Source organism: Pantherophis guttatus, chromosome 18, assembly GCF_059756535.1.
Source record: "Pantherophis guttatus breed Tessera chromosome 18, ASM5975653v1, whole genome shotgun sequence".
NCBI classification, from domain to species: domain Eukaryota; kingdom Metazoa; phylum Chordata; class Lepidosauria; order Squamata; family Colubridae; genus Pantherophis; species Pantherophis guttatus.
The window spans coordinates 1,885,212-1,989,621 of record NC_142080.1 but is presented as its reverse complement, the minus strand read 5'-3'; the positions used below and the strand labels follow the sequence as shown (position 1 = coordinate 1,989,621).

General features: G+C 43.3%; 3 protein-coding genes and 7 long non-coding RNA genes across 10 annotated transcripts; 5 read left to right on the top strand and 5 right to left on the bottom strand.

Moving 5' to 3' along the window:
• Positions 1-11,561: 11,561 nt before the first annotated feature.
• LOC117676258 (uncharacterized) lies at positions 11,562-14,698 on the top strand. Its single transcript, XM_034435643.2, has 2 exons — positions 11,562-11,691; positions 14,167-14,698. The coding sequence occupies exon 2, from the start codon at positions 14,185-14,187 to the stop codon at positions 14,572-14,574; it is 390 nt and encodes a 129-aa protein (XP_034291534.2). The 5' UTR covers positions 11,562-11,691; positions 14,167-14,184; the 3' UTR covers positions 14,575-14,698.
• A 9,531-nt stretch (positions 14,699-24,229) lies between these two features.
• On the bottom strand, positions 24,230-25,878 carry LOC117676259 (uncharacterized). Its single transcript, XR_004594383.3, has 2 exons — positions 25,609-25,878; positions 24,230-24,727 (listed from the first exon to the last, which is right to left on the bottom strand). It is a non-coding gene; the product is annotated as an uncharacterized LOC117676259 (long non-coding RNA).
• Positions 25,879-31,797: 5,919 nt separating this feature from the next.
• Positions 31,798-33,592, bottom strand: LOC148111504 (uncharacterized). Its single transcript, XR_015730327.1, has 2 exons — positions 33,455-33,592; positions 31,798-32,170 (listed from the first exon to the last, which is right to left on the bottom strand). It is a non-coding gene; the product is annotated as an uncharacterized LOC148111504 (long non-coding RNA).
• A 996-nt stretch (positions 33,593-34,588) lies between these two features.
• LOC148111503 (uncharacterized) lies at positions 34,589-36,863 on the top strand. Its single transcript, XR_015730392.1, has 2 exons — positions 34,589-34,887; positions 36,360-36,863. It is a non-coding gene; the product is annotated as an uncharacterized LOC148111503 (long non-coding RNA).
• Positions 36,864-40,810: 3,947 nt separating this feature from the next.
• On the bottom strand, positions 40,811-43,300 carry LOC148111502 (uncharacterized). Its single transcript, XR_015730372.1, has 2 exons — positions 42,831-43,300; positions 40,811-41,471 (listed from the first exon to the last, which is right to left on the bottom strand). It is a non-coding gene; the product is annotated as an uncharacterized LOC148111502 (long non-coding RNA).
• A 3,718-nt stretch (positions 43,301-47,018) lies between these two features.
• LOC117676276 (uncharacterized) lies at positions 47,019-50,579 on the bottom strand. The gene is made up of 2 exons (XM_034435657.3): positions 50,392-50,579; positions 47,019-49,053 (listed from the first exon to the last, which is right to left on the bottom strand). The coding sequence occupies exon 2, from the start codon at positions 49,040-49,042 to the stop codon at positions 48,347-48,349; it is 696 nt and encodes a 231-aa protein (XP_034291548.1). The 5' UTR covers positions 49,043-49,053; positions 50,392-50,579; the 3' UTR covers positions 47,019-48,346.
• Positions 50,580-54,712: 4,133 nt separating this feature from the next.
• LOC117658494 (uncharacterized) lies at positions 54,713-65,658 on the bottom strand. Its single transcript, XM_087881174.1, has 3 exons — positions 65,497-65,658; positions 59,008-59,227; positions 54,713-55,823 (listed from the first exon to the last, which is right to left on the bottom strand). The coding sequence occupies exons 1-3, from the start codon at positions 65,656-65,658 to the stop codon at positions 54,889-54,891; spliced, it is 1,317 nt and encodes a 438-aa protein (XP_087737300.1). The 3' UTR covers positions 54,713-54,888.
• A 1,321-nt stretch (positions 65,659-66,979) lies between these two features.
• On the top strand, positions 66,980-68,565 carry LOC132712526 (uncharacterized). The gene is made up of 2 exons (XR_009623181.2): positions 66,980-67,071; positions 67,983-68,565. It is a non-coding gene; the product is annotated as an uncharacterized LOC132712526 (long non-coding RNA).
• Positions 68,566-73,687: 5,122 nt separating this feature from the next.
• On the top strand, positions 73,688-79,569 carry LOC132712525 (uncharacterized). The gene is made up of 2 exons (XR_009623180.2): positions 73,688-73,753; positions 78,897-79,569. It is a non-coding gene; the product is annotated as an uncharacterized LOC132712525 (long non-coding RNA).
• Positions 79,570-85,911: 6,342 nt separating this feature from the next.
• Positions 85,912-87,171, top strand: LOC117676261 (uncharacterized). Its single transcript, XR_004594385.2, has 2 exons — positions 85,912-85,988; positions 86,330-87,171. It is a non-coding gene; the product is annotated as an uncharacterized LOC117676261 (long non-coding RNA).
• Positions 87,172-104,410: the final 17,239 nt, after the last annotated feature.

Below are 104,410 nucleotides of genomic sequence, written 5' to 3'. Positions count from 1 at the left end.
TTCTTGTACCTTGTCTCAGTTGTGCTTTTGTTATTGTTCCTCTTAAATTAGGTTTCACCCTTTCTGGCTGAGCTGAGCCCGGGCGTGGAAAGAGAATTGTATTTCATTACAAAGGTAACCCAGGAACATCTGAATTGTAAATAAAAATAATTGGAGATCTGCAAAGATTTGAGAGATATTTCTTTTAGGGGGGTTTATGGGATAAAGACTTTTTAAGGTTGTGACAGATGGAAAGAGACAAGATCTAAGTGGGAAAAAACCCATTGTAAATTCCATAACTCTCTAAGGAAAACCTTGTGTTCAAGATGAGTTTATTCTTCACTGAAATCTGGTTTATCTTGCTAATTCCAGATTAAAAAAAGGGTGTGTTAGTCACAAAACTGCCCTATTTAAATCACATTTTCACCCCCCCCAGTCACACCGGTGAAAATTCAGACTATGTCAATAAAGTTGGAAAACTGGAAACCTTCCTTGCGAGGACCGTCAAAGGAGAAAAATTTTGTGGGGTTTGGGGTGGTGGTGGTTGGTCGGACTGATCGAGCGTGGTTGGTCACCCCAAAATATGCTGAGAAAACCAGGAATAAATCAGGATCTGGTGGACACCATCCAAGAAACTTCCTTTGTCTTTAGATCTGGCCTCCCTTCTGCGTTAAGTTTTGCCCCATTTCCCAACCTTTCCTGCCACCGATGTTAAGCAAAACCCTTCAGTTGTTAAATGAGGAACACGGTGATAAAGGGGACCTGACATCTGAATTTTGATCATGCGGAACGTAAGGAATGGTGCAACGGTCATAAGTGTGAGAAATGGTCATAATTGCGGTCATAAGTTCGACCTGTGTTTTGTAAATCAAGCCTGATCCAATCTCTAGTGACCTTGAGAAAGTCTTGGTGAAACTTGGTTGGATGTTGCTGTCTCAAATTTGGCCAGTAGTCCACCCTACAGGATCTTTGTGGTGGAACAGAATAGAATAGAATAGAATAGAATAGAATAGAATAGAATAGAATAGAATAGAATAGAAGAGAATAGAAGAGAAGAGAAGAGAAGAGAACAGAAGAGAAGAGAAAAGAACAGGAGAGAACAGGAGAGAACAGAACAGAACAGAACAGAACAGAGCAGAACAGAATAGAATAGAATAGAATAGAATAGAACGGAAGAGAAGAGAAGAGAAGAGAAGAGAAGAGAAGAGAAGAGAAGAGAAGAGAACAGAACAGAACAGAACAGAACAGAATAGAATAGAATAGGAGACCATATCCCATTAGAGACAAATGGTTTTCCAAGAGAAGGAAGGAAGGGAGAAGGAAGGAGGGAGGGAGGGAGGAAGGAAGGAAAGTAAGTAAGTAAGTAAAAAAAGAGTAGCAGAATAGTAGAATAACAGAGTTGGAAGGGACCTTGGAGGTCTTCTAGTCCAGCCCCCTGCTCAAGTAGGAGACCATATCCCATTACAGACAAATGGTTTTCCAATCTCTTCTTGAAAACCTCCAGTGATGGAGCACCCATCACCCATCTAGTGGCAAGCAGTTCCACTGGTTCATTGTCCTCACCATTAGGGAGTTTCTCCTTCATTCCAGGTTGCTTCTCTCCTTGATTTATTACCAACCAAGGCTTCTTGTCCTGCCCCCTTGTGTTCCCTTCCTCACCCACACCCAAAGGCCCCATAGAAATTCAACTTTCCAATGTCAGCTAATTCATGCATTTTAATAAGATTTTGCCAGGGGACAAGCAGAGCGCAGGGCAAGGCAGGAAGGGGAAAGAGAGGAGAAGACGATGACATGATCCAGGATCAAGAGCCCGGTTCTTCTTGGAAGTTCTCATGATGGTTTTGGTTGCCGAGTTCTCCAACCGTATGGTCTTTCGGTGGTTGGGTTGGCCTTCGAGAAGCCAATGAAATAAGCCACCCCGGAGCTGCGTGGAAGGTGTCTCGAATCATCAATTCCCAGGGGCCTTGTTTTCTTGGTGGGCTTCCGTGTTGGTTGAGGTTGGAAGATCTCAAGAGATGGACTTTCTCTTTCTCCATCCCCCTTCCGGACGTTGCCTTCAACAGCTTCTTAACAGCATTTTGGGTTTTGATCCTGCTGCTTGGGGCAGCATTGCTGGGGTGGTGGGCAGTATTGCTGGGGCGGTGGGCAGCACTGCTGGGGCGGTGGGCAGCACTTCTGGGGTGGAGGGCAGCACTTCTGGGGAGGGGGGCAGCACTGCTGAGGTGGGGGGCAGCACTTCTGGGGAGGGGGGCAGCACTGCTGAGGTGGGGGGCAGCATGGCGGGATGGTCTTCTTGCATTGGGGAGGAATGGGGCAAGGTTGTTTGCACTGCTGACTCTGGTAGGACATCCTGCTGGACTTCAAGGAACCTGGGAAAGAGATGAAAAGAAGAATCATCCGGTTGTTTCAATCCTCAGAAAGCTTATTTAGTAATTTGCTCCCTTCCGGCCTGCTTTCCTGCTTTCCTTGGTGGTAGACTGCTCCTGAACCTGGAGGATCCACTCTCCCTCACCTCAGTGGTGGATTATCAAAATCAGACAAAATTGCCTTGCCCCCAAAAAGCCAAGTTTCCATTCCATTTTTTTTAAAAAAAATAATAAATTCAAGGAGAAGAAACATGGCCACCTTATCCTGGTGGGGGAATTCTGGGAATTGAAGTCCACGCATCTTAAAGCGACTTTACTTGAAGACCTGACTGGAAAGGATTGCAGGCCAGTCGGCATTGCAAATATTAAAATTTGTTCCGATCGGTATCATTTCATCGGAGAATGAAATTTAATTTCCTCCCTGGATTGGCCAGTCCACTGCTGGAATCGAACTGTTGCACAGTCGTAAGTGCAAACTTCCAGAATTGCGAGCAGCTAAACTGGATTTGAAAATATCTCAGCCAGGAAGCTAAAGTGGGTTTATTTGATTTTCGTTGGTTTTCCGGCAAATCGACGGGGCTCAATCAATCCGAGGCAAAATATAACATGCCAGTGTGTTCCCTAACTGAGTTAAACCAAGTTATTTATTTTTATTATTATAATTCAGGTGAGGCCAATCACCAGCTACTAAATTCATAAACCTGAATTAAACAATCTATTCCCAAGCAGGATGATTTTTGCCTAATCAACCCAAACCATCATTATTAATCAAATTAACCCAAATCCCTCTCATTAATTAATTCTACTCAACCCCACACCCTCAGTAAATCAAACCAATTCTGCATTGCGGTTTTCCCCCAGTGCGTAAATCTAGAAATAATCATCAAAGACTAAAAAACACACCCATCCCATTCCATTCAAGCACCCGCAAATAACCCAATCTATATATATATACAAGCGAAAACCACTCACGCTGTAATCACAAAATCTCCAGAACTGTAAAGCCTATAAACTTGAAATTTGCCACTTATGTTCCTCTGGGCTTCTAGGTGCTCACTAAGAAACGATTTTTCGAAACGACCATCAGAGCATTAGTATTTCCTATATTATTATAACATGCTCTGATGCTAATTAGTAAGACTTTCTACTCCTCCTCCCAGCTTGAAAATAACTCTGGAGAGAACAGGATAGCATAGGACAGGCTTCTGTGGGGCAAGGCTGAGGGAGAGAAGGAGGATAGGATAGGAGATGTTTCTGTGGGGCAAGGCAGAGGGAGAGAAGAGGAGAGGAGAGGCCGATCATAACTACTTATTAAGTTTCAAGCTGTAAGTGTCGATTTATCAAGCCCGATCTCATGGTTTCGTAGCAGAGCATGGGTATTCAGCTAGTTCTTTTTAAAATTGAGTTTCCTTCTTTGAAGATTGCAACCTTCATATGGGCTCGAAATAAATCTGAATTTAAGTTTAGGTTTAAGTTAAAATCTTCAGTTTTTAAGGTGCATGGAAGCACCCGCTAAAAATTAAAGCAGCCGCATTCAATACAAGCACCCTTCAATAACTCAGTTTGTATTTTAAAAAACCGGGTTTCCTTCTTCATCCAAGACTGCAACTGAGTTTGGGACTGAGTTTGCAACCTGAAATAAATAAACCTGAAATAAACCTGAATTTAAGCTTAGATTTAAGTTCCGATTTTAAGGTGCATCAAAACAGCCGCTAACAATTAAAACAGCTGCATTCAATTCAAGCACACTGCAATAACTCAGTTTCTTAAAAACAAAACAAAACAAACAAACAAACTGGGTTTCTTTCTTCTTCCATGATTGCAACTTTCATCTGAATTCAAACTGAAATAAATCTGAATTTAAATTTAGGCGTTCAGTTAAAAACTTCCGCTTTTAAGGTGCACCAAAACAGCCGCTTAACAATTAAAACAGCCGCGTTCCATTTAAGCATCCTTCGATAACTTGTTTTTTTTTCTTCCTTCCACCAAGATTGCAAACTTCATCCGAATTCAAGCTGAAATAAATCTGAATTTAAATTTAGGCGTTCAGTTGAAACCTTCCGTTTTTAAGGTGCACCAAAACAGCCGCTTAATGATTAAAACAGCCGCCTTCCATTCAAGCATCCTTCGATAACTTGGTTTTTTTTTTCTTCCTTTCACCAAGATTGCAAACTTCATCTGAATTCAAGCCGAAATAAATCTGAATTTCAGCTTTGCCGGCCTTTTCGATGCTCAGTCAGTCTGGCGGAAGCAACCCAAACTACTCACCAACTTGGAGATACGATCTGAGTCTTCAGTAGCTCGGAGAGCGAAGTGAATTGTGGAAGCAGAAGCCTTGGAGAATTTATAAAGCAGCTGCTGAATATTCCTTTGGCATTGAGTTCCTCCTTATTTGATGCCAGGGGGAAGAGAAGGAACACCCTTTCCGAATGTGAAACAACCCCTTTTGCAATGCTAAACCTGTTTATGTGGCCATTTTGGCATTACTCAGAGCCGCCTGGCTGCACCATCATTGGAAATGGGGTTAATTATTTGCAGTTCATCCGCAGAGATAATGGCCTTGTTTCCTTATCAGATCTGGGTTGATTTCCTCCTTCCGGAGGAGGAATGGCATTTCTGGAGTCCGTCTTCTCGGAAAGAGGAAAAGAAAATGGAAATAATAAGAATGCGGGGAGTCCTTGTCCTACGACAGGTCAATTAGTGGCATTAGCATCGGGCCGTTGGGGCTCCTAATCAAATTGGTTTAACGGGAGGGTTTTCTAGGGGTCAGGCCAAACTTCTGCTACCGTTGACTCTGCTTTATCGGAATCTGGTTGCAAAGGATGCAAATGGGAATCACAGGACTGCAGGATGCTGCGGCGGTCATATGTGTGAGGACCGGCCATAAAATGGCATCTGTCAGGTGCAAAGAATCAGGATCATATGTTAAGTTGCAGTTTAACATGTATTGCTTAAGCCTATGCACAAGAATCTAAATTGGTACCAGGTAAGGGTCAAGGGAATTCCAAAGAGTTGGGTCATTTGTGGCAACGTAATGATTCTAAACTGATAACCTGCTTAATTCCGCCCACACCCAGTTCTGCCTGCACTTATCCTACAATATTGTAACTTCAAACTGCCACTAAACAGGGGTTGTTTGTTCAGAAAAGTCTATCTGTACATATATATGTAAAGGTCAGCAATGAGAGGATGGGTTGGAAAGTTACTTTTTCATGTCTATCCTGCGAACTGTCGCTAAACGAGGAATACACGCACATACAGCTCAAATGTCTTTGGATCCATAGCAGAATTGGCCTATAATGTCCACCATCTATCTATCTATCTCTCTCTCTCTCTCTCTCTCTCTCTCTCTCTGTCTCTCTCTCTCTCTCTCTCTCTCTCTCTCTCTCTCTCTCTCATTTTCTACCTCTCTTTCTCTCTTTCTCTCTACCATTCTATGTCTATCTACTGTGTTTCCCCAAAAATAAGACCCTGTCTTATATTTTTTTTGAACCCCGAAATAAGCACTTGGCCTTATTTTCAGGGAGGTCTTATTATTTTGGGATGCGTGGAGCAAGATGGGGCTCCTCTTGCCGTCTTACCTGATTTCCAGCTCTGTCTCCCTAACCCTAAACAGAGGAAATGGCAGGGACTAGCTGCGCATGTGCTTAAATATTTTTGGGGTGGGGCTTATTTTCAGTGAGAGGACTTATTTTAGCACATTCGCTCAAAAGCCCGATTGGGCTTATTATCCGGGGATGTCTTATTTTTGGGGAAACAGGGTATCTATCTATCTATCTATCTATCTATCTATCTATCTATCTATCTATCTATCTATCTATGTATCGTCTATCTATATCTCATTTATCCATTTATCTATCTATCCATCTATCTTTCTATCTCTCTACCTCTCTATCTATATTTCTATCTATATCTATCATCTATCTTTCTTTCTTTCTTTCTTTCTTTCTTTCTTTCTTTCTTTCTTTCTTTCTTTCTTTCTTTCTTTCTTTCTTTCTTTCTTCCTCTACCTCTACCTCTACCAGTACACTCCTCTCTCTTTCTCTTTCTTTCTTTCTTTCTTTCCTCCCTCCCTCCCTCCCTCCCTCCCTCCCTCCCTCCCTCCCTCCCTCCCTCCTTTCTTTCTTTCTTTCTTTCTTTCTTTCTTTCTTTCTTTCTTTCTTTCTTCACCTACCTCTACCTCTACCTCTACCTCTCTCTCTCTCTATCATCTATCTATCTATCTATCTATCTATCTATCTATCTATCTATCTATCTATCTATCTATCTATCTATCTCTATCTCCCTCCCTCCCTCCCTATCTACAGTCTCTCTGTCTCTCTCTTTCTCTCTCCATTAATAATGAAATAGCTGCCTTGCACCCGTATCATTCATTTCGAGCCTTTCTCGCCCCCTTCGCAGGGCCAGGCCTTCCCAAGGGGCTCTTAAGGGGATTGTGTGGGGGTTTAATAACAAAGATCGAGGCCTAGGTAGAAAACCAGGAGGCAGATGCAATCCCCAGATTATCTTTTTTTAAACAATAAAATCACGGAAGGAAACGTGATGTAAAGATAGAAATTGCCAGCCAGGCAGATTCCTGCTGTTTTCAATATCGGCGGTCAGGTGAGGATGAGCCAGCCTCGTTCAACATCTTCCAAGATGGTTAAATCGCTTGCCACATCTGGATGGCGATGACAACATCCTATGATTAAGATTAGGAGCTGTGGCTCATTGTTTTTGACAACTGTTCCAGTGCTGTGTTTTGGTCGCAGACCACACCGAAAGAGGAACTCGGACATCGCTTAAAGAAAAATGGGAATTAAATGGTTCCTAATGTTTTCTTTATTATTAAAATTATTATTTATTTATTATTAAAATTATTATTTATTTATTATTATACATTTATTATTATTTATTATTTTCTTTATTAATGTTTTCTTTTAGGGACGCGGTGGCTCAGTGGCCAAGACGCTGAACTTGTCGATTGAAAGGTCGGCCGTTCAGCGGTTCGAATCCCTAGTGCCGCGTAATGGGGTGAGCTCCCGTGACTTGTCCCAGCTTCTACCAACCTAGCAGTTTGAAAGCACGTAACAAAATGCCAGTAGAAAAATACTCGATGGGCTCACGCCCTCACTTTGCCCTTGGTTGATAAACGAAGCGCTGCAGTCCTTAAACAAGACATCACGTGATCGCAAGGGATGATTTTATTCCTACCTCCTCAATTAATCCTTGTCGTAACAAGCTGGTTGTGAAACACACATAGGGTGATCAAATAACCGCAGGACAACTGTGTTGGTTGTGATGGCATCACGGTTGCAAAGCCGGTGACTTATCGGTGGTGTGATTGCAGGTCATTGCCATGGCACACCCCTGTTGTGAAATTCCCAAATGGTGATTACTATGAGGTCATAAACACGAGGATTGATCGCAAAGCCACTTCCCCCCCCTCCCCCAACCGCTGTAACTTCCAACGGTCATTCAACGAGGACGTCGGTCAACGAGGAGCTATTTCCTGCTCGTCCACCATCATCGTTCAAATCAACACAACGCTTTTTTGCTTTGAAGTTCGTTTGGGGAGGGAGGGGGGGCACCAACCCAGAACATAAATGGGGCTGCCAAATGGTTGATTTCTTTCTTCAGGAGAGTCAACAAACCATGGTTTGTTTGTGAGGCTAGAATCAGGAACCAGGAGTTTGGGCCACGTTGCATTGCAAAGATGTCACACTTGTGTGCCTTCCTTCCTTCCTTCCTTCCTTCCTTCCTTCCTTCCTTCCTTCCTTCCTTCCTTCCTTCCTTCCTTCATTTTTCTTTCTTTCTTTCTTTCTTTCTTTCTTTCTTTCTTTCTTTCTTTCTTTCTTTCTTTCTTTCTTTCTTTCTTCCTTCCTTCCTTCCTTCATTTTTCTTTCTTTCTTTCTTTCTTTCTTTCTTTCTTTCTTTCTTTCTTTCTTTCTTTCTTTCTTTCTTTCTTTCTTTCTTCCTTCCTTCCTTCCTTCCTTCCTTCCTTCCTTCCTTCCTTCATTTTTCTTTCTTTCTTTCTTTCTTTCTTTCTTTCTTTCTTTCTTTCTTTCTTTCTTTCTTTCTTTCTTTCTTTCTTTCTTTCTTTCTTTCTTTCTTTCTTTCTTTCTCAACACCAGGGTGAAAAAGTCATGTGTCACAGGAGATTAATAGCCCGGGATGTGATGAGGCAGAATTGTGTATCGCAGCTTCCCATGATTTGTGACTTGTTTTATTATTGGATTAATTGCTTTAAGCGGGGCCCGGCTGACTGCAAGGGCAGGAAATCAGGAAAAGGATGCGTGTCTCCTTCATCATCCGTCTTTTCTGAAACGCCTGGGGCGCCCTCCTCTCCTTCCACGCCTGTTTCGTTCCACCCTTTCGGCTGAAGCAGCTCCCAATTTGCACTCGTTAAAACGTAGGAGGAGGAGAACGAGGAGGAGGGGAGGGTGACCTCATGGCCTGGCAGGTCTGGTTGGGGAGCCTGAGATAGGAGGGAGTCCTCTGAGCAAGCCGTCGTTAAGCAGGATGGGGTGATGAGGAGCAGCGGGTGCACTGGAAGGTTTCCTTCCTTCCTTCCTTCTTTCCTTCCTTCCTTCCTTCCTTCCTTCCTTCCTTCCTTCCTTCCTTCCTTCCTCCCTTCCTCCCTCCCTTCATCCATCCATCCCTCCTTCCTTCCTCCCTCTCTCCCTCCCTCCCATCTTTCTCCCTTCCTTCTTTTCATCCTCACCCTCTCTTCCTTCTTTTCATCCTCACCCTCTCTTCCTTCTTTTCACCCTTATCCTGTTCGTTCTTTCCTTTCCCCCCTCTTTCCTTCCTTCCTCATTTTCTTCCTCTCATCCTCTCTTCCTTCCATCCATCCTTACCCTATTTGTTCTTTCCTTTTTTCTTCCCACCTCATCTTCTCCTCTTCCTTCTTTGCTTCCATCCTCATTCGCATCCTCCCTTCCATCTTTATCCCATTCCTTCTTTCCTTCTTCATCCACTTTCTCTCTTCCTTCCTTCCTTCTGTTCTCATTCTATTCTTTCTTTCCTTCTTCATCCACTTTCTCTCTTCCTTCCTTCCTTCTGTTCTCATCCTATTCTTTCTTTCCTTCTTCATCCACTTTCTCTCTTCCTTCCTTCTATTCTCATCCTATTCTTTCTTTCTTTCTTTCTTTCTTTCTTTCTTTCTTTCTTTCTTTCTTTCTTTCTTTCTTTCTTTCCTTCTTTCTTTCCTTCTTTCCTGCCTCAACCACCCTAAAGCAATCTCCTTAATTCAGCATCTCGCTGTACAGCATCTAACCCTCTCTCTTACCAAGCCATAGCTGCTGTAGAACCCATAATGCACAGCCCCTGGCTAGGCTTAATTTCATATATTGAAGCAACCCTTTCAATCACTTGCCCCATCCTCTCCTTTTTAAGCCTGAAATGAAACATTAGGATCGCTGGGGACATTTCCCTCCCCCCCACTTTGAAACCTGGTCTGTCATAATCCAGATGAGGCCCCGTTTTCTCCCTATAAAATTCCAATCGCCTTCCTTAATGCCAAGCTCTCCAGATTGCCCTGGAGCAAAAAAAAAAGGCGATGAGAATAATTTCTAACCTCCACACAGCCTCCTAAATTAGAAAATAATCCACCGTTTCAGAGAGGAGCTTCAAAGCAATTTCCGCTCCTGTTTTTTATAAGGGGCCAAAATAACCATCTCGGCCAATCTTTTCCCAAGATTGGATGCCGTCGCCCTAAAATTCTCATCACCTCCAACCGAGGCATTCTTCAAAAATCCTGGCTAATAAGGTGTTTTTTCCTCCCCATGTTCTTCTGGGCTAGTCACCTGATTTCACAACCTTTCTTTGCCACAGCTGTTAAGCGAATCACGTGGGAGTTAAACGAATCTGACTCCTTCCCCTTTGATTTTGCTTGTCAGAAGCCTGCTGGGAAGATCGCAAGCGGTGATTCACACGTTGGTTCATTTACAATGGAGTGTAAATGTTTGCTAAATGAATAGTCATAAGTAGAGGACTTCCTGTAGAGGCTTAAAATTCACGCTCACGGGTTCGAATCCTGGCTGTTCTTTGCTATTTGTCCGCACAACTCTCCTTCTGTCAGGGACAGATGGAGAAATCGATGTACACATTGGTTCATTTACAACTGAGTGTAAAACTGAACTCTCACAAGTTGAGGATTCCCTGTAGAGATCGGAGGCTTAAAATTCACGGTCACGGGTTCAAATCCGGGCTGTTCTTTGCTTCTTTTCTTCCACAACTCTCTTTCTGTTCTTATTGGACAGGTCGACAAAGGGGGTTCCGATTTACACATTGGTTACAACTTTGTGTAAACCTGAACTTTGACACCTCCATCCTCGTTTTGACATCTCCCTCCTCGCTTACACACTGGTTCGTCTTGACACCCCCATCCTTGCTTACTCACCGGTTCATTTACAACCGAGCGTAAACGTGAACACTCGCTTAAAGAACGGCGGTAACTCAAGGACTCCCTGTAGAGATCAGAGGCTTAAAATTCACACTCACGGGTTCGAATCTGGACCGTTCTTTGCTATTTATCCCCGTGACTCTCCTTCTGTACTCATCGGACAGGTGGATAAAGCGATGTACACATGGGTTCATTTACACCTGAGCGTAAACCTGAGCGCTCGCTTAAAGAACGATTGTAACTCAAGGGACTGTAGAGATCGGAGGCTTAAAATTCACGCTTACGGGTTCGAATCCCGGTCGTTCTTTGCTTCTCTTATCCACGGTTCTCCTTCCGTACTCATTGGACGGATGGGCAAAGCGGGCTCCGATGTACGCATTTGGTTCGCTTACAACTGAGCGTAAAACTGATCGCCCCCCCCCATCCTCATTTTTCACCCCCACCTGGTGCTCTTCTTCGAGGAACACACCAGGAAACGACCCAGCCCTCAGTGCAACTCCAGGAAGTTGTGGGGTGGATTTTGCCTGGCAAAAAGCCCAAGTCGGTGATTTAAGTGCTTCCTCGTGAGTAAGCTGGGCCAACTCAGAATCAAAAGCAGCTCAGCAGGTGATTGATTTGCAACTTCCACTGTGAAGTCAGGTGGAGGGTTAAGTAACAGGCCCTAAACCTGAACTCTTTCACCACTGAGAGATAATAGGGCTTGAATTGTGTGACTTTTCCAGGATGATGTCATAAATAGGTTGGGATTGAAAGAAAAAAAAACCCCGGCGAAAATTAAAACAAAAAAATAAATCTATTACTCAGACCAATTTTATTTTCCTCTCCCACCCGCTCAGTGAGTGACGCTCCCTTGGCGAGAAAGAGTTTTAGAGTATATATAGCCGTGCAAAACTTGAGGTTTGCATTCGACTCTTGAGTTTCCTTCCTCCTTCATAGCGAGTGTGGTCCTCTCTCGAGCAGGTAAGTAGAGGCTGCGGACGGATCGATGTTCTGGTGTTGGTTTTCCTCCGTTGGAAAAGAAGAAAGGAGATTTTGGAGGGCAGGTTATCGGCTTCTCAAAAGGGAAAAGAGGAGAGAGAGACAGAGAGAAACAGAGGGGGGGGGGGAGAGAGAGAGATAGAGAAAGAGAGAGAGACAGAGAGACAGAGACACACACAGAGAGACAGTCACACACAGAGAGATACACACACACAGAGACAGAGAGACAGAGAGAAACAGAGAGAGGGGGGAGAGAGAGAGATAGAGAAAGAGAGAGAGACAGAGACACACACACACAGAGACAGTCACACAGAGAGAGATACACACAGAGAGAGACAGAGAGAAAGAGAAAAAGAGAAAGAAAGAAAGAGAGAGAGACAGAGAGAGACAGACACACACAGAAAGAGAGACAGAGAGAGAGACAGAGACAGAGAGAAAGAGGAAGAGAGAGAGAGACCTACACACACACACGCACAGATACACACACAGAGTCAGAGAGAGAAAGAGAGAGACAGAGAGACAGAGAAAGAGAAAAAGATAGAGAGAGACAGAGAGACAGAGAAAGAGAAAAAGATAGAGAGAGACAGACAGACAGAGAAAGAGAGAGAGAAAGAAAGAAAAAAGAGAGAGAGACCTACACACAGACACACACAAAGGCACATATATAGAGTGAGTGAGTGAGAGAGACAAACAGACAAATAGACAGAGAGAGAGAGAGAGAGAGAGAGAGGGAGAGAGGGGGGAAGAGGAAGAGAAGGTATCAATAGAGGGATAGAATCAAGATGATATGAAGTGTTAATACCACTTTATAAGGACTTGGTAAGGCCACACTTGGAATACGGCATCCAGTTTTGGTCGCCACGATGTAAAAAAAGATGTGGAGACTCTAGAAAGAGTGCAGAGAAGAGCAACAAAGAGGATTAGGGGATGAAACATATGAAGAACGGTTGCAGGAACTGGGGATGTCTAGTTTGATGAAGAGAAGGACCAGGGGAGACATGAGAGCAGTCTTCCAATATCTCAGGGGCTGCCCCAAAGAAAAGGGGGTCAACTTATTCTCCAAAGCCCCTGAGGGCAGGACAAAAAGCAACAGATGGAAAGTAATCAAGGAGAGAAGCAACCTGGAATTAAGGAGGACTTTCCTGAGAGTTAGAACAATTAAGCAGTGGAACTGCTTGCCACCAGAAGTTGTAAATGCTTCGTCACTGGAGGTTTTTAAGAAGAGATTGGACAACCATTTTTTTCTGGAGTGGTATAGGGTCTCCTATTTGAGCAGGGTGGACTAGAAGATCTCCAAGGTCCCTTCCGATTCTCGTGTTATTCTGTTAAGGCAGAAATACGCGAAGTGTTAAGCAGGTAGAAATTCAGGCTGGGTTTGGACAGACATTAGCTGAAATGAAAACGGACGGGAGGCAATTTTTGATCTTCCGATCCACAGATTGTTAACTAGACAATTTTCAGACCAGGAATTAATAATCCCCGTGGCTCATCTGAATGCAAATGGTGATGATGCATTCTGCATTATTTATTAAAAATTGGCATACATTTTGCCTCACCTGTTAATAATTACCCGATGAATATTAAAGCTGCTAAGGGGAATCGGGCTCTTTCCCCAGACAGCTTTATAATTAAGGACGTTTTGATTTCTGTTTCCCTATTCCGTTTTTAGTAGTCCTAAATATATACAAAATGTAGATATTTATGTGGGCATATATTATATATCTTATGGCCAATAAGGGCTCGTGAATATGTAGTGGGTGTTGAGTCTTTGGAGAAAGGCGGCATACAAGTTGAACAAATAAATAAATAAATATATAAATATAGTGTTGTTTTTTTAAAAAAAATGATAGGCCAACTGTGAGAAACGTTGGGACGAACTGAATGTAAAGGTTTTCAATTTAAATTTTCAACATTTGGCAAATGTTTTGCTTTAAAAAACCCCAAAGGGAATTTAGCAATTTTTTTTTTATTTAAAAAGTTTTAACAATCATTACAACAATTTCCCCCCATATTTTTATCCAAAATGCCTTAATTTTTTTTACATGTCCACCATATATGATAATACGTGGCATCATCACATTCACATCTCCAAAAATTTAGCCAATTTTTAAAGGCTGATTTTTACAGGTCAATTTTAACTTCTGGCCATAATAATACCGAGGTTAGAGTTTCTTGATAGCCTGAGAGATTATTTCTATCAGGTAACAGTAACCGTAGAGTTGGGAGGGAGCTTGGAGGTCATCTAGTCCACCCCCCCGCTCTCGCAGGAGACCTGATTCGAGCCGCCAAACTGCTTGTCGACCTTTCTGATCGACAAGCTCAGGTACATCTAACCACGATTGTCGAATCGAAGGAATGAAAGGGTGGTCTCGGGCTTTGGCTTCTCTAAGTCCGCTGGGAATTGAGCGGAAGAATTTGGGAATAATGAAAAGCTGACTTTTGTTTTTAAATCTCCAGTTTATCCAACCCACCAAGATGTCTTACCAACAGCAACAGTGTAAGCAGCCCTGCCAGCCTCCTCCTCAGTGCCAGAAGACTTGCCCCACACCGGTCTGCCCCCCTCAAGTGTGTCCACCGAAACCTTGCCCCCCTCAAGATTGTCTTCCTGACCCCTGCCCTCCCAGACCCTGCTCTCCTCAAAGATGTGTCCCCAAACCTTGTCCCCCTCAAGATTGTCTTCCTGAACCCTGTCCCCCCAGACCCTGCTCTCCTCAAAGATGTGTCCCCAAACCTTGTCCCCCTCAAGATTGTCTTCCTGACCCCTGCCCCCCCAGACCCTGCTCTCCTCAAAGTTGTCTTCCCAAACCCTGCCCCCCTGAAGACCAGCAAAGCTGCCGTCCCTCCCAACGTCCGAAACGTTGTTGAGATGCCTTCAACCGGAGGATGGGTGAAAGAAGGAAGACGCAGTTGGGGCTTTTGTGGATCTTTTAACGCTTGGATGAACTTCTTTCTAACCGACTTGGTGACTCCGTGACTCTGTCTGCTCCTCATGGCATCTGATCCTGCCCGCCTGTGGTCAAAACACCACAAATGTTTTGGGTCGCTGCTTGGGACTGACGGCCAACCTGGTTGGTGACGAAAGCTTGCATGTCCTCTCCTGACATCGCTGAGAACTCGAGATGGTAAATCTGGACGGGCAGCTGGAAGTTCTGGAGAACTTCTGACTGAGAGGGTTTCCCAACATACATTCCAGGAGGCGTTTCGGAGTGTTGCACCCGGTGTTTTGCTAAATAGTATTCCTTTGTGTTCTCGATCTATCTGTTCCCTTTCGGTGGCTGAGAGCTATAATTAAAGCATGCATGACGTAGATCAAATCTGCCTTTGAATTTCTGGATTACTTCTTGCTAAGTATCAATTGTATGTCGGTCCGGGAGAAGTTAGAATGGAATGGAATGGAATAGAAATACGATTAGGACTAGAAAACAACAGAACAGAACAGAACAGAACAGAACAGAACATACAGTAAAGTAGAATGTAGAAAAGAATAGGAAAAAAAAGAGGATAGGATAGGATAGGATAGGATAGGATAGGATAGGATAGGATAGGATAGGATAGGAAAGATCAGACGAGAATAGCAATAGCACTTAGACTTATATCCCACTTCACAGTGCTTTCCAGCCCTGTCTAAGCGGGTTACAAATGTCATCTTATTGCCCCCAACAATCTGGGTCCTCATTTTTACCAGCCTCGGAAGGATGGACAAAAGGCTGAGTCAACCTTGAGCTTGGTGAGATTCGAACTGCCAAATTTCAGGCAGCTGGCAGTCAGCAGAAGTGGCCTGCAGTACTGCACTCTAACCACTGGGCCACCGTGGAATAGAATAGAATAGAATAAAATAATAATAAAATAGAATATAGAACAAAATAGAATATAGAAAAGAATATAGAATAGAAAATAACTCAAAATAGAATAGATTAGAATTAGAAAACAATAGAATAGAATTAGAAAATAGAATATAGAACAAAGTAGAATATAGAAAGAATATAGAATAGAAAATAATTCAGAATAGAATAGAATTAGAAAACAATAGAATAGAATTAGAAAATAGAATATAGAACAAAGTAGAATATAGAAAAGAATATAGAATAGAAAATAACTCAAAATAGAATAGACTAGAATTAGAAAACAATAGAATAGAATTAGAAAATAGAATATAGAACAAAGTAGAATATAGAAAGAATATAGAATAGAAAATAATTCAGAATAGAATAGAATTAGAAAACAATAGAATAGAATTAGAAAATAGAATATAGAATAAAGTAGAATATAGAAAAGAATATAGAACAGAAAATAATTCAGAATAGAATAGAATTAGAAAACAATAGAATAGAATAATGAAGAAAATAATTAGAACATAGAAATTAGAACATAGAATAGAATAGAAATTAAAATAGAAACTATGCTAGACTAGACTAAATCAGACTAGAGTACTTTATTGGCCAAATGTGATTAGGAATTTGTCTCTGGTGCCAACCTGGGAAATCTTCAGTCACTTTTTGGAGACGGTAGCTGGGAGGGCAATAATTCTTAGGAATGTTTATAATTCTGAGGAAAAACATATCCACCCAAACACAAAGATCCCAGAGAATCCATAACTCGCCCTACTTAAGACTTTCTACTTTGACTTTGAGATCTGCTGGAGAAGACTTCTCGATTCAAAGTTCTCCAACGCTTGGAGAGAGCAAACTAGTTAGTGGAAAACACACTCTCTGGTAGGTTTAGAACAGAACAGCACAGAAGGGACTTTGGAAGTCTTCTAGTCCAACCCCCTGCTCAGGCAGGAAACCCTACACCATGAGTAGGAGTAGCTGGTCTTCAGCCCCATGCTTTCCTGAATGGGACCTTTGAAGAAGAGTGACCTTAAATGGATGTTGTGAGAACAAACCCTGCAACGACTCTTGAAGGAAGCCAACACACGTCCCCAAACCTTGCAGACTTGGCATTTCCAGTTGGAGAAATGTCATCCCTCTCCATGGGTGTTCAGACAAGTTTATCTGGAACATCTGAGGAGCTTCCCTGGAAAAGCCCAGACAGTTAGTAGAAATACTTGGGAGAGAATTTGTGACCCAGCTAAAGCTATTAGACTCATGACAAATGACTTTTGACAATTAAACCAGGAGCTAAGAGTTGAGAAGACGCTGGCCACATCTCAGGAGCTGATTCTCCAGTATTTTTTCATGGGGACGTGGCTGAGGTTTGTTCCCTTGCTTTGGAGAACATCCAAGACAACCTCTAGCTGTCTTCTAGGAATTTGACTCACCTTGGATCATTTGCAAATCCTTTTGTGTTTTTAAGAGTTAACTCGTTGACTTATGTAAAGAGAGTTTACACCCTCGGGTTATCTTTCGAGCACAGTAAGGGAGAAGAAAAAGAGACACCTTGGTTTCCATCCCACAAGGTTTCCTGATTGGTGGTCCAGAGAAGAACCTCCATTTCCCAAAGCAGTCTACCTCAATGGTGGAGAGAAATTATGTATGGAGTCTCAGACTTTCCGAAGACCCATTAAGAATCATGGGGGAAAAAAATCTCTTGGGGAGGGCAGAAATTGGAGGAAACCATGGTTGAAATCTAAGTGGGGACATAAAATGGGATCCTGGTTCATCCTGGTCTCCAAGGTACGAACGTGAGTGGAAAGTCATTCTGGTTTCACCAATGTATTCCTTCCTTCCCTGGAGCTCACTAGCTTGAGAAATTGACCAGAAATTGACCTGAAATTGACCAGAAATTGATTAGAAATTGATTAGAAATTGACCTGAAATTGACTAGAAATTGACCTGAAATTGATTAGAAATTGACGAGAAATTGATTAGAAATTGACGAGAAATTGACGAGAAATTGACGAGAAATTGATTAGAAATTGACGAGAAATTGATTAGAAATTGACCTGAAATTGACTAGAAATTGACCAGAAATTGATTAGAAATTGACCAGAAATTGATTAGAAATTGACCAGAAATTGACCAGAAATTGACCAGAAATTGACCAGAAATTGATTACAAATTGAGTAGAAATTGACCAGAATTTGTCCTGTGACTTTTAGACTGGGTGCCCAAAAAGTTTTTCTAATAGTTAGACATGACCCTGTCCTCTCTGGATGAGAATTGTCACCTCTGGATGAGTATTGTCAATCACAAGTCGAGTGATCGCTTCTTCTCAAACCTGGGTTTGTGTGTGTTGGGTCTATCCAGGAAGGCAACGAGCTTTAAAAAAATATATAAAAAAAATCGGTGTTGGATGCCACGTTGCAACCCAGGATGTTCTGTGTTCATTTCTCGAACAGCACACACCCTGTGATGGTAGCATCTGTGAAACCACAACTGCCACAAAAAGGCACTGGGGACATTGTTTTCCAGTATGACGAGCTTGTCAAGCTAATTGGGAGCAAATCTCTGCGATCTGAGATAACACACATATTCCCAACACCGCCTGGTACCGGGATGTCAACATTGGCATGCCAACCATCTGAGCGTTGGCAGAGCTAGGGCACGTCCTTCAAAAAGAAACCAAGTATCCAGTCCTTGTCGTGCCTATCTTAGGCTGGGTCTCATCTTTGTTCAGCGTCGCTCACAGCCATGTTTCTCGGGCATTACCTATAATGTGCTCCAGTAGTGGGTTTCAAATCCGTCACTACCGGTTTGCTTGTGGATGCGCTCGAGCTCTTGCACGGACAGGTGGGCGGAGCTTCCCACCACTGCCGCTACCAGTTCGCCTGATCCAGGGCGAACTGGTAGCGGCCCACCACTGATGTGCTTCTCCTGGTGTATTTAACCGGGATCCAGACGCTTATCATGGAGAAATCTGAAATCTGAATTTTGATGGCCACAAACCAACAAACCAACAATCAAACAAACCAACAATCAAACAAACCAACAATCAAACAAACCAACAATCAAACAAACAGAGACTAATTTAGACATTGGGCAAAGCTATAAAGGAATGTAATTAAAGATGAAAAACTTCGGCCACTGTGTCATGAAGTCGGAGACTCCAGACAGTCCTCATTTTACAACCGAAATTGGGACCGGAGCTTCTGTCCCTAAGCGAGGTGATCATTTAGTAAGCCCTGTCCAATGTTATGACCTTTTTGCCGCGGTTGTTAAATGAATCCGGCTCTTCCCACTGACTTTGCTTGGCAGATGGTGGCAGATCATGTGACCCAGGGATATGGCAGCCGTCATAAATACATGCCAGTTGAGTGGTGCGGTGGCCTAGAGGTTCGATCCTAGGTAGAGGCAGATATTTATCTCTCTGATGAGAATATATCTACTGGAAAAAAAACTCCGCACTGGCAACAGGAAGGACATCTGGCCAGTAAACACTCCATTCCATTCCGTTGCCCAGACTCCATCCCGATGCAAGGGATTACGGGGTCGTTAAATGATAAAGAAGAAGAAAAATACATGCCAGTTGCCCGAATTGAGATCACTGGCAGTGACGGTTGTAAGTGCGAGGCACAGGGCAGTTGTACCTTCAAACGGTCACTAAACGAGCAGTCGCAAGTGGAGAACTGCCTTGTTAACTCGCCTTTCGTGACTATTCATCTTTTTTTTAACCGTGGCTAATTTATTTCCCGACACCTCAGCTCGATTTTTTGATCGCTCGAGCAGTCTGTGTCTGACTTCAGGGACCGAAGATGCCACCACCTTCCCTGGGATTTATTTGAAGTATTAATTTGGGGCTGAACCTCATCCCGAGCGTCTCCCCACTTTGCAATTCTCCCAATCCGGATTTAATTGGGCAGGTTAATGAGGCAATTAAACAGCACCGGTTTGCAAAACTCAAAGCTTGCCCGGGCCACGTCCCCAGCGGCGGGTGACATAATTCTGAAATTTTTCCACCCGAGTCTGTTTATTCCCGGATTATATTACATCCCGGTGTCCTAGGGCTGTCTCCGAAATAAATTCTCTGCCTTTTGCACATTTATCCTCGTCGCTCGACGGAGCTGTAGGAATAATAGATCTCCAAAGTTAATTAAGCGTTCTGTTTGTATTAAAACCGGATAATTGTTTTAATTTTAGATTTAGGATGATGGAGAATTGCACCTGGCAGCATTATTTAGATCAAACCTGTCTTTATTGACAAAACAAGAAGCAGGAATGAAACGTACTGCTTCAAAAAAAAATCATAATGCTTAACATTTGCTTTTTAATTCCTCCCCTCCTTGGGATCCTGCCAAATTTTGACGGCTCTGCTGCATCGGTTTTAATATTCTTTCCCCCCCACTTTTATAAATCAGTTTTCTTGGGGGGGAATATTCTCCCATCCCCCTTTATTAATCCCTTTCTTTTAGGACCAATTTATCCATGCACCTAAGGAAATTTTGCAATATAAATATAAATTAAGAAATTAAAACAATTGACACTACGAGCCCCATTTGCCGCAAGTAAGCTTGGAAATTATTTTGGGAGTGAAATGGGCGAGGCGGAGAAAGGATAAATGAAGGTAAATTAAAGACAGGCAGAAAATTAAGCAGATCCTGAATTCCATGGTTAAAAAAAATATATATATATCTGCAAATGTTTATATAAGAATTCCACAACTTGGTGCCTGCTGCCCCCTTGAGGCGGCTTTGAGAAATAGCATTTTACAATCGTAAATGATGGACTAGTACAACTGCCACATTTACTTAACGACCACTGCAAAAAAAAGGGTCATAAAATCAGTACAGTCAAGGGCTGACCCAATTTACTGCCGTTGTGACTGTAATGGGCGGGCTTGTTTTAAATCGAGGACTAAATCTGTAAACTTGTTCCCTAAATTTGTGCTCTTGAAAGAGCAAAAACTTTAGATGCCACCAGAGGGCGCTGCTGCTTTGCAGATCGCTAGGATTTGAGCCTCGAAACAGAACCTCCATAAACTGAGGCAGTCTACTTCAGAGAATCTCAGGATAGGGGGGAAAAAAAGATTAATACAATTTTGTCTCTTTTCCTTTGAAACCCTGTAAATTTAAATAAGGAGTGATGGAGTTTGGGATGCAACCATGCAAGATACAGGACACCAATTTATATATTTATATTTATAAATCAACTCTGAAGAAAGTTCAGCGTTGTTTAAAAAAATAATAATCCGTGAAACAAAAAGCAAAGCAACACAGCAATGATTGCACAATTTTAAAAATAAATTACAGTAATTAAAACACTGTAGTTTATCTAAGTGAATAGTAAAGGGTGAGGTCTGGGGAGTGGAAAAGGAAGAAAAGGGAAATATATAATATTCAGTTATTTAGCTACTTGAGCCAAAAGGATTTAGTAAGGTGGGAGTCGATACCGAGTAGTATCTAAGGAGATAATTTTTCAGAAATATCTGAATCTCTTTGGCTTTACGACAGAGTTCCTAAACCCAGCCAAGATCTCGGAGTTGGGGGCCTGTGGCTGTCAGGTTTTCAGGCCGTCTTCAAATAAATTGCGTCTCAAACAAAGTCTTTTTTGAAACAAACTTCCATTTTATTTAGCACGGCAACTTTTACACTGACTCCTGAGATGCTGACCCAAAATCCCTCCTCTTCCTTCCCCCACTCCTCTGCATTCATTGGCCATCTTCCCAATCATTCACCCCTAATCTACTGCTCCAACTCAAAGAATTTCCCCCCTCCCATCCATCTCCTAGGGGACATTATCTCCAGCTAAAATAAGTAGGTGAAAGGCAACCGTCCCGTTGCAGACACTTGCGTTCTCCTTCTCATGTCAGCACTAGGATAAATGCATCTTGACGTGCTGACAGTGGCATAAGTTAACCTGGAAAAAGAGAAAGAATGTTCTTTTGTGCAAAATTACATGGCGTTGTTACAACATAAAAAACAATACAGCCTTAGCTAAAACAATGAATCAATTTATAGACTATTTTATTTTCCTAGGCTCCAAGATCACCGCAGATGGGGACTGAAATTATGAAATTAAAAGACGCTTGCTCCTCAGGAGGAAAGATACGGCAAATCTAGATAGCTAACTAAAAAGCAGAGACATCACCCTGCCAACAAAAGAGCGTATAGTCAAGGCCATGGTATTCCCAGTTGCAATGTACGGCTGTGAAAGTTGGACCTTAAGGAAGGCTGAGTGCCAAAGAATGGAGGCCTTTGAACTCTGGTGCTGGAGAAGACACCTGCGAGTCCCTTGGACTGCAAGGCGATCCAGCCGGTCAGTCCTAGAGGAGATCAACCCTGACTGCTCTTTAGAAGGCCAGATCCTGAAGAGGAAACTCAAATCCTTTGGCCACTGAATGAGAAAGAAGGAAGGACTCACTGGAGAAGAGCCGAATGCTGGGAACGATGGAGGGCAAAAGAAGAAGGGGACGGCAGAGAACGAGGAGACTGGACGGAGTCACTGAAGCAGTCGGCGGGAGTTTCAATGGACTCCGGAGGATGGTAGAGGACAGAAAGGCCTAGAGGAACATGGTCCATGGGGTCGCGATGGGTTGGACACAACTTCGCAACTAACAACAACAACAATAGACTAACATTAAAGGACGTCTTCATGCCAATATGCCATTGCTTGGCTGAGACAAAGAAGCATTTGATTACCTCAATACATCGAGTCCAAGAATAACAAATATAACAACAGGAACTATAACTCCAGTATTCAGATACGAGATCTTGATAAATGTATTATCCTGTTATTAGGATTGTGACACATAATAGGTTGAGTTCAGCTTGTCAACTCCACCCAATACAGTTAATTGCATGTTTAGGAGACAAGACAGTGAATGAGCACACCTGCCAGTCCTGTTTCTATCACAGACTTAAGTGGGTCAACAATCCAACAATGGGGTTGTGGGAATGCAAAAAAAAGGGGGGGGGACACGGACGACAGATGACCAAGTCATGGGACCTCCTGGGAGGTTTCATTGAACCCAGAACAGAGCTAATTGGATGAAGATTAGTTCGCCCATCATCTTCAGTCAGATAGGTTATTGGAAAGTCTAAACCAAATCGATCAATGCTTTTGGTCTATTTGGTCCTCCAAGGAAAAGAGTTGGTGAGATAGAGCGGCTGGGGGAAAAAAAACCTCTTTGCCCCAAAGAGTGTGGTGGTCTTGCTAAGTCAACTCTTCATGAGTTGACCAAGAAGAAGAGACCATGTCAATACAGGTAGTTCTTGATTTACGTTCGGTTGCTTAACGACTGTTCGAAGTTACAACAGAACTACCTGGAGGGGTATTTATGACCTGGATCTGAAGTTCACACAGTTGCCCCCCCCCCTCCATAGTCACATGACCAAACCTCGGACACACACAGAAACATGGCTGAATTTGTGGTCACGTGACCACATTTTTACAACGGTTTTGCTGAAAACTGGAGCGTACTTCAGCAAAACTGCACTCCTAGCAACGCTTAATGACCATGGTGTTCACTTAAGGACCACCATTAAAAAGGTCGTAAAAATCAGGTTGGTCACATGACCAAGCTATTTAGCAACCACCTGCCTTGATTTTCCACAGGGATTGGAATGTGTGGTTGTAGTTTGGTGAGTGAGTGTGAGTCACATGGACCTGATTTCGTTGGCTATTTTACAGTTGTCTCTGTGGCTGTGATAGGCGTGGCTTAGTGGTTGTCCTCAAGAGTTGGGAGAAAGTATCTCCTACACACTTCGTGGGAAGGGATGCTTTGCTTCTAATAATTTTTAAACTGCTGCTGTTTCGTTCTGTTCTTTAAATCAGGACGAGGTATTCTCAAGATGGGGTTAGTTAATGCCTACGGAAGACCAGGTCAACTTTTTTAGACCCAGTGAAGGAAGCTATGGAAACAATTCCTGGAATAAGGGAAGGGAAAGGTAAGTGAAAAATTTAACAGAGTAACAGAGTTGGAAGGGACCTGGTGGGTCTTCCAGTCCAATGCCTCGCTGAAGCAGGAAACTCTATCACCTTTCAGACAAATGGTTGTCCAATCCCTTCTTAAAAACCTCCAGTGTTGGAGGTCCCACAGTTTCTGGAGGGTAAATTAATCCCACTGATTAATTAATTAACAGAATACCAGAGCTGGAAGGATCTTTGGAGGTCTTCTAGTCCAAGCAGGAGGCCTATCCCATTTCAGACAAATGGTTGTCCAATCTCTTCTTAAAAACACCTTCAATGTTGGAGCATCTACAACTTCTGGAGGCAAGCCATTAAATTTGGACCTTTAATGGTTCTAAAGTAGGGGTTGAAGTACAATTCCCACAATCCCTTTCCTACGGGGCTGGAATGTGATGTGAATTAAATGTCCTCCCATCTTCAAAAACCTGGGTTTCTCCACCTGGTTCCTCACTCATTTCCCCACCATGCCTTCCCTCTTCTCTGGTCTACTATGACTTCATTTTTATTGACTTGCTCTTCTTCAACCAGAAGAGGTGATGATCTAACCCCTCGCTTCCCACAACTTGAGGTCCCTCTTCGTCGTGTTGTGTAAACCCACCCTGTGGTGTGATGCAGGGAAAATAAAGGATCCCTTTGCTAATTCCAGAAGGTTGGAGAACTTCCCCGATTCATCCTGTTCTCCACCACCACCACCACCCAATGCCCCCAAGCTTCACAAAGGATGCCAAATCCACTTATTTGCAGGCAAGGGGTTGTTTTAATAGCTTCACAGGGATAACAGAGCAGGGAAATTCAGAGGTTGGAACATTTCCAGGTCCACCCTTTGGGTTTCTGGGAAGGAGGAGAACGTGCTAGAGGTAGAGGTCGGTTGGCTGCGTTCTTTGAAGGTATCTACTTCTGCTTCACTTGGGTAGATCCCCCACCACAGCAGCCACCACCGCAGCGCCGGCCACAGCACCGACCACAACAGGGGCCCGAACGGTTGATGCAACAACATCTGCTGGTCTGCTGGGTCTGTTGAACGTAGACGGTGCCCGAACCACGACTGCAGCATCCGCCGCCACTACTTCCTCGGCGGCAACAACAACCTCCTCCTCCTCCGGTTGACCCACGGCTGCAGCATCCACCGCTACTTCCTCGGCGGCAGCACCCTCCACCTAGGCCGCTGCTACCTCCGCCACAGCAGCTTCCTTGTTGTTGCTGTTGTTGTTGGCTCATGTTGACTGCAAAGTCTAGAAGACGAAAGACAGAGAGACGGGTGTTACTTTGAGGTCCTGGAGAACAATGTGAGTTGAAGGGAAGCATTTCAACACACAAAGAGTTCTGATTTATCTATCCTCCTATCATCCCCTCTATTTCTTGTGGTTGACTCATGTTTCCTGTGGTTTTGGTAAGCTTTGAGAAGTGTTGATGGAGCAACCGGCGTCCTGTTGTGGCTTCCAAGGATGGGCAACTCTGTCATTAAATATAAGGATGCTGCACCATCCGGATGAAGCTCTCATTCTATCTGTTTTAATTTCCTTGGATATCAACTTTGAAACAGCAATCTCGATACTCCTAGGCTTCTGGTAAGGATGAGGCTATCAAATTTCAAGGTTTGCAGAAGTGATCTGTTGGTTGGGAATGATGGGAGTAGGAAGCCAAGACTTTGGAGGGTGCCCAAGTTAATCTAAGGATCTCCAGAATCCCTCGGTCTATCTTAAAAAAAGGACAACTCTTCTTATCTAGAGTTGGAACCACTAATGGTGCACGAAGACACCGCTGAGCCTCCACATCAAAGAAAGCTTCAATGGAAGCAAGTTCATGTTGGTGTCGAACAGAGTTAAGGTCCCTGCTTGAATAACCTTCAGCAGAACCAGCGAAGAATTAATTCTAAACTATCTGCTCAAACATCTAATCAAATTAAAGACAGAACATTACATTTATGCTGTTTGCTATTGTGGTTCCACCAAGCTAGAATGTCATCAATGGGACAACAGAGAAAGACCATCTCTAGATCAACCCTTTTGCCCAGAGAAAAATCCTATCTTCCATTCTGGGCATCTCCAAGAGTGGACTTGATGACCATCACAACTCTACGTTAGATGATTAAAGAAATCTTTCTCATACTCACCGATTGGTTGTCAGGTAGAGGAACTCTGGACTTGGTTGAGTCTACTCTTTCAAGCGAATGAAGAACCTCTGGCCAAAGTCCTCTTTTTATACTATCTCTTCCTGTCCCATTTCAGAAACCAAAGCACGTTCTAAGGAAACCATTGGCTGTGGAGGCGTCCAATACCTGACCTTACGGTATGTACTAATTTACATATCTTAGGTGACTCATTGTTACTTGTGATCATAATCTACAGGTGAATCTGAAAAAACCTTACGATTCTACTACTATGACTTGTGTGTGACATCCTCGTGAACTCAGAAATGATGTAACTGCTTAGGAAGTGGAGATTTTCTCGTCAACGTTTGACATTTGGTCTTTCAAGTTTGAATGTTCTAAGACTTTCAAGTTGGTATAGAATAGAATAACAGAGTTGGAAGGGACCTTGGAGGTCTTCTAGTCCAACTCCCTGCTTAGGCAGGAAACCCTATACCACTTCAGACAAATGGTTATCCAACATCTTCTTAAAAACTTCCAGTGTTGGAGCATTCACAACTTCTGGAGGCACATTGTTCCACTGATTAATTGTTCTAACTGTCAGGAAATTTCTCCTTAGTTCTAGGACTTTCAAGTTTGTATGTTCTAGGACTTTCAAAGTTTCTATGTTCTAGGACTTTTGAGTTTGTATGTTCTAGGACTTTCAAGTTTGTATATTCTAGGACTTTCGAGTTTGCATGTTGAAGGACTTTCAAGTTTGCATGTTCTAGGACTTTCAAGTTTGCATGTCCTAGATTTTCAAGTTTGTATGTTCTAGGACTTTCAAAGTTTCTATGTTCTAGGACTTTTGAGTTTGTATGTTCTAGGACTTTCAAGTTTGTATATTCTAGGACTTTCGAGTTTGCATGTTGAAGGACTTTCAAGTTTGCATGTTCTAGGACTTTCAAGTTTGCATGTTCTAGATTTTCAAGTTTGTATGTTCTAGGACTTAGGGGAAAAAAGAAAGAAAAAAAATGTGGTCCATGCTTCCGCAGCTGTTCTCTTAAAACCCATAAAAATCAATGTTACTCCTGAGGAAGAAGGTGCCACAAGTTTCCCCAAGGTAAATATGGATTCCATATCATCTGGAGAACTTTTGCTAGACCCCCTTGAGAGACAAAGTTTGTCTGATTTGGAGTTGTGTGTTAACCAACCCAACCATCGTGGTTTGTGGAGCTGTACAAGCCAGTAAAACTAGCCAGTTGTGGATAATTCAGCAAACTGTGATTGATATATCATAGTTTAGTGCCATATGAATTAAGCGTGTCACCAATTTGTAGATGGGGCTAAGGGACCATTGATGTTGTTAAAATACAAGGTGTAGCATCCTTTATCTTTGGATACTGCTGGGTCTTGTTGCCTACAGTGGATTGCCACTTAGCTAGCCCACTACACTAAACCACACACAAATGCATACTCCCACAACACACTAATGAACGGTAGCAACTGTGGGTCTTTCTAAAGGTAAGTGGGATCTCATGTGGATATGTTTCAGCCAAATATTGCCACACTTAATCTGAGAATAATGGAATTGGAAGGGACTGTGGAAATCTTCTAACTCAACTCCCTGCTCAAGCAGGAGATCCTACACCATTCTGGACAAGTGGCTGTCCCACAACTTTAGAGTTGCGGCTTGCAATGTGAATTGTAGTTGTGAAATCCTCATGGTTGATGGGACAGAAAACAGAAGACGATGTCTTCTCCATCTTTTCATCTCCTTCCCCAACTCCCTGGTTCCTCCTGAAAACATCTAGAAATGTTACGTCTCAATCGTAAGGTTCTCCTCGTTAACCCCGATGAAATCTGATAACGGAATTGCAACCCATTTAACTCTGCCAACATTAACTTTCCTTAGAAAACAGCTCCAGGGAGTAGCCAGAACTTCAGAGTTAATTTACAACCATGAGCTATTCATTTTCCTCCTAGCATTGCTAAAACAGCATAATTGTAGGTGGAAAATATGCCCAACTCCCATGTTTTACAATTTTTTCTTCTTTGGCTATGTGTATATTTAAAATTAGGCTTCCGATATTTTTGGCCCTTCAGGTAAGAAAACACAATGGTAGGAGACGACGTTCTTGTCACATTCTCTGAGTTTCAACCTGGAAATTCTACTTTAGTTTGAGTTTCAATCTAGTTTTAATTTAGTTGTGAATTTAAATTTAGTTTGAGTTTGAGTTTACTTTGAGTTTCAATCTGGAAATTCTAATTTACAAGGATTGGCACATGTTTGGCGTTAAGAAACTGGACGGTGTATAACTTTAAACATGATGTTGAACTCCTCTTAATGTTTGGCTCTCAAGAACTTATAAAAGAACATAGAATATCAGAGTTGGAAGGGACCTTGGAGGTCTTCTAGTCCAACCCCCTGTTTAAGCAGGAGACCCTATACTATTTCAGACAAAGGGTTGTCCGATCTCTTCTTGAAAGCGTCCAATGATGGAGCACCCACAACTTCTAGTGGCAAGCTGTTCCACGGGTTGATTGTTCTCACTGTCAGGAAATTTCTCCTTAGTTCTAGGTTGCTTCTCTCCTGGATTAGTTTCTATCCGTTGCTTCTTGTCCTGCCTTCAGGTGCTTTGGAGAACAGGTTGACCCCCTCTTCTTTGGGGCAGCCTCTCAAATATGGGAAGACTGTTATCATATCATCCCTGGTCCTTCTTTTCATTAAACTAGCTATACCCAATTCCTACAACCGTTCTTCATATATTTTAGCCTCCAGTCCCTTAATCATCTTCTGTTGCTCTTCTCCTCACTTATCCAAAGTCTCAACATCTGTTTTTTAACGTGGGGACCAAAACTGGATGCAGGACTTTATGAAATACATCCACACACTGATAATTTTTTTTCTTCTCCAGAGAAGTTAATTTTGGGAAATAGGAATCTCAAGGACATGCATAATAACTTAACTGGCAGCGTCTTCACCACAAAACTTGTAAGGTAGGTTAGCTTAAGATCACGGCAGGTGGTCTGGTGAATTTCTTCACTAGGATGTCCTTCAGATCTCCCTGGGCCTAGTTGAAGATGTGTTTTGTGAAAGCACAGTAAAATAAATCAGCCAACCATTGTGTGTGGACGTGCCAGTGAGCTGTTCCAGTCATCTGAGGCCATGATCGGTATGGTTGTTGTGCGCCGTGATACAACAAGGACGGAAGGCAAGGAATTTCAGAATGGCCCTGCTGAGATGTGGTTGAGCATTCTGGATTCCACCAGAGGTGAGTGTATGTCAAAGAAATTCCCCATTGTGTCACTTCCTATGCAATTAGTTGCCCACATGTTTCTGCGGGTAAGATGATCAGTGTCGCAGAGCTATCACTGGAAAAAATCCTGAAGGTTGACGTGGTGTCACTCAAGATAATCCTTGGATGGTCCCAGGCAGTTGAGAACCTCCATCGATTGAGTAATGAAGAGAGTGGGCCATAACATCAGTCAAAAGATCCAACTCATTGAACGAGGTGTAACAAGTTTATGTGGTTTGTAGCTCAAGGTGAGATCTCCAAACTCTGCCCACAAGAAGGTTTGAGTTTAATCTTCCCATCTACAGGGGAGGAGTCCTACTTCACAGACAAAGGATCTGAAGGATTATTGTTTGAAGGTATCAGGGATACCTCCCAAGATTGCTATGAAACCTTCATCTGGAGATCTGACAACAGGCCAGTGTATCAATTCAATTGAATGATAAGTAGCATATCCTGAAATGAGATGGCAATGCAACGTATGGGTTGGTTGAAACATCTGTCAGGCTTCTGAGTAGGTCATCATAATCCAAACTGTCTCGGTATAAAAATAAAGTGAGAATGAATAATGACAGAAGAGACCCATAACTACATGGAGAAGGACTTCTGAGGAGATCCTTGCCCAATCTTAGTGCAAAATATGTGTGTGCCTTTTTCTATTTCTGCTTCTCTCTTGGGAACCATCCCTGCACCTTTTCAAGCCTGGCCTTCCCTGGTGGATCAAACTAGCTTTGAGCTGGAGATGGTAGATTGAATGAAAACAAGGACTAGGAGTGACACGATAGCAGTGTTCCAGTATTTGAGGGGCTGCCCCAAAGAAGTGGGGTCAAACTATTCTCCAAAGCGCCAGGAGGCAAGACAAGAAACAATGGATGGACACTAATCAAGGGCAGAAACAACCTGGAATTAAGGAGAAACTTCCTGACAGTGAGGAGAATTAACCAGTGGAACAACTTGCCTTCAGACGTTGTGGGTGCTTCATCACTGGAGTTTTTTTGTTTTTAAAGAGGGATCTGGTTGATGTTTCTGGTTTGTAGACACGGAATCTGCTTTTGGTCTCCTAATGCAATCTGGATTCCATCCAGGTTAGATACCATAACTTGCTGAGATATTAAAGGTATCTCAAGATTGCACTGATTGTCAGTGACCTTGAAAAAGACATTTGATCCAATTTCATTTTAATTGTTTTCCAATCCTTGATAGCTTTTTAAAAAAAAAAAAAAAAATAGCGGTAATGAGTGCTGTGGTTGGAGATTGGAACAGGATATGTCAATGGGTGACACCAAAAAACCCTACCTGGACAAGAGAAAAAAACAAAACAAAAGTATACACAATTACTACCAAAGGTGCTTTTTTCAAGAAGCAACTGGACTTCCTTGTTTTTTCCTTTTGAAGACCTTTCGCTTCTCGTCCAAGAAGCTTCTTCAGCGCTGACAGGATGGAGGAGAACGGAAGGATTTATACTCCTTGCAGACAGATGGTCGTTTGCATCCTTTTAGAGGGTTGTTGAGGCCACTTGGTGGTTTATCTGTGTCCTCAGGGTCACCTGAGTGGTGCTAATGAAGAGCCGAGGTGGCGCAGTGGTTAGAGTGCAGTACTGCAGCTACTTCAGCTGACTGCTAGTTCAGCAGATCAGCGGATCAAATCTCAGCGGCTCAAGGTTGACTCAGCCTTCCATCCTTCCGAGGTGGGTCAAATGAGGACCCAGATTGTTGGGGGGCAATATGCTATTTAGTATACTGTCTATGGTGTAAGCTGCCCAGAGTCCTCGGAGAGTGGGCGGCATAGAAATATGACTAATAAAATAATAATAAATAAAATAATTCCTGTAGTCTGCAATTTTTCCTCTGGAAATCCATTCCTACTCCCACCCCATTCCAAGGGTGTCCATCCCAAATTGTAGAGCTAAACATCTGTAGAGATTCTCCAGTTATCCAGGTCATGGTTGTCCCAAAATTACTTTTTCAGGAGTCAACTGGACTTTCTGGTTTTCTCTTTTGAAGACGTTAGACAGGATAGATTATAGAAAAAAGAATTATGATGTCACTTTAGATAAGAGAGGTAAAAATATAATTGTACCAAAGGTGGGATTCGTATAATTTACAGGACAGCATAGAGCTGGGGCAGGTAGGTAGGCCCACCTGCAATTTCCGCTACTGATTCTCCTGAACTGGCCCAAACCGGTTCGGCTAAAACCGGCTGAATACCATCTCTGAATTGTACTTACGGCTGCCGTGTATCTTTTTTCTTTCTAATTTTTGACAGGAATCCTTCCTTTCCCCACCATCCCATCAGAACTGAAGAAGCTTCTTGGATGAGAAGAGAAACGTCTTCAAAAGAAAAAGAAAAAAACCCAAGAAAATCCAGTTGCCTCCTGAAAAAGCACCTTTGGGACAATCATGAGCTGAATGACTGAGAATCTCTGCAGACAATTACCACCAATTCTCAGTTTTTCTTTTTTTAATTTCATAAAGCTATTCTAAGTCTAAAAGGGACACGGTGGCTCAGTGGCTAAGACCCTGAGCTTGTCGATTGAAAGGTCGGCAGTTCAGCAGTTCGAATCTCTACTGCCGCGTAACGGGGTGAGCTCCCGTGACTTGTCCCAGCTTCTGCCAACCTAGCAGTTCGAAAGCACGTAAAAAAAATGCAAGTAGAAAAATAGGGACCCCCTTTGGTGGGAAGGTAACAGCGTTCCGTGCGCCTTTGGCGTTGAGTCATGCCGGCCACATGACCACGGAGATGTCTTCGGACAGCGCTGGCTCTTCGGCTTTGAAACGGAGATGAGCACCGCCCCCTAGAGTTGGGAACGACTAGCACGCATGTGTGGGGGAAACTTTACCTTTACCTATTCTTCCTGCCTCCATTTTCTCTTTGTGAAGGTCAGAAGGGAGACTCAAGACAAGTCAGAACTTTGAATAAATACGCAATCAACAACCAGTTGTTATTCTTTTTTAACACATGCATTGGTTTATTGCCACAGAAATAGGAAAGGAACAAGCTGAAAAAGTTCATGAGATGTCATGTCTCAGTAGAACTTCCATCTGTTGAGCTCCATTCATGGACTCCATAATACATCTCCAGAACTTTGTGGGTTAATTAGGACAGTGCTCAAGGACATTGTTTCTCTACTGAAGAAAAGCAGCTGGGCTTCCAGATGGGTGGTTGTGATGTAGGAGCTGGAGGTTTTTCAGCCTGAGGTGGGGTCTCCTTCTGGGACCTTGCTGGTGGCTCCTGCTTGGGAGAACACGGATTGTCCTTTGGTGGCAGACTTGATCTGATGTCCTTCTTCTGGGTAGACATCTTAGCTGAAGCTGGAAAGGAAGAGGTGAAATCAGAGGTGGGCTGCTGGGGGTTCGCAGGGGTTCGGCAGAACCTCTAGCTGAGATTCTCTGCAGTTCGGAGAACTCCCAAATCCCACTCCTGGCTGGCCCCTCCCCTCCCCTCCCAGGAGTCCCTACGCGGATCATTTTGGATGCAGGTAAGCGCAGGGTGTGTGCGGAGGCTCAGGAAGGGTGAAAAATGGGCCTACTGGAAGTTCGGGAAGGCCTGAAACGGGCCATTTCTGGCCTCCAGAGGGCCTCCGGAGCCTGGGGAGGCCATTTTCGCACTTCCGGAGGCTCGAGGAAAGACTCCAGAGGCCGGGTAGGGCAAAAATGCCCCTCCCACCATGGTTCAAGAGGCTGACTAGGCCACGCCCACCATGGCCATGCCCACCTAACAGAAAACCCCTTGCTAAAACTTTTGAAGCCCACCCCTGGGTGAAATCTTATGAGTTTGAGGATGGAGGAACGCCAATTGATCCATCCATGATCGAATCATTCTTTTGAATTCCATGGATTTGAAATGGGGGGGGGGGGAGGGAGGGAAGAAACCTTCTCTTTGCTTCTGAGCACTTCTTTCGCAAATAAAAACGTGCGTTGCGAATCACAGAATTTTTAAAAAGTTGTGTGGGTGAGAGTGGTAATTCTCGTTGGCCCAGCTTTTTTTTTTATGAAGAACAGTCACCATTAGGATAATGAATACACACGAATGACTCAAACGAAGGCAGGGAAAAAAAGAAAGAGAGAAAAAAAGGAATTATCTGAGCGGATTATTTTTTTTTAAAAAAACAAGAAATAATGACTGTTTACACATTTATGGTTTTAATTAATTTTGCATGCCACCCAGAGTCATGTTGGGTGAGATGGGCTGACCGAATAAATTTGAGAAATAAATTTTTAAAAAAATTAAAAATCAGTTTCTTTTAAATCTGATTCAGATTAACAGAGTTGGAAGGTCATCTAATTCAAAACCTCACCCAAATAATGGCCACAGTTCTAAAGACGGAAGGAATTAATGGCTCGGGAAAAATCCCGTCTTCCCGAGAAAGTGACAATTTCGGCTTTCCAGACCTTTGAAAAAATAAACTGCAATTTGACAATTCGAATCTCACCAGATTCAAGGTTGACTCAGCCTTCCAATCCTTCCGAGGTGGGTAAAATAAGGACCCAGATTGTTGGGGGGCAATATTTGCAAAAATATTGGAAATCACCCACAAATTTTCAAATATTGGAACAGTCTGGAACAGTCAAACCGGATGGGACAGCCGTACTCACTTTTCTGCGTAGCTGGAAGATCTAATGTGGAACAAGTGATGGTCAGAAGAATTGAGAATTTAAAAGACCAAGGGATGAGTTTTTATAGACCGTATTGCAAAGAAACGCCCAATAACGTTTCTATTCTGCGCATTTTGGAAAACACGAGTCTTCATTGCTCAACGAACCAAACATTTCTATGTACCTCACCTGACTTGCAAAGGTACCTTTTGAGAACAGGTTAACGTCTATTTTTAGAAAACTATTTTTGCTTCTCGCCAAATCTGTTCCGTCCCATACGGATATCCCTCTTTAGAAGTTTCCAAAAAAAAGGTAGACCAGTGTCTCTTGTTTATTTATAGTTTCTTTCTACCCTCTGTTTCCTCCAAGTCTTTCCTTCCTGTTTTAGGCTCAGACAATTCTTGAAATTTAAGTTTAATTCTAGGATTAGGGACAGGGGTGGGATTCAGAAATTTTAGTAACTGGATCTCTGCCCGGTTGCTGGGTGGGAGTGGCCATGGCCTACTCAGAGTCCTGCATCATGGGGGGGGGGAGCGTTTTCACCCTCCCCAGACTTTGTAGGCTTTTCTTGAGCCTCTGGGAGGGTAAAAACGGCCTCCCCAGGCTCCGGAGGCCTTCTGGAGGCCGGAAACTGGCCCATTTTTGGACTTCCGATACTTCTGGTAGGCCCATTTTTCGTGCTCCCAGAGCCTCTGTGCAGGTGCTGCACTTACCTGGTGTCCAAAACGGGCCGCGTGGAGACTCCTGGGAGGGGAGGGGTGGAGTGGATGGGGTCAGCTAGTCCTACCGGTTCAGCAAACCAGTTTAAAATTAATATCCGGTTCACCTGATCCGAACCGGTTGAATCCCACCCATGTTTAAGGAGAAATTCTGCTGGTCAATGAGCAAACTGAATTGAAAGATCACTGGAGGTCTTCAAGAAGAGACCGGACAGCCATTTGTCTGGAATGAGACAGGATCTCCTGTTTGAGAAGGAGGTTGGACTAGAAGACCACCAAGGTCCCTACCAACCCTGTGATTCTGTGTTTTCTGTTCTGTTTGAATTCAGGGATTCCACGGTTGTTGAACTTGCAAATGTTATTTTTCCATCTTTTTGATAGACAGGCTAAGAATGCGGGGAGCAACAACATGAATTTTCATCGGTCTTGCGACACCGTCTCCAACTCCTACAAAATGATCAGTTTAACATAATTTTGGGGTGGCATTTGAGCCCACATGCCCAGGGAAGGCCTGGTACAGAATAAGTAAATATTTAGGGCAAGAATGAGTCAAAATAAACAAATACCAAAGATAGTGGGCAGGTGAGGTCCTACGTGTCTCTGCAGATGATTTGCCATCTCAGTTGGTGGGAATGTTGTATAAAAGGAACCATCGTCCCCAAGGAAACTCATCAGCTCCTAGACGCCTGTTGAGATAACTTGGAGATCAGTTGGGTGAGTACCAGAAGTTCTTTCTCTTCTGTGGGATCCATCAAGACGCTTCCTCAACATCTCGTCGAGGAACATTGGTAGCTTCCCAGATTTCCTATTGGCAAGTTTCTGAGATGTTACCATGACCTCTGTCTCAAAACGATGCCTGGTCCACCTTCTACGAGGGCTGATCATTAGACCACCTAATGCAGAAGGACCTCTTCTCACTGAAAATAGGCTGGTTTTTCTTTTAGTCTCTGATTGAACCTAACGGCAAATGGAGTAGACCCCTAAAATATTGTATCTTCTCCATTGTGGAGAATTTTTTTTTGGAGGAAACTTGATGGCTAGTTGCAGGGCTGCAGAAGTAGAATTTGATGGAAAACTTAGAAGTATGTATGTGCATTTGTTTGTTTTTTTTAAAAAATATTTTTTCTCAAGATTGTGTGTTCCTAATTAGGTTAGTCTAAGGTTAGCAAGAAGGGACGTGGTGGCTCAGTGGCTAAGAAGCTGAGCTTGCCGATCAAAAAGTCGGCAGTTCAGTGGTTCAAATCCCTAGTGCCGTGTAACGGGGTGAGCTCCCGTGACTTGTCCCAGCTTCTGCCAACCTAGCAGTTCAAAGGAACGTTAAAAATGCAAGTAGAAAAATAGGGACCACCTTTGGTGGGAAGGGAACAGCGTTCCGTGAGCCTTTGGCATTGAGTCATGCCAGCCACATGACCACGGAGACGTCTTCGGACAGTGCTGGCTCTTCAGCTTTGAAACGGAGATGAGCACCGCCCCCTAGAGTCGGGAACGACTAGCACATATGTGCGAGAGGAACCTTTACCTTTAAGGTTAGCAATGAGCTTTGGGGTGGTTGAGAGTTATATTTTTCTTCCTTGACTGACGGATGGATCCTGAACTCAAGTAACTATGAGAAATCTGTATAAAGAAATAGATGGTTTCAAGACCAAAACTTTCCATCTAACATGAACGTAAAATTTCATGAAATTAACTAACTGGAGAACAATTGTTCTCTGTGTAATTTAAAGTGTTCCTCGTAACTCATGCTGAACATTAGAATTAGGTGGAAGGGATAGGAAGTCGTGTCATCTAGGTTGGAAAGGGTCATGGTGAAAAATCTGGTTGTACAATTTTGGGTTTCAAGAGATTTATGAAATACTTATAGGGAAAGGTAGGACTCGCCCAGGGTGGAAACAAAGCTTTTGAGTGTCATATCTCAGATGCTTCATCAACCTAAAGTTCTTGAGAATGACCATAAAGCAAGTTTCCCCTCAAACTAAGTATCTTGGAATCTTGGGTTTTTCATGGTCCAGTCCAGATCTAGAAACCTTCCTAAATTACATTGGGAGATTAAAAAGGAAAGAGATTCTACAAAAAACAAAAAAAGACTGGGAGGTGGAGAGTCCTTCTGCACAGATCTGGAACTTTGAGACCTTCTCAACTTCATCCCAAGGCTAACATCATTGTCTTTCTTCTTGCTTTGTTCTCAGAGACACAGAAAACATGAGCCAACAACAGCAAAGAGGAGGATGTTGCTGTTGTAGATGCTGTGGAGGAGGTGGTGGCGGTGGTGGGAGCAGATGCCACGGTGGTGGTAGTTCTCAAGTCAGCCGCAGCAGCGGTGGTGGCTGTTGTGGGAGAAGCGGCGGAGGATCTTCTCAACAAAGCCAGAGCAGCGGTGGTGGCTGCTGTGGGAGAAGCGGCGGAGGGTCTTCTCAACAAACCCACAGCAGTGGTGGTGGCTGCTGTGGTGGAAGTTCTGGAGGGTCTTCTCAACATACCCAGAGCAGTGGTGGTAGCTGCTGTGGTGGATCTTCTCAGCAGAAGATGAAGTAGATGTGTCCAGGAACTCCTGTACAAATTCACTACTCAACAATATGTATTTCTTCTCTCCTTGTAAACCAACTATGCTTTGACATCTCCAGGTGGCCTTGGGTGAGACCTTCTTGTCTTTGGACATCCCTGTGAAGGTATTAAAACCCCCTTTCACGCAAGACACTGAGCGTTGTGGTATTCTTTTCATGCCTCCACTGAACTGTGTATGTATAGTATGCACATGGAAGACGCGTCTTTCCAACTCAGATTAATGACACAACCAGTGGTGGGTTCTACCGGTTCGGGCGAATTGTTAAGCTCTGACTTTCAGCTGTGAGCAAACCGGTTCGCTCCAATTTTGAAGTGGGCCCGCCCGCCCCTGCGCTATACTCACCTATATTTCCGTTTCTGAAGTCCAGCTGATCGGCGCAGCAGAGTGGATTGCCGCGCCTCAGCTGTTTTCCTTGCTGGCAGCAATGCGGAGGTTAGTGTCAGGTTTTCAGGCTGTCTTCAAATAAATTGCATCGCAAACAAAGTCTTTTATAAAACAAATTTCCATTTTATTAAGCACAGCACTTTTTACACCGACTCGTTGCAGCCAGCACTGACGTGCTGACCCAAAACCCCTCCTCTTCCTTCCCCCACTCCTCTGCATTCATTGGCCATCTTCCGAATCATTCACCCCAAATCTACTGCTCCAATTCAAAGAATTTCCCCCCTCCCATCCATCTCCTAGGGGACATTATCTCCAGAGGAAATAAGTAGGTGAAAGGCAACCGTCCCGATACAGACGCCTGCATTCTCCTTCTTATGTCAGCACTAGGATAAATGCATCTTGATGTGAGTTTTCTCCAGATTGTGCACTCGTGCGCTTAGCGAACCGGTTGTTAAATCAGTAGGATCCCACCCCTGGACACAACCCAGGCTTACATTATATAACCCACCTAGTCATGAGTTCTCCTGAATTCCAGATAAAGACCATTCCTAGCTCTGATCTTCTGGATACAAAGCATGTTTTCTATCGCGCATCACCCCTAAAATCCACAAAAATATTCTAAGGTTCTACGATTCTACATTTTGGAGGTAAGAAATTCCAGTCCATCAGTTTGCTTGGTCCATCCAACTGGCTGAAGGAACTTCAAAGAGTTCTTGGTTGAACCGAGGGATTTTTGCCCTGGGTTTCAAAACAGACAACCCTTCACACACGTCTTCACACGTTCTCTGAAGTCTAAATTAAGTCAAGCTGGCCCTGAGCAGTAGAACTTGTAACTCTTGTTCGGTGATGTATATTCATAATATTTTATATATTTCCCGGTTACTGCCCAACCTTAATTCATATTGAAAAATCTAGCAAACATCTCGTTCCTTTGGGGTTTTTTTCCCCCCCAAACTGCACCGACATTGTCCATGCACCCGAAAAAAAACAGGAGGGAGGAAAGATAATGAGTTAGTTTAGTTTCAATTTCAGTTTTATTAAAAAGGGCAGCTTATTGGTGCTTGCTCATTTTTCAGAATGGAGCCAGGAACACTTGAGAGGTTAGGAACAAAGCATTCTGGGGGGAAAAAAACGGCAGTTGGTTGCCCTACATTTATTCCTCCCCACTCCTAATTATGCACCTTCCCATGGGTGGGTGAGAGCAAAGTCTTCTTCTAGGTGTTGTGGTCCAGGAAAGGAAAGGAAATTGGCAGGTTTTATTTTTTTTTCATTTATCAAATGTATGTGGTTGCCCATCTCACAACAAAGGGGCTCTGGGTGGCACGCAACAGAGCTGAAAACAATTAATATATAATTAATCAATAGTAATAGCAACAAGCTGGCGATAGCAAAAGAGAAAGAATTGGAGAAAAATCACCAAATAATAAAGACCTGTAAATAGAGGTAGAACGACTGTGGCAAAAGAAAGCAAGTTCTTGCTTGCTTTATTATTGGAAGTCTCTTGCTTCCAATAAGTGATAGGCAATTTGGGTGTAATCTCAGAACATCTGGAGCACCTCTTGAACATCATTGGCATTGACAAAAATCCCCATCAGTCAATTGCAAAAGGCAGCTTAGCTTGGAATGGCTGACATCAACATCTGTCTATCAAGTTCTTCTTGGGAAGAACTTGATGGGTGGAAATAAAGACAAAATCCAGTCTGAACATCTGGTTGACTGTGGAACCGACCATAATAATAATACATTGACATTGATGGCATTGACAAAAATCCCCATCGGTCAATTGCAAAAGGCAGCTTGGCTTGGAACAGCTGACATCCTGCGAGGAGACCTTCAACACCATCAGTATCAGTATATGTATCTGTCTTATCTCAGGTTCTTGGGAAGAACTTGATGGGTGGAAATAAAGACAAAATCTGGTCTGAACATCTGGTTGATTGTGAAACTGACCATAATAACAATTATGATACATTGATATTAATGGCATTGACAAAAATCCCCATCGGTCAATTGCGAAAGGCAGCTTGACCTGGGACAGCTGACATCCTGTGATGTCAACGCCATCAATTATTTATTTATTTATTTAAATTTCTATACCGCCCTACTCCCGAAGGACTCAGGGCAGTGAACAGCCAGAAGATAAAACACATAAATACAAAAATTTAAAATAGAATAAAAGCAAATTAAATAATTTGGCTGAATTTAAAATACCCCATAATTTAAAAACAAATTAAAATTTACATTTAAAAAGGGGAGAGGATTTAGACAATTGTCTTTGTTTAATCAACACCTTTAACACCATCGATCATCAACATCTGGCTATCAAAGAAATGCCAAACCCAGCCTGAACATCTAGCTGACTGTATGAGGAACAGAATAAAGAAAGAAAGAAGAAAAACTATAAAAAATGCAAAGCTAAAAGAGAGAGAGAGAAAAAAAATTAGGCCGAGAGAAGATGTTAATTATAGTGGAGCCACCCCAAAGGTTCAGATGCATTCTAGGTCCAGATTTGGATGTCCTACAGGAGGACATTGTACAGAACAGAGAATTCTAGATTTTCTGGATTTTTGTTCTCAGCTATTTCGCCCCACTGGATCCAATCTCGTTTCAGTGGATCTGAGAATCCTTGGCATCACTTCCTCTGCTCTAGTTGATGAACCAAAACACACACCCAGTGAGTCATATTTTGACATTCCTTCATTCCATCCCAGGAGATAAGTTAATTGACAAATCTGATAAAGAGGAAGTGAACACCCAACGTGTTCCGTTGGGATGGGTCACCCTTTTTGAATTTTTTCGAATCGGCTCCTTCAATGACTCCTAAAAGGATTTCCCCCCCCCTTTTTTTTTTTAAAAAAAAATCTGATCCTGTAAGTAAAAACGGTTACTCCTTTGAAGACAGCAAAGCCCACATTCTGGACAGAAAGAACCACTGGTGTGAAAGAGTAAGATTTTACTCCACTGTAGATTTTGCTCCACGAATTGTTGCCAACTCTAGCGGGGGCGGTGCACACCTCCGTTTCAAGGCCATTGAACCGGTACTGTCCGAAGACATTTCTGCCAGGGAGTGCGTTACTTTCCCACCAAAGTGGTACCTATTTATCTGCTCGCGTTTGCATGTTTTCGAACTGCTAGGTTGGTAGGAGCTGAGGTGAGGACGGGAGCTCACTCCATTGCGTGGTGCTCAGGTCTCGAACCTGGGCTGCTGGCTTTCCACCCAACAAGCCCAGCATCATAACCACTGAGCCACCCTGCCACCCTGTGAAAGAGGTGATCTGTGTTAAAACTGACAGCCCCCCCCTTAACAAAGGGGGGGGGAGAATACAACACCACCTATCTCCTGTTTACAACACAGTCCTTTTAGCAGTTCCAAGAAGGTTCCACACCCATTTGCACTCTGATACAGGTGAACCTGAGGGTACAGATAAACTCCCAAATGGCCTCAATGACTCTCAGAAAGAGCGCTAACGACCAGATGACTGCACAGAATATACATCCTTCCATTCCCCACCATTCAGTCAGAACTGAAAAAGCTTCTTGGATGAGAAGTGAAACATTTTCAAGGAAAACATCAGGAAAGTTCAGTTGGAAATATTATTATTATTATTATTACTATTACTATTATTATTATTATTATTATTATTATTATTATTATTATTATTTTAAAAAGAGAGAATGGAATAAGCTTAATTCAAGGATTAATATTTTTTATTGAAGCTTAGTTCATTCACACATGCATCTGGACCATGGGAAGGAAGGGAGGAAGGAAGGGAGGGAGGGAGGGAGGGAGGAAAAGGAGATAAGGGGGAGAGAGGGAGGGAGGGAGGGAGGAAGGAAGGAGGAAAGGAAGGAAGGAAGGAAGGAAGGAAGGAAGGAAGGAAGGAAGGAAGGAAGGAAGGAAGGAGACAGAGCTAGAGGTTACAATATTTTCTTGTGATTTTGCAGAGCGAAGATAACAGTTGGACATTCTTCTCAGGATCCTCGCAAGTTAAAGCCAAGAGTTCGGAGAATGGGCCGATGGATGGGCAGAAGACAGGAAGTGGGGACGATCACTTCCTGCGGAAGAGTCCCCCTTCTAGGAATTCTTCTGGCTTTTCCTTCTAGGAAGGCCCTTGGCAATTTTTCCTCTTCTGCTGCTGGTATCTTGGGTGCTGGGGGAGCTCCTCATCCGACTTCCCTTGGTAACCGCAGGGATCTGTTGAATAATGCTGCTGGTCCTCACACTCCTCGTTAGGGAAGTTGTTTCTAGACTCGGCACAAGAGTTGCCGCAGGGTGGATATTCATCATTCTGTTGGTGATGTTTGTCTTCCTGGGCGCCCATGTTTCTTGGTTCTTGAAGAAGAAGTGACGCTGAAAGGAAAGGGAGGAAACCATGAATGTCAGGCTCCAAACCCCCCTCCCCCCAAGAAAGACACATCACGATTCTTCTGAGCATGACCGTTCCTCATTTGTGGATGGAAAACTTGTCAAATCAAAGCACATTCCTTGCACCCCAAACCTTATACCGGTGGTGGGTTGCTACCGGTTCGCCCCGGTTCGAGCAAACTGGTCACAGCAGCGGCAGGAGGCTCTGTTCACCTGCCCGGACGTCATCAAATACGCTTTCAAATGCGCAGAAGTGGCGCACGCGTGAGTAAACCGGTAGCAAAGTTAAGTGAAACCCACCCCTGCCTTATACAGGTACTCCTTGATTACGAACGCAATAGCCCAATAGCAGCTAGTTGCCAAGCATCTGAATTTTGATCCCGTGACCCTGGGGATGCTCCAGTGGTGTGATAAATGGTCATAAGACACTTTTTCCAGTGCCGGTGTAACTTCGAACAGTCACTAAGTGAAACTGTTGTAAGTCGAGGACTACCTGAAATTTCCTCAAGGCAGGGAGAGAAAAAGCTAGGTTGAGTTAACATTCAACAATCTCCTTCCTTCCTGGTCTGAAAACTGTCTTTCTTAGTCAACCGTGAACATGAGGTCTGTTGGAAAGGCAGAAAGGAAGGGAAACCTAACCATTGCCACCGTTACCATCCCCATCATCCTGTCTGACCAGTTCAGAGGAATGTCTAGTCCACCATTCAAAGCTTGTCCAGATACCTCCACGATGTTTTTTATGGATGGAAGGAGGTCTTAGCTCCCTTTTCACTGCCATCTCCAACCGTTGGGTTTAAAGCATGCCACCTTCGATTCTGGAGCTACTCTGAAGACAACAACTGGCAACTTGAGAGAGGTCCTCCATCCATTTATCTTCTAACCTCTTTCAGAAACCACCTCTGCAATTGGTATAAAGGAGACCTCCCCCAGGAGAACTGGGCACAGTTTAAAGTAGGCCTTCCTTTTGATCCATCCTCAATCTCTGTGGTGGGTTTCCCTACTAGAAATGACCATCCACCATCCATGTTCTTCTAAAGTATCTAGGAGTCCATATCTCTATGACAGAGGTCTTCAAACTTGGCAGCCTTCAGACTTGTGGACTTCAACTCCCAGAATTCTCCAGCCAGCTTAGTTTAGCTTAGCTGGCTGGAGAATTCTGGGAGTTGAAGTCCACAAGTCTTAAGGCTGCCAAGTTTGAAGACCTCTGCTCTATGATATCCCCTTCCATCTCTTGGTCTCTTCCCTCCTCTCTTAGCCTCCTCAACCTTGTCTGTGTTTCTCTCTTCTAGAAGTTGAAGAAGAAAAAATGAGCTTGGTCAGAGAGACAAAACAGAAGGAACATACCTGGTTCTCAAGGAGATCTCTGAAGGACGTCAAATTGTAGTATGGACACCCTGTCCAAGGGACCTTTTTATATACCGTTTCTTAGGCCGTCCGGGAGTGAGACATCACCCAGCTATGCCTGTGCTTATTTTCCTTTTGTCTCTTGAATAAAAGACCATTCTAATGAGCTCGTGATCTGCAACCTTCCTTTTGACTCAGGATATTAAAATCATGCTAAAGAGCAAATGGATGCATTTTTAATCATCCCCATGTTAGTCTTGATCTCAGGGATGGATATGCCAGGCACACCTAGGAAATAAAAAAATTGGGAGGGCGGGGGGGAGATCTCTAGGAGATAATTTCCCCCTCCATCAATGGAGGGTTTCAAAGTAGATTGGACAACCATTTGACTGGGATAGTGTAAGGTCTTCTGCTCAAGCAGTGGGTTGGACTAGAAGACCTCTGAGGTCCCTCCCAACCCTAGGATTCCAAGTTCTGTGTTCTAAACGGTTGAATTAAAAAAAAATAAAAGAAAATGCTTGTTTCAAACTTGTTATGTTTTTAATCCTATGTTACATACATCTGGGATTAAACTTGACGCAAATATTCATTTATACGCCAATAAAGGAGAATATTTGTAGCTCAGGGTTGACATGAGGGGGTCCTTGGTGCTCTCTGAACTTGCTTCAGTGGTGGGTTGCCCCCAGTTCAGTCCGGTTTGCAAGAACCGGTAGTAAAATCGGCGGGAGGCTCTGCCCACTGAATCAACGTCATTAGGTGTCGAGCCCGACATCAGCTTGACATATTTGTCGGAGGGAGAGACATCCAAGGCCGATTAAAGAATCCAAGGCCGACTAAAGAATCTACAGAAAAGCAAGATTCTGCGCATGCACAGAAGCGCACATGATCCCATTGCGAACTTGTTGTAAAAGTAAGTAGAACCCATCCCCGACTTGTTTGTTTTCTTGAAGATGTTTCGTGACCCAACTAGGTAAGATCATCCATGCTAGAAGGGAGAGGGGTTTGTGGAGAAGAGGAGGAAGGGGGGAGGAAGAGATAGAAGAAGAGGAGGAAACGAGACTATGGGGTCTTTGGAGTTCTCTGAGCTTGGTGGTTTTCTTGCAGAGGTTTTGTGACCCAACTAGATAACATCATCAGTGCTAGAAGGGTTTGTGGAGAAGATGAGGAAGGGGGGAGGAGGAGAAGGAAGAAGAAGAGGAAAACTGTGGGGTCTTTGGAGTTCTCTGAGCTTGGGGGTAACCTCATCAGTGATAATAACAATGAAACATCTACAAGAAAACAAGCACGCTCAGAGACTACCAAGGACCCCCTCATTCATTTGTATGTTTCTTTTCCCCCCTGGGGGAGCCCACAACAGCTTTCATTTAATTAAGGAAAAGGTTGAGACTTTCATTTGAACATTTGCAGAAGGCAGCCAATTTATTCATTTGGCTTTGTCTCTATTATTATGGCTAAAAAAAACCCCCCATGCATCCATGAGTTTTTGGAATCTGGGCCGGCTGCGGTGAATAGATAAAACATTCCTTGAAGATGATAAACGGCAAGATTCAGTCCGTGGGCTTAGAGCCAGTTGCGAATGGGTGTGAGGCCCAATTCGCGGGATAAGGAGCATATCTGGTTGTGTAGGAGGCTGGTGAGCAAACTGGATGTTAGAAAACTTGGACGTGTTTCCATTCTTGCGTCAGAATAAGATCAAAGGAATTCAGGAAGTCGCATTGGAAGGAATCAATGTTATGATTGCAAGTGTGAAAAACGACTTTTTCCAGTGGCTGTTATAACTCCAAACGGTCACTAAACGAAGAGTGTTGTAAGTCCAGGACTATCTGAAGCCCCAGCCTGTTTCGAGAGCAGCAGGTGAGGTTGTAATTACACCACAATTTAATGAATAAAGAAAAGGCTGACATTCGAATGCAGATTTTTAATCTCATGAAATTCTGATTGGGGAATCTTGGTTATAGCAAGTTTCACATGCCAGGACTACTGAATGATGATGTGAGTGTTAATTATAACCTAGTTAACTAAAGGGATGGACAGGTAAATGTGTCACTTCTCCAAACACGTGGATAATCAAAGAATAATCGTGAAGAAATGCATGAATTATAATCATCATCGTGATAGTCATTGTCTATCTGGGATGAAGACTTCTTCTCCATGTTTCCAACTCAGATGGTCCAGGCTTTCCTTTGCCAACTGGGCCTGCCATACTTGTGGATGTTGTCGATCCATCTTGTTTTAGCTCTCTTTTGTGGATGCTTTTGATCAAGTGGGATCCATTCTACGACCGCCTTGGTCCACCTGCCTTCAGTTCCATTTCAATTCTTCTACTCTCTTCTACCTGCCTTCCATGGAGGACCTGTCTACTGCACGAGTCAAAAAGAGGGTTGTGAAAATATCTACAGACCAGGGTTCTACTTACCTTGACTACTGGTTCGCAACGGGATCGCGCATGCTTCTGTGTATGTGCAGATCGCCGATTTTTCTACTTGCATTTTTTTTTACGTGCTTTTGAACTGCTAGGTTGGCAGAAGCTGGGACAAGTAATGGGAGTTCACCCCGTTACGCGGCACTTAGGGATTCGAACCGCTGAACTGCCGACCTTTCAATTGACAACCTCGGTGTTTTAGCCACTAAACCACCATGTCCTTATGCAGTCCATAAAAGGCAATAATTCCTCTTTTTTCAAGAAAATTCCATCCATGCCATCTTTACGACTGATATCCTTTTACTTAATTTCCTAGTACATTCAAGGACTTGAATTCAGAAATAAAGTGATATTTGCACCCCAATGTCTTTCCCCCCCAAAAAATTTACCCTGTTTTAATTTCTCTGATTCTCTTGGCCTATTTTAGCATCCCACAACCTCCAAAGAAGACCAGCCTGAGAAGTTGCAAAGGACCATAGAGTTGTAAGATGAACTAAGAATTGAAAAACCTCACCTAAGTTACTATTTGAGTAGGTTTACTGCTACAGTCTTTAACAAAGCTTAATGGATGATCTCGAGACGCGGGAAATTTAGTAATAGTATATTTAGACGACGTATGCAAAACTGCACAGTAGCCTACAATTATAGAGGTTGGAATTTAAACCCTAAATAGTTATGCAAAGTGTTGCACACGGTGTAAGTTACACATCAGAGGTTCGATCCCACTATGCATAGTTTGAGATGGATCACATTTTAGAAGGGTGCCTTGTTGTTAACATTAAACATTTGAAGCTGCTGTCTGAGAAAACTGTAGCATGAATCATTTAATGAGAAGGATCAGATATAATTGCATTGTTTGGGGTGAGAAATTGTGACTTAATTGTGTTTCTTACACTGTTCCTTACACAGAAAGGTCTCTCAAAACCTTGCAAGAACATATGGAGAGAGAAAGGAAGATCTTTCTTACCCCTCCAGAGATTGTGACAAAGTTCCTAGTCCTCAAGGAACTACCCTGTTTCCCTGAAAATAAGACCCAAGCGGAAAATAAGCCCTAACATGAGTTTTTCAGGATATTGTAATATAAGCCCTACCCCAAAATAAGCCCCAGTTAAGACTGTCAGCCAGACAGATGAATTTAGTACCGTATTTCCTCCAAAATAAGACCTAACCAGAAAATAAGCCCTAATGCATCTTTTGGAGCAAAAATTAATATAAGGCCCAGTCTTATTTTCAGGGAAACCTGGTAGCATCCAAGGAAAATAGTAGAGGGTATAATTCTCCACCACATAGAAATAGAATGGCTTTCATTGCATTTAAACCAAGGTACAAATTTTTTAAAAAATCAAACTGGAGAGTTTTATTGATATAGTTTTATTTTTAGTGACTGTTCTGGTATATGCCAAGACGGGAAGTATCAGCTACTAGAATATATATTCTGAATAACAGACAATATTTTGAGCCATGTTATAATTTTTGCAACCAGGAGAGGGCAGACATATCCTATGAATAAATGGGGCACCTTATAATTTTGAATAAGATTTTTGGTTTACTGTAAGTGTTCTTTCTATTGTTATTATCGATGATATTCCTTTATGGTTAAAAGAAAGGACCTTGTAGGACTTTATCTTCTCCCAGCTTTTGATGGGTGTGAAGTATTGTTTATAAGTCATGAATGCAATAGATAGATACTATTTTGTGGATCTATCCACATGCAGCTAAGTTCTAGTGCCCCCTGGTGGTCAAATGGTGCATGACACTAGACATAGTTACAGCATGGAAATGTGTTTTATTTTTAAATTGCTGGATCATATGAGTCACAGAGAGTGAGTGGGTGGACATATACATTCTCTTAAATAAATAAATAAAAATAAATAAGCAAGGAAAGAAAGGAAAGAAGGAAGGAAGGAAGGAAGGAAGGAAGGAAGGAAGGAAGGAAGGTAGGTAGTTCTTCTGGGAGAAGTCTAGACATCAGTTTTTTTAATGTATACATTTTATTAATAGTTTTAAAAAGAACATAAAAACTAACACAAACTTTCCAAAGAATGGGAATAGACTTTGGAGTTTGGTAGGTTCTCAACTTTTCCTTGTTTGGAAAGATGTATATTATACCCGATAAGAAGAAAAAGAAGTTTTCCTTTTACAAAGAAGAAGAAGAAGAAGAAGAAGAAGAAGAAGAAGAAGGAGAAGGAGAAGGAGAAGGAGAAGGAGAAGGAGAAGGAGAAGGAGAAGGAGAAGGAGAAGGAGAAGGAGAAGAAGAAGAAGAAGAAGAAGAAGAAGAAGAAGAAGAAGAAATAAGGAACATTCAATTTTAGTTGTGGCTTTGGATCCATTGGGTGGATGGATGGGCAGGCGAACAGCCTTGCAGGAATGTTGCTGGGTTCTAGGAACAGACTTGGGGTTGGAGTAAACTCAATTTTGGAAGGGTTGGTAGCGAGAAGTGGGAGCGGGCTTATTCCTCTGTTGACCCGGAGAGCAGAACCAGTACTAGTGAGCCAAAACTACAAGGAGGAAAGTTCAGGCTAGACCTCAGAAGAAGCTTGTTGTCAACTTGCAAAGCATCCCTGGCCTGGTCTCGAGTTGCCATGGGCAAGGGGGATGGGAAACCAACGAAGCAGCATGGCAGCCAAAAATAGGAGCACATTCCGAACATATCTCTCTCAAGGCTGTCGCCCAGGGTTACCCACAGCGGCCAGAGAGGAGTGATCTCTACAACCTGCGAAATTGCTCTGTTGGAGAATATGATTGATGACACACCCTGAGGGGAGTGGGGGGGGAACAGGGTCATGATTGGGGTGTAAATTACGTGGGGTCAGAGTTGGCTTCACCTGGAACGTGCCAAAATGAAGCTCCTAATAAATAACTGGATTTCTTTTGACTCGAGGTTCATGATTTAATTAGGGCATCCTTTGGAACCCTGACAGCTGTGACTTATGAGTTGTCAACCAGTACAACAGATTGCCACATGAAGTGGTGAGATGTCCCTCATTGGAGGTCTTCAAACAGGGAACGGGGAATGGTGGTCCATCAAATAGGTTGTTATAGCTTCTGTCCTGAACAGAGAGTTGGACTGTGGTTCCTTCTCCAATTCGGCCATTCAACATCCACCTGAAGTTCCTGCACATGGCTCAAAGCACGCCCCTCTCCTCCTCCTACCATATCCTGAAGGTAAACATGCTGGTTCAGCACATACTCCTGTTCCGCATCCTCCAGAAGACGTTATGCAAGGCTCTGCACATACACCTCTCCCAGCAGGTCTACAACCTGGTTCAGCACATACTCCTCTTCTACTACCACATCCTCCAGAAGACGTTATGCAAGGCTCTGAGCATACGCCTCTCCCGGAAGGTCTACAACTTGGTTCGGCACACACTCCTCCGGATGTAGCACATGGTTGAGCACAAGCCACGGTCCCTCCTCCAGAGCCACAACATGACCCACAATCTGACCCCGTGTGAGAATAGCGTCCCCCGGTACACCCATCGCAGGCATCGCCGATTGGGCGCCCCCAATAATCACGGGGTCCCCCCGAAGGGTTGTGAACACAACATCTAACCCTTGGGTTTCCTCCTGGCGTACAAGTGGATTGGCGGTAGCAGTAGCACCGGTAATTATGGCCACCTCTTCGAGGTACGTTGCTCCTGGGGTTGCAACACGTCACGCAGGCGGTGTTATCGACATAGCGGAAGGGTTTACGGCGAGTATCTAACCAGGATCCTGCTGGGTCGTACCATGTTGAGTTCAGGTTGAAGTAGGCTTCTCGTCCAGAAGAATAGATTCTTTCTTCTGGCATGGTGGGTGGAACTGAAAGCGTAGGACCAAAATACACTGAAATCAGAATCACCTCCCAAAATAGGATGGGTTGCGCTGGTATTCAGCAGGTTCTATCCGGTTCGGGCAAATCGGTAGTGGCAACTGCAGGAGGCCCCATTCAGTTGCCTGGACGTCATCACGTCCTGTTTTTGACTATCTGCGCATGAATGGAAGTCCCTGCTCATGCACGGAGGTGGCACATGCGAACAAAGCATGCATTCGCATTCACATTTGCAAACCGGTAGCAAAGGTAAATGAATACTACCCCTGGCCACAACAATGCTTGTCCTGAAACTTGTGAATGTGATTTTCGAATGGAAAATTACCACAGAACAAATTTCAATTATAATAGCCTAGGTCGGTCCAGCTACAGTAACAGAGAGGAAAATAATTGATATAATAAGTCCCCTGGTCCAGATATTTATTAAATACTCCAATATTCCAGAATAATACTGAAACATTTGGAGAATTGTTTGGTGAGCCATTACTATCAAGCGTGCATGTGTGTGTGTGTGTGTGTGTGTGTGTGTGCACACTTTTTACTCATGCATTCACATAAACCTTCAGCTGAGTTTTAATAAAATTGTGTAATCTTTAGACCCTTTTGAAATGTTGTGGGCAGTAGGCACTTAACCCCACATTTGGTGTGCGCGCCTAGCTTGCTTGCTTGTTCCATCTCTGACTTTCAACTTGTCCAAGAATGGCCTTTCTTATAAATTACGTCATCCTTCTTCTGTAGCCGAACTCAATGGGTTGGATCTTCCTATTCTCTAAAGCGAGAGAATACCACATTGTTCTCTCAGCTGTCATAACCTTCAGAGAGTTGAAAGGGTATTCCTTAAATTAAAAAAAAAACTTTACCAAAAAAAATAAATAAAATTAAAGGGGATTCCATATTTCTTTTCTTGTTCTGTGGTCTTTCTCCCCGACTCTGTTTGTGGTCATCTATCAACTATAAGAAGACACTTTAGTGCCCTCCAAATATTTTGGACTACATGTTTATGGAGCGTCTCAGTCATCTAGGAGGCAACTGGACTTTCTGGTTTTTTCTTTGAAGATGTTTTGCTTCTCATCCCAGAAGCTTCCTCAGCTCTGAAGAAGCTTCTTGGATGAGGAGCAAAACATCTTCAAAAAAACCCCAGAAAGTTCAGTTGCCTCTTGAAAAAGCACCTTTGGGATTTTGGACTACAGTTCTCCCTATATTCCACTGGGTGTTGGTAATTATAAGGAAACATGTGTGTTGCTCCCAAAACATCTAGAGAACATCTAACCCTCTAGTCTAGACAATCTACTTTGATAAACAGATACAAGGTGTAGAGATAGACTTACCTTATCAGGAGGTATATATTGAAGGAGACCCGTGAGCTAAGGAAATGTCAATGAATGAAGTACCTTCTGAAACAGAAGTTCTTTATATATGGTTTCGATACTCATATATAGATGATACAACATCTTGGGAATGGTAGGTAAGTCCAAAACCATGGACCTGAGAGATGGCAGGTTTGAACACCTGATCTATTACTTAACTATGGTTCAATGGATTGAGATTCATGCAATTAGCAGTCACAACTGGATCGGTGATGTAGAAGACAAGGCATTTTCCCTCTCAGAAGATACATGACAGACTTCCAATGGGTCCATAAAAGGAAGACGATTGGATGACAGCTCTGAGGAATCAAGGAAGAAGCCATGATCAATCAACGCCCCCGTTAGGATCAATTGCATCAGTTCAATGCATCATTGCCAGGTTCTTCTGCAAAATAATTTATGGTACCCCATGGACAGTGACAAGAGGGTTATTAATTGCAATTGTACAGAATGCTAATGATCATCTATAAATCAGAGTTTACTCTCGTGTGGGTTGTTAAAAAAACAAGCCACTCCACAACATTAGTTAGCCTGCAAAAAACGAAGTCTGCCAGTGTAACCCAGCAAAGGAACCTCAGTTGTGATATTTAGAATAGAATAACAGAGTTGGAAGGGACCTTGGAGGTCTTCTAGTCCAACCCCCTGCTTAGGCAGGAAACCCTCCACCACTTCAGACAAATGGTTCTCCAATCTCTTCTTAAAAACTTCCAGTGTTGGAGCATTCACAACCTCTGGAGGCAAGTTGTTCCACTGATTAATTGTTCTCAGTGTCAGGAAATTTCTCCTTAGTTCTAAGTTGCTTCTCTCCTTGATGAGTTTCCACCCGTTGCTTCTTGTCCTGCCTTCAGGGGCTTTGGAGAATAGCTTGACTCCCTCTTCTTTGGGGCAGCCCCTGAGATATTGGGACACTGCCATCATGTCACCTCTAGTCCTTCTTTTCATCAGACTAGCCATGCCCAGTTCCTGCAACCGTTCTTCATATGTTTTAGCCTCCAGTCCTCTAATCCTCTTTGTTGCTCTTCTCTGCACTCCTTTTAGAGTCTCCACATCTTTTTTACAACGTGGTGACCAAAATTGGAGGTGGTATTCCAAGTGTGGCCTTATCAAGGCCTTATAAAGTGGTATTAACACTTCACATGATCTTGATTCTATCCCTCGGTTTATGCAGCCTAGAACTGTGTTGGCTTTTTTGGCAGCTGCAGCACACGGTTGGCTCCTATTTAAATGATTGTCCACGAGGGCTCCAAGCGGACAATCATTTAAATATGAACCAGCCGTGTGCTACAGCTGCCAAAAAAGCCAACACGGTTCTAGGCTGCATTTGGATATCAAAGATACAATGTAGTGACTGAACAACAATCATGCAAGATGTAACCATGGGCAGAACTTCAAAGTAGAATTTTGCAATCATGTGAATGATACTCCTCCCAAGCTATCTGGAACTAAACTCAAGATTGGTCTCATCAGCCACGAGCTAAAATGCTGGTGGAGCCCCACACGTAGTTCCTAAGTTGACTCCTGGACAATATAAGATGATGATTTGTCTTCTGCTGGCTGGTGAGTCACTTGAAGGAGGACAAAGCAAGCACGTGGCAGAGCTGAGCTTTCAAGAAATTATCAACTGTATAAGGTGTAGCCTTCATACGCTACCGACTGGGTAATGAATGGCTAGGAAGTTCTTAAGAACATGATGGCATCAAAGCCATCTTCTACAAATGAAGTGTGCACTCATCTATTGCATACCTGTAACCAGCTAGACGGAGAATATCCATGCTTTAGTGTATTGTCACCATGATATCAGGGTCATCCATATTTATTTATTTATTTATTTATTTATTTATTTATTTATTTATTTATTTATTTATTTATTTATTTATTATTCAAATTTCTATACCGCCCTTCTCCTTTCGGACTCAGGGCAGTGAACAGCCAAAATAAAACATTTATACATAAAGTACGATTAAAAATAGATTTAAAATAATTAAATTTGGCCCATAGTTTAAAATTTATCAATTTAAAATCCATATCAAAATTTAAAATCAACCATAAAATCATAAAATCAAGAGAGACCGGCTAACTGAAAGAGATGAGTTTTTAGGACCCGACGAAAAGTCCGGAGGTCGGAGATCACTCGTATCTCTGGGGGTAGATTGTTCCAAAGGGTAGGTGCCACCACAGAGAAGGCTCTCCTCCCGGGGGTCGCCAGCCGGCATTGTCTAGCCGACGGCACACTGAGGAGGCCCTCTCTGTGGGAGCGAACTGGCCGGTGGGAGGCTATTGATGGCAGAAGGCGGTCCCGTAAGTACCCTGGCCCTAAGCCATGGAGCGCTTTAAAGGTGATCACCAACACCTTGAAGCGCACCTGGAAGTCCACCGGAAGCCAATGCAGCTCGCGCAGGAGAGGAGTCACATGGGAGCGCCCCGTCGCTCCCATAATCCCCCGCACAGCCTCATTCTGCACCAGTATGAAGTCCCTTGGGCATGTCTCGTTTCCCCTTAGAAATGGGACCATTTTCCTCTGCTTCCAAGATTTTCAACTGAAGCCAGAATGATGCCATCAACACATAGGAAGGAGGAAATGGAAGTGTTAGGGGCAGGGATGGGATTCAGAAATTTTAGCAACCAGTTCTCTGCCTGGTTGCTGGGAGGGCGTGGCCATGGTGGGCATGGCCTACTCAGCCTTCTGTATGGGAGGGCATTTTCGCCCTCCCCATACTCCGGAGGCTTTCCTCGAGCCTCCGGGAGGCCAGAAACAAGCCCGTTTCTGAACTTCCGGAACTTCTGGTAGGCCTGTTTTTCACTCTCCCAGAGCCTCCGTGTGAGCCCTGCACTTACCTGGCATCCAAAATGGGCTGTGTGGAGACTCCTGAGAGGAGCGGGGCAGGGCGGGCAGGGTCAACCGGTTCGCTACCGGTTCAGCGAACCAGATTAAAATTAACATCCGGTTCGCTCAAAGCGGTCCGAACTGGCTGAATCCCACCTCTGGTTAGGAGGAATCTCAATATGACCAAGCTGGAGAGAAAAAAAAAGAAATTTTAGGAGGTCACCAGAGAAATGCAAAAGGAGGATTTATTTAGGGTGAAATATATGATCCACTGGTTCTGGTTTTGCTTTCTGGGTAGCAACTGAGACTGGATGTTGGTAGATGTGAGTAGATTGCATAACTGGGGGGGGGGGGGTTCTCCAGTTGGCTTGTGAGCTGAGTGGTTGAGGGACTTTTTTTTTTCATCGTTGATTACCCATAACATCCGCTGAGCCTAATTTCTTAATTGGTTTTGCATGTAACTAAGTTACAACTAAAGAGGAGCTATTAACAACCTTCGGAGTGAAGGCGGGAGTATCCTTCATTCCTTAGTAAAAGAAGTTTTAAATACAAGTTTAAAGATTTAAGTTTTTTTTAAAAAAATAAAAGCAAAAGACTAATTAGCATGTGGATTTTGGAAAGTTACAAGTAGATTAAGGGGCCAGATGGGTTTGAAATAAGATTTTGAAATTCAGGGTAAGAATCCTTCCGTATGGGAAAATGTTCTTGTTTTGAATTCTTTAAAAAAAAAAAACATGATAGGATGAGGCTTTCGAGGTTGGACACTAGAGGGAGCCAGAGGAAGCTAAAAATTATAATTAAAAGAGAAGAACATTTCAATTTGTCTGACTAATACAGAATGAACCTCTTCTTGTTTCATACAGACATGCATGCCATGACACACATGAAAAAGGAATGATAGCACAATGGACAAATTTTGTCACTTGTCCCACCTTGCCCCTTTCTCCCTCACCCTGTAAATTTATCTGGATTATCAAGTTCACACTTGTCTTTGTTCTATCTTCTATCCAAATCTCGTGAGTACAGTCCTGGAAAACTTCAGCGATAGGTCAGGAAAAATAGATGTCTTTTGAGAAGAAGGAGGAGAAGGAGGAGGAGGAGGAGGAAGAGGAGGAGGAGGAGGAGGAGGAGAAGGAGGAGGAGGAGGAAGAGGAGGAGGAGGAGGAGGAGAAGCAGAAGGAGAAGAAGAAGAAGGAGGAGGAGGAGGAGGAGGAGGAGGAGGAGGAGGAGAAGGAGGAGGAGGAGGAAGAGGAGAGGGAGAAGAAGAAGAAGAAGAAGAAGAAGAAGAAGAAGAAGAAGAAGAAGAAGAAGAAGAAGAAGAAGAGGAAGAGGAAGAAGAAGAAGAAGAAGAAGAAGAAGAAGAAGAAGAAGAAGAAGAAGAAGAAGAAGAAGAAGAAGAAGAAGAAGAGGGGTGGAGGAAGAGGAGGAGGAGGAGAAGGAAGGATTCTGGGAGTGATGAATGCTTTAATAAGTTTTATTGTGTTACATACATATTTTTAACATATAAATTTGATAAATAGTCAAAATGTCCAGGGTAAGTAACTACAAGCATATCAGCTAGTAAATAAATAGCAAGACAACATTTTGAGCTAGATTGTGATGTTCATATTCAGCACAACTCATCAGCTACTTCTTCAGAAGATGGGGAGGCGCTTTGGAAGCTTGTTTGATCTGATAGATCTCAGGTTGTGGTGAACAGCACGGTTGGGCTGGTGGACAATATTCTTGTTGAGGTGGATAGCATGATTGGGCTGGTGGACAATATTCTTGTTGAGGTGGATAGCATGATTGGGCTGGTGGACAATATTTTTGTTGAGGTGGATAACACGGTTGGGCTGGTGGACAATATTTTTGTTGAGGTGGATAACATGGTTGGGCTGGTGGACAATATTTTTGTTGAGGTGGATAACACGGTTGGGCTGGTGGACAATATTTTTGTTGAGGTGGATAACACGGTTGGGCTGGTGGACAATATTTTTGTTGAGGTGGATAGCACAGTTGAGCTGGTGGACAGCATGATTGGGCTGGTGGACAATATTTTTGTTGAGATGGATAACATGGTTGGGCTGGTGGACAATATTTTTGTTGAGGTGGATAACACGGTTGGGCTGGTGGACAATATTTTTGCTGAGGTGGATAGCACGATTGGGCTGGTGAACAATATTTCTGTTGAGGTAGATAGCACGATTGGGCTGGTGGACAATATTTTTGTTGAGGTGGATAGCACCTCTGGACAGGCCGACAATACTTCTGTCCTGGAGGACGAGAACATGATTGGATAACTGGACGGCACTTCTGCACTGGAGGAGGACACCACTGGGCAGGCGGATGACTCTTCCGTCCAGGAGGAGAACAGTATTTGACAGGTGGACGGTACTTCTGTACTGGTGGACAATACCGTTGGACAGGGGGACAGTAGTCTTGGACCGGAGGATAATATTTCTGTTGGGCTGGGCAGCCCTTTGGAGCTGGAGGACAATATTTTGGCTTTTGGGGGCAATACCTCTGCACAGGAGGGCAGAGTGAAGGTGGAGGCGTATCACAACATTCCATTTCAGAAGTCCACGTTACCAAGTAGCTAGATGGTTCCCAACTTAGAGATCTCCTATAACAACCGTAGGAATCTTTGCCATCTCCATATTCTGTGCTGTACATCTCTTGAGACCTTTGATTAGACCTGTGAAAAATATGTATGCTGGGAACACAAGGATGAAAGTATAAAAAACACAATTGATGAATGAAATTGCTGACGGACTAGAACTTTTTTGTCGTTCTTTTCCAGAGCATTTTCTGTGAAGGACGCATCTCAACTGTATTTGGGTTAGGTAGTTAAAGAGGCGCTGAAATTATGGCTTGGTGATGCAACGCATTAAGCCTAACTGTGGAAAGAAAGAACAAAAGAACGAAAGAACGAAAGAACGAAAGAACGAAAGAACGAAAGAACGAAAGAACGAAAGAACGAAAGAACAAAAGAACAAAAGAACAAAAGAACGAAAGAACAAAAGAACAAAAGAACAAAAGAACAAAAGAACAAAAGAACAAAAGAACAAAAGAACGAAAGAACGAAAGAACAAAGGGAGGGAGAGAGGGAAGGAAGGAAAGAAAGAAAGAAGGAAGGAAGGGAGGGGAGGGAGGGAGGGAAGCAAGCAAGGAGGAAGAGAAGGAAGGAAGGCAGGGAGGGAGGGAGGAAAGAAAGAAAGCAGGGAGGGAGAGAAGGAAAGAAGGAGAGAAGAAGAAAGAAAGAAAGAAAGCAGGGAGTGAGATGAGGAAAGGAAGGGAGGAAAAAGAGATGGAAGGAAGGAAGGGGGGAGGGAGGGAGGAAGGAAGGAAGGAAAGAAAAGAGAGATAGGCAAGGAAGGAGGGAGGGAAGGAAGGACATAGCAACATCCACAATTCAAGATCCCATTTCCCACCGCGTGTTCCCCTTAACGTGTTTCAGCCATCCGTAGAGGTGTTCTCAATTTACCTGCCATTTTCACCGCTCACAAAACTGCGCAGTGATCGAAGACGTTATCAGGAGATATAATAGCTTCTGATTTGTCCATCATCCCTAGGTTAGCTTGGCCCCCCCTAAGAACCATGAGATCGTTTGACAAATCAATGGCCGTCCCAAAGGGATTGGACCTTGCCACTGATCCCTTCACGAGAAGTCCTATCTCAGGGGTCAGCAACCTGCAGCTCTGGAGCCTCATGTGGCTCTTTCACCCCTCTGCTGCGGCTCCCTGTCACTCAAAATACGCATCACAACCGCCAATGTGCGACACCCACCGACACGCGATTTATTGAGCTTTTCAACCCCCGTAGGCCAACCATGGATAAATCCAAGAAAAGAAAAGTTTCAGAAGAAAACAGAACATTTAATTCAACTATATATGCTAGTTTTGTGGCCACTCAAGAAATAGTCAGGCACGGGGAAGAGTTTTGTGGCTCCCGGTGTTTTCTTTTCTGTGGGAAACGGGTCCCAATGGCTCTTTGAGTGTTTAAGGTTGAAGATCCCTGTCCTATCTACTGAAAGCTTTCCTTCTCAGTCCAAACTCCATCTCATCGTAAGGTTGCAAGCCGATTGCAGCCACCAGGGATGTCTGCTTTACAGATCTATGCAGATCATTTACGACTTGTACGTTTCAACCAAGAGATGGAGACTTAATCATCGGTAACAATTTAAAAAAAAATAAAAATCAATCCCAAGATATCAGGTTGAAATATGACTTACCGAGTACTCCCACTCTTCGAATTCTTCAGTAGTTAAAGACAGCGAGGAGTGATGACAAGATGGTTTTATAATATTTGGCAAGGTCCCTTGTGACTGGCTGGCTCCATTTTTGGAAAAAAGGAGGAAAGAATACCCCATCGCCCAATTGTTAGTTATTGTCTCGATTTGTCATTTTCTCGTGCCAGGGCAGACCGAATGCTTCGCATAGACGAAGAAGTGATTAAGCTTGCCAGCCATCTGCTGTCTGGCTTCCAATGGAGAAAAGCCAAGATAAATGATGTAAGAGAATAGCCCGAGTCTACCTTGGGCTGCCTGCAGCTAAGTTACAATTAAGGAGTACGACTGGGCATCCTTTAATTATCTACCTTGTGCTTTGATCATCTGACAGTGATAGTGGCTGGGTCATCTTAGGAAACATCCAAGATAAGTAAATTGGGCAGCCCCGCTGGGGGCAGGACAGATCATAAATTTGGAGAGGGTGTGTTTAATTGTCCATATTTCTCCGGTAACCTACTTATCGGCTCTTATCACTCATGTAAATTAGGGAGTGACCCTAACAGTTTGAGATCATGTATTTTGACGATTAATGTCAGTATTATTTTTAATTTTTTTTTTAATTTGATTTATATGCCGCCCTTCTCCAGAGACTCAGGGCGGCTTACAATGCGTTAAGCAATAGCCTTCATACTTTCGTATATTTATACAAAGTCAGCTTATTGCCCCCACAAACTGGGTCCTCATTTCACCTACCTTAGAAAGGATGGAAGGCTGAGTCAACCTTGAGCCTTGGCGAGATTCGAACCAGCAGTAAATTGCAGGCAGCTGTGTTAATAACAGGGTGCTTTAAACCACTGTACTATCAAGGCTCTTTTATTTATTTATTTATTAGTCCAATTTATATGCCGCCCTTCTCCGTAGACTCAGGGCAGATTACAACGCATTACAGCAATAGCCTGCATACTTTTTTGTATATGTCTGCTTATTAGGGCTTTCGCCCCCCTCCCCCAAGCAGTGTTGTTCTATACAAAGCTGGCTTATTGCCCCCACAATCCGAGTCCTCAATTTACCTACCTCGAAAGGATGGAAGGCTGAGTCAACCTTGAGCCTGGTGAGATTTGAACTCGTACTAATTGCAGGCAGCTGGCAGCTAAGTGCTAGCACTTAACAGCACTTAGTCCGCTGCACCACCGAGGCTCTTTTTTTTTTTTAATTGTATGTCTATTGATGGTCGATAACTGTAATAAAGTTTTTATTCTATTCTCCGGTAATCTAAATAGATGTTTTTCAATAGCTATCTATATATACCAGTGGAGGTATATTTTTCCCTACCAGTTCTGTGGGCGTGGCTTGGTGGGCAGGTCATGTGATCGAGGGGTGGCACCTTGCTGCGAGTGACATCTATTATTTCCTCTGCGCATGTCCAAGATGGCCGCTCCCAGCTGAGCGGCGGCGATACTCGGGGGATATCCCCCGGGTTTTGGGGGTTCCGGGGGTTCGACCAGCTAATTGACCCCCATGTCTGGTGAGGGGAGCTTCTCACCAGTCTGTGTCATCTTCTTGAGAGCTGGCAGCTCTCCAGGACACGATGGCCACGAACGAGACGGAGACGGCTGCGCTGCGGCTCTATGAGTGGGGAGAGCGCCCTCAGCGCCCTCGGCATCTCCCCGCAGCTGCCGAGCTAGTGGAACGGGCGGTGGCGGCGTCGGCGATGCAGCCCCTCCCTGGAGCTTCAGGGACTCCGAGGGGATGACAGGGGCTTCCTGTTAGACCCAACGGTGGACGGGGATGTTTTAAGAGCTGGCATCGTCGGGATTGGCACTCGCTTTAACACTGGGACGAACGGCTGGGAGAGATAACATCAGAGAGGCCGGAAAGGGACAGGAGCCTGAATAGGGAGAGCGAGGGGCATCCTGACCATGATTTGAATCAGACCATCAATGTTTGTTTCTTGGAACTGCCGGTTACAGCTATGGATGGGAGGCCCACTTGGAGGGGGCCCACTCCTGGTCCTTCCAGAGGCTCCCCCCCTCCCTCATTTGGATGGGGGTGAGCTAGAAACATTGCTGTTTGATGGTCACAAAAGACCTTGGGCCAGGCTTTTATGCCTTACGTGGTCTATCAGCCTCCAGGAGGCCACTTATCATCTGGAGATGCCTCTGAATAATATGATACGATACTTGTTATGATACCTGCCTCCCATGGACATGGACATCTATAGCCTCCCGATTCGCCTCCCTACTCGCCTAAGGTGCAGCCGCTAGAGTTATCGGAGTCTTCTCTGGGCCCGTGAACCTGTAGATTGGTGGTTTGTTATCAATGCCCCCAATTGTAAGAGGGAAATATTCGGATTTCAAGTCTTTCATGGTGCCGGTCGACGACTGCGGTTTCTGGCCCTTCCCAGCTTTCGTGAGAGGGCAGCTGGTGTTAACATCTGGCCTCGAAGCGGCCTAAGACTCCATCCACTGCTGTGAGAGAGCAGTGGAGTTTATTGACTTGGAATTGATTGAATATCCCTTTCCAGACTTTGGACTATCTTGATTACCCCCAGGCCGTTGATTTTCCCCCGATTGATTGATTAATTAATTGATTGATTAGATGTATTCGCCAACAGAACTTCTTATTCTGCGAGACTCCCCCCTCTCGCAGGTGTGGCCCTCCACTTTATCAAGGGCCTACCTTTATGACGGGCTTTGGCACCCCGAGAGGTGGCATGCTGCAAAAAGGGGATTAAGGGGTTTTTTAGGGAAACTTTTTGATAGATTTTTAAGGGATTTTAAGGGGCGGGAGGGTTGTGTGGGTTTGGGGGTTAACCCACGGGGGGAGGGGTCCGGCCCAGCTGTTAGTGGGGCCACGGAGGGTGTAGATTCTGGGGGTAAGGGGGACATCAGAGTCCATTCTGTCGAGGGCTTTTCTATCAATGTGTTGAGTGGGAGGGGCAGATATGGTGGGAGCAGGGGGCCGCATCATGTAGTGGGGGCGCGCACTCGCTATCTTCGAGCGGTGGCACGCCCCGGTCCCCATAGCCCTTCTCGTATCCCAGGCTGTTCAGACTCTCAGGGCCCGAGCCTTCGGCTGCTGTCGTGCAATGCCAGGTCCGTGGTAAATAAAGCCCCCCTCATTTGCGATCTTATTCAGGAGGGGGGAGCGGACCTGGCAGGTATTACGGAGACCTGGTTGGGCCATGAGGGGGGGGTTCCCCTCGTGGATATGTGCCCACCAGGTTTCCGAGCATTCCATCAGCCGAGAGCTCAGGGCAGGGGCGGGGGGGTGGCGGTTATTATAAAGGAAAGTCTTGATCCGAGGGAGACCACTGTTCCACAGATAGCCGGATGTGAGTCCCTTTTTGTGAGGTGGGGTCGTGGAGTACAGATGGGCTTGTTGATCACGTACCTGGCTCCCTGCCGCGTGGCAACGGCCCTGCTCGAGCTGCTCAACGTCATAGCTGAGGTGGCGGTTGGTACCCCCAGACTTCTAGTCATGGGGGATTTCAACTTGCCATCTGTCGGCGAAACGTCTGAGGTGGCTCGAGAGTTCATGGCTTCCATGACGGCCATGGACCTTACTCAGTTAATTCATGACCCCACTCACACGGGTGGACACACTCTGGACTTAGTTTTTGTCTCTGGTCAGTGGTTGAGTGGCCTTGATACAGGGGATATAGTCATCGAACCCTTGTCATGGTCTGACCACTCGCTCCTTCGACTGGACTTTCTAACCGCCGCACCCCGCCGCAGGGAGGCGGGACCGACCAGGTGGTTCCGCCCCAGGCGCCTGATGGACCCTGATAGGTTCCAGATGGAGCTTGGGCCATTTCCTGAGACTCTGGCTCACGACTCGACTGAGGACCTGGTGGCCGCCTGGGATAGTGCGGCTGCCGGGGCCTTGGACCGTGTCGTGCCTTTGCGGCCTCTGACCCGGCACTGAACTCACCTAGCTCCTTGGTTCTCCGAGGAGCTCAGGGAGATGAAGCGCCGGAAAAGACGCCTGGAGAGTAGTTGGAGGACCAGTCGCTCCGAATCCGACCGAACACTGGCGAGGTCTCATATTAAGACCTACCTAGTGGCGATAAAAGCGGCGAAATCTAGTTATTTTGCCGCTCTTATCGCGTCATCAGATAATCGCCCGGCCGCCCTGTTTAGGGTGACCCGCTCCCTCCTCCATCTGGAAGCGCGGGATGACCCCTTGCAGGGCCGAGCCGAGGACTTTGTGCAGTATCTGTATGACAAAATCGCTCAGATTCGGGAAGGACTGGCCTCTGACTGGGTATGTCCGGACGGGATGACTGAGGCAGGTCTTGAGAGTGTTATCTGGGGGGAGTTCGATCCTGTGGCTCCCGAGGACATGGACAGGGTCCTGGGACGGCTGAACGCGACCACATGTTTATTGGACCCGTGTCCCTCCTGGTTGGTACTGGCTTCCCGGGAGGTGACACGAGGCTGGCTCCAGAAGATTGTTAACGCTTCTTTGAGTGAGGGGGTCCTGCCGGCCGCTTTGAAAGAAGCGGTTGTGAGGCCCCTCCTCAAGAAGCCCTCTCTGGATCCGGCTGTTTTGGCTAACTATCGTCCAGTCTCCAACCTTCGCTTTGTTGCGAAGGTTGTTGAGAGTGTGGTGGCGCAACAGCTTCCCCGGTACCTGGATGAAGCTGTCTATCTAGACCCGCTCCAGTCCGGCTTCCGGCCTGGGTACAGCACGGAAACGGCATTGGTCGCGTTGGTGGATGATCTCTGGAGGGCTCGGGATAGGGGTTGCTCCTCTGTCCTGGTCCTGTTAGACCTCTCAGCGGCTTTTGATACCATCGACCATGGTATCATGTTGCACCGGTTGGCGGGGTTGGGGGTGGGGGGCACCGTTCTGCGGTGGTTCTCCTCCTACCTCTCTGACCGGTCGCAATCTGTGTTGACGGGGGGGCAGCGGTCGACCCCGAGGCACCTTGCTTGTGGGGTGCCACAAGGGTCGGTCCTCTCGCCCCTTCTGTTCAACATTTATGTAAAGCCGCTGGGTGAGATCATCCGTGGCTTTGGGGTGGAGTTCCATCAGTACGCTGATGACACCCAGCTGTATATCTCCACCCCAGGCCACCCCAACGATGCCCTTGAAGTGATGTCCCAGTGTCTGGAGGCCGTGCGGGCCTGGATGGGGAGAAACAGGCTCCGACTCAACCCCTCCAAGACCGAGTGGCTGTGGCTTCCAGCGTCCCGATATAGCCAGCTGACGCCATCGCTGGCTATTGGGGGCGAATCACTCGCCCCCACGGAGAGGGCTCGCAACTTGGGCGTCCTCCTGGACGCACGGCTGTCTTTAGAAGATCATTTGACGGCCGTGGCCAGGGGGGCTTTTTATCAGGTTCGCCTGATACGCCAGCTGCGCCCCTTTCTAGATCGGGACTCTCTACGCACAGTCACTCAGGCACTAGTCATTTCCCGCCTGGACTACTGCAACGCTCTCTACATGGGGCTCCCCCTGGGGTGCACCCGGAGGCTCCAGCTGGTCCAGAACGCGGCCGCGCGGGGGATTATGGGGGCGACGAGGCGCTCCCATGTGACACCTCTCCTGCGCGAGCTGCACTGGCTCCCAGTGGTCTTCCGGGTGCGCTTCAAGGTGTTGGTGACCACCTTTAAAGCGCTCCATGGCTTAGGGCCGGGGTATTTACGAGACCACCTTCTGCCACCAATAGCCTCCCACCGGCCAGTACGCTCGCACAGAGTGGGCCTCCTCAGGGTGCCGTCCGCCAGACAATGTCGGCTGGCGACCCCCAGGGGGAGAGCCTTCTCTGTGACGGCGCCCACCCTCTGGAACAACCTTCCCCCAGAGTTACGTATAATAACAGACCTCCGGATTTTTCGTCGGGCCCTGAAAACCTATTTATTTCAACAAGCTGGGCTGGCCTGAGTTAAATTTTAAATTGATTTTAAATTGGGTTATCTTAATTTCGGCCAAAATATTTAATTATTTTAATACTGTTCTTAAATTTTGTATGCTTTGTTTTTATCTTGGCTGTGCACCGCCCTGAGTCCTATTGGAGAAGGGCGGTATAGAAATTTAATTAATAAATAAATAATAAATAAATCTAGTTGGCCACGCCCACTCAGTCACATGACCCACTCCCCCACCAAGCCACATCCACAGAACCTGGTAGGGAAAAAAATTGAATTAATACTATATTTTTCCTTAACATCACCCATTCCCCGAGGCCCTGGAACCACCTCTGAAAGATATCTACATACTACCTGGGTTTTTCATCCATGAAACTTCTTAAACTTGAATGGGTATGATGATTAAATGTTGGCTTAAGATCTAGAGAGCCAAATTTAAGTTCTACTCAGCTACTAGTTGACCTTGGATTAATAGCTATTTCTTAGCTTCACCTAATAGAGGGTAAAATAGAGATGAGATGGAAAGAATGAAGAATGGAGCCCTGATACGAGATTACTGGCACTATTACTGCTAATGATAAGATCAAGTCAGAAGCTTGTCTAAACTAGTGTTCTGTCCCACATTGACCAACCAGGAATTGATGGGAAGTCCATGAGGTCCATCATCTCCCACAACTGATCTTGGTCTTAAAGAATGGCTATCAAAAGCCTTATTCTCTATTAATTTGCCTAAAATTCTTTGAAAGCTATCTAACATGGTGGTGAGATGGTCCAAGGCACCTTGGAGGTGGAGCTTGTAGATATGACCTCAGGCACTGTGATCCAGCTTTATGTCATGTGTCTTTAGTCTAATTATTGGGTAATTTGTCTCATAAACATCAGGGTCTATCTTGGTAGAACCCCAAAATCACGTATCCCTCTTCTGAATGTGAAGACTGCTTAACACTCCTTAGCAAAGAGATGCTTTTCTTAGTCTGCCTGTCTTTAGCAGTGCCCAGGGATGCTTGGTGGATAGGTGGCTAAGACGCTGAGGTTGTCGATCGAAAGGTCGGCAGTTCAGCGGTTCGAATCCCTAGTGCCACGTAATGGGGTGAGCTCCCGTTACTTGTCCCAGCTTCTGCCAACCTAGCAGTTCGAAAGCACGTAAAAAATGCAAGTAGAAAAATAGGCACCACCTTTGGTGGGAAGGTAACAGCATTCCGTGCGCCTTTGGACGTTGAGTCATGCCGGCCACATAACCACGGAGACGTCTTCGGACAGCTCTGGCTCCTCGGCTTTGAAACGGAGATGAGCACCGCCCCCTAGAGTCAGGAACGACTAGCACATATATGCGAGGGGAACCTTTAACTTTACCTTAGGGATATATGCACAGTCTAATTCAAACCCTATTTTCCCCCCCTGAAATTTGCAAGTCTATGCACCACTGCAATTTTTCATATTTAAGTTAAAAGACAAAAGAAGTACTTTGATGTAAACACAATGCAAATTGGACTTCTCACAATTTTTTTCCTACAGAGTTTTCATTATCCTTTCCACGCTTAAAGAGCAAGGAGGGGAAAAATTTAGATGAAAATATTTTATTCAGCCTTCCTTGTTCAACAGACCTTCCGTTCTCTCAGAATTAGCCCGTTTCTCTCTGCTTCTCCTCCTCCTCTTCTTTGAAAAGATCTTGATTTAATGTTCGGGGATATATCTTGCATCAGGAAGCTCCACAAGTCAGTTTCTGGATTTATTTCTCATGGATATCCTAGATATTATTCCAATTTGTAAAAATGTCAACAGAGAGGGGAAAAAAAATTCTCCGGGAAAACTATATGAGTTTATTTTGCTGATTGCAGATCAGGATATAAAAAATAATAGGAAGAAACCAACAGAATGCTGGAAACCTTATATAGATGTGGCTTGCAAATCTCCGGAAATGAGGTGGCTTTTTAAAGAATGTTGATAGACCAAATGAAGCTCATATTTGCCTCCTGGGTTACTCTAGGTAGGTACCACATGGTGCCCTGTAGGCAGCCATTTGCAAATGAGAAGTAAGGAATTAGCTACCACTGCTGACAGACAGCCACAGGGAGTGAGAGAGCTGGTTGAATCATAATAATTATGCTGGATAATTAATTGCAAGAATTAATGTGAAAAAAGATTCCCACACTTACCCAATTGCTTGAAATGGAATCATTGTGGAGGTACCAACATTTCCCCCCCTGAAACATCTGAGCATGGCCCACTCTCCCCAAATGTTTGCTCAGAACAATAGGCCCACGGTTCATGGAGTGGGTTGTGAGGATGGCCTTGGGAGGCAGGAGGAAGAGCTGCATCTAGACCGATGGTCAGATCAGAGATATCTCAGAAGGAAAAAAGGGAGTGGGGAATGTGTCTCAGGAGTGACCCTCTCTAATTCTTTGGGGAATAAAGGCAAGGGACGGCAGAAATGTTTTTGGACTTGCAAGATTTTGTTACTGGTGGTTTTGGTTTCCTGTCTGGATTATAAGGGAGGGAGGGAGGGAAAGAGGAAAAAGAAGGGAAGGAAAAAGAGAAAGGAAGGATGGAAGGATAGAGAGAAGGAAGGGAGGAAAAGGAAGAGAAGGAAGCAAGCAAGCAAGGAAGGAAGGATAGAGAGTAGGAAGGGAGGGAGGGAGGAAAAGGAAGGGAAGGGAAAAGAGAAAGGAAGGATGGAAGGATAGAAAGAAGGAAGAGAGGAAAAGGAAGGGAAGGGAAAAGAGAAAGGATGGAAGGATAGAGAGAAGGAAGAGAAGAAAAGGAAGAGAAGGGAAAAGAGAAAGGAAGGATGGAAGGATAGAGAGAAGGAAGGGAGGAAAAGGAAGAGAAGGGAAAAGAGAAAGGAAGGATGGAAGGCTAGAGAGAAGGAAAGAAGGAAGGAAAGAAGGAAAAGGAAGAGAAGGAAAGGGAAAAGAGAAAGGAAGGATGGAAGGATAGAACGAAGGAAGGAAAGAAGGAAGGAAGGGGAAAGGGAAGGGAAGAGAAGGGAAGAGAAAGAGAGGGAGGGAGGAAGGAAAAGGAAGGGAAGGAAAAAGAGAAAGGAAGAATGGAAGGATAGAGAGAAGGAAGGAAGGAAAGGGAGGAAGGAAGGGAGGAAGGAAGGGATTTTTTTCTTTGCAACTGCCATTTATTATTGTATATTTAATTGAGGAAATTGATGAGATTTGTAAGTCATAGCAGTATCTCTTGACAGCCCAACTGGATCAATCTAGGTGCCAAAAATGATAATTGTAAACTGCCTAGAATCACTTGGTTCAGCTGGGCAGCTATAGAAATCGAAGAAATCCGGAAATAAAGAAACAATGGCTCCCTTGGTTGTATTGCGTCATAAAGAAAATTCCTGAAACGTTGTGATCCCGATGTTTGCATTCCAATATCCTCCAAAAAATGTTCTTCGAGGTTCTGTCTTCCAGCACTAAGACTGGATTTTCTGGATTTTTATTTGCAGAGTAGCTGTCATCATTCCAGCTTCGGCTGCTGCAGATGTGTTAAAAAAAAAAATTAAAAATATGAGGATCTCAAAATCACATCAATGATTTCCAGCCCGAAGACAATAAACAGGCCGAACGTTTCTTGATTGGCAAAGAAGGAATTCTCCATTCTCCATTAATGTCTCATTTCCTGGGCTAGAATTACCCAGAACCGTATAAAACAACCTTCCTTAGCCCTGAGTTCTCCATCCATCCAACCGATTTGACTTGTCTTCATTTGCTCTTCTGTCTGTGATCAGGGTAAGTTGGAGTCTTGATATCTCCAGGTTGGCGTTTAGAAGCAATGGAGTTGATATTAGAAGGTGTGGGTAGTTCAAATAATTAACTGTAATAATTTGATCAGAAAAGCTCCATGCTGCTTCTGATCTACTAGTGAACCTGCTAAAATTTATTAGATCGTTCCAGAGGCCCCAAGCTTTGGAATGGAACTAATACGATCATTGCCTTTAAAGTCGTCTAGTGGAATACTGACGGATCTGAGTTGCGCACTCGGAAAAAATTGTAAGTCGTAGAGATCAAATCTGCTATATTTTCCTCTCGTGAGGTTTAGTCCTATTTGGCTATAAAAAAATGAAATGGTGTTCACATGTCTTGCATCTCACAAGATCTTCACTGCCAGGAATTTATGGTTATATATTTATAAGGATACTCCGATGCAAACTTACTGCTTTGTGTTTATCCACGTTACGACAAAAATTAGAAAACGTCTTGATTATTCTCAGTAGCATCTATGTGGATTTGTCTCCCATGGATGAAAGACTATGTTAATTGAAGATTCCTCTTCTTTTAACGACCTCCACCATTTGCGGGGTGGAGTCTGGGCAACTGAATGAAGCTGAGCATTTACTGGCCGGATGCCTTTCACGTCGCCAATGCGGAGTTTTGTTCAGCAGATACATTCTCAGTGTGCCCAGAGAGAGAGAGAAATATCTGCCTCTACCTAGGATCGAACTCACAGCCTCCAGATTGTGAGGCGAGAGCTCCACCTCTAGGCCACCGCACCGCTCATGTTAATTGAAGATTCATCCTGCCATATTGATTTTGGTGGGTTCTTCCGGCTTCTCGTTAACCTTTGCCAAAGCTGATCCTTCTCCTCTATGCTTGTGTATTTGTGCATGTGTGCGTACTTCATCCTTCTGTCTGCATTTCAGAAAGAATTACGATGCCTTGCCATTGTGGCAACTGCTGCTCTTCATGCTGTGGAAGCAGCCCCAACATGATTGTTTGTGCTCCTGGAAAATCGTACCATGTTTCTCCGTCGTGTTGTTGTGCCCCCTGTTGTGCCCCCTGTTGTACCAGCTGCTGTTGTCCCCCCAAAATGGCCTGCCCCAGCCCCATGCAGTACTGCTGCCCACCGGCGATGAAATGCCAGCCACCTGCGCAGTTCACACAATGTTGCTGTCCTCCTAAGAAATGCTGTTAGAAAGACTCCGGAGAACCGAAGCTCAACTTTTGGAGGTCCTGTTCGCTCCATCTTGCTGAGAAACGATGCTCAAAGCTAAGCCTGGTCCACCATCTTCCCATCTTCTTCTTCTTTCTGGTGCAGAGATCCTGCTTGCTTAACACCTGATCACCCATTTGTGAAGGTGGTGTGGCTTTCTCCACAGGAGAAGGGTCACCATCCTTGGGATGTAATGAGATACTTGATGTCTTGTTCTTCAACTGCTTGGGCTCTGTGGCCTACTGTTTAATTCTACTGTCCCTCAAGGGAGTAATAAACTTTGCAAGCACGAATGTTCTGTGGTTGTGTTCATTTGGTGGTTGTGGGATGAAGGAATTAGAGAGCATCTGGTGGAGAAAGGCAAGACCCAACATTCCGTGTATCAAGATGTAGCTAGGGGTCCAGGTTTTAGAAGGTCCTTCAACAAGACATCCTCAAGAGATGTGATGCAGCTGTCAAAAAAGCCAACACAGTTCTAGGCTGCATAAACATAGGGATAGAATCAAGACAGAGAGAGAGACAGAGAGAGACAGAGAGAGAGAAAGAGAGAGAGAGAGACACCTACACACAGACACACACAGAGTCAGAGAGAGAGAGAGAGAGACAGCGAAAGAGAAAGAGAGAGAGAAAGAGAGAGAGAGAGAGAGAGAGAGAAAGAGACAGAGAAAAAGAGAAAGAGAGACCTACACACAGACACCGAGAGAGAGAGAGAGAGAGAGAGAGAGAGAGAGAGAGAGAGAGAGAGAGAGAGAGAGAGAGAGAGAGGGACCAAGTGAGAGAGAGAGAGGCAGAGAGAGAGACAGCGAAAGAGAAAAAGAGAGAGAAAGAGAGAGACAGAGAGAGAAAGAGACAGAGAGAAAGAGAAAGAGAGACCTACACACAGACACGCAGAGAGAGAGAGAGAGAGAGAGAGAGAGAGAGAGAGAGAGAGAGAGAGAGAGAGAGGCAGAGAGAGAGGCAGAGAGAGAGGGGTGGAAGAGGAAGAGAAGGCATCAACAGAGGCATAGAAACAAAATTATGTGAAGTATTAGTACCGCTTTATAAAGCCTTTAGTAAGGCCATACCTGGAATCCTGCATCCAGTTTTGGTCCCCAACATTACAAAAAAGATGTTGAGACTCTAGAAAGAGTGCAGAGAAGAGCAACAAAGAGGATTAGGGGACTGCAGGCTAAAGCATATGATGAACGGTTGCAGGAACTGGGTATGTCTAGTTTCATGAAAAGAAGGACCAGGGGAGACATGATAGCAGTCTTCCAATATCTCAGGGGCTGCCCCAAAGAAGAGGGAGTCAAGCTATTCTCCAAAGCCCTTGAGGGTAGGACAAGAAGCAACGGGTGGAAACTAATCAAGGAGAGAAGCAACTTAGAAATAAGGAGAAATTTCCTGACAGTGAGAACAATTAATCAGTGGAACAACTTGCCTCCAGAAGTTGTGAATGCTCCAACACTGGAAGTTTTTAAGAAGATGCTGGATGACCATTTGTCTGAAGTGGTGTAGGGTTTCCTGACTAAGCAGTTGGGTTGGACTAGAAGACTTCCAAGGTCCCTTCCAACTCTGTTATTCTGTTCTGTAGTCTTCCTTAGGGAACCTATCTTCACCACCAATATTGCCAGCACAGATAAGTCCTCAACACAGAACCCTTCGTTTACCAATTGTTTAAGTTACAATGGTGCTGAAAGAACTTGCATGACTTATGACTGGTCCTTGCATTTATGACTGCCAAAATGTTCCCATGGTCACATGACTTTGATTTGGGCTCTTAGTAACCTGCATAGATTTACAACAATTGCAACATCCTAAAGTCATGTGACTGCAATTTACAACTTCCTGAGTTGACTTCTTTTTTTTTCTCCAGTTTTTATTGGTTTATAATATAAAATACAAAAATACAAAAGCAAATAGTGGGAAAAATGGGGGAGGGAAAGGGGAAGGGAGAAGCGTAGAAAAGAAGAGGGGAAAAAGGGGGATTGACTTCCGACTCCCTTTGGTGAAGTAGAATAAGACATCAAACCTCAACGTTTTACTTTTACATAATGGTATAAGAAGGGGACACGGTGGTTCAGTGGCTAAGACACTGAGCTTGTCAATTGAAAGGTCGGCAGTTCGGCAGTTCGAATCCCTGGTGCCGCGTAACGGGGTGAGCTCCCATGACTTGTCCCAGCTTCTGCCAACCTAGCAGTTCGAAAGCAGGTAAAAAATGCGAGTAGAAAAATAGGGACCCCCTTTGGTGGGAAGGGAACAGCGTTCCATGCGTCTTTGGCATTGAGTCATGCCGGCCACATGACCATGGAGACGTCTTCGGACAGCGCTGGCTCTTCGGCTGTGAAACGGAGATGAGCACCGCCCCCTAGAGTCAGGAACGACTAGCGCATTCTAGTTTCTTGACCTCTTGAGTTAGTCAAAAAGCTTAGGGCTAAGAAACCAGACATTTAGGTCTTACATCCCTCAAATGACAGCTGCAGTTTTAGTTCAAGCAGAGGCTTCAGTGTTTTCCATCAAATGGGACCAGTTTTTCTACCTGGATCTACAGGTTTTAATAACGAGGATGAAGAAGTTCAAGAGTCCTGCAGACATAGAAGCCTCCAAGGCTGCTTCAAAATCTGGGAAGGCCAGATCCTTTCCTCTAATCAACCTCCTTAGATGTTCCATCTGAACCTCTTCAATTTTCCCCTCTTTAAAATAGGCCAAAAACACCACTTAAGTCATTGACTGTGTTATTAGGTAGTGTAAAATTAACAGGTATATATTTATGAGTGAGGTGCGTGAGATTGGGAGGATCAAGATCCAGATTTAAGGACAAAGAGCTGAATGTTTGTAGAGTCAGTTACCAGAAATAAGCTTTGTCAGGAATGATCGACCCCGTTTCCTGATAAAAAAAAACCAAAACATGCATTGATATATTTGTTTAATTATTTATTGAATGGATATTCGGACATTATTCAAAACAATGCTTGGGATTAGAGACAGAGCATTTTCAGATGAAAGTTCAGTTCGTAGCGTGGGGTGACCCAATTGGAATCCAGGAACCCAATTGTCCGAATGTTGTAATTTCCTTTGCAAATGTGTGTCCCACAGAAAGGCTGGGATTTGATCTCAGTCTATGCCCCCGTCACAGCTTGGTTATTGGCCAATGGCTGAACCCTGTGTCAGGCCTGGAAGCCATCTTTTCCATTAGGCCTTCAGAGCTGCCACGTTTACTACTGTGGGAAACTGGAGAGGGGGGATTGTATGGAGCTGGGGTGATGTGTAGTCATAATAACATTCCTTTCTCAGAAAGTCAAGGACATCTTGCCCTGGACCTGGACGGCTGGAACTGGGAGGCATCTCCAGTTGGGATGGTGCTTTGATTGGACCACATGATGGACATGTGAGGGCTGGGGCAGGGGCTTGGGTTTTCTCTTGGGTGGGGAGAACCTGGAAACTTTCAGATTCGGGTTTTCCCAGATGTGCCAATATGACATCTCTAATAAAATGTAACTTTGAGGAAACTCGAGCTTTGGACGTTTATTCCGTTGGGGGTGTTACTTGGAACCCTGACACCCTGTTTGATTGAAACAGTGATGTTAGTGATTCTCTCTAACAAGCAGTTTGGTTTCAGGAAAAATTTGTCCTGTAATCAACAACTCCTACACTGCAGAAATATTTGGACTACACAACTCAACCAGGATAAAGCAATAGATGCAATTTGCATAGACTTCTGCAAAGCCTTTGATTCAGTGGTACACAGCAAACTACTGTTAAAACTATGACCTTACGGCATTTCCAGATCCCTGCACAAGTGGATAGCCGCTTTCCTGTCAAACAGGCAACAAATAGTCAAAATAAGGAGTGCCCTCTATACTTATACTTATACCTGTTTATACTTATATGTTTATACTTATACTTGTTTTCTCATACATGCTTGACAAACTAAATAAATAAATAAAATAAATGTTCACCTATTGGCCAAGAAGGGCACATTCTGATTGGCCAAAGCTTCTCTGCAAAAGGTATTGGCAGAACACCCAACACTGATATTCTATTTCAACTAGAGCTTTGGTTCCATCAAAGTACAATATGGGGGCTACAAACAACCTAATTAATTGAACACACTCAACATTTCTGATCAAGAAGCACAACAAATCTTTAATGATTAGAAATGGCCTTGTGCTCTAAGAAAAGTTACATTTCTCTTCTACCGTGTTGAGAAAGGGAATCTCCTTTCCGACATCATGGATGGGTGGACTTCAACTCCCAGGGTCCTCCAGACAACATGGCCATAGCTATGGATTCTGGGAGTTGAGGTCCACCCATCGGGATGTTGGTGAGGTTGGGAAATGTGGTTCTAAGATGGAGCCTAGGGACATGTGTTGTAGTGATGCAAGCATTGAAGTAGGTGATTTTGCTGAAGCTCTTGCTTTGATCTTACAGCAATTGTAGGGGTTTGTAGCACATCTCTCCATTGGTGCAATATTTCAGCATGGGGGACCATTGATATTGCACCGTGTAGGTGTACATCATCCCAACCACATCATCTGGATCCTGAGAAGGACTTAAATTATTGGCGTCACCATGGGAGGCTGTATTTTTGCCGCCGCCGCCATTTGCTGTTTCAAGCTTCTCTTCGCTTTTCGGCTGAGAGGAAGACGGAGAGGTGGCCTTCTCCGGATCTTCTTGAGTAGGCTTGCTTTCAGGATGTACATGCTTGTGTAACGGGCAGCCAGATTCCTTGGAATCTGGAGAAAATGGCAGGTCGATCATTTCAACGATATGCGTTCTCCTGTAGAATTCTCTGTGAGGATGGCTGTCATCGAAGTGAATAAATTCCGCGATATTCGGGTTCTCAAAGAAGATTCCTGGGTCTGGTGCAATAGGAAGAGTCAGCATTTCGTGGTGGTTAGGATGGAGGCAACCGCCGAGGCCGACCTCGTCTAAAGGTTGGAAACTCACAATACGCACTGTTGTGATTTCTTTGGTGCTTTTATTCGGACTAGTGCTAGACATTTTCCTCAAAGGCTGAGGACTTTACAGCTGTAAGTAAACAGAATGTTCCTGAAAAGAAGAGATAAACAAGGGTCTAAGTCAGTGGTGAAATTCAATTTTTTTTAAACTACCGATTCTGTGGGCATGGCTTGGTGGGGGGGGGCTTGGTGGGCATGGCAGGGGAAGGATACTGCAAAAATCTCCCTTCCCACCCCACTCTGGGGCCAGCCAGAGGTGGTATTTGCTGGTTCATCAAACTACTCAAAATTTCCACTACCGGTTCTCCGGAACCTGTCAGAACCTGCTGGATTTCACCCCTGGTCCAAGTGAGAATCATCATCTCCGGTACGGGTCTATGAGTCTTTGCTATGCCCCAGGACTGAGATGAGTCATCATCTTCATTTAACGACCCCATAATGCCTTGCAGGGTGGTGTCTGGGCAACTGAATGGAGCAAGCAGAGTCTGTTAATGGCCAGATGCCCTTCCACACCCACATCTCATGTATCCTCCTTGTAAAGGTACAGTATCTATTTTCTTACTTCTTCATAGGATTTATGTGTGTTTTTCCTCTAGCCAGGTTTTTCCTATATAACCAAGGTTTTTCTGCAGCCCTAGCTCAGTAGAATCACATCCACTCGATTTTGGGCTTGTCCATCATTGATCATTGTTCATTCATCTTATTCTTTAACTTCTATTTGCTAATTAATTGTTCGGGTCTGCTCTTCTACCATCTCCTTCTTTTATTTTAATACAATCTTTCCTTTTCTTCTCCCCTTCTCTCTCCTCTTCTATCCCTTTCTACTTTCCTCATTCCTCCTCTCCTTCCTTTTCTACTTCCTCTCCTCTTTCCCCTCGCCTCTCTTCTTCCTCCCTTTCTTACCCTCTCTCTTACTCTTCTTTTCCCCTTCTTTCTTCCCCTCCTTTTCCCATTCTTCTTTTCTCCTCTTCTCACCTCCCAACTCCCCTCCTTTCCCCCTCTCTACTCCTCTCCCCTTCTCCACTCCCTTGTTGTTTTCTTTTTCAATTCAATTTGAGCAAGGTTTTGTTTTTCCTTGAAGACGTTTTGCAATGAAGAAGCTCTAGATTGCTCCTAGAAGCACGAAGCCGAAAACACCAGCCTGAAGATGACGAATGAGACTTCGTCGAAATGTCGCCAAGACACTTCCAATTTTACACGGGAGAAAACTCGAATAACCAAAGACCTACATATATATATATATATATATATATATATATACACACACACATACATACATACATACATATATATTTCAATGAATAATTTGCAAGAAATCTAAAACAAAGTCACGAGTTTTAAAAAAAATCATAATAAAACCAGCAATATAATATACATTTTAAACAGGAAAGGAATAGGAAAGCACATTAAGTCTATTCTCTTTATTGGAGAATTAGGCTGTGAATTTGAAGGACCAGTCCTTCTATCTCAGCCCAACCTACCTTACAGGGTTGTTGTTGTAGGAGAAAACTGTGTTGGATATGTTTACCACCTTGAATAATTTGTAAAAATAACACAGGCAGGATACAAATTAAATACATAATGGTAATAATAGACAATATAGGCACCCGGTGAATTCATCTAGGGAAGGAATTCCATTTTACCGAAGAATCAATCTCTTTTATCGCTGCCCACTTCACGGTTGAAAAGACTTGGAAATTAATTTTAGGATCTAGAGAAGCTTACATTAGGAGACTGTAATTGCAATTGACCTTCAAACCATGTTCACTCTTTGTATTAGATGTTCTTATACAAGATCTAGTGCAGATTGCAATGTTCTAGAGCAGAGGTCTTCAAACTTGGCAGCTTTAAGACTTGTGGACTTCAACTCCCAGAATTCTCCAGCCAGCTATGCTGGGAGTTGAAGTCCACAAGTCTTAAAGCTGCCAAGTTTGGGGACTCCTGTTCCACAGCAACCTTGTGAATGTTAAGATTAAGCATGGGGCATTCCGGGAGTTGAAGCCCACCCATCTTTAAGTTCTCAAGATCCAGAAATACCATTCTAGAAAAACACCTACCTCGATCAGTTCCTACTAACATTTTTTTGGTGGAACTGGTGGACATTTTTGGACCATGGGGTGGTACCCAATTTCCGAGTAGTAGAGGCAAGTCCCTAATTTGATGGGAGGATTTTGGGGAGAAGCCAAAGAAAGTTCTAAAAAACCCCCAACCCCATTAAAAAGTATATATCCACTCACCTTTTAATGTGTGGCAGCTCAAACAGGGTAGTGATATCAAGCCAAATGCAGGGAGCAAATGCTATTTAACAGGAGAAGGTGCTTAGAAATAATCCCTTCGACCTTCACGGGATGTGACACATTTGGGGGAAAATAGCCCTTTGACTTAATTTCCTGACAAAATATGTTTTTGATCTCCCATCTGACCTATGATGCCCTGTCATTGTCCCTGCTGACTCAGTTTGATGCCTCCCCTGTTTGATTAAAGAAAGGAATTTCTATAACTCCTCTCGTCAATTACAGCCTGCGTATAATCTCGGCAGAATCATAGAGTACACAGCACAGTCTGGAAATTTGTCCAGAAGGTATTTTTTCAGCCTTAATTTGCAGGTGAGACTGAGGCATGAGAACTGGCAGGTTCACTCAAATTAAGATTTCCAGCCCATTGTTGCTTGGTTCAATGTCATATGTTCTACAGCCATGCATTGTCATGGGTCCCATCCCATGACCAATGGATAGGAGGTCATGTAATCATTGAATCATGTTGAGAAGCTCATTTTTCTCATAGAATCATAAGATAGGAGGAGAGAGTTAAATGAGTCATCAGCCTAGAGTTGTTACGTTTCCATAAACAATCTAAGTCCATCCCATCTTGAATTCCATTGACCCTTATCTGGCGTCAATTTAGTAGTGAACTTCAGTTGACTAGATTCTTGGGTATAGGTTCAATAAATCTTCTGAATGGTCCTGATTCTTGGCACCTGACAGACTAACCAATACAAATGGATGTCCAACCTTTGCATAAAGACTTCGAGTGATGGATCACCCACAGCTTCAAGAGGAAGACAGTCCTATTATTATAATGACTTGGAAAGTCAAGAATATTGACTCTAGTTTTGAGTTGGGTTTGTCTCCTTCCACCGAGTCCCATCCAAGCATTGGTGTGTGGAGAATGGATCTACATTTCAGTTCCTTTCACCATTCTTCATAGATTGGATCTTCAACCCTACGCCTTTGTCGTTGCTCTTCTTTGCGCCCTTTTCAGTTCCTCGGTGTCCTCCTTGTATCGTGGTAACCAAAGCTGGACACTATTCCATGTTTTCTAACCACTGCAAGGTAGAGGTATAATTTCCTGTAAACTCAATGCTCTACTTCTGTTGATGCAGCCCAAGACTGCATTAGCTTTCTTGGCAATTGCAAAATAGAATACTTAGTTGTACCTATCTACCAGGACAGCCGGAGTTTGGTACATGTATATTAGCTTTTTTGCTAAGGGCAGAATCCTACATTTCTACTCCAGCTTTAGGCACAAAAACTAAGTGGCTGACTTTTGAGAAGTCATCCGCTCAGTTGTTAGGAAGAATGGCAAATATCCAAGGATGTCCCTAAGAAAATTTCATGGACTTCTTAAGAAGGCAAGATTGACTGGAGTGTAGTTGTGTATATACACACACTGAAATATCACCGGCCATCCAAAACTGGCCTTGATTTGAATTACAAGTAAAACATTGGTGTTGAATCCATCTGTGGTTGCCTTGTTACAGGTAGTTCTTAACTTACAACCATCTGTTTCAGTGATGAAATCCAAATTTTTTTTACTACCGGTTCTGTGGGCATGGCTTGGTGGGAATGGTATGGCTTGGTGGGTGTGGCTTAGTGGGCATGGCAGGGGAAGGATACTGTAAAATCTCCATTCCCACCCTACTCCAGGGTAAGGATATTGCAAAATCTCCATTTGCACCCCACTCTTGAGACAGCCAGAGGTGGGATTTGCCAGTTCTCCGAACTACTCAAAATTTCCGCTACTGGTTCTCCGAACTGCTCAAACCTCCGCTACCGGCTCACCAGAACCTGTCAAAACCTGCTGGATATCACCCCTGATCTGTTTGAAGTTACAACAGTGTTGAAAAAAGCAACTTACATCCCGTTTCTTGTGCTTACGGCTGTCGTAGTGTTCCCAGGGTCACATGATCAAAAATTTGGGTGTTTGGCAACTGGCGCTGTATTTAACTGGTTGCGGAATCCCGAGGAGAGCTGATTGCCATTTTGTGGCCTTCCCAGCTTACTTCCCACAAGCGAAGTCAGTTGGGGGAATGCAAATTTGTCTAACAACTGTGGCATACAAATCAGCCACAAAACATTTAACAGCTGCATTTGAAAACTTTTCAAAATAAAAATGGATGCAGTTATATAGAAACCACACTTGCCTTATGTGAGAAAATCAAGGCAATGTGGATATTTTACTGTCAAGGTGGGAGTTCACAGATTTGGGTAGGCCAGTCTGATATGTATTTTTAATCTTCTCTAGGTATGTTGGCTATCTCTGAGAAATTATGCTTAGCAATCTCATTTCTGAAGTGTAGCATCTTCCTGTGACGTCCATCAAAATCCACAGACCAATACACCTCTCCTGGGCGTGGTGAGGTTGTATGTTTTATGGGAAATAACTTATTTTCTTTAAAAAAGAACACCTATATTAACTTTTGGGGACCAACGTCTATTTAGAATTTAAGCCCTGTGACCAAAAGTTGGAATCACATCCTTTGTGATGGTAGGAAACAATCTGGGAAGAGGAGATTAAACAAAGTTTCGATCATGGTCTATCGATCACTGAAAGCCCTTGTAGAAATGGTGTTTTACTCTCCGTTACAAAACTAGAACCAACAGATATATTTTGGAATTGCGGGAAGGTGGAGGAATCTAGGGTCTAAGGTACCAAGCTAGAAGCAGGAGACCAAGCTGGCAGGGTGACTTTGGGTCAATCACTAGGAGACTGTGAGTTCTAGTCCTGCCTTGGGCATGAAAGCCGGCTGGGTGACTTTTGGCCAATCATCAGGAGACTGGGAGTTCTAGTCCTTCCTTAGACATGAAAGCGAGCTGGATGAGTTTGGGCCAATCAGCAGGTAATGGGGAGTTTATATATATATTTATTTATTTTGTCGCATTTCTATGCCACCAAACTCCCAAGGGACTCCAGTCTCGCATTGGTCAGGAAAGCTGGCTGGGTGACTTTGGGCCAATGAGTAGGAGACGGAGATTTCTAGCCCCACCTTTGCCATGAAAGCCAGTGGGATGAAATAATAAAGGTAAGATCAGGGGTGCTATTCATCAGGTTCTGGAGAACCAGTAGAGGAAATTTTGAGTAGTTCAGAGAACTGGCAAATCCCACCTCTGGCTGTCTCAAGAGTGGGGTGCAAATGGAGATTTTGCAATATCCTTCCCCCAGGAGTGGGGAGGGAATGGGGATTTTGCAGTATCCTTCCCCTGGAATGGGGTGGGAATGGAGATTTTGCAGTATCTTTCCCCTGCCACGCCCACCAAACCACGCCCACAGAACCAGTAGTAAAAAAAGTTTGAATTCCGCCACTGGGCAGGATGATACAAATTATACAAAAGGCAAGTAAGTAAGTAAATGAATACACTAAAACCAGAGCAAATGCACTGATGACATTATTTTATTTTGGATAGTATATTAAAGAGGAATTAGGAAGAGGAAGAGGATGAGCAGCAGCAGGACAAACAATTGGACAGGTCAGGAGGAACATCAATATACACTAGTAGTCAAAAGCAACGGCACAAAAGGCCTTGAAAGACTTTTTAAAGAAGAGAAAAGGATGGTTACATCTTCAAAAGCATCGGTGGGAATGAGGAAGAGCTGGGAGAGCAGGCAGGTCCCTAATCTGTACTGCCAGGATTTCAGCAGCTTCAGTAACCACCACAGCAACCACCACTGCTGCCTCTTCTGGAGGAAGGGATGCGGTATGCCATTATCCCACCGCAACCGAAACCACCGGGCGAGCAAGGCATGCAACAGCATGGGCTGCAGCAGCCATAGCCCTGCATGCGGCCGCAACAGGGCATGCAACAGCCCATGGAGCCACAGGAATTTCCACAAGGGACGCAGATAATGGTGGTTCCATCCGAGCCGCCTCCGCCGCCGCCGCAGTTACAGCCACATCCGCCATACATGGTTGCAGGTGGAAAGTCTGAAAAAAATAATGGATCACAAGTGAACATCAAGTTGTCTCTTTTCCACCGGTATCAGCAAGCTCCTTCGTGCCCTCACTAATTCAATGGAATTGGGGGGCATTCATTGTTGCAGACTTTACTCAACTAACAATGAATCCCTTTTCCCTTGTCTTTGTGGCTTGACTACAGTTGTACAAGAAACAATTTTGTATTGTTGGATCTTCGGTCAAGCCAAATCTGGCCGATAGCCGTTCTCCAAGATTTGACGTCAGTGTTTTTCCACATATACACAAAACCTCAATTCTCCACGTCTTTCTGTAAAGCTGGTACTTAAACCATGGGGCCCTACTGTCCATATGACCGGGTGGACCAGACACAGTTATTCTGCTTCCCAAAGCTAGCAGATGGATGTTTCTGAGATCTCATGAACTCAGTAGTGGGCCATCTTCCACAGTTAGCTTTCAGCTTGTGGTTCTCAGTAGCTTCAGCTTGTTGTCATCATCAAGTCCACCATCAATTGTCATCGTTCCTTAGACAGATCCGTCTAGTCCAGCATCTTATGTCTGATGGTGACCAAGTGGACACCCAAGAGATGTTCAGAAGCAGAAGCTTCTAACTATACCTCCTATAAGTGTTTACAGCTATTACCAAAAAAAAAAAAAAAGCTCAGGTGAGCTCCCGTAACATACCTTGTCAGTGTCTAGGAGATGAAAAGTTCACAACCTATGCAGATAGGTAGGTAAGGATTTGCAGTGGTGGTGGACTTTTTATACTGTCTCTCTGTGCACCTTTTGCGCATGAACAGGTCACATCCGCTGGAGCCCAAACCTTAAATTAACCACAGGAAAAGACATTTCCTAAAATGTGATAATATTCGGTGTTGATTCTCCAGCTTCATTTACCTCTTTCATTAAAGACCTTTGGAGTAATATATTGTGTGATTAAAACGATCTTCTGGTAGGAATGCTGCAATTATCTTCTATGACCAGAAAGCCCTGAGGAAATTAAGCCATGCTGAGGAATATAGATGTTTAAGGCCATGAGATGGTTTACTTACTAGGATGAGGGGAGTTAACGTCATGTACTCATAAGCAATGAGAATCAAACTCCAGCTTCACTACTGCGTGATCCGAGCTATTGTTTTGGTCTATTAGGAATGGAATGAAGCAGACAATTAATTTGGATCAACTTTTACACAAAAACTCCCTTTGATTTTTTAAAAAATGGATCTGTTTTTTAGAACATAAAATCATTGGGCTGGCAGTCACCTCAGAGGTCTTCTAGTCCAACCTTTGCAAGAACATTGTTGTCATCCTCCGGGGTGAATAGGTTGGTTAATCCTATCAGCCATTTGGCTAGTGAGACTTCCTTTAGCAACTGACAAGACTGACACGAGGTTACATTGCTGCGTTTTGAAGTTGCTCATCATGCTAACCTGTCCTCTCGTGATGCTGTGATGATGGTTGTCCAAACTGGGTCAATGCAGAAACTTTGGTCTGGGTTTAATTAAGCCAGAAATTGGGTGGCTTCATTAAACACTGAAATATCATCGTCCATCCAAAACTGGCGTTAATTTGAAGTACAAATCAAACACTGTTGTTGGATCCATTTGTGGTTGCATTGTTACAGGTAGTCCTTGACTTATAACCATCTGTTTGAAGTTACAACAGTGTTGAAACAAACGACTTACAGCCCATTTCTTGCACTTACGGCTGTCGTAGTGTCCCCAGGGTCACATGATCAAAAATTTGGGTGTTTGGCAACTGGCGCTGTATTTAACTGGTTGCGGAATCCTGAGGACAGCTGATTTTGTGGCCTCCCCAGCTGACTTCCCACGAGCAAAGTCAGTTGGGGGAATGCAAATTTGTTGAACAACTGTGGCATGTATAGGTTGCAAAATCAGCCACAAAACATTTAACAGCTGCATTGCTTAGTAGCAGAAGTTCCACTCGTGACTGTGATCATAGACAGAGATTACTGAGATTACTATAAGCAACCTGGAATTTTTGCCTTTTTTTTATATAATCAAAACCTCTTAGTTCCACAGGTGACAATAAGAGAAAACTTTTCTAAATAAAAATGGAAGTAGTTGTACAACAACCACACAGTCTGTTTATACTTATACCTGTTATCTCACACATGTTTGACAAACAAATGAATAAATAGATACAAAGTATATAAAAAGTAAGTAAGTAAATGAATACACTAAAACCAGAGCAAATGCATTGACGACACTATTTTATTTTGGATAGTACATTAAAGAGGAATTAGGAAGATGAGGAGGATGAGCAGCAGCAGGAGAAGCAATTGGACAGGTCAGGAGGAACATCAATATACACTAGTAGTCAAAAGCAACGGCACAAAAGGCCTTGAAAGACTTTTTAAAGGAGAGAAAAGGATGGTTACATCTTCAAAAGCATCGGTGGGAATGAGGAAAAGCTGGGAGAGCAGGCAGGTCCCTAATCTGTACTGCCAGCATTTCAGCAGCTTCAGTAACCACCACAGCAACCACCACTGCTGCCTCTTCTGGAAGAAGGGATGCGGCATGCTATTATCCCACCACAACCGCAACCCCCTGAGTAACAGGGCGAGCAACAGGGCATGCAACAGCATGGGCTGCAGCAGCCGCAGCAGCCCTGCATGCAACCGCAACAGGGCATGCAACAGCCCATGGAGCCGCAGGAATTTCCACAGGGAACGCAAATGATGGTGGTTCCGTCCGAGCCGCCACCACCACCGCCACAGCCACATCCGCCAGTCATGGTTGCAGGTGGAAAGTCTGGAAAAAATGGATCACAAATGAATGTCATGTTGTCTGTTTTCCACCGGTATCGGCAAGTTTCTTCGTGACCCTCGCCAATTCAATGGAATTGGGGGACATTCATTGTTGCAGACTTTACTCAACTAACAATGAATCCCTTTTCCTTTGTCTTTGTGGCTTGACTACAGTTATACAAGAAATAATCTTGTATTGTTGGATCTTCGGTCAAGCCAAACCTGGCCGATAGCCGTTCTCCAAGATTTGAGGTCAGTGTTTTTCCAGATATACACAAAACCTCAATTCTCCACGTCTTTCTGTAAAGCTGGTACTTAAACCATGGGGCCCTACTGTCCATATGACCAGGTGGACCAGACACAGCTATTCTGCTTCCCAAAGCTACCAGATGGATGTTTCTGAGATCTCATGAACTCAGTAGTGGGCCATCTCCCCCAGTTAGCTTTCAGCTTGTTGTCATCATCAAATCCACCATGAATTGGCATCATTCCTTAGACAGATCCATCTAGTCCAGCATCTTATGTCTGATGGTGACCAAGTGGACACCCAAGAGACGTTCAGAAGCAGAAGCTTCTAACTATACTCCCTATAACCGTTTACGGCTATTATAAAAAAAAAAGCTCAGGTGAGCTCCCGTAACATACCTGGTTGGTCTCTAGGAGATGAAAAGTTCACAACCAATGCAGGTAGGTAGACAGGGATTTGCAGTGGTGGTGGACTTTTTATATTGTCTCTCTGTGTACCTTTTGCGCATGAACATGTCACATCCACTGGAGCCCAAACCTTAAATTAACCATGTGAAAAGACATTTTCTAAAATGTGATAATATTTATTATTGATTCTCCAGCTTCATTTACCTCTTTCATTAAAGACCTTTGGAGAAATAAATTGTGTGATTAAAATGATTTTCTGGTAGGAATGCTGCAATTATCCTCTATGACCAGAAAGCCCTGAGGAAATTAAGCCATGCTGAGGAATATAGATGTTTAAAGACCATGAGATGGTTTACTCACTAGGATGAGGGGAGTTAACATCATGTACTCATAAGCAAGGATGGAGTCAGACCCCAGCTTCACTCCTGCGTGATCTGAGTGATCTGAGCTATTGTTTTGCTCTATTATGAATGGGATGAAGCAGACAATTAATTTGGATCAACTTTGACACAAAAACTCCCTTTGATTTTTTTAAAAATGGATCTATTTTTTAGAACATAAAATCATTGGGCTGGCAGGGACCTCAGAGATCTTCTAGTCCAACCTTTGCAAGAACATTGTTGTCATCCTCCGGGGTGAATAGGTTGGTTAATCCTATCAGCCATTTGGCTGGTGAGACTTCCTTTAGCAACTGACAAGACTGACACGAGGTTACATTGCTGCGTTTTGAAGTTGCTCATCATGCTAACCTGTCCTCTCGTGATGCTGTGATGATGGTTGTCCAAACTGGGTCAATACAGAAACTTTGGTCTGGGTTTAATTAAGCCAGAAATTGGGTGGGTTTGTTGTAAGTCATTCAGAAGGAGAGGAAGTGAAATTTTCTAAATCAACTTTCCGATTAAATGATTGGGAAACCTAGATGTAATTCTGCTGATCGTTTGTGTTTTCCCTCAATGCTTCCCGGGTCCCTCGCTTAATACCTAAAAATGAAAAGGAGCATAGAAGTAGGCCAGGCCAGCAGAACCTGACACAGCATTCAGATATTTTAATTAAAAGATACAACATAGATGATTACAGCTTTGTCTCCAATAGCCAAGAGCAGCATTAGCAGGCACTATTTTCTGGAGAAGGGTATGGTTTAAACTTAGTCACATCCTAGTTAGAGCACTCTAGCATCCTCCACAAGGAGCTATTTACCTTGGATAAAGAGAGCAGGGGTAAAAATAATTTCCTTCCAAACATCAGGTCATCCGAGGCAACTGACTAGTAGGCGATTCAGAAGAGACAAAAACAATGTCCTTTATACAGCATGTAATCAACCTGTAGAATTTGGTAACATGACTTAACAGTGATGGTTGCTAATTAGAACACAGAATCATAGGGTTGAAAGGGCCTTAGAGGTCTTCTTGTCAAACCCCTGTTCAATCAGGAGAACCCTACATTATTTTGAACAAATGGCAGGCCTCTTGAATAGCCTTAAAAGAAAAAGTTGATCTGGCAGTTGGGGCAGTTGCCTTTTAAATAATACCTGCACGGAAAAATATTGGAAGGTGGTATACTCGAATGAAATGGTACTTCGTTTGACACAATATTAAAAGGAGCCGATTGTTCTTTTGAAGAAATATAGGATGCCAAAGTATCACCTGTTTTGGCCCATGGGTTAATTATAAAATTATCTGGATTCATCAGCAGTCGGGATATTTGTTTTGATGAAGTTTTTGGCTAAATTGGCCTGGAGATGGATGTTTTCATAGTGAATGATGATTCTTCACAGCTGTCTCACTTCCTAAGGAAAAATTGAGGGAGGTGCATGTAAAGGTCCAGATTTGTTTAGTTTTTAGTTTTTCTCCGGCTTTCCGTTTTTCTGCCTAACTTGATGAACAAAGCGAGATTGATTTGGCTAACCATTCTTAAGTAAAAAAGAAGATATTTTGGACAGGAATGATTTTCTTCCAAATTTTAAATTCTTTGGGCTGTGCTAGGAGGATGGCAAGAAAGATACTTGTGGCATTTGTTGTTTAGGGGTCTTTCGGTATCCAACATCATTCCTAATATTGCGATACTGATGGCTTCTGTCTGTTTATTTATTCACACTGCAACTGTTTAAGTGTCTGCCAAAGTTCAGCCTGCGGTCCCTTTGTCATTGAACATAAGAGGATATAGATATCATACATCATTCCAAAAAAATCCTACATATCTAAAATTTAAATAGGTCATTCAATGTTTGAAAAGAGACATCGTATAATCCATCAATTCCCTTGTTTTACAAGGCCACATGGTTAATTTTCATACAAATTGATTTTTACTCAAATCTCACACCATCTCATTAAGACATGGCCCAGTCACAAAGTTTTCAGTTAGCAGAAAAACCACATGATAAAGTTGAATCCAGCAATCTCGTAGAGTTCCAGAGTAAACTCGTAGACTGAGAGCAAATGGACAGCTTTCCAAACAAAGCATTGGATCTTGCATCTTTTTCATTTTTTAAGAATGCCTGTTCGAAGAAAAAATGCCCCTTGTCTTTGCAATGTCTAAACTAACATTTTATTTATAATTAAAACTGAAAGCAATATGTTTTTGAAAAAAAATAAAAACCAAGATTGGGCAAAATAACCTTGGTGACATCAAAGAAGCGATCTCCAGGGATGTAGTCCATTTTTCAGGAAACACTGGAGATTAATCTTGAGGTTGAAATTACAAAATCACCATAATTTCTTAAGTGCAGTGAACATCAAGAGTAAAAATTAGTGATTGATGGGAAGGCTTAAATCCAAAGGAAGACATATATTTTATTGAGTTGACTGCGTGAGATATCCTATTGAGCAACCCAGCAGATGTCACAATATAATTCCTCCTTAAATGCTTTTTTAACCTCAACTATGGCGTCTGAATAACCCATGCATTAACTGGAGATAGCATTAAACACCCACATACTATAAATGACTTATGTAATGGGAAACACGGATTGGGCCAAGCAATACAAACTGGAATGGAGAAATTCAGAACAGGATTCGTGCTTAATAGGGATCAGCTGCTGTTCCCGGATGTCTCACTTCCCTCGAGAACACGTGTCCGTTTGTGTATAAAAAGTCCCTGGTTAGAACGGTTGTCATTCATTCATTGGAGCGTCCTAGCTTTGAAAGCTTCCTCTATTGAGCCAAGGTAAGATATACGGTATTTTGTTCTTCATTCTTACAATAAGAAGACCAAAGGTAGATAGGCACCTTCCATCCTTATCTTAGAATTAAGATAATTCTGAGGGGTTAGATAAAATGGCAAGGAACTGCTCGTAAGTGAAAAATGATTGGTAGGCCAGGTTGCGTGAGGCTAGCTAATTATTTCACAAACTATTATTTCATATCTTCATTCAATTTAAGTTAAAGTTATTCATGTGATCTGTGACCAAAGTTGTGTTCACATTTAAGAAAACTGGAATGAGAAAAAAAAATGGAGCATGATAGGTTGTCGGAGTTGGCCTTTCACAATCTGTTTTTGCTTTACAGATTTTCCTTTAAGTCTGCAACCATGAGCTGCTGTCGCTGTTGTGGAGGTCGCGGCTGCGGATGCTGCAACAGATACAGGCCAAGAACGGTTTACTATGTAGGAAGGCCCGCAACTGGTGGGTGCTGTTGTGGGTCTCGTGGCCGTTGCTGCGGCCGTTGCTGTGGCCGTCCACGGTGCTGCTGTACTCCATCTTACCCATATTATCGAATTCCAGTCCAGACCTATGGCACCCAAGTGAAGAAATGCTAAAGGAACATTGACAGCGTTCACAAGACCTGCAAGTTAGAGTTACCAGATTCAGACTGCAGAAGCTGCAACGACCACTAAAGGGCAGCGAAGAGCAGATGCTTTCCGTATCACCCCACTGCCCTCTCGTGATCATTTGAAATATTGCAATCCAGATACGACAACTAAATGCAGTCTTCCCTTTTGACAGCTAGAGGGATGTGAGAATGTTACTTGTTCCTCTTGCAAGACTTGCTGGATTATCTCTGACTCATCTTGCCAAGTTGATGAACAGAAGCCTTGACACAAATGTATTACCCAACACTCTTTGATCTTCTCTTGACTTTATTCCTGAAACGATTAGAATCGTTTCCTCGTAACCGAAGGGCAAATGGCACCGTTTTTCTTTTCTTTTTTTCTTATGACTATCGGGTGATTTTTGTTCGGGGTCTGGATCTTCCCTACCAACTGGTTCTATAGCCATTTAGCTTTTCCAAAAACAATAGTTTTGGGTGACGGTTTGCATTTTCTTTGGCAAAGCCCTGTCGGCATTTTCCAATCCTTGTAATCCTTGCATAAACTTATGGTTTCAATAAAATTCTGAATTCTAAAAGTTTTCCTTTCCTTTTTTTGTATTTATTCCTCAGGAAATGTTCAGCAACATTTCTAATCCTTACTCCCACAGCGATGCTAAAGTAGCCGGGAACTGGCTATTTTTATTCAGATATTGACTTGCGTGTAGTCATTTACTTTTAAATTTGGACAGCCATGTTGTTTCAGACATGGTGTGTGTGTGTGTGTGTGTATTTAAACCAAATCAGAGGCAGATCTCCGGGATGCCCTTTAGGCTAGATTAGCATTAACTGTGGTTAGCCTTTGATGTGGAAAAAGCTGGTTTAATGGCTGTTGTTCCTATTTCTAACTTTCATTTTGAAAGGTTGAATCCCTTCATGGCTTATTTATCCCCACTTTGCTTCTTTGCCCCCATTTCTCAATAATCAGGATTATTTCACAACTCCTCCATTTTGACAGGAAAAAAAGAGGCTTTTTTGGGGCCTAATGTTGGGCTGAAAAGCCTCTAAGTCTTCCCTGAGGTAAAAAAATCCACCATTTTGCCTTCTTGCCTTCTCCTCAGGCCAGCTCTAAGCAAAAGACCCGCCCACCACCAACGTCCACCAATCCCAGCGCATAGCGGGATGACTTGGCAGTTCCATGGGCCAATCTGATGCCTGGATTCCTTTCCCACCTTTTCCCTCCAAAGTCCTTCCAGAAGCTGCTTGAGAGTCTGAGGAGAAAAGACTTGTTATTTCCCCACTCAGAAATGTATTTAGGGGGAAAACCTTTATTTTTTAATAAAAAATGTGAGGTTTTTATTTTATTTATCTTTTATAATGCTTTTACTCCTCTTCCTCCTCCCCCTTTCTTTGAATCTGTCTGGGGATTTTTAAGGCTGTTTTCAGAGATTTTTTATATACTACAAATGTTGTGGAAAAACGTTCTGACTCTGGTAAGATCCAAATAGTTTTAATAATAAATATTAATGCCAGGATAAACCATGACTTCGGTATGTTTGACTTAACTCCTAAATTTGGTTAATTATGGTTTATGGAATTGACTGGAATTGGCTTTGGGCTTGAGGGAAAACAGAGAAATTTATTACATTTTTATCCCACCTTTATTACGTTATAAGTAACTCAAGGCAGTGAGCATACCTAATACTTCTCCCTCCTCCTATTTTTCCCACGACAACAACCTTGTGAGGTGGGCTGGGCTGAAAGAGAGAAAGCCTGGCCTATACAGAGTAGAGATAAGTCATTGCTTAATGCATATTTTTCTAAATTAAGATTCGTGTGTTTGTCTGACCAGGATGTCATTGGGGTCCAAGTTTAGAGTTGCTTAACACGTGTCTTAGAAAACATGTATGTAATCAGAGACTCTTTACTTCTGAAAAGTAGATATAATTTAGATTTGGGGATAAAGGTGGTCTTTCACCTTCAAAATGTTGCTAATATGTGCTTTGCATGATTGACCGGGCTTTGTGGAGTCTTCCAAATCAAATATTTGGGGGTTGAATGTTGGGTGCATGGTTGATGAATAGACTGGGATTAAACTCAATATAAGAAGAGCTGAAAGAGGATTTTCTTTTTCTTCTTCTTCAATAAAAGATAATTTTGTAGCTCGAGGTTGAACTATGGTGTCCCTGGTGCTCTCTGAGCTTGGTGGTTTTCTTGCAGACATTTCATGACCCAACTAGGTAACATCATCAGTGCTAGAAGGGAGTTGGATTTGCAGAGTGGAGGAGGAGGAGGAGGAGGAGGACTGTGGGTTTTTTAGTGCTCTCTGAGTTTAGTGGTTTTCTTGCAGATATTTCATGATGACCAAACTAGGTAATATCAGCAGTGTTAGCACTGGTAATGTTTCCTAGTGTGGTCATGAAACATCTATAAGAAAACCACAAACTACCCAGTCTTTTCTACAACAGGCCCACATGCCCTTCTGTAAATCATGGCTTCCAAATTCAAACTGCTGTGTTTGCAGAATGACTAAAACCATAATTCGCTTAACAGTGGTTTATCAGATGTACTGTAACTGTGGCTGGCTTTGGGACATATACCATGTGTGTTTTGACTTCCAAAGTTGCTTGGCAAATGGGTGTGCCCCTGCCATGAGAACAAGTGGATGAATGAATGAATAAAGTCATTATTTGTGTACTAAACTAAAACCAAATTTGAAACCAAATGGGTCATGCATTTAGCTGTAGTATTTTGAATAAACTATATTCAGATCAGGTAAAACTTTGATTTCTTGGTAGATAAAAGGATCAAATAGTAATTGTTTAGTCTTCCTAATGGATTGGGATGCCAAATGCTTGGAAAGTTTGATTAGTGAGGGCCATTACTTCCTTTATTATATACTTATATACTCTTTATTATATGCTTTTGTTTTAATTATTCCAGTAAAGGATGTTACTGTAACTTCTAGTAAAGGATGTTAGTACTTCTTATATAGCTGTTATTTCTGCCAAGATGTTCCATTATAGTAGAAAGATAGCACAATCCAGCCAATATAAGTATGGTTTAATTCTTTTTCTGTAGTTGTGCAAAGCTCAGGAAAGCAAGTGTATATTTTGCTTTATAGAAATCTAGCTTTGACATTAAAGGATAAAGACAAACAAGTTCCAGCAGGACAGCTTTGATGATTCATCGTTTTATTTTTGTCTACATAGCTATCTTCAGAATAAGGAAAGGTTCCAGACACCCAGGAGGAAATGAGAATTACCTTTTACCTTAACATACGAAATAGGCTTATTCCTTGGCTCAGGAGAATTCAGCTCAGAGAACAGTGGGGAAAAAGGAGAAAAGAAAATGTCACCATGGTACAGAGGAATTCAGGTGAGGGATCTTGGCAGTCTTAGAAATTAGAACTGCGATTGGTGGGGTTGTTCTTCTCAGTGTCGTGTTGGCAGATCTTGTTGGCAGTGTTGTGTTGGCGTTTAGATCTTCTCATATGGTGGTTGGCTTCTTACTTCTTGCAGCATGGAGGGCAGGGAGTGGGGCAGCAGGTCTGGACGCAAGGAATGACACAGCTGCAAGGGGAGCAAGAGGACTGGCCACAGCTGGATTGGCAAGGGGAGCAAGAGGACTGGCCACAGCTGGATTGGCAAGGGGAGCAAGAGGACTGGCCACAGCTGGATTTGCCTCCACAGCAGGACTGGCCACAGCTGGATTTGCCTCCACAGCAGGAAGAGCAGGAGGATTGACCACAGCCGGATTTGCTACCTCCGCAGGAACAGGAGGACTGGCCACAGCAGGATTTGCTACCACCGCAGGAACAGGAGGACTGGCCACAGCTGGATTTGGTCCCGCAACAGGGAGAGCAGGAGGATTGGCCACAGCTGGATTTGGTCCCGCAACAGGGAGAGCAGGAGGATTGGCCACAGCTGGATTTGGTCCCGCAACAGGGAGAGCAGGAGGATTGGCCACAGCCGGATTTGCTACCACCGCATGAACAGCAGGACTGGCCACAGCTGGATTTGGTCCCGCAACAGGGAGAGCAGGAGGATTGGCCGCCACAAGAGGAGCAAGATGACTGGCCACAGCAGGGAGCACAGCATTGTTGACATCCACAGCAGGGCACGCACAAAAGCACGGCCCCACAGGTTCCACAAGTGGCCCCACAAGAGCCACAGCAATCCCCACAGCAGGTCATCTTTGTAGGCAAACTAAAAAACAAATAAAACACATCTATGTAACCAAGACACACAGTTACCATTTGGGTGAACGTGTTCAGTGCCAGAAGAGATTTTGGTTTTGTGAACCCTTATGAAAGAACTAGAAATCAAATTGCTTGCATAAGATGGGTGTCAGGGTTCCAAGTAACAGTCCCAACGAAATCAAAACTCTGAGCCCTGGAGTTTCCTCAAAGTAAGAATTTATTAGGAATGCCATATTGGCACAGCTGGTGAAAACCCGACTCTGAAGGACCCAAGGTTTTCCCCACCCAGATCAAGCCCCAAAGTTTTTGCCCCCCAGGTCACACATCCATCACACGGTCCAATCAGGTCACAGTCCTCCATCAGCTGCCTTTGGCTCATGACTTTCAAACACCTGGTAGGGACGTCCTTGGCTCCCACGGGAAAGAACGTTATTTTGGCTACAATTCCCTCCAGCTATTTCCATCTCCCGCCTCGTGTTCTCACAGCAGCAACCGGCCTTGCTGTGGCAGCCCTGAAGATTTCTAAAATGGCTCCAGGGCTGACAATGGGTAACATACAAGTAAAGTCCTTGATGCTGTCTGAGCTTGGTTGTTTTCTTACAGACATTTCACTACCCAAACTAGTAACATTATCAATAGTAGTAAGGGATGGCCTTACTATTAGCAAACCCAATTCCTTATTAGCACTGATGATATTACCTAGTTTACGTAAATGTAACATCTGCAAGAAAACAACCAAGCTCAGAGAGCATCAAGGACCCCTCGTTTCAACCCTGAGCTACAAATATTCTCCTTTAAAGATACAAACAGTGATGTAAAGACTTAAAGGACCTTCCAGTCACTCTAGACTCCAGGCAACTGCCTGGAACGCGTCTGTGTAGTTTTCCTGGAAAGATTTTTGCAGCTGGGTTGCTGTGGTCGCCTTCTTTCTAAGGCTGAAGGCAACTGGTTCAAAGTCAGTATCGTCTGGCTTCATACCTAAAGTACCACTACACCAAACTGGTGCTCAAAGACATCCATACATATATAACATACTATCAGGAGTGAAGAATCAGGATCACACATTAAGTTGCAGTTCAGAAGATTTATTGTTCAAGCCTCTACACAAGAATCTAGTCAAGTAAAATTCAGCACTAAATTGGCACAAGATAAAGGTCTTGTTTATGGGAATGTAAAGACAATCCCATGCCGATCTTAATTGTTGAACTATTTCAACATTCTAAGGAAAATCTGTACATTGTCCGCCTTCAAACAGTTTCTTTAGATCAGCAACGGTTGGATGGGCACAAACCCTGCTTTTAAATGGATTGTATGGAGATGTTTTGGTGAAATTTGTATTTATAGTAATTGGCATCGTTTGTGAGAATTCTGTCTTTCACTATGTCGTCTTTTCTCCGGCTACCTGGTTCCCCTCACCTCAGTTAATTTCAAATAGAAGATATGGAAGATTTTTCCATTGAGCTTTCTCTGATCAATAGATGTTGCAGTTATTGGGGCTGCAGAGTAAAAGCGAGTTTATTCCAGCCCGTCCTGTAGTACATAACCACACACACAAAAAAGCTCATAAAGCCACCAAAGAAATTATAAAGTACTTCTAAGAATTATGTAAACAAACTGCAGCATCTTTCATTGGAAGATGCTGCAAGATAAATTTCAGTACAATATTATGTTCTTACCTTGGGTAGTGTCGGTCGACAGTAAGACAAGGAGAAGTATGTGAATATTGTGGGATGAGAATCTTTTTATATGGCTCCCTGTAGCAGTCCCCAAGGAAATGAAGCATCACTTAAGCATGGTCAGTGCTGCTTTGACCTCAGCTGCACATTTCTGGTCATTTTGCCATCATCCGGTCCTTTGCCCATTTTGAATTTTTTTATATATTTATGATTAATTTGTGTTTGGTCTGTTATTAAAACTCTTTTCAGCTGAGAACGTTATAATTTGCTCATGAATCTCAAAGGCATTTGGGATTGCTGTAGTAGGATGAATGTTTAGGGCGTGCGTACTTTACAGACTGGTGCTCTGTGCCCTTAAGGCCAGTGAGAGAAGTCCATTGATTTATGAGTGAAAAGGAGTCACAGCTGAAGATGCCACTGTATATGCCCAATCTATGTAGGGGAAGCTACAGGTTCTGCTCCCAATGCTGTGGCAGTTAACCACGTTCTTTTATTACACAAAGCAATCAAGGTGTCATTTACCACTGATTAAATATGAAATATAATACAAAGCAGGGTTTAAATTAACGAAGCATTATACTCATGGGAAGTAAATGACAACAATTAGACAATAATCCTGGGCATTCATTTGAGTGAAGAATTGGGGGGATTAGATGCAAACGCTATAAAATAATTTTGCTGATTCCTCTTAGCAAACTGCAGTAAGTCATGGTTGCATCATTTGCATCTGGTCCAATTTCTTAGTCCGCATTGAAACAGAAGAAAGCTTGGTAAATTTGCAGCTGTCTACTGTTGCTCTTCTTTACACTATTCTGGACTCCTCGTAGGGTGAGAATGGAATAGAATATAACTTTATTACGGTCATCGACCAGCAATAGACATACAATATATTAAAAAAATAATACTGACATTAATAGTGGATAATAAAATCCCCATTAAGAAAATACATGATCTCAAACCGTTAAGAGTCACTCCCTAATTTACGTGAGTGGAGAGCCGATAAGTATGTGAATAAATATATTTTCCAAAAAATTGTCATAGATAGCTCCAAAAACTGGCACAAGTTGACAGCTATAATTCTGTAACCCATTTTTTTCTTGTGGACATTGCAGTGACACAGAATTTTGCCACTGCACGCGTGATAGCCGGGTTTGAGTCCTGGAGGAGAAAGCCAACATAAAAGTCATTTGCCCTCCCTGGCAATCTCTTTAGTAAGATATACTGATCTATAAACTCTATATAACGCACAGTACAATAAAACATGTGAGAGATCACATAATGAAGATTACATGCTGATCCCTTATTCTGATATAGTTGGCCCTAAACCCTGAGTCACATTTTGCAAGAGCTGCCATAGATTCATCTAACAGACAGAATTGAAGTTTATGAATTGATGCCACATTGACAAAATATTGCGTTGGGATATTGTGACACAGATGCCACTTTTTCAAATTCGTATCCTGAAGTTACACACAAAAATGTAAAAGACAGTGTTTGCCGCAACATCACTTTGTTGTGAAACATTTTATCCCTTGCTCCCATGCCTAAGTTGAGGCTAGCCCTCTCATTATCATTTAGAAAAGGGGTTTAAGTGTATCTTAATTCAGTTTTTTAAGGAAGGTTTTAATAATTGAAACTGTTACACTGAATGTTAACAGGTGTAAGCCACCTAGTGTAATAAAATGGACATGAGTGGTGTGGACATTATAAAATAAAAATAAAGCCCTCATTTATTTTAGCACTGTAGTAAAAAGGTTGGCAAACTTAGACTAATCCTTGGTAGAACCCTTTAATCCTTTCATTTAAAAGCCAATTCAGAATGATGAGATGGGTTTATTGATAAACAACCAAAAAAGAAACAAGTAAAATGAACCCAGAAGCTTCCAGAAATGATGGAATAATTACAATAATATTTCTCGGTGTCCTAGTTTGTAATGAGTAAGCGTCTTAATATTAGTGTATTCAGTAGTCTATTATAAAATTGTCACAAGTATGACTATTAATTAAAGACGGTTTTAATAATATATTGCAGATTAAGTACTTTAATGAGAGGTGCAAATACAGAGGAGGATAAAACAGAAAGACATCTGCTTTACCGGGTAATCATGAATTTGATTCTTTTCGAAGATGTTTCATTTCCTAAGGAAAGGTAAAATATGTTGCGTAAACAGGGCTTTGTCCACTTTGAAAATGATTCAGAAGGATTGCTTATGATCGCGTGTGAACCCGACACCTTTCGTCTCTTCATTAACGCAGCCACGTCTTCTTTCAGGCTTGAACACTTTAGAAAAAATGCTGCGCTTTTAGAGTCTTTTTTAATGAGTCAGATCCATAAAACAGCCGAATGCAAATGATGTGATCCTTTCAAGAAGAGCGGACACCATGAGTTCACCCAAGCATGGGGTCCAAGGGAAGATTTTTTTTTTTCCTGAATCACAATAAAAAGATGATCTAAATTAGCATGAAGGCAATCAAGCATCCATTTGGTGGTTCTAATTTTTAAAAGCCAAAAATTAAAAGCCATATATATTTATCATCCAACGGATGAGCCTATGTTGACTGTTTGGTGGTGTTACGGAGGCAAGAATTTCAGTTATATTCTGCATTAATCATATTTAGTATGATGGAAAAGAATGACCTCCAGATACTGATTTGTGTGGAAATTGGACATTTTTAGGATCTCTCCCACAGTTTTTATTTGATGTTTCACAAACAAAAACTTGTAGCCTTAGCTGTTTATCTTAACATAAATGCTGCTTCTACAATTGCGTGCAATGATGGTATATGGACATTGCTTTAGTAAGATACTGTTGTTTAAAATGAAGGTGTAGGAGATGACCAGGCTGAGCTTGAAGGAGGGGCCAAGCACATCATCAATCTTGAGTCCCTTGGTGCCCACAAGAGATCTAAACCCAGCCCATCTTGAATTCTGTTGATTCTTATCTACCACCAATTTGCTTTGACCATTAGTAGTTCAGAATTTTTATAGACAGCATTCTTCTTCTTCTTGTGCCATATCCATCATCGGATGTTGTGGCGATCATATTGGCGATTCTATTTTTATCAACAGCCACATGAAAAAGTGCTGCTGAGCTATGTTCAAACCAGTCCCTTAGATTTTGAAGCCATGTTATTCTTCTTCTGTCTGGACCTCGTTTGCCTTCAATCTTTCCCTGGAGGATTAAGTGAAGTATGGTGTATTTTTCCTGGTGTCGCATCACATGTCCGAAATATTCTAACTTTCGCTTTTTAATGATTTGATGATTTCCCTTGGCTTTCCCAGGTGGCTTATCACCTCCTCATTTCTCATTTTGTCAACCCATCTTATATGTAACAGCTGTCTGTAAATCCACATTTCAAATGCTTTTCTGTCAGAGACCAATTCCCTACTCCGTAGAGCAGGATAGAAAAGATGTCATCTGACAAGCCTGATTTTCAATCTTAGGCTTATCTAGTGACTGCAGAAGACCTTTTTCATTTTGAAGAATGCCGTTTGAGCTTTCTCTGTCCTTGTCTTTACTTCAATGGTCATGTCCCAGCTTTCATGGAAATTAGAACCGAGGTACGTGATCCTTTCAACTTTTTGTTGTGTAGTGGTATTCCTTCTGAATTTAGACAGCATTAGGATGTTACAAACCTTGTTTCTTGATTTATTGTGCCTAACACAAGGAAATGAATCCAGCCAAGACCTAAGCATCACATGGAAGGGGACAACACAAGGCTGAGAGAAAAACTTGTCCATTTTTTTGCAGCATTATGATGGCTGAAGAGGTTGCACAGGGATGCATTAAAAGGCCTACCATTACTGACTGGAGTCCAGTCTCCGCATCAATTGCCTTTATTGTTGACAGATGAGATAAAGTTGTATTCCACAATTGCTCCTTGAAGAGAGAAACTGTGGTCAATGAAAGTGTCATTTCATGCATGCTTTTGTTGGATGTCAAGGAATTAAGCCATCCTTGGGAGAGCAGCAACTAATGAACTAGGTGAACGTATACAATAAACTATGATTTGTTGAATAAATCACAGTTGGCTGAATATATAGGACTGAGCTGTGAAATCCTGATCATCAACTCAGACTCAAACATTTTAGGTTCTATGCAGTAGTGAAATCCAAATTTTTTTACTACTGGTTCTGTTGGCGTGGCTTGGTGGGCGTGGCAAGGGAAGGATACTGCAAAATCTCCATTCCCACCCCACTCCAGGGGAAGGATACTGCAAAATCTGCATTCCGTCCCGACTCCTGGTGGAAGGATATTGCATAATCTCCATTCCCATCCCACTCTGGGGCCAGTCAGAGGTGGTATTTGCCAGTTCTCCAAACTATTCAAAATTTCCACTACCGGTTCTCCAGAACCTGTCACAACCTGCTGGATTTCACCCCTGGGTTCTATGTGTGTAAACCTAGGAAAAGGAGTAATTCCCATTGAAGTATGCTGCAGGAATGCCTCCGATCTGAGCACCTGCTATTTATGTGACTGTTCATATGTGTGCAAACCTCTCTATCCACGTAGTATTTATGCATAATAGCTTCTTTATGTCTGATGATGTTGGCATTTATCCTTCCCTCCGGATGATGGGAGGGGAATTTTAAAAAGTTCCATTGAACTTAAATGTAGTCAAAGCAATATAAAGTACATTGTGGAATTCTGGGAGCTACAGTTTGAAAGGGCCATGGAGAATAATGGAGAATAATAATGAAGAAGAATTTAAAGAGCTGGATATGTTCGTCTTGAAACAAAGTCCAAAGAAAGATTCATACATGAGCTATGGAATTCAAAATATCAATGACTGAGACACTGAAATGTATTAATATCTTTTATAGCATGAAAACATCCCTTTTTTTCTGAATAAAACTAGGCATATGCTTCATAATGTCAGTTAAAAACAGATGAAATCTTGGCATCATATGAAATAATTTTCAGCAGATGAGATGCATTTCATTGCCAGTTATCCTCAAAGAATTCCTTTGAAGTTTCCATGCCATCAACCAGGATTGCGATCGGAATATTCCTACTGAGCCTCCATCTGGGTCTTAGAAAACTCAAGTTTGCTATTATATGCTTTCTTTAAATATATTTTGCACAAATGCCATGTAGTAGGCTACATAAAGAAGGCGAGAAGATAAATAAACTCCTCTCCATGTTTGCATTCTGCCAGATGCCAAGACAGAGTTGTGGCATTTGATTGGCACAAATTGTTCACCATATGCTCAAGTGCTTTGGAATTATCTCGCTGGTCTCTCTTTTTCTTGCCCTGCTTTGTGACAATTTGGATGCTTGTTAAAATGATCAGGAACCATTTGATGAAGAATGGAGGCAAGGGTGAGCTGGAGGTTTTCAAGAATAGATTGGACAGCCATTTGGCTGAGATTGTATAAGGATTCCTGACCTAGTGGATTGGTCTAGAAGGCCTCCAAGATCCCTTCCAGCTCTACGATTCTAAGACAATCAGGACTTACACATCTAGACCTAGAAAGTGTCAGAGCTTTTGACTCTCAAGTTCTTTGGCGGTTTTGTAGAAAGGATAGGAAATACAACAAACAAAGACAAAAACAAGAATGTGCGAGGTTAATTTTTTTTTATTATTATTATATAATGAGTTTGTGGATCAAGAGAATAATTGTTCCAAGAGTTGGCACAGAAAAAAGAAGAAAGACAGCGAGCAGGTGTTTTGGACGGGAGTGAGAAAAGCAGCCGCCGCCGCCTTGAGCAGCCCTCAGGGAGGAGGATCGGAGAGGGATACGAGGGAGATCTAGCATCCCTTCCCTTCCCTTCTCACTTTCGGTGCTTCCTTTAACGCTCTTCAGGACTTGCACTGTTTGGGGAAGCAGCACTTAGTACCGCAGCCCTTAGAGCCACAGCCCTTAGAGCAGCAGCCCTTAGATCCACAACAGCTTTGGCAGCAGCAGGGAGAACAGCCGCACTGTGGGCAGCAGCAGGGAGAACAGCCACACTTTTGGCAGCAGCAGGGAGAACAGCCGCACTTTTGGCAGCAGCAGGGAGAACAGCCGCACTGTTGGCAGCAGCAGGGAGAACAGCCACACTTTTGGCAGCAGCAGGGAGAACAGCCACATTTTTGGCAGCAGCAGGGAGAACAGCCACATTTTTGGCAGCAGCAGGGAGAACAGCCACACTTTTGGCAGCAGCAGGGAGAGCAGCAGCAGCAGCAGGGGCAACAGCCGCACTTCGGGCAGCAGCAACAGGAGCAGGGGCAACAGCCGCACTTCGGGCAGCAGCAGCTCTTGCAACATTGGGAACAACCACACTTGCAGCAGCAGGGGGAACAGCCACATTTGGAGCACTTAGTCATGCTTGAAAGGGAGAGCAGAACAAAGAAAGACCTGAAAGGAAGCAAAGGTTGCCGTATCAATAAAACCCAAACGATTTCAGACATACCGTTTCTTGTCCCCTTGATTGGTTATTGACAAAGGCACGAAACCCTGGCTGGTGTGCAAATTAATCATAACAAATCAAAGTCCCTCAAACTGAGAAAAAAAGATAATGGTGGTACACCACATGTTTATTATTGTTATTGTTATTGTTATTATTTATTTATTTTGTATACCGCCCTTCTCCCGAAGAACTCGGGGCAGTGAACAGCCAGCAGATAAAATACAGAAAATACAAAAATTAAAACAATATTAAAAAACCAATGAAATTAATTTGGCCCACAGTTAAAACACCCCCATATTAAAAACCCATAATTTAGCAATTTAAAATTAAAGCAACTTAAAAAATATGGTCAGGTCAGCCCTGCTTGATGAAACAAAAACGTCTTTAAGGCACGGCGGAAAGTGCACAGATCTGGGATCCGCCGTATCTCCGGGGGCAACTCGTTCCAGAGGGTCGGTGCCCCCACAGAGCTTATCTTGCAGGAGGATTCTTTGGGCCAGGAATTTTCCAACTAGCTTCTCTGGAATTGAACTCAGTGACTTTTCTGTCACTAGAGCATTGCCTCTTATGGTTAAGAAGGATTTTGAGGAATGCTCCTTTTTTAAAAGTAACAGGATCGTCAGTCTAAAAAAAACTCTAAACCTCCTGGTGCAGGCTATATTATTGTTGCCCTGACTTGAGGTGTACCACCTAAAGTCTCGAGATATGGATGTTAAGGGGATCCAGATTCACTTGGAAAGATTCTACAAGTGAAATGTAGGACACCCTGCACAATTATTTTAGAAATCCGTGGTTCTAATGAAACGAAAGATGTCCTGTGAGTTTACCTACTTGAAAATAAACCATAGCAAGAAGGCAGATAAGACATCCAGAAACTTAAGTTTCCCCCCTGCTATCTTGAAGAAAAGTGGAAGAACTTACCTTATTTACAAGCAAGAGGAGGTGTGGATATGGAATCCAGGTGTGAATGAAGAAGTGTTGGATGGGCCCCTTTATATAGGTGTGCTAATCTTTCTAGGAACAATGAGCACACTAAAAAATGTTGGGATTTTTTATGGTGGCTGAGTGTCACCTTCCTTGACATTGTCACATTATTTTTGACTATGATCATTTCCTTGACCTATGAAAAAAGTTATGATTAATGCAGATCCAAGTGTTACTTAAATAAATGCTTTTAAGATGCACTATTTGGAAATAGCTAATGTGTGGTTATATTATCATGAAGCACTTAAGTATTTTAACATGTGAAGACCTCTTGAATTCCCATTTGACACTGCACCACTAGTACTTACAAATGGAAGCATTTTTTTGATATGACTTTTTCAAAACTTTTTTAAAAAAGAAAACAGATATGTAGAAATGCTGAACGTGGAAAAATAAAAAAAAAGAAAGAAAGCAAATTCACCCAGTTCTATACCCCATTGTGCTCCATCTGTTATCCTAAGATTCCACTTATCAATCTCATGTCACCAGTATTGTTCAAAACAGAAGAAGGGAAGAATTTTTTCTAGTATCTAGTTCCTGACCTGTTTCTTTGTCAGCCTAATTATGACATAGGAAGTTTGAGGAACTTGTCATATGTTCCTTTACTCAACTGCAGAAGAGTGTGAGTTTTGGGGAGAAGGAAATGGGCTGTCAGGTGCAAAGAATTGGGACCACACATTAAGTGCCAGTTAAGATGACTTATTATTCATGCCTACACACAAGAATCTAGACAACTAATGGTCAGCACTAAATTGGCATTAGATAAGAGTCAAAAAAATATTCAAGAATTAGACTTGAACCATTTGTAAGTACGTAACAACTCTAGGCTGATTACTCACTTGACTCTCCCCTCCAGGCTCTGCCAGCTCTTCTCTTACATTGTCAGCTGTTTGGGGCCTGCATGGGGGAAGTTAAGCTGAAAGTTTTTGTCTGTTCCTTTTTGAAATTCTTAGCTCCATTATTGTTTATTTATTAAATTTATAGATACCAATCTCACTTTGAGAGGAGACTTCGGGCAACTTATTAAAAATATCACTATAAAATACAAAGGCAAGAAGCAAAAAATGCAAGATATGTACAGGGCCAGATTATTCTCATTTAATCTACCAAGCACCTCCAATGTTGTGTCCCCCCATTAAGATCCCAAGATCCCAAGCTAACTGGCTGAGCCAGTTTTAACACTCTTCCAGAGGGACAAAAGGAGATAGACAGACTTAAGCTCAGGTGGGGAGATATTGCATTGGGGGTGGGGGTGGGGGTGCGGCGGACATAGCAGAAAAGGTCTCTTTCCAGACCATACCAGCTGAAAATCTTTGACAAAGCCAGGATTGTGTAAGAATGACACAGGACACACTACTTAGAGAGAAGATAATTTATTTGAGAGCATAAAGGACAGCACTCAAAGGTAGCTACAATTCGGGGTTTTCAGGCTAGTAATATTTATAAGACAAGTGGTCCTTTGGGAACTGTGAATGTTTCTAAGCTGCCTGATGTCGCTTCTAGGTGAGATGGATAGCACAGAAGTCTAATAAATAGAGATGCTCTTTGAAGTGTTTGTTTTGTGGATGTGGGGCTTCAGTGGAAATGTCCTTCATTTTTGTTGAGTGTGTACTGTAGTTCTTTTTCCTTTGGTGTGTGGCCTATATGTTGAGTTTGGACACCATGTTTATGTGTTCAGGAAAGCCCTGTATCTTAAAGGGAATCTGCCCAAACACACAGATTCCTGTTGGGCTTTTAATAACTTTCTGCCGTGCCCTGAAAACATTTCTATTCCAACAAGCTGGTCTGGCCTAACTCTCCCTTTTTAATTGGCTTTTAAACTGGCTTTTAAATTGGGTTTTAAACCTCTTTAGATAAATTTGGATGTTTTTAATCTTTGAGCCTAAATTACTTAATCTGTTTCTTAATAGTTTTTAACTTCTATATGTATTTGTATTTATTATGGCTGTTCACCGCCCTGAGTCCTTCGGGAGTAGGGCGGTATACAAATATGAAAAATAAATAAATAAATAAATAAACTTTCAGCCTAATTGTTAATTGTCATCTGAAAGAAGTTTAAGTGATCCCCATGACATTGTATTATCTTTATATGCAACCAGTTTCTTCTGGTTTCGGCTACTTTGCAAGGTCATGTTGATAATTACAGGAGTTCAAAGGGAATGCACAAATAAAATTATCCCTAAATCTAATCCCCCCCCAAACACTCTAATTCTTGTCTTTATAAACGATCAGAAAGTCTCTTTATCAACTGTGCATATGGCATGAAACTCTTTCTAGAGTCTCCGCATCTTTTTTACATCATGGCGACCAAAACTGGATGCAGTATTCCAAGTGTGGCCTTACCAAAGCATTATAAAATGGCATTATAAACTATGTTCCATATGTTATGGGTATAGGCATGCAAGCAGATTATCAGCTGAGAACAAGCCAGCATTGTGATTGGAAAAGACCAGTGCAATATAGGTCTGCAGTAAATTAAGGACTGTATTTAAATGATAAAATAAAAGATTTCATTCGGAATCTTAAGTTTCTACAACAGTATTTGGAGAACCGTGTCAAATTTTGGCAGCACAATCTGAAAGAGAAACTCCTTCAGAGGAGTGTCAGCAGGATGCTAAGAGATCTTGGAAGGAAATGCTTTGACCAGCAGTTCAAGGAACTGGGCACATTAAACTTGTCATAAAAAACTTTTCCATGCTGTGAAGTAGAATTATTTCTGTTTCATTTCCACCTGTGTTTCATTTAAGAAATTCAGCTTACATGTACAAAGAAGCACGTGTCGTGGTGACGCAGTACTTAGAATGCAATACTGCAGGGCTAACTCTGTTGATTGCCAGGAGTTCGATTCTGACCAGCTCAAGGTTGACTCAGCCTTCCATCCTTCCGAGGTGGATAAAATGAGGACCCAGATTGCTGGGGGCAAGAGGCTGGCTCTGTAAACCGCTTAGAGAGGGCTGTAAAGCATTGTGAAGTGGTATATAAGACTAAGTGCTATTGCTACATGTAATTTGCACTGCAACGATGTAGTGCATATCACTGGGTGGGATAAAAGAAATCCTATACAAGTAGTCCTTGACATATGACCACAATTAGGACCAGAATTTCAGTTGCTAAGTGGGATGATTGTTAAGAGAGTTGTACCCAATATTATGCCCTAAGTGAATTGCTGCAGTTGTTAGGCGAATCACTGAGTGGTTAAGCAAATCTGGCTTCCCCCGTTGGCTTTGCTCATCAGAAACCTGCTGAGAAGGTCACAAATGGTGACCACATGAACCTGCAACCGTTGTAAATGCATGCCAGTTGCCAAGAGCCTGAATTTTGATCATGTGACCGTGGGAATGCTATGCCATTGTTAGTGTGAAGAGTGTTCATACGTCATTTTTTTCAGTGCCATTGTAACTTTGAAAGGTCCCTAAACAAATAGTTGTAAGGTAGCCACATAAGAAATTGCTTTTAATTCTGGAGGGCATGTTGATATTTTCTCAAGATGATGGAAGATGATGATCATTTATTGGCTAAAGATTCATTTCTTTCCAGAGGGACTGTCCCCGCTAGTGCTGACGGACAACTTTTCCTCCCCCTGGAAACAGGCGATAGATCACAAGCTGGGCTCTTATGGGCTCTCATCGGTATTCTTAATATCCCTTGGCTTTGACAAAGCAAAACAAGCGGTAATTGATAGAATGAAGGACAAGGAGTTCCAAGAAGAATTAAATAGGTTGCCTCTCCACAGTAGGGACAGAATCAAACAGGGTGTGTGGGAATCGGCAAGATATCTAAATGATCTGATCTTCCCAAAACAGAGTACAGCTTTCTTCAGAGCCAGATTTAATATTCTCCCCTCAGCACTTCTCCAGGTTAGGTATAAGAGAACACCAATAGCAGAACAGGTATGCATATGTGGAAAAGGAGAAGTCAGCAATATCTCACATGTTTTATTGTACTGTGAATTATACAGAGTATGTAGGTCAATATATATTCTCCCCTTACTAGAGAAATTGCCAGGGAGGACAGACGACTTTTATGTAGGCTTTCTCCTCCAAGACTCAAACCCAGCTACCATGCATGCAGTGGAAAAATTCTGTGTCACAATGTCCACAAGAAAAAAATTGGTTACAGAATTATAGATGTTAACTGGTGCCAATTTTTTGGAAGTATCTATAACAATTATTGGAAAAATACATTTATTTATTTATTTATTTTATTTATTTATTTATTAGATTTTTATACCGCCCCCTCTCCCGAAGGACTCGGGGCGGTGAACAGCCAAAGTTAAAAACATGCAATATAAACAATTAAAATACGTTTAAAACAGAATTAAATCTAAAATGGCTCCCCAATTTAAAATGCCTTACCCATCCCCTATAAAAAGACGAATTTAAAATTTAAAAATTTAAAATTTCCACATTTAAAAAGGGGGAAGATTTAGGCCAGGCCAGCTTGATAAAATAGAAAAGTCTTAAGCGCGCGGCGGAAGGTGCGCAGATCCGGGATCCTACGTATCTCCGGGGGGAGCTCGTTCCAAATCGTAGGTGCCCCCACAGAGAAGGCTCTCCCCCTAGGGGCCGACAGCCGACATTGTTTG

Bases quoted from the DNA above. Each gene is read 5' to 3' on its own strand.
- LOC117676276 (XM_034435657.3), bottom strand. From the start codon at position 49,042: ATGCCAGAAGAAAGAATCTATTCTTCTGGACGAGAAGCCTACTTCAAC.
- LOC117676258 (XM_034435643.2), top strand. From the start codon at position 14,185: ATGTCTTACCAACAGCAACAGTGTAAGCAGCCCTGCCAGCCTCCTCCT.
- LOC117658494 (XM_087881174.1), bottom strand. From the start codon at position 65,658: ATGCAGCTCTTCCTCCTGCCTCCCAAGGCCATCCTCACAACCCACTCC. The intron at 59,228-65,496 runs GTAAGTGTGGGA...TGGGTCTAACAG, and splicing joins ATTCCATTTCAAGCAATTGG to GAAGCCCCTGTCATCCCCTC. The intron at 55,824-59,007 runs GTGAGAAGCTCC...TAGCTACTTGGT, and splicing joins CAAGAAGATGACACAGACTG to AACGTGGACTTCTGAAATGG.